Raw genomic sequence first — 110,997 nt, forward strand, 5'->3', positions numbered from 1 at the left:
ACCTGCAGAGCTCCCCTGCACCTCCTGCTTCTGCCTTTTAATCCAAGAGCCGGGCCCTGAGCCCTGCCAGGGCTGGGAATTCCAGTCAAATCCCCAGGTGCTGCTGGAAGAGAGAAACAATCAAATACAGACCTGGGGAGGGTCCCACGGCAGCAAAAATCGCTGGGTTTTTCCTGCAGGGCTGGAACAAGGAAGAGATAAACCAGGTTTGCTCCAGGGCACGGGCAAACAACTGCTTATCACCACGTTGGCAGCCTCAAGGCTATTGCAGGGTGTCAGGAAAAGTATTATTCCTCTCCTCTCCCGGGAAAGGTTCTATTTTTGGTCCCTCCGTCACAGGGAGCTGCTGCCTGCACCCGCTGGGGGCTGGGAGAGCAGCCAGCCCTGCAGAGCCCCTTCCCCCCCCGCCAAACTCACCGGGGAACACACGGAATTTGGGGGAAACAGAGGCAGTTTTGGTTCAAGCTGCAGAATCCACCCTGGCCTGGCTGGCAGAGAAAGCTGCAGGAGAAATTAGAGCTTTTTCCAGGGCCTGAAGGGCTCCAGGAGAGCTGGAGAGGGACTGGGGACAAGGGATGGAGGGACAGGACACAGGGAATGGCTCCCAGTGCCAGAGGGCAGGGATGGATGGGATATTGGGCAGGAATTGTTCCCTGTGAGGGTGGGCAGGGCCTGGCAGTGGCTGCCCCATCCCTGGAAGTGTCTCCTGGACAGGGCTTGGAGAAATCTGGGACAGTGGAAGGTTCCCTGCCCATGGCAGGGGCTGGAATGGGATGAGCTTTAAGGTTCCTCCCAACCCAAAGCCCAGCTGCAGAGGGGCAGAGCCAGACTTTGTGCTGGATTTTCCAGTGACATTTTAGGGGTCATTGGTCATTTCCAGGCTGGAAAATGATGAATTTTCCACGAAAAAGCCACTGGCCTGACCCAGTGCTGGTGACAGAGACCCCCGGGTCCTTCTGCCAGAGCATTTGTGACACTCCCTGCACCACAATTCCCTCGGCCAAAGAGGACAGATCCATCCAGTTCTCCCTCTGTCCCTGGCTCCACTTTGCAGCCCTCAGCATCTCACCTCGCTGAGCTCCACCGCACCCCTGCCATGCCCAAACCCCAACAGCCAGCACATGGAAAAAGCCCATTTCTGATGATTCCCTTCTGTCCAAGTGTGAGATCGGTAATTGAGGGTAAAATTCCATCCAGGGTCCTGAAAATAGCCCAATAAATGAGCTCAGCTCTTTGCCGGTTGACTCAGCTAATCCTTCAGCTGCCGCCAGACAGCTTTGATTGTATCTTCTCTCCTTGGGCTCCCTTTAATGCCAAGGCCGAGCCGTGGCAGCTGCAGCAGCTCTGTGCAATTCATAATCTGCCTTTATTCCTGGCTGCACCACTGAACAGAGGTCGGCTCCCGCTCCTGGCTTGATTTATGAATATGGATTTTGTTGGTTAAGCCATTAGGAGCGGTGATGGAGCAATTCCTGGTACATCCTGCACCGCGGAGCGCCTCATTTGCAGCCCGCTCCGCAGAACGCTCCCCCTGCAAGGCTCCTCATGCAGGGAAGATTATATTGAGGCTTTGTCTGTAATGCTGTAATTCCAGCTCGCCTCCCTGAGCCCTCTCCAATGGGAAACAACCCCGCCGCAGGGAGGGAAGCGCTGGGGAAAGGAGGGAGCTGATATCCCGCCCCAAAAGCTTAAAGGGAAGTGTTAAATCCTCTGCGAGCCCAGCGGGGACCTCAGGCTGCTGCTGCCTCCATCCATCCATCCCAAGGGATGCTCCAGCTGGAATAGCCGCGCTGGGAGGGGGCTCATCCTTCTCTGCTCCCCTGGAGCAGCGCAGGGCAGAGTCACCACCGCTCCCGAATTCGGAACTTGGTGACATTAAATCCAAAACAAATCACGACCGGAGCATCGCTCCCCTGGGAAGCCCAAAGCGCTTGGATCCCTGTCCCGAGGTCGCATTCCCATTCCCGGGTCAGCACGTCCCATTCTCAGCGTGAGGAGGAGGAAACAGGCTGTGCCCGGAGGCCTGGCTGTGCAATTAGAGAAAACAAAGAGGGAGAAGGGAATTGTGTGCGGGGGCCTGGATACCGCTCCTGCTTCCTGGCTCCCAGCCCTGGCTTTTCCCATCGCTGCGGCTCGTTTTTGGAGAGGAGGTTTCCCCTCCGGCTGCCCCCGTGTCAGGCACAGCCCAGCACGGGGACAACTTGGAACCTTCTCCCTAAAAAAACAGCACCGGTCGAGATGTGGTCAGGGATGAAACAAGAATTCCGTGTGGGAATCCTTGGGAATGGTCCCGAGCAAAGCCAAGTTTCGCCTTCACAACAAAAACGCTTGGAAAGGTGCACGAGTAATATCCAAGGCTTCCTAAATTAAATTTCCATGTTATTTATCCAAGAACTCCTAAATGGAGCGGATCCATCCAGCTCATCACTCACCAGCATCTCCTGGTTTGTTTTTAATTAGCAGGAACACGCAGCCGAGCCAGGCAGGAGCTCGGGGTATCAGGAAATCCACCCCGACAGGCTGGGAGCAGGGCTGGGATGAAGGCACCGGAGCAGGGAACTCGCTCAGAGGGCTCAGGGGTGATGGAAACCGGGATTGAGGGACAGAGACCACACGAGGTTCCGTGGGAAGGGCCGGGACTGCAGCTCTGGGGGGGCGGCGTGTCCCAGGGCAGGAATAATTTGGGTTCCCGGAGGTGAGGAGGGGGATGGTGACAGAAAGTCCCAGGGGGAAGCCAGCCATGAAGGAAAACAATTCCAAGAGAGGTAAATTTTGAAGGGAGGGAGGGAGGGGAGGGAATTTGGGGTAGTGGAGATGGGATGATGGGAATTGGTTCGCTTGGGATCAGCTGGAGAGGGGTGGGAGGTGCCACAGCGGATTGGTGTGGGAGCAGGGAAGGGGGAGCCGAGTGCCACCGGTGCCCTCATGTCCCACCTGGGGGATGCTCCAAGTCCCGCAGGAACCGATTTCAGGGATCCAGGGATCCCAATTTCAGCAGGTGGCCCAGCCCAAGAGCCTCAGGGTGTGACATCTCACATGTCTTTGTGGCTGCCAGTCCCACGAGTGTCCATGTGGAGCCTGATCCCATGAGTGTCCGTGTTCCTATGGATCCTGATCCCATGAGTGTCCCTGTCCCTATGGATCCTGATCCCATGGGTGTCTCTGTCCCTATGGGTCCTGATCTCATGAGTGTCCCTGTCCCTATGGATCCTGATCCCATGAGTGTCCGTGTCCCTATGGATCCTGATCCCATGAGTGTCCCTGTCCCTATGGATCCTGATCCCATGAGTGTCCCTGTCCCTATGGATCCTGATCCCATGGGTGTCTCTGTCCCTATGGATCCTGATCCCATGAGTGTCCCTGTCCCTATGGATCCTGATCCCATGAGTGTCCGTGTCCCTATGGATCCTGGTCCCATAAATGTCAGCGGCCATTTGATCCTGACCTCACGGGTGTCCGTGTGAATTCGTGTTTGACACGTGGTCATATCCATGTGGATCCCAGTCCCACGAGTGTTCATATCCATGTCCATATCCATGTCCATGTCCATGTGGATCCCGATCCCACGAGTGTCCATATCCATATCCATATCCATATCCATATCCATATCCATGTCCATATCCATGTCCATGTCCATATCCATATCCATGTCCATATCCATATCCATATCCATATCAATGTCCATATCCATATCCATGTCCATGTCCATGTGGATCCCAGTCCCACGAGTGTCCATATCCATGTCCATGTCCATGTCCATATCCATATCCATATCCATGTCCATATCCATGTCCATGTGGATCCCGAGCCCACGAGTGTCCGTGTCCGGTCTCCAGGCGCCCCCTGGCGGACACGGCGATGCCCAGCCTGGCCCGGCAGCGGCTGCTCGGGGAGGATCCCACGGGATTTAATTCCATGGAGTTTAATCTCATGGAGTTTAATCCCACGGGATTTAATCCCACGGGAGCTCTGAAGGGACGAGGTGACATTAAACCAGGAGCCGAGCCCATCAGGCTCTGTTAAGGACAGCCGGATCGCGGCAATGGGCAAGGAAAGGAGTGACAGCTCCACTACAGAACAGGTCGGGAGGCTTTAATTAGCCGTTAATTAACCTTCCCCACTGGGAGGAGGAGGAAGGAAATTCCTGCTGGGAACTGGGATGAGTGGAACCAGTTTGCTGCAGGGGCTGCACTGGGATGATGCAGAGAGGGGAGGGCAGAGCCCAACATTCCTCCTGTTTTGGTGCCCCCCAAAGCCTTGGAAGCCGGGAAGAGCTCCTGGATCACAGAGCAGGGTGGGTAGAAAGGCAGAGGGAAGAGCCTGGAGCTTCACAGCCCATCCTTTCCCCACGGAAAGGCTCCAGCTGCTGCCAGGGCTTGGGCTCTCACTGGGAAGTGATTTCAGGATCGTGATTGTGGCTTTAAGAATGGAGAACCACCTTCCTTCCTGTCTGCAGGCACAAGCCGTGTGGGTTTTAGGGACAAGGCACGAAGGAAGAGGCAGGAAATGCTGTGCAGGAATGCTGGGGACTTTTTGGTGACATCCTGAGACATCCCTGAGAGCAGAGACCAAGACCCAGCGCAGACAAGGTTCCCAAACCAGTGTGGGATGTGCCTGTTGTGTCAGGGAATAATTCACCCCTGCACCGCCTCAGCTCCTGAGCCAACAGCTCTGGGAACAACCCTGTTCCACAGAGAGCAGCCCAGAACAGCTGTGACAGACCCACAGCAGATGGAAAATCAGTTTATCCATCACTGAGCTGGCAGGAGGAACCCACCTGGCCAGGAACATCTCTGCCAGGACTCAGGGAGCTCCTCACTCCTTGGCCAGGGGTTGTAGCGAAGGAGCTCAGCCCTGCACGGATCCCACACCTCCAGCTTCCCTGGAAGGAGAGGGAGGCTCCCAGTCCAGCTCCTGGGAGGTGGCTGTGGCTGGGATTCAGCGGTGCTGCCACTTGAGAAGGCACACTGTGCTCCTCCAAGGCCAAACACATGGCAGGAGTTACTGAACTTGTGTTTCACTCTTGCCTTGCTGAGGATTGAACACTCAGAGGGGCCGGCAGCAGCACAAAACCACGGCATGGGATGAGGGAAAGGCATTGGTGTTATAAAAAATACAAAAATTATATAAAAAAGGGGAAATGGAAGATGGCATGCATTCAGAGGATGGTGCTGGGAGCTGTAACAGAGCACTCCAGCCTGGATTAACCACCAGCACTGAAGCAGAGCCATCTCCAGATTAGGAGTTCATGCCTGGATTGGAGGAGTTCAGTGCTCCACAGCCAGGGTTTTTCTCCAAAAGAAGAACTCAGCAGCAAAACTGGGCTGCAGAACTGGAAGCACGACATTCCCTCCAGGAAAGGCAGGACAGGGAACACGGGGCTGGCACAGGACCTGCAGCAGGAGGAGGAAAAGCTCCTTGGTGGCAGCTGAGCCACAAATTCTCCCATTTCCAGAGCATCACTTGGAAAAGCAGAGCTGGAGTGGGTGGGAATTTGAAGTGTAGGAAACACAGACAACTCTGAGTCTGATCCACAGAGAAGGGGCTGACACCATCACGCTGCCTCCTCCTCCTCATCCTGGTTTGGTGCCAGCTGATCCCTTTCAGACCAAGTGGAAGGAAGAAAGGGGGAAAAAAAAATAATCCAGGATTACCTGAGGCTTCCTTTCAGAGAAAGCTGGGCCTGGGATGGCAGGGAGGCTTTGTCAGGGCTCAGGGTGTCAGTTCTGCCATCCCAAATTGCTGGGGGACAGAGCCAGGGAGCACGGGCAGCCCAGGGGAGATCAGGAGGAGAGAACAGAAAATGGGGATAAAGGAAGAATTGGGATTTCACAGCATGAGGTGTGGGATGTGAGTCTCACTTCTTCAGGAAATCAGAACTGCTCACCAAGTACCCAAAGAAGGGAAAATGATTTCTTATGCCACAGTGGAGGACAGGCAGCTGCACACCAGGAGGGTGGAAATGGCCCAACATTTTCCTTTGGGACAAACTCAGGTGGGGGGAAAAAAAAACAAACAGAACTAAGTTCATAAAATTTTGCATTTTATTATTTGAAATTGGAAAAGGCTCCTTGGGTAACAATGATCAGGTGTAAAAGTAACACAACAGGGCTTGCTCAGCTTTCCAAAACCTGGGGTGAAGTCGGCCAGGTGTTGATTTCACACATCCCATTCCTCTCTAAGCCACCAAGGAAAGGACAGGCAAAGCCCCAGCCCTTGGGCAGGTGAGGTGGTTAAAGTACAACTTCTCATGTTCCACACCAATATTTGTGGTGGTGGATGTGCAATGGTTTCCTCCCACTGCCCTCTGTACAAAGCAGGGATTTATGTTTCACCTTCATTTTTAATACTTTTGTAGAGACTTATCCACACTCAGAACCTCCAGGAAATGCCCAGATTAATCCATCAGTGTCATGTTAAAGTGGTGAGTGCAAAATACACATGGGAACAGGGAAGGGGGAGTAATCAATGACAAAACAAAAGTGCAGATTGCTTTAATTAAGCTAATGAACATGGTCGAGCCAAGTGCTCTTTGCCTCAAAAGTTCCAAAGATTGCAATCCAAACAAAAACCAGAACCACACACTTGAATTCAGCACACAAAGCACCCAAAGGTCAGTGGCACTCACAGTTTGGTACCTCCCTCTCCTACTCCACATCCCAAATAATTCAGTGTCCCACTGGGAAGGGCAGCACGAGCCTTTGGCAGCTGAACACCACAGAGGATTATCGGCCACGTGAGCAGCCAGCTAAAACACAGAGTTAACACATTATCATTCCCTAAACTAGCAAGTTGAGCCTAAACAACCCATTTCCACACAACACCCAACACTCCCATCGAGTTCCACTAGGTTTGAATTAATAAAAAGCAAGAAAAAGTCATCCTTGTTGAAAAGTGAATTCTGAGCCAGCTGCAGTTTGGGCTTTTCCTGGGAGCTGACACCTCCAGGCACGTTTGCACAGAATTCCCTTTCTCCCCAGAACACATTTCCTAAGGAATTGCCCTCCCACTGCTGCTGTCCCATTCCAGGGCAGCACTGCTGTTCACTCCACAGCAGAGCTGACACCCAAATTTACAAACAATTCCATCCTTTTTCCTCCTCCTCAGTGAAACCCAGCCTGACACATCCCCGTGGAGGGCAGCCACCACGCCTGAGAACAGCACATTCACAGCTCTCAAATCAGGCCCAAGGCAAACAAACTGGAGCTTTGATGTTCCTGTTTTCCAGCTGGCCAAATTCGTGTGTTTTGACAACACAGGATGGAGGAGCAGAACCCATCCCCAGCACATGAACCAGACACTTCTTGTCCCTGAGCCAGAATTCAGCTCCAGGTCTTGCAGTGGCCACTGGGGCTCTGCAACCTCCCTGCAAAGGCTTTGTTTAATCCAGAAAGCTCCTGCCAGGAGTATTCCTACCCCTGACAAGTTGTTTTCCATCCTCGCCAGCACTTTCCACCCATCTGGGATGAAGAAATCCAGCCAATTGTCCCTGAGATTTCCTGCAGAGCCAAAAGGACGAGGAGACGTCGGCAGCAGAGATTGATCACCATCTGCAGGGCCCCAGCACACATTATCCCTGTCAACAGCTCACACAAGGATCCCAAGGGGCTGGGAAGCTGGGATTTGGGAAAGGAGTGGGGAATGCAGTGTTGTGCAGGGGGTGGTACAGCCTGCACCAAAGTGTCCTGTCAGCACAGGCTCCCACGGGGAAAGGCAGGACTGGGAAAGCAGGAGCATCCCCCTGGGCCATGGGGGATCAGATCCAAACTGCCTGCTCCTAAACCTGTCTCTCCCCTTTCCCAAAGATTCCAGAGCTGGAGTGTTAACTCCACGTTATCCTGCTCTGCTCTGGAAGCACTGACAGAGCCACACACAAAGGAACATCCAGCACAGGAGCATCCCCAGCATTCCCAAATCCATCTTCACAGCTTTCCTCACCCTCAGCCAAACCAGAGGGAATTTTCCTCTGAAATGCCACAAAAGCCTGCCAGGCTTGGAGCAGCACAAGGTGAGAAAAGGCATCAGAGGAGGATTATTAATACAAAACTTGCTATTTCCTTTGCTCCAGACAGAATGAAGCCAGGGGGTACCAGCAGTTCTGCCTTTTATCAGGAATTATCCTGACATTTTGAGGCCAGCCAGGTGAGTTATAAATAAAAAGATGCCACTACAGGGGCAAGGCAGAGCTGGGAAAATTCCCCCAAGGCATCAGCCTCCACTAAAATCGTTCTCTCCAGCCAGCCAAGCAGGTCTGGCCTTCAGGAGATCCTTGGCACTGCCACTGGAAATTCAGAAGGGAAAAAGAAGCCTGGAGAAAAGCAGATGCACAACCTGTGCCAACAGCAAACAGGTGGCTCCTGGGCCAGGTGACAAAGGACAGAGGCTACAGACAGGTCAGCACTTGGGAGAGTGACTCAAGCCTCAGGTACTTGCAGGGCAATCAGTGCAGTCTGGATTTTAATCCCCATTTAAAAAAAAATTAATCGTAATTTAAAAGCTAAAAGCCAAAATTATCAAGTCAGTTGTGTGAAAGTTTAGGATTATTTTTTTTTTTGGCAGGGATATTGAAGTGGGGAGGAATCTGCACTCAGAGCTGCAGGTCCAGCTGAAGAAGAGCTGGTTTTAGGGGCAGGCAATGGGAACAGCTGCCCAAGGGGACATAAACCACTGAGATACCAAATAAAGTCCTAATCATAGACTCATTTAGGTTGGAAAAGACCTCTGAGATCGAGTCCAACCCTTAACCCAGCACTGAACATCTTCAGCTGTCCCAGAAAGCTGCACCAAACTGGAAACCTCTGTCTGCAAACCAGGCACGAGCTGAGCACGAGGCTGAGAGAGCCAAGCTCAGCTCCAGGTCACCCCTCTGCCCACTCACCACAGCACACAGAGCTCTCTGCCAGCCCTGAGAGATCCAAACTGGCAGGAAAACCTCTACAGGCTGCTCACACCCACCCTGCAACATTTTCCCAGCTTTTCCAGCAGGCCTGTAACAGCTCCTCACCCCCGACACTGAGGCAGGACTGCCACTCCTCACAAAGCTGCAGGAAACAAAGCAAAAAGTGCCCTAAATCACCTTGAAATTCCCAGAGGTTTGGAAAGCTCCATCCAGAGAGACAGGAATTAATCCTGTGAGTGACATGAGCTGCTGCTCATTGTCTCTGCTGGAGCCTGGGTTCTCACACAGCTGAGGGAACACATGAGAGGCAGAAATGGCAAAAAGCCCTTGTGAGAGTGAGAATAAAAGCTGTTCACAGGCACTGGAACCAGGCAGGGACTGAAACTTCTCCCCAGAGGGGGCCTGAAACCTCCCAGCACAGGTACAGACACATTTACAGACCTAAAACTGCAGAGATGGAACGGCAGGGTTTTGTTAGACACTGATCTGGGGAGAAGAGAAGGGACCTGGAGTTTGTCATCACAGCCAGAGGGCAGCTGCAACAAAGGCTTGTGATAGTGCTGATGGTTTCCAGCACAATTCACAGCCTGCAGATGAGCACTGGCCAGGATTTTCCTGCACAGCACAGTCCAAAGGGAATCTGCTCCCTTGCCTGCAGCACACAACTCCCAGTGGAGCTCAGATCTGCCACAAAATCATTCTGGGATGAAAGAAGTGCAACTGGAAAGGGAAAGAAGGGTTCTGTGAGGGGGGCAGCAGCAGCCACTGCTCCAGGAGCCAGAACAAGCCACACAATACAAGGGCTCTGAAGGGCAGCCTGAACAGGAATGGCACCCCTGGGGTCACACAGGACCAGGGGGACATGTGGCACCTTGTGCTGCCCACCTGGAGCCTACTGGGCTCATCTCACAGCTGGGTTTCTTTTGGCTCCTTCCTGTGCCTCTTCAGAGCCACTTGACAAGATCTGAGAAAACCTTTCAGGTACAAACCAGTCTGAACATAAGAGCTTTTGCAGTTTTACACCCATCTCCAGTCCCACAGCCAGCTCCTGCAAGGAGAAAAAAAAATCATCTCTGGTCTCAGGGACAGCACATCCATCAAGCTCCACAGGACAATGCTGCACACACTCATCTGCAGTGGGGATCCTGCCCTGGCTGAGGCAATTCTGCAGAGGAAACCACACACTCCAATTAGCAAGCCAAGGATGCAGGTATCGTACCAGCCTCTGCTGGCAACGCTGCACCCACAGAAAGGTTTCTGGAGAGGAGGATGTGCTTTGTCACTGCCTGTTCCTCTGACCAAAAGTCGGTTTTGTCCCAATACATTCTTTTTTTTCGCACTAAGGGAGGTCTGTTCCCTCCCCTGCAGGATCCCTTCAGCTCTCCAAAGCACAGACTGGGAAACAAGGACTGCTGGGAGGCAGCGTGGAGTGGCACAGAGGAAAGGGCAGTCACGGATGTCTGAACTGGGATGTGTGGACATTTGGGGTAAAAAGGCTTTATTCAAAGTGCATGCTTCTATCCAGAGGTACCGAGAGCCCCGGCTGGGGAGCGCAGCAGCCTTTGCCACCCCTGTCCATCACCAAGCACTCATCAAGTAGCCAGGGACTGAATGTTCTTGAGCATCTCATCGAAGGCCTCCCGGGAAGGCGCTTGGGCGTTCTGGAAGGAGACCTTGATGCGGCTGTAGAGGCTGAAGGATTTGAGCTCCAGCCAGATGAAGCCGAAGCGGTCGTCGTCGAACAGGACGAACACCCCCGGTGTCCTCTCGGGGCTGGTGAAACCGTGGCCAGCGATGAGCCCTGTCCCATAAAAACTGCCAGGGGATGAAGACAGAACAGGTGTGACAACAGCCAGGATCAGTATTTAGTTTAAAAATCAGCACAAAACTCTGATGAAGCCACTGTGACGGAACAGTGAGTTTTGCACTCGGTTTTTCCATCAAGACAAGGAACTCCCCCCGTTGCTGTCTGCAGGTTCCTGCTTTGGTTTATCCTAATTAGCACCTGCACCCCAAAGCTGGGTTTTTTCGTAGTTCAAACCCATCTGAGATTAACCTGTGCAATTCAAGGATCAGCACAGGCTCAATCCTCCCAGGAAAGCAAAGGTTTGTTGAGAGCATGAACCAGAGAGGCAAAACCTAAGGGAAGGGAAAGAAAAATCTAAAAAGCAAAAAAAATCTGCCAGGACCTGAGGAGGAATAAAGGTCATTTAAAGCTCTGAGCAAGCAGCAGGTGGAGCAGGGTTTTATCCAAACACAACTGAGCTGTGACAGCAGGAGCCTTCTGGGATTAACCAGCTCTGGGTAGGTTTTTCCATGAGCACAGATGTTTGGCTGAAGGTCACCTGCCTAAGCCTCAGCTTTTGGGCTCTTTTTCCACACCTCATTTAGTGTGCTGCTTCACCAACCCCAGCTCCCACTCAGCACAGCTCTCTGCATACCTGTATCTCCTGCCAGGGCTGCCACAGGGCACCAGAGGCCAGGGAAAGGTGGGAGAGAAGGAACATGAATGACACACATGGGAATGGGAAGCAGCTTCACCAGCTCTAAATATATGAGCTGGGCAGCTCTGAGACATAAAACACACAAAAAAAGAAAAAAAAAAAAGGAGGGGTGTGTGGAATTCAGGAGAGGTGCCAGCTTCTGAAGTAAATCTAGCAAGGAAGTGGGATGGCAGATGACAGCGTGGTGAGAGAGGGAACAAACCAAAGTGTGGGAAATTGGGCAGCAGAGGCAGGAAACAGAGATTGTGGATTTCACATCCCTGGAAATGTTCAAGGCCAGGTTGGACAGGGGTTGGAGCCTGGTCTTGTGGAAGGTGTCCCTGCCCATTGCAGGGCTGGAACAAGATGGGATTTTAGGTCCCTTTCAACACAAACCATTCTGGGATTCTGTGAGATCTGAGCCCAAGGTGCTGGGAGATCCACAGGCAGGTAAAGGACACACAAATACAGGACACACCTCAAAGACTCCCCTTCCCTTTCAAGAATGCATCAGCCATAAAAGCACCAGTTACCAGATGCGGCAGGTCCGGGGATAATCCTCATTCCTCGATATCACTCCCATGGGCAGCACGAAGGGCTGGGAAGCTGGGGCCTTGTCCTGGGTCTTCCCCTCTGCCCCAGCTCCAGTCTCTTCCCCCTCAGCACCTTCTCCTCCCAGGGGACTGGCAGGCTGCTGGGAATGCTCCTCTTCCTCCTGCCGCTGCTCCCGCTCCTGCTCCTCCCGCCGGATCTGCTCCTGCACCTCCAGCACAATGCGGGACAGCTCGCTGAAGTCTCGCAGGTTCTCGATGTCAGGCAGCTGCAGAGGATGGGCCAGGTCTATCTCCACAGTCTGCTGTCCAGCTGGGATGTTTGGATCTCCCTAGGGACAGGAAGGAACAGCACAGCTGCAGACACCAGGTGCTACAGAGCCATCACCTGGACTTCCTAATAGTTCACCCTATTCTATAATCACCAAGCTGGCAATAAAAAACCCCTGCTTGGACCTTGTTTGCTGTTCTTTGACATCTCTGCTTTCCCCTTCCCAGAACCAGAGCTTTAAATCAAAAGTTGTACTTGCAAGGATGAAAGGAAGTCAAAGCTGCAGCTGCATTTCCCCAGAATCCCTCCCTGCAGGGAGGACGGAGCTCTCCTGCCTGACTTCAGTGAAGAGCTGCCAACATCTGGTACCTGCTCCTCACACACACACAGGGGATCTCAGGAGACCTGCTACCAGCTGCTCACAGAAAGCAGCTGGAAGGGAGAGGAAAGGAAGGGGGATCCAGGAGAAACTTGAGGAGCAGGTTGTAGTTACACCAATCCACACAGGGTTTGGGCTGCCAGCTCCCAGACAGAAATCTCTCCTGTACATTCACAGCGCTGAGAAACAAAAGCCATAAATACCTTCACAAGAACCTGAGAGAAAGGAAAATGCACTCACAGTGATCTTGGTGCCCTTGGCTTTGTTCCCATGAAAGCTCAGCATGACAATCTCCAGCCCGTGGCTCCCGTAGGTGCCTTTGAAGAGGCCTGGCTGGATGAGGTCGTTGGGGCTGCTGGGGGGGAGGTAGATGCGCCGGTACGTCAGGCAGTTACTGTGCAAGAGAAAAACGTCAGAGAAGTCAGGAAAAAACCCCTCCCCAGCAGCAATGTGTTTGCATTCTGCTCCTCCAGCAGCTTGGGGATGTCGTCAAGACAAGCAGGATCTGTGCTTTCAGCAAGCTGAGGATTTGCTTCAGAGCTCTGCAAGCATTTCCTCCTTCCCTGTGCATCTCTCCCCAGCATCCTCATTAGCACACCAGGAGATTCCTGCAGCAAGGAAACTTCCTCAGCCCTTGAGATTCCCAGAGAACCTGAGAGTGAAGCATATTTAAACATCTGCTACAGTGAGATGGCTGCTAATAGAAGCTTGGAGAGATGGTTAAAACCCCCAGTTTCTCAGGGACTCTCTAATTCCTGCACTACAGAGCACACTAATATGGATAATAACCAGACGCTCCTTGGGATCACAGGCATTTGCTCTGTCTTCAAATTAAACAGAGTTAAATGACTCAAAAGCACCTCACTGTGCTTGTGTAGAACTTGGAATCCTATTCCTACTGCTGTCATTCCACCTCATCTCCCTGTACAGCTGGGAAGCACTGCAGAGACACAACATTCCTCTGGCTGTGAAAGCCCATGGAAAACCCCACCTCAAGGAAAAATGTTCCAGTGTGCTTGTGAAGATGCAGCAGCCCTTACTCATATTGGCTGGTGTAGATGAACTTCATCAGGATGAGCTCCTGCATGTGTTCGTGGAAAATGTCTTCCAGAGTCCGACCCCACTCCTCCCTCAGCCACGTCCGGAATTCCTGCAGCAGGAGGAGAAAAGGGGGAGGATGAGGTCATTTCAGTGATGTGCCCCAAGGTGACTTCACTGTGGGGCTCTGTGACAGCACATTTCACTGGCAGAGCCACAGGCAGGGCACATCCTCTGCCAAAGGCAGGGAAACGTGGCTGGATTTGGGAACAAGCACGTGTTGGCTTGGAAATGTGCTTAACAAATAGTGATTATGGTAACTGCCAGTGATCACACAATAAACAGGCTTCCCTTCAAATAAATCCCACGTAGAAGCATAAACCTCCTCAGAATAAAGGCATGAGCATGGCCTGTTACTGCAAAGTAGCTCATCTGCTCTTTCCCTCACAGTAACTCATTTGTGTGCCCACAAGCTGACTCCTGTGCCCTGTCCTGACACGTTCAACAGAAAAGAAAAAAGCTTTTGAAAAGCACGGAGGGTTTAGGAGGTTAAATCCTGCTGATTTAATACTGATGCATCTAAATCCAAAGGGTGCTTTGAAAGCATCTCCTGAAGTACCCCAACTGCAGCTCTGACAAGTTAATACCCTGCCATGAGTTGGTGTGATAACAGCTTACACTGAGATAGCAGCCTGCCAAGTGATATTCCAAACCTGTCTCCTTTATCTTCCCAAGCCAGATCCTCCAATTTCCATAATGCCACGCACACTTAACGTGGTGCTTTGAAAGTATTAAAGCATTTCTCATTTTCTCCAGCACCAGAAAACACTTAACTAAACCTTTCACCCAGCTGTTTCCCATTAGCAGAGAGACATTTCACAGCGTTCCTCAGAAGCAGCTGAAATAGCAGATTTGTCACGTGGAACCAGCTGGAAGCAAACAGCAGTACCTGGCACAGGTATTCATCCTGACATTTATACCTGCATTTAAACACAGGTATTTCAGTCAGGAATCTGCCTTGCTGGGTAGAGCTGACAGACTCTCCTGTTCTCAGACACAGGAGAAACAACCAAATGAAGCTTTTAATCCCTCGAGCAAGGCAAGCAGTGGGAAGGTGCCTCGCTGACCAGCAGGTATCCAAATGCAGCTGGTGCTCACTGTGTTTGAAAGATCTTAATTATACAGACAGCAATGCCACTGAGATCAGTGCCTGGAGTGTTGGTGATGTCCAAGATGTGCTGCTGACCCTCTCTGCAAACAAAACAGGAGGAAGGTGCTGGGGCTCAAAGAGCACCTTGACAGAGAAAGCTGCCTAAACCAGGGAATCAGCCAAAAGCTCCCAGCCTGGGGGTTCACACCTGCCCAATCTCACAGAAATCAGAAGGGCACCTCCCACACCCCAAGAGCTGATCTCAGGAAGGGGAACACACAGAGGATCAGTGCAGAGCACTCACCTCCTGCCTGCCCCCTGACATCCGGTGGTGATCCGTCTGGTTGCACTTGGTGGAGAACTCGTCCTTCTTCACAATCTGTAATTACCAGGGAGGAGAACTGAACAGGTTACACACCTGTTTAGAGATGCTTTGGATGGTGTAGCTAAGACTGCTCACAGTAAATGATTTACAAAACAAACATTTGCTGCAACAGAGAAATCATTCACTGCTACTGAGGGCAACAGCTACAGAACAGAGAAACAAAAGCAATAAAACTTCAGTGCACTCTAATGAAAATAATCATTTTAAGCTACTTCCCTATTTCAGCTTCCTCCTTTAAAAAAAACCAACCTGTCAGGAAGCTTTTCAAAGCATCCAATGGATGCTGCATCACCTTCTCCAGGTCCCACCATGGAGAGAGCTGCAGAACAGGTCTGTGTCAGCCTGGGCACACTCATCAGCTGCCCAAGGCAAGTTTACACATCCTCTCCCCAGCCTGTGCACATCCTGGTGCTCCCAAGCCCAAGAGAAAACAGCACAACAGCCTGGCTGTGCCATTGCCAGGGAACAAATTCAGAGCAGGGAACAGCCCACATAACTTGTCAGACACATAATGAGTGCAAAGCTGGTGCCCACACACACAGCAGGGTGGTGAAAGCCTTATCTCTGAAATAAAATCCTCCCAGCTTCCTGATGAATGCATTTCCAGTGCACACACAGTGTGGGGAGAGGCAGAGGAGCTCACCTGGATGTGGCCATTATGAGGTCCCTTGTGGCCATACATGCACTCCACCGTGGCACATTTCCTCTCCATGAGGTGGATCCTGAAGAGGGGTTTGAATCTCATGGGATCATCCACGTGAGGGTCATGAGGGGGCAGGTACATCCAGCCAATGATGAACAAACCATCCACCTGCAGAGGGACAGGACACAGAGCTCACAGGATCAGCTTTGCAAAATTCCTTAGGAGGCTGCAGCAAACTCTGAGGCCTCTCGTGGCGCAGGGCAGGAGCTGCAGAACAGTTTGCTGCATTCCCAAACAGCTTTCCAGCCATTAACCCAGACCATATGCACTCCCAGCACTCCCTGGATGAAAAGGGTTTCTTTACAAGGCTTCCTGAACCACTGGAAAAAGCTCAGCCCTTTATTGCTGCAAATGGCTTGCCTGGAGTGCAGGATCCAGAGGGAAGGACCACACAGCAAGTCAGACTCTAATTGGTTTGAGAGCTCCTGCTGGCAGATATTCCAGCAGATGAATTCAGTTTCCCATGACTATCCCTGCTTTTTGGATGAGGAATTATTTGGCTTTATTACTCAGAGAACACAGGAAGCAACACTCTCCTCCACTGAGAGGCACAAGTGCCGGCCCCCTTCCTGCACACCTAACAGAATCCTTCCCTCAGGGCCCGCAATTCCAGAGGCAGGATATTCTCCAAACACAGAGATCTGAGACTGAGGCAGCACCACAAAGTCTTTATAGGGTCACAGGGGAAGTATTGATGCAGCTGGATGCCCTCTTACACCGGTTCATGCAACAGAACCTTGCAAAACCCAAAGGCCTCGTGATTTGTTCCGCTTCAACCTGGCGGCTGTTGAACCCTGGTGCAGAGAACAAGGGCTCCAGGCAAACTCCTGGCTCAGCTCTCACCATTTCAGAGTCAGATGTTGTTCATTAACTGCTCTGCCAGCAGCACCAGAGCTGCCAGGCTCCACAGATCTTGCACCAGTGTCACTCTACATCAGAGCCTTAGGGCTGCTGTTAAGGTTTGCCAATCACACAAGTGCAAAACCTTTTGCAAAAGGTTCAGCTGCAGGCAAAGAAAATGAAGTAAATAAATGGATTCCTGTGCCAGCCACTGGAATATCAGTGTCAAACTCTAAATCAAGCCTTTCTCTCAAACATGGATCATGTTTTCTACCTGCTCCTGGGGCTGTTTGGTGTAGAGCTGAAATATAAAAGAACTGCCTGGAGAAAGGTGGTGATGATGAGAAGAATCCCAGGACCATTCAGGCTGGAAAGGAGCTCCAAGACCATCGAGTCCAACCTGTGAGCAATCCCCAGCCACAGCAACGAGTGCCACATCCACTGCAGGGATGGGGATTCCAGCATCCCCCTGAGCAACCCACTCCTGTGTTTAACAACCTTTCCTGTGAAGAAATTCCCACCTAAGAGAAACCAAGAAAGAACCAAGGAGCACCCTCTGGGTACAAATCACTCACTTGAGGGCTGAGTGCTCAGACTTTTTAGTGCCCTGGGAATGGCTGCCAGGTGTGGAAAGTGTAGAAAACCACTTGTGAGCCCCCAGAAGCCCCGGGATGAGGCACTCACCACCACGTTCAGCAGTCCCCCGTAGGGCCCGATGTCCGGCTGCCACAATCCCAGGATGTGCCGGTAGCGGTGCAGCACTGGGAAACAGGGAGACACTCAAGTGAGCACATCCAGCCAAGAAATTGGGATTTTGGGAATGAAAACCCCGCTACCAGGCTGCACACAGCGCTGACCAATAGCACCCACAACTGCATTTACTCAGGAAAAATGATTGTGTCCAAGCTGAGCCTTCCCCCAAGCTCACACACATTTATATTCTTTATTCCTGGCCCTGTGGAAGGGCAGAACCACCTACCTCAGTAGGAATTCCCAAAAAACTGTTGCAACACAGTCCCATTAATGCAAATCACACGATATAACCAGAGCTAAAACAAATAAAAGCGTCTGCTGCCTCCAGTTACCAAAAATGCACTCGATGCTTCACACTGCAAAGCAACAGAAAATAGGGAAGGGCAGAAATGTGGGAAGGAATAGGGAAATCTGAGTATTTGGAAAGCATTTCACTGCCTTGTGTAGACAAACTTGGCTCCAGAGTTAAGCATCCTTAGGAGCAGCCACTGGGAGCACGGGCAAAGCACATGGATCACTCCAGCTTGGGAATCCGGTGGTGTGGCCACATCAGTCACGGCCTTAAAAATTCTACAGCAGCAGCTACAGCTCAGCAGTGCCCAAAAACTGCTCCCAAAACCCACTAAAAATCTGCTCTAGCAGTTGAGGCTTCCCTGTTTCTCATTTCAGATCCAGCTGTCCCTCCAATCCCACCTAAATAGAGGAATATTTTCAGTAAGCAGGAATAAAAAGGGTTTTTACAGAATGATCTTAAAGCTCCTGTTGTGAGGAAAGCTTAGAGATGGGACCTGCCTCCAGTCCTTAAACAGCCATTCCACTTGTCCATCTGATTTCCTTTTGTCCATCTGGTTTCCTCACAGGATCAGTAATCCTCCACAAGAAGGCATTACACAGTCTGGCATTTTGGGCAGGAACAGCAGCATGCACATTACTCCCATGAAGATGGCAAGAAGATATTTCACTGACATTTCACATGCCCATGGCCAACTCAGAAGGCCACAATAAATCACTTTAACCTCCAGGACTGGCTTGAATAATAGGGTTGGGTTTGCATTAATTTCAAAGAAGAACTGTGTTTCAGGCCAGCTGTTCCAGCAGCTTTGTTTCATTAATTACTTCAGACAGCAAGAACTACAGGAGTGGTTTTATTCCACCAAAGCAAGAACTTCCACAGAAGTTCAGGATAACAGGGAGGGATGTCCAGAGCTGCTGCCAATGGCCTGGAGGAGCCTTTTCCCTGGGCTTTCAGATTGATGGCCTGGTTTCACCCAGTGCAGCACAAAACACTAAGGCAAGCAGGCCAGCCCCATTCCCAGCTCACTAATTACACATTAATTAACGGGATGAGCTGCTCCACCCACCACACTCTGCCCTCTACCCTGTCTGTCACAGAGCTGATAAAGCCCAGCCTTTGTCATGGATTATTATTTTTTAGGACAGAAAACTAAGCTATCCAAGGGGGATGAGGATGTGCCTCCAGCCCAGCTCCTGTTAGGAGCAATTTCAGGAAACAGAGCTGAGTTCTGGACACAGGAGGACTAAAAAAAAAATAAATCTCACTCACTTCCAGAACTTACTGGGGAAAATGCTGGTGCTTGGCCAAAGGCCCAAACAAGTCTCAAAACACAGCTCAATTTTCAAGCCTGGGCTGCTTCTGAGCTCCAGCAAAACAGCAGCTAATACTAATTGCAGGGAAAACCTGATGAATTCCAGCTCTGGCTCTTCCTGCTAGGAGACAGGATGGATCTGGCAGTTGCTTCCCTTCCTGCTCCTCGAAAGAAAACAGCACTTGGGTCTTTCTCCAAGGTTTTCCACTGCCTGTGCTCACTCCTGGAGAAGCCTCTTGCCTATCCAAATTTCTGAGTCCACATCCTGCCAAACAGAGCAAAACCACATCCACTGGATGCTCCAGGACAACCTTCATCCAGCCTGGATATTCCCCACAGTCCATAAGTAGCTCTGCACATCTTTCAGATGGGAAGAGGGTTTCAATCCAGCCAGGAATGGGCTTGGAAAAGCAGGAAATGCCAAGCTCCCACCGACAAAAGGCTGTCCTGACCAGGAAAGACCCAATCCACTGCAATTCTCCTGGATTCCTGGGATGCAGGAAGGTCTCTAAAAGTGAAATGAGCTGGGACAATGTGAGCAGTGCCCTCACCTGCTCGTGGGAAGAGCTCAGAGTAATCCAGGTGAGCTTAAACCCCTGGGGAAAGTGATCTGAGCTCACCTGGCTGACACTGCATGAACAGGAATTAGGGAAGACTTCCATGGAAAATCCTGACAACACAGGAGGGGGAAAAGGGAAATGGGCCATTGCATCTTAAACCACATGAGCTCAGAACCACAGAATCATTTAGGATGGAAAAGACCTCCAGGATCATCAAGTCCAACCATCCAAGCTTTTCCCCAAGTGAAACAACACAGCCCAAGAGAAAAGGGACACATCAGAAGTTTGGGGCTGCAGCTAAAGAAACAACTGAGGGAACAGCATTAAATGCCATTTAAGTTTGGAATAAACACCCAATCTCCAAAGGAATTCACCCTGCAGTTTGGATTTGCTTCTCCTTCCCACCCAGCCCCAGAACACAGACGGTGTTGACAGGCACCCCAGGTTGCCAAACCCAAAACTCTGTCCAAATTTCTGCTGTAGCCCTGCTGCTGGTGTGTCCTGACTCCCATTAAAGTCACCACCTCCCCTGCACGGTCCCTGCTCTGCTGCTTCTCTCAGCACAGGGAATTCTGCAGCATCCACTCATTAATGGGTGTGAAAAACTCCATTCCCAAGCAGCAGTGAGTTAGTAACTGGAGTCTGCCAAACCCTGCAGACCCAAAGGAGCATCAGAGACAGCTCAACACCCCCTCCAAATAAACACCAAATAGTCCTGGCTTCCTTAATTGATGTAAACTAATCAGTCCTTCCCCCTCATTTCCTGCTGAACACTAAACTCCAAGGGTTTAGCTACTCCTCCCTCAACACAACACAAGGAGGGAAAAAAAGGGTTATCCAAAGTGAGGAAGGCAAATCACAACCTTTAAAACATTAACAGAACATCTCCTAGAGACAGAGATGGTGCTTAAAAGGATTCAGTCTGCAGGGAGGGAATTACTATGGAACCACTCAGCATTTTTCTCTGGAAAGGGCTGTGGATCTCTGTGGCTCTCTTGAATCATGACAAAGCTCTCTGCCAGTCCAGAGTTGCTTTTGGGAGGCCTCACCAGGGTGAATCTGAATTCATTCCTCAAACAAAGGAGCAATTCCCCACGAGCAGACTGAGTGCTCCTGTTCTGTGCAAAGAGCTCCTCAAAAAAGCACCTCCAAAAAAAATGCCCCCAAAGCCTCAGTGCCCGCCCTGCTCGCGCTGTCACCCCGCAGGGTCCCAGCGCTCCTCTAACACGCACCAGCCACCACTGGTGGCACCTCCCTGCTGTCCCCAGGTCACCCCCAGTGCTTTGCTCCAAGCCAGGGCACACTCCATGCAGCAGCGGCAGCGGGGTACGTACGGCAGGTGTAAACATCTCTGTACTCCATGTGCTCGTAGTCGGGCAGGATTTTCATAAAACGCCCCGACTTCACCCGTGGGTTTATACCTGAACAGACAGAGCAGGGTGAGTGCCAGCAAACTCTGCTCCACTGGGACCAGCAAACACCTCCACGGATCTGGAGCAACCACGCAGGGAAGTCCAGCTCTCTCCTGACTTTGCTTCCAGTTGTTTCCGTCACCCTCAGTCCCACGTGAGCGGGGTTTGTTCCACATTCCCACAGACATTGTTTACAAATGGCACCCAGTGAATTCCAAGTGGAATCAAAGTCCTTCTTCCTCAAACTCTGCACTGCTGCCTCAAGAAGACCAAGTCACTCCATGGACAGCAGCCCAGGTCTGGGATTAGTTCTGCTTGCAGGCACTTGAGCTCAGTTCCTCTTTTCCCACACCATTTCCCACAGAAGCACACTCAGTGAATGGAAAAGTCCATGCAGTAATCCAAAATTAACTCCTCTGCAACTACAGAGGTTTATGGGACAGTAGAGAAAATGGGGTGACACCACCAGGAAACTGCTCCTGGCACAGGGCAAAGTGCAGAATCTGAACAGAGGAGCTGAGATGCTGAATCCTGAAAGCCAGGAATGGCTGCCAAACATTCCCACTTTGGAGAAACCACCACTGCTCGGGATTTCTGGGTGGATACAATCACTGACCTTACACAGAAGTGCAGGAAGACCATCACAGGGGTGGTTCTCACACACCAAGTGTGACCCTTGGCTAATGGATGCCATGAAAAGTACTCAAGGAAACTTATGTGTGAGACAGATTTATTGCAGGTTATAAATAAACTGATTAAACTCTGGAAACGGTGGGAATGTTTAGGAAAATATCCCACAGGCTTGCTCTCTCCTCAGCCTCCCTGCCCACAGCCACTGGGCTGGAGAGTCACCACTGTCCTGAGCCAGTAAGGCCATTTCTACCCACAACTCATGCATAAAAAGCACTAAATATCACTTTAGGATCTCTGAACCATGGAAGTTATGTAGTGAAAAGGACTACAGGTCACAAAGAGATGTTGTCCCACCTAAAAAAGGCAATGGAGAGCTGAGATCTGACCTGGTATGTGCTGTGTGGCTGTCACCACAGCAGTGCCACACAAAGATATGGGATTAAATGGGAATTAAGGGAGGCCTCGAGGGTTAATGGGATTTCTCTGGGGACATCTGTGTGCTGGCTCAGCAGCACTCAGCCCTCCCAGCCAGGAAAATGAGGCAGTTCCATCCCTAGTGTAGTGTATCATAGGGAAGGAGAGACAGTAGGGGATGAAATCCATTTTCCTGTGGATGCTCAGCAGGTCTGTTAAAGATGGGATTAAACCCCTTCTATCTGTTCTTTTTCCCAGCTTTAAGATCAATACTTGAAGTCATTGCTACTTCAAGGTTCTGAAGGGTCCCACACCCACAGACATTCCCAAAACACACTGACACCTCCTGCCAGGCTCTCTTCCTCCAGGGAATGCTCATCCCTTTCCCACTCTCCTACAGCCATTGCCTTTCACTGTGATTAAGGATTAGAAAAAATATCTGTTAATTCCTCAGCAGGATCTGAAAATGGCAAAACAGGTTGAAAATCCCTCAATACACTTCATTAAAAAATGAAATTCCGTGCTCTTTTCCCACCAAAGGACTGGGAGGCACAGAAATCCCAACTCTTGGTATTAAATAAAACTCCAAACACGTCAACTTCCCAATGGAACCCCTGCAAGTCAGTCTGAACAACTTCTGCCATGGAAGTTTAATAAATATTCAACATTTCTGTGCTCTCAAAATTGGTATTAAGCAAGATTTGGATTGGTTTTATCACTTACGTTTGGCGTAAACGTCTCGACAGGACACTCCTGTGATCTCCAACTTCCTCAGGTTTTCACACACCCCATATTCTGCAACAACACAGGAAAAAATGGTCAAGCCTGGCACAAAAAGGTTTGGACCCAGAGTCTTGACATCAACTACTGAGATCTGATTTGTGTTTTCTTGAAGCTGCCAGAGTAGACCAAGAATCAGATTTTTGTTTTAAAAACTGGATGCGATTTCGTTGCAGATTCCAAGACATTTCACAAGCAATGCCTGCAACAAACACACCATAAGGCACAAACACACCCAGCAAAGTCACAGCTGCTCCCACCTCAGCCAGGAAGAGTGTGAAATGTGGGAGACATCCCCATTCCAGCTGGGATTGCGTGCCTGTTTCCATCAAATCACCGCTGAGCGCAGCAATTATCTGCTCTCACTGAGGTACCCGACAGGGAAAACTGCTTATTAGGATCCTAAAGGAAAGGTCACAGACTTGAAAAAGAATGAAATAGAGACATAAAACAGGCCCCAGCATGTACAAATATGGTTACACTTAAAGCAGATCAGATTGAGACAGGGCTGTTGTACAGTCAGATGCCTTTGATTCCTTCCAGAACCCCCCGAAAACAAAGGGAGCCGGAGATCTCGGAGCAGCTTTGAAGCAGAAAATGAGATTCTCTCCTTTCATTTTCAGGAAGTCAATGTCAAACTTCTAAGAAACTTAAAATAAAATAAAATAAAAGCAAGTACTAATGTCTCAATGCCAGAAATTCTCAGAGGAGCAGAGGGAGGAAACAAGAGGAGGGAGATCCCAAAAAATCAGCAGTGACAATGCCACCCTGCTGCAGTGACCCCGACAGATCTCAGAACAGAAAAGAGCCCTCCTTGACATCAAAGACATCAACAGCACAGATCAAACAGCAGCTTTCCTCAGCAGCACAAACACCTGCCAGATATTTGACATAAAACTGTATCTCTGCAGACCCTCATCAAGCCATTCAATATGAAATTTATCCTCAGCTGAGCATCCTTGAATTAACAACTGTGGCTGTGAAGCACCACCTAATGCTGGAAACCTGCTGCAGGAGAGAATTCAGGATGCAGAGATGAGAAAAGCAGGAGTTTCCCTGAATTAATTCAGCCTCCTCCTGTCTATAAATACAAGATGAGAGAGCACACCCAGGGTTTACTGGCAGCCCTTCTCCAGGGAACACACGTCCTGCACACTCTGGCTCAAGCAAGGGCAGCGAAGGTGAGGGGGGCACGGGACACAACAAACACGATGCCCTTCACCAAAAACTGCCAAGGGCTGTGGCAGAATTCCTGCTGACTCCTGCAATGCCAGAGGAAGCTCTGAGGGTTCTCAAGCCCAAGGTGGGCTGAGGAAGCACAATTAGCAGAGCCCAGCCGAGCTCAGCTCGCAGGATGAGCAGCCCAGCACAAACAAAGCATTTAGTGCTGGGGCTCTGCCAGCTGAGCCATGAAAGCACAGCTCCACGGGAGGATAAACACATCCAGGGGATGCAGGGAACAGCGTGGAACGTTCCCCAGATGATTGGAAAATCCTTGGAAAAGGGCAGGAATGGAACAGGCAACTCCTGTGCATGGAAACAAAACTCACCTGACACAGGACAGGTGAGATGAGCCCTGTCCACTGCAGGCAGGGAAGGGATTTATACTGCAGGGGAAAGGGAGGAGACACATGGAGAATCCTTCCCAAATGGAATTTCTAGCAGCACTGAGAGTGACACTCCCTCTTCCCACAGATTTTTCCCCAAAGCCTTCTCCCTAATCCATAAATCACTCAAGTGGGTGCCATGGGAGATTCACCACCAGCAGTTACCTCCAAGTAACAGGGTGGGAAGGGATTTGATGTCAAAGCTTCATGCAAGGGCCCCTGATAACCTGCAGTGAAATTTGATGAAAGCCAAACTGTTACTAAAATAGTTGTAATTCCAATCTTACCGGGAAAAATTCAAAAAACAAATTCATTTAAATAACACAAAAATTTAAGATTTCTATATTGCTACACATCATTTGTCACTAGATATCCTAGAAAGTATTACCAAGAAAAAAAAATAATCTCATCCTAACGTGCTTTAACACTCATTTTAGAACTAATTCTTAGCCTGTTTTGGCCAGCAAACAGCTACAGAGTGTGAAAATGCCACAGTGATGGCTGAGCTCCATAAGTGCATTACTGCAGCTCTTGTGACCCAGCTGCTCACACCAGCATGGCCATTTTATGAGAAAAATCAATCTTTTGGCTCACAGTGCCTAAAAAAAAAACAACCCTCCAAATATCATAACCAAGAAAGGCCATCTCTTTTTAGCCCAGAAAGCAAGAGGGACATAAATTAACAGTAAGTAGAGCTTCAAGATGATGAGAGAAAAATAAAACTGGTAAGGTTTTCATTACAGAGAACAGAAATCCCTTTCCAAGAAACATCTGAAGGGCTTGAGCTTCCTGGAAAATTCCACTTCAGTGCAATTAAATCTATTTTAAGGAAATGTATTTCAGTGCAATAGCTCACTGAGTAAAGTATTTTTATTTTAAGGAGTTAATAGTCACCGAAATTCACACCCCTGGAAAATGGCTACTTAATCCTGCTTCCAAAGCAAGGATGGAAATTGGTTTTCCAGTGACCTGCTGGAAAAGCTGCTGGTTTATAAGGAGTGCTGATTTCCCAAACACAGGGACACGCTGCTGTTTCCATGGCCACATGCACGGGAATTTAAAGGACTTGGAAAAGCAGTCTCCATTTGGTATGAGCTGCACTGATACCTCTGCATTTATTCCCTGCCCTGTTCCCAGCACTTCCAAGCCTCACACTCCCTGCTCCTCCCCCAAAGAAGCTGTGTCACCTTCACCCTGCACAGACTAATCTGGAGTTTAAAAACAAGCAAGGCTCCTCTATCCCAGGTTGGGAAGAACCCCAGTGCTCACATCAAAGCCCAAATTCCTGCTTTTCTGCTGCCTTTGCCAGCATGGCAATGCCAGGGAGCTGCTGGAAGCTGTGTGTGCACATCCACAGTTTTGAGGAAATGAGGATGTCTGGCAGAGCTGGATCCCCTTCACCAGTACTGAACTTCCACTGTGTCCTGGTTAATCAAATCTTCAATTATCCCTGGATGAACGCAGGTTCACAGGGCTGGACACAGAACAGAGAGGATAAAAAAACTCACTGGATTATTCCACATACCACAAAAATGGGAGATTCTCAGGTTAGCAGCTCTGAAATACCAGGTGGACTAATCTGGAATTGGCTTCTTGTTTCCAAAGGCTGAGCAATCAGATTAAAACACACCCAGTCCCCCCCAAACACTTCTTCCAAGGGAAGGCTTGGGGTCACCATCGAGAAATACAAACATTTGTGGAAACCCTAAAGCAGAAGATGTGCAGCTTGCAGACAGGTCTGAGGCTCTCTGAAGGGTGGATGAGAGTGCTGAGCACCTGCCTGAGCACTGAGGAACCCAAACACTGCCAAGCTGGAGTTTAAAAGCCAGGAAAGGTCATCAGAGATGAAGAAAAGCCAGAGACTAACACACTACACAATGTTTTCACCCCACACAAAGGCAGGCTGGAGCCTTGTCACTTATGAAAGCCACCTTCACCAGGGCACAGCACTGCAAGAAATGGTTCCTATTGTGGCAGCATTTGTGCATCACACTCCTGCATGGATTCCTTGAGTCTTTTAAGAGCTGAACTTCACCCAAAAGTCTCCTCACTGAGTGTACAAACCACATTTCCCACCCTTCTTTCCCTCCTCTTTCCACACAGCCTGAAAGTCACAAACTTCAGCACCTTGGTTGACATTTTCCAGCAGGCCCAGAAGCTGCTGGAGGTTGTTTTCACAAACCAAAGCCTTTTCCTCCAAGCTCTAGAACTGGTTACTCTGCATTACTGGTCTGTTTCCAGGTGCTCTGCTGCACTTGCCTTGTTCTGGTTAAAGATGAAAGAAGTTAAAGATTAAAAATGGACTATAAGGTGCTAATCAAGGTAGGTCAGGCCACCAGCCAGGGTGACACGAGCTTTAATTCTGCTCCTGCTGCAGAGATCAGCAATCTATTTATAGAAAACATGGAAGTGACTGCAACCCTCTCCTTGCCAAGGAAGCAATCCAGAGACATTGTTTACCCCAAACAGTTGCAATGATAAAAGGACAACAGCTCTGACAGTCGTGTCAGTGTCACACAATTCCCCCTGCCTCATCCCAGTTCTCCACCAGCAGCAAAAGCCACTCCACTTTCAGGCAGACAAGTCCTCTGGACACTTGGAACAATCACAGCATGTTTTCAGACTAATCCACAGCTGGGTTGGCCCAGAGCAGGGCAAGACATCAACACTGCATGCACCGAGGGCTTCATCCAACTTGGGGCAGAGCCAGGCTGCTCCTCACACCCAGCGCTGCTCCTGTCCAAGGAGAAGGGAAAAAACAGCCACAACAAAGCAACAACAGCTTCTCTCAGAGAAGCTTCTCTCTGTTCTGATTATTTCAGGATTCCTTCCTGCCTCTACACTGCTGTGCATTCCTAAAAACAGAAGTGGTTTTGCACACGCAGCTGACACCGAGCTGAAGTTTCCCAGTTCCTCCTGGAACATCACGCTGGGTTCGGATGATCCTTGTGGATCCCTTCCAACTCGGGATATTCTGTGATTCCATCATCATCAGTAGGTTTCAGAGGAATAAACCAGCAAGACACACGTGCTCTTGTTCTGTTTTTAGGACATGCAGCCTCACAACAAGACTCAGGCAGACACAAACACACACTTGAACACTGATCTCAGATGGGAAGCGGTTTAGTTTGGAAAGGATTACAGAAAGTGATGACATTTTACATTTGACTGTCACACAGTCACCTGAAAACACAGCACAGAATATTCTGAGCTGTAAATGTTTATTTATTTACCAACACCTGATGTTTACCTATTGAATAATGCCCAATTTTATACTCATGTGATCAACCATTCAAAGTTACAATCCTACCTCAGCTGAGCAATGCCAAGCACCACAACCAGCCTGAGAAGTCCACCTGAGGAACTGTCTGCAAAACCAAAGCTGGCTAAAAGATTCAGGATCATTTTCACAATGGTAGGAAGATTTTGGCCAGGAACTGCCCCTTATCTTTGTTTGTGCTGTTTGGCACAGCTTTGGGCACCTGCCTTTGGTACAGGATCCTCCTCAGCCACACCAGCAGCCACCAAAGCACTCTCTGACACTGCTTGGAATGGATGTGTTGGGAAACTGGAGAAATTACACACAAAAAGAATCAAAATTTGGATTATACGCCTCTCACCTGGCAGTTAGCTAAGGGCCATAGACAAAAGTGTTGTCTTGACACCTTACCTTACGGTCCAGCTTAGTTTTAGCCATACAAATTCACTGTTTCCTTCATTTCCTTAAATTTCAGCTGAGCTTTTGAACATTGCTTTATCCATTGGAAAGAAAATCCAAGGAGCAGACACGAGTTTGATAAATAAATGTAAATCCCCATCAGGCCTAATTCAGTGGATCTTTTACAAGCCAACCTAGCCTAGAGTTAAAAGTGACATAGATTTTTATATACACATTTTTCCAGGATCATAACTTACTAAATAATTAATCAGTGAAGTTTTGCAAACCATTCATCAAACACACGAACATCCATGAGGGCTCCTTGTCACTAAAGAAGTGTAAGGAAAGAATTAGCACTATTTCATTAGGTTATCTCCTCAAACTAATGTTAAATTATTGGGACAACGCTGAATTATGAAATAATGCTTTGGTTTACATTTTCCAGGAGCAGCCTTTGTGTTGTCCAAAGGTTCTTGGGCAGTGCTGATAAGGCACGAATTCATTCCTGCAAGGTTTCAGGCATTCCACCAGATCCCAGTGCAGGCAGACATTCCCAGATCTTTCATCCCTGTGCCCTCACTGGTATTAAGAACAGAAAGCAAACAGGAAAATACACATGACTTCATGTGCTGGCAGCAGGAGCACCTGGCAGGGTGGCAGCGTTTGGAGAGAGGATGAGCACAGCCAGGCAGACCTTGGGAGGTGGGACAGGACTGAAATAACAAACAGAGGACAGAAAGCCACAGCGGTGGGAGGAAGAGGATGAGGAGCAACGATGGAGAACTGCAGCCTCGCAGAGCGGTGCTGAGGAAAAAACACCTCCCAGGCCTTCACATTGCTGCAGCACAGCATCCTTGCACCAGAGGATTCCTGGAAAACGCACACACGAACCTGGAACCTCTCTACACTGGCTCTGTACTTCCCCAAAGGATGCCCTTCCCTCGCCTGGCCTCCTCCCGACCCAGCGGGCTCTCTGCTCCCGGTGTATCCCCCGTGGCTCCAGGAATCCCAAGGTCCCCCCTTTTCTTCCCTGCAGCAGGGGCTGAGCATTCCCTGTCCTCAGGATTCCCCCAAGGACACGCTCCATGGAGGCATCATCTCCCAGGGCCTGCTCCCATCCCACTCCTCCGGGGGACAACCCCAGCTCGATGCCCTTTGCCACAACTCAAGTGCCACCACCACGAGCCCGTGTCGCAAGGGACCCGAGATGTGCCCGTTCTCCCCCCAGCACACGTGGGGAGCCCTGCGAGCCACAGCAGCACCCCGAAATCTTATTTCTGTCCTGCACCCCCATCCCCAGCCCTTCAGGACGCCCAGTCCATCCCCTCTCGCACTCTCCGTGTGCTCCTGCAGGCTCGAGGCCGCCCCGGTGCCCCCGGAGCCCCCTCCCGCTGCACCCCCGCACCCCCTCGGGCGGGCGGTACCTTCGCGGCAGCGCCGCCGCCAGATCGTGTCGGTGCGGAGGATGCGGCGGAAGGTGGTGCAGACTCGGGCCAGGCTGGGCAGGTCGGTACCGGGCAGAGAGCCGAATATCTGCACCAGGAGCTCCGGAGGCAGCTCCAACAGGGACAGCGGGGCCCGCCCGGCCGGGCCGGCCTCGACAGAAGGCGGCAGGGGCCGCCCGCCCTCAATGCGTTCCGCGGCCTCATCGTCCTCCGTGACGCCGCCACCTCCCGCTTCCTCCGGGTCCGTATCGGTGTCGGGCTCGCTGTCGGCGGCGCCGCGGCGCTGCTCCCTGGCCGCGCCGCGCCGGCGGCAGCCGCGGGCCGGCCCCACGCCGCACAGCCGTGCGCACACCGCCATGGCCACCGCCGCTCTGACCGCGGCTCCGGGGCGCGCCACCGTGCCCGCTGCTGGCCCCGCCCACCGCAAAACTCCACCAATCAGCGCAGCTCATCCCGCCGCTGGGCCACGCCTACCGCGCGGCTCCTCCAATCAGCGCCAGCTCATTTAGGTGCGCCACGCCCCCGCCGGTACCGGACGCTGCGCGGACGCTGTTCCCTAACCGGCGCAACCAGCGTGCGCGCCCCCCTGCGGGCGGGAGGACCGCGCGCATGGCGGAGCCGGTGCCCGGTAACGGGGAGCGCTGCGGGCCCGCTGCAGGGCTGGGTTCGCCGCCTCCTATCCCGCTTCCTGCTCCAATTCCATGAAAAAAAAACAGATAGTCCCTTCCCTTGGGAAAATCTGACTGCGGGAGAGGGGAGGAAAAAAGGAGGAAACCATCTTTGCCCCGTGTGAGGATCGAACTCACGACCTTCAGATTATGAGACTGACGCGCTACCTACTGCGCTAACGAGGCTCCTCGAGAATCGCTGCCCCGCGCATGGCTCTTGTCCCTGTGCCTCCGCCTCCCGGTGTGCGTGTCCTCATCGCCATTCCCGAGCCGCTACCTGAGAAACCTCTTTCCTTCCAAAAATCTCCTTCTCTGAACCTGTTTTGATTGTGTCGTTGTTTTCTCCCCTATTCGTTCTTTTTCCTGCTTTTCTGCCAGCCAGACCTCACATTTTTTGCAAACGGCTTCTCTTTGCCACAGTGTTCCACAAGGAACATCTTGGGGTTTGTCTTTTTTATTTTTTTTTTTATTTTAGAAATGGCTCTTTTTTATTCCATGATCTGCAAAACATCTGCAGAACCCTTTGGGGCTCCTAAGCATCCTCATTCTGCTGGCCAGGAATAGACCATGAGGGCTGCACTGACAACAAGCTTGTGAGAAAATGAAGTTGCATCCACATAATTAAGAAAAATTAAAGCCAGCCTCGTTTGCTGTGAAGAGACGCTGTTCAGCTGGGATTTCTGCTGTGGAATGAGCTCCCTGCTCTCAGAGAGTGCTCAGCACAAGAGGGTCCCCAGTGATGCTGGCTGAAGTGCTGCCCTGAATCCTAATGGAGGGGCCTCACCCTCAGCGAGGGTCCCCCGGCTGCAGTCACCATGACAATCGAGCAACAAATCCCCAAACTGGCAGAAGACGGGAAAAGAGGGATTTAATTGATGCAGAAAGCCTGAGAGCATCGCCCACAAGAATCGCTGCAGGGAGGCTGCTCTGCAGAGCAAGGAGCTGGCAGAGGATGGAGGAACAGCCCTTTGGACACCGTAGAATCTCACAGTGGTTTGGGTTGGAAGTGACTTAAAAATCATCCCATTCCACCCCCTGCCATGGCAGGGACACCTTCCACTACCCCAGGTGGCTCCAAGCCCTGTCCAGCCTGGCCTTGGGCATTTCCAGGGATCCAGGGACAGACAGAGCTGCTCTGGGCACCTGTGCCAGGGCCTGCCCACCCTCACAGGGAAGGATTTCTCCCTGATATCCCATCTAAGCTTACCCCCTTTGTTTAAAGCCATTCCCTGTGTCCTGTCCCTCCATCCCTTGTCCCCAGTCCCTCTCCAGCTCTCCTGGAGCCCCTTTAGGTCCTGGCAGGAGCTCTGAGCTCTCCCTGGATCCTTCTCTTCTCCAGGTGAGCACCTCCAGCTCTCCCAGCCTGGCTCCAGCTTTTGGAGCATTTCCCTGGCTCCTCTGGACTCTTTCCAGCAGCTCCACATCCTTCTCGTGCTGGGGGCTCCAATGAGGTTTCATGAGAGCAGAGAAGAAGGGAAAATCACCTCCCTTGTCCCACTGCTCATTCTCCTTTTGAGTCTCACCAGACCAGACGAGATGCTCCAGCTGACCAAGGATTTTGCCAAGGATCTGATGGGCAGCTGTGGATGTCGGGGCCAGGAAACCCTGATTCCCAAGGATCTGGATGGCCCTGGGTAGGGATGATGACGAGTCCAGGCTTCCTGGCTTGTGGTACAAACGACATTGCTCCAACCCTGGGATGAGTAAATGCTCGGCTTCTCCCAGGCTGAACGGCTGCATTCCGCCCTCCGACTCTGCCCACGTGCAGGATGAAATGTCATTTCTAGTGCTGTGCTAATCCTCTGGGGCTTCGATGATGGACAAATTTAGTGCCCACAGTTCTGATTACATTACAAAAAGCTGCTCTGAGCATCTAAACCAAGGCACATGGGCAGTGAGTCACATCAGCCAAACATCAAATCTTTGGAAATATGGCCAGAGCTGTTTCCCACCTGGAGGGAATCACATGGCTTTTCCCACATGTTACATTATGCTCAGGTGGTACTTAAAGGTTCTGACGCAGCTTTCAAAGGCCTTGTCATGTCTGTTTGTTTAGGAAGTGATGGATTCATGGAGGGGACAGGGGAAAGTACTGATGGCAAGGATTTTCGTGTGAATGAAACAAAAGATGTCCTGGGTGACATTGCCTGGAGCAGAACCATGGCAGTCTACAGCACACACATGCTTTCCCCTCTTTTGCCTTTATATTTTATCTGATTTTTATTTTATTATTTTTCCTTTTCCACTGAATGCTCCTGCTGCCTAATCACCCTACAACCTTCTCTCCTTTTCCTCACCCACCTGACCCCTATAATCTGACCCCACAGTCCTGGCTCCATGGGTGCTGAGCCACATTTCTCATCCATCAGACTTTCCTTTGGCCCACTGACCCCCTTTCCAGCCCAAGCCAGCAGAAGGCAGGACTGTAAAGGGCTGTGATGGACAGCCCAGCACAAATCCATGCCAATTCCCACAGAGCTCCATTGCCCTGTGCTGATTTCCTCCAGATGAAGAAGGGCAAAGGGCAAAGTCTGTCAGGCAGTGCCCACCTCCATCCCACACTGATGTCACCCAGAGCCCAGCAAAGCCTGAGGCAAAGCTCCCAGTGCTCTGAGTGACCATGTTTCTCCTTCTGAGGGAACAGAGTGAGGGAATCCCAGCCCTTCATCACATCAGACAGGAGAAACAATTGCTGTCTCCAGTTTCCAGTGCTGTTCTTGCAGAGCAACACACAAGAGTTTTGGAGCCTGGGCACATCCAAGGTCCTTGAGGTGGAGACCTGGTGCACAAGAGGGCGGTTATAACTGAATATCACCTTCAACTTCAGTCATCAAAGTCTCAAATTGCTGTTTTCTCCCCTATCTTACCAAATCCATTATCTGAATCCAAACAAAAGAAGCCAGCTTTGTTTGTGACAGTAGGGAAAACAGGAAAAGTGCGTTATCATCATCTCCCATCCTCTGTGGCACTGTCTGAGCACCTTCCTTGGAAAACATTCCCAGAGTAATGGCTCGGAGCTTTCCCGTGCTGCTGTCTCAGGCAGGCAGCTCACAGCCCTTACCACAGGGCTCTTGAAAAAGGATGGAGCAACAGGGGAAATGTTATTGTTTCATTTCCCCCCAGCAATTAAGGAGCTGATGCAGCTCTCGCTGCAGTCAATTAGTCTTCACGCTCACTAAAGGGCTTTGGATGGCTCCCAAAGTTAGTGTCCTCATTTTCTGTAATCCTGGAAGTGTTTACGCCTTCCCAGGCTCTGAGTGGGGATGAGCCAGCTGATGGCATATCCAGCCAATTATAACCAGAACAGCGAGCTGAGAATGATTTATTTTCCATTTGGCAAGAGGGACAGAAAAGTATGGCAAGGCAGGCCGAGACAGATGAACAAACCCTCTCTGCGAGCCCTGTTTGCCACAGACAGTATTTACAGCATGTTTTTTTGGCATGGGCCTGCACTGAGATTTCTGCTTTGTAATAAAAAACAAAGACTCCTCCTGCCTCCTAAAAAACTGCTCCCATCCTTGGAGGGAGGACACATCAAAGAGCGAATATCCCAGTAGAAATGCCAAAGAGTTTTGCTTTGCTTTTTGTAATGTGCATATTTGAAGCTGGAAAACAGCTCTTCTTGTCCTGAGTCTATGATTTCCCACTTCCTTGCTTTCTCTGTGGACATTGATCTCAGCAGATTTTGCAGGATAAACACCACTGGGCAGGCTGGGCTCTTCAGGGAAAACCCAGAGTGCTGCAGAAAAGCTGCTGATGGCTAGGGAAGTGGTTACATCTTTCTGCTTTAGAGCAGAGCTCAGTGCCCTCTCTTTAATTGGCTCCCCACTGCCAGAGGGCAGGGATAGATGGGATATTGGGAAGGAATTCTTCCCTGGGACAGTGGTGAGGCCCTGGAACAGGTTCCCAGAGAAGCTGTGGCTGCCTCATGCCTGGAAGTGCCCCCTGGATAGGGCTTGGAGCCAGCTGGGATAGCAGAAGGTGTCCCTGCCCATGGGAGTGGGTGGCACTGGATGGGCTTTAAGGTTCCTTCCAACCCAAACCTTTAAGATCACTTCCAACCCCAGACATCCCATGATTCTGTGATTTATGGAAGAGGCTATGATCTTTCTTCAACGTGCTGTCCTTGCCATGAGGAATCAGTCGATCTAACAGCCTGCAGTCACCCAAGCCATCACAGCACTTGTACCACAAGCAGTTCTTGTCCCTCCAGCTTTGCCCCCAGTCCAGCCTAAACAATTTAGTTCCATTCAACACCTGAAGCAGCTCAGTTGGCAGGAGGATTCTCCTGCTCTGGAGGGGTCAGGTGCTGGGGGTGCCGTTCCTGATCCGTGGTTGTGCAATCCCAGGCAGCTCACAGAACCTCTCAGTGTCAGCCAGGAGAATGCTTTCTGAACCACAGGCAACGTAGTGCTCAGCTAATATTTGAACACGTGGGGGATTGCTTCAATGCTAGGAGTATCAAAAATCAGGGGAAGACCTTGTTACACGCTGTGTTGTTCCACGATTTCCCCGCTCTGCCTCCTGTGCTCGCACTGTCGTTGCTGCTTGCCAAGATATTATGGATTTTCTGAGTGAAAAGCAGTACACAAACACAACTCACTGCTGCTTACAACAACTAATTTACCCTGTTCCGTCGTGAGAGCAACATCTCCCATTTAAAACTAGATCCTGGAGCCAAGAGCTGTTTGCTGGAACAGCAGGAACAGCAGGAACTGATGTCAGTTATGGTACCCAGCAATGATGTCTTGGGCAATCCTTCGTGCAGGGAGAGTGCAGTGAGTTTTTAGCCAAACATTCGATGCAAATGATGGTTTTGTGATGATATTGCATGTATCTGTGTGTTAGCTTGGATTTACCACCCAAAAAAGTGTGTCTAATAGTCTAGAACATGTGATATTACAAGAGACAGTGTTGTGCTCCCTCTGAGGGATGGGCTCAGCTATTGTTAGACCCCAGAGAAAACCCACCCAGGCAAAATGTGGGTTTTCTCTCTAGCTCCACTTCTCTCAAATTACACTTTTCTACTCTCAAAACAGATATTTTGCCATTCTCACCACTTCTTCCTAAAGTTCTCCTAACTCAGAAGGTGAAATTTGAAGTGTGGGAATTTGTTCTTAAGGGTTGCCACCATCTTGAGGCAAATTTAAGATGAAAACTTCCCAGAAGAGTTATTTTAAGGTACTGCAAACAATTCTCTACAGTTGGATTCTGCCTGAAAATCTCCAATAGCAGCTGGGTAATGGCTGCACACTTACAAAAAAACCAAACCCACATTAATCTTGAGCTGAGCTGGATCGATAAGAACAATTTGTGAGAAAAGAACTGAGGGGAGGTATTTTAACTCAAGTTGAAATGCAAGTTATTATCAGCACAGTGTCCTTCCTTTTATTTTATGGGGCTTTTCTCTCTGTGTTCCTGGTGAATTTAATACTGCTGACAGCTGCTGAGCTCCCAGCCCCACACAGTGAGTGCTGTCTTCCAGGAAGGGTGCAGCACTGCAGAGGAACAGCTTTGTCTGCTCCTTGTGGGGAAAAAAAAAAAGCACCTTTTCAGTCCCATTGTACCAGAAAAATGAGAGGATGATTTATTATTCTGAATGTGAAATATACTCGTTTTATTGTGAGGCAGCTCATGTGGGAAAAAAATAGGAAAAGTGGGAGTTTTTCCCAAGGGGAAATGCTGTGATTATCAACCATGGTTTGGAGTCACTGTTCATACTGGATTTTTAACAAAAAAACACCAACCCAACCTTGTGGAAGATAGAATAGTTGGAAAACCCTGTTTTGCTTTTTTTTTTTCTTAGTATTTAGTCTGGTATATTAGGTGCAGACAGGAGGATCTGAGCTGGAATCCAAACCCAGCCTGTGCTCTAACCTGCTTTGTGAATTTGGGAAATCACATTTCCTTTGCCTCATGCAAAACTAGGGCTGACAGGGATTGTAGGGGGTTATTTACCCCATTTTCTCCCTGAGATCAGAATGATTCTCCCTGGACTCTTCAGAACAGATCTTTTACTAATATCTCTTAGATATTATTCAGATTCACTAGATACTAATATCTAATATTAAATAAAAACATCCAAAGGGGATTATTCCATTTCTTTCCTGGGGAATTTCTTCTGGTGCTCAACAATTCTTAACCTTAGCCCAGTCCCTAATTTCTATGGCCTTTTCCAATCTGTAAACTCATTATTTCTCATCCTGGTCCCGCAGTATGCAGGCAAGAGCTAATTCCCTCCTGCTCTGCAGAAGCCTTTTGCATATTTGAAGACAATGTAACATCCCCTTTGGGTTAAGTCTCCTCATCCTCATCCCAAATGCTTTCCAAAGTGTTCTAAGGCCAGGATAAAAATGCTCTGCAGCTCCATTTTTGAAAGGCTCTGTTCCAGCGCTGTCGCCGAGCCTGAAGCCAAAGCATTTTCCAAAGCAGCGTTTTCTCACCAGGGATGGGGAGCTGTGCTGAGGCAGAGCTGATCCCAAAGGCTATGTCCATGCTGTCATTCCAACTGCTCCTAACACCTTCCTCAAATCCAGACTCGCCAACTGTCTGTGCTGTCGACACGCAGACACGGGCGAAGGCTGAGCTGAGGAGAGAGAGGTCAGGCGAGTCTCGGTGTGGATCTAAGTTTCCTTCTCACAGTCTCTGCGGATTATTTATGAGAGGAACATGTGATAGCCCAGCCTGTCAGCAGATACTCTGATTGTGGCTCTCCCCAAGCACCATATGGATGCTTTCAGCCGGAGCTGCAGCCCTGCTAACAGTCGGCTTGTGGATGCAAAGCACACGGCGCACAGAGCCCGGAATTGTCAGCCCCGACACCAAGACGCACCTGTACACCCCAAAAATAACATTATGTGGTTTCACTGGGGCTCACCCTCCTGCCTTCAGCCCTCAGACACAATTCTCAGAGCATGGTGGAATTTCCTCAGCTTGGAAAATGTTTTTTTAAAAGGCAGGCATTTAAATTTAGAAGAGTTCTGTTGACACAGAAATTTGGTATTGCTGGCTTAAGTTGCAGATGTATCAGTGTTCTGCCAGTCATCCATGTCTCACCTGCTACCCCTGGACAGTGATGTGATGGACAGAGCAATCATACACCTTAGGGCTGTATTTCCTTGTTAGTCACACCTTTAATGGCCTCATAATGACAGGCCACCGGAACTGTGTGACCCTGAATCACAAAATTCAATAATGAACCCTCATTCCTTTGTGGGAGTGCAGATTCACTCCAAATTCAATGCATTGCTCCACCCCAAAAAATGCAAAAATACTGATAATCTCTAAAATGGTTAGAAAACTGTCCTTCTCCCTGTACTCCTAAGGGCAATCCTGGCCACAGCTCCCTGTCCTTTGGATTGTACAGTGCAATTGTGTTGCCCTACTGCTGCAAAATCATCCTTAAATTTCAAAACGCGGTGCTGGGAACGTATGTGAGAGAAAGAGAGATGCAGCTGAAAGGCTCCAGCCAACAGCTTGTGTCAGAAAGCTGCTAAGCAGGAAACAGTTGGGCAGTTTTACTCACAACGTGGTATCTGTGACTGAAGTTGTGATTTAATCAACTCCTCACAAACCGCGTGAGACCGGGGGGTGGCTTCCAAGAGAACTGGAGCACCTGCTCCTAAAATGTCGTTCTTCAAATGTAAACTCTACCACATATCCACATCAATGTGAAGGCAAAGTGGTGACAGATCATTGAACTTGCACTTCTGCAAGGAGAAAAGTGCTCACGTTGAAGGGGACGTAGTGGGCCACAAGGCTGCGAGTGCATGGAATTACGGAATAATGGAATAACAGTTTGGAGGGGACCTCAAGGATCATCCGGCCCAACCTGTCTTGGCAAAAGCAAATCTGCACTAGATGGCTGAATCTTAAAAGTGCTCAACATTGGCCAATCCACCACGTTCCTGGGGAGATTGTTCTTTTTTGTTGCTGAAGGGGAACACGGCAGGGCACCGAGGTGGCCATGGCTGTGTGACAAAGGAGAACACAGCTTGGCACCAAGGTGGTCATGGCTGTGTCACAAAGGAGAACAAAGCTTGGCACCGAGGTGGCCATGGCTGTGTCCCTGAGGAGAACACGGCCCTGTGGCCATGGCTGTGTCCCTGAGGAGAACACGGCAAGGCACCGAGGTGACCATGGCTGTGTCACCGAGGAGAACACAGCCTGGCACCAAGGTGGTCATGGCTGTGTCACAAAGGAGAACACAGCTTGGCACCGAGGTGGCCATGGCTGTGTCACTGAGGAGAACACAGCCTGGCACCAAGGTGGCCATGGCTGTGTCACTGAGGAGAACCCAGCCTAGCACCGGGGCAGCCATGGCTGCGTGCCACAGAGCCGGAGCACGGACCAGGCACCGTGACAGTCACACAGCCCGATGTCGGTGTGTCACTGAGCGGGGCCCGATGTCCGTGTGTCACTGAGGGGGCCCCATGTCCGTGTGTCACCGAGCGGGCCCCGCGGCCATGCCGGCGCTGTCCCGGTGCCACACTCAAGATGCCGGCGGGCTGAGGCGGAGCCGGCGCTGACGCGGGGTCAGCTGACGGCCGAGCGGCCGTGGCGGCGCGGGGGGCGGGCGCCGGCACTCGGAGGTGTCCGCTGCCGCCGCGCAGAGCCGCCGCCGGGCCCGGGCCGAGCGAACGCCGCCATGCCCTCGGAGAAGAGCTTCAAGCAGCGCCGCACCTTCGGTGAGCGCCGCGGGGAGGGACGCGGCGGGGTGCGGCCTGCCCGTGCTCCCGGCCCCGGCGGGCTGCAGGGGGGAGATGGCCGCGGAGGGAAGGGAAGGGAGGGGAGGGGGCCGATGGCGGTGGGAGCAGCCAAGATCCCCGGGCGGCTCCTGCTGACAGCGCCGCGGGCGGAGCGGGCGCGGGGCTGCCCCGCTGTCCCGGCCTGCTCGGGGTTGCGGCGGAGTGAAAGGCCGGCCCGGTGTGCGGGCTTGTTTACCCCGGCGCTTCGGGACAGGGGGGTTTTGTGGTGTCGCGAACTGTGGGGTGGCAGCTGGGCTGTGCCCGCCTGAGCTCTGCGCTGGGAGAGGGGCTCGGGGTGGGGACATCTCTTTATGGCATCATCCATTATCGACTGCAAAACTCCCAGGAGCCTGGAAACATCCTCGGCGTGTGTGCCAGGAGCTGGGCCTGCCCTTCCCTCCGGTGTCTGCTCAGTGTCCGGCGGCCTCTGCGCCAGTGGCAGCGGAATTAAAGCTCCGCTGGCAGCCGGAGCCTGGCGCGGAGAGAGGAATTCTCCACCCGGGCAGCCGCGGCTGGACTGGGGCGTGTGGCTCCCGTCTCTGTTTGGCTGTTGAAAACTAGCAGGGCATGGAAAAGAGCTGTGTAATGATGGCTGGGAAAATGAGATTAGACCTTTTCGAGAAGGAACAGCCTCGATAGAGCCGTGCCACGCTTCTGTGTGTGTGTGCTCAGGATGGGACCGGAGCAATCAAAGGGCTCGGGATCTGCTCATGTGTGTCAGTGAGGGAGGCTGAAGCGCTGCGAGGGTAACACGAACTGGCAGCGTAACCTATTTCTGCATGAAGTATAAAATCCCGTACGTGAGATGGAATTGGTGGAAGTAATTGATCCAGATTTTCCTTTCTTCCTGCCTTTGGGTTAAAGTCAAGCTGCTTAAGAGAGCTTTGTGATGTGCCCACCCTTGCCTTTGCTGTTGTGATAAATGTAAGCTGTTCCCTGCAGTGAAGCGGGGACGACATTGAGCTGACAAAAGTCTGTGTTTATGCTGCCCCTTTTCTCTGAGCCTTCCAAAAGTGTTGTTGACCCCATCGCCTGTCAGCAGCCTCTGTTGCAGGTATTAAGTTCAGCTAGGATGGCAGCCAAGCAGTTGCCACTGCAACTACTGTCGTCAGAGAACAGTGTTTATCTGTGGCTGACTGGGGCCTGATTTTGAACACGCCACACACAATAATCTCCATGATTTTCCCGGTTTATGTTCCTTCTACTCCAGGGAGTTCTGCTGAATAACACTGCTGTGAACAAACCTGTTCCAGCTGAAAAGTTAGTGCTTGCCAGGTGGATGGTTGGTCTCGCTCTCTCCACGTATCTTTTGGTTTCTGGTTAATCTTAAAAAGTATTTTAACGAGGTGGAACTCTGTGCCCTTGAAGCGCTCCTGCTGGGCTGTGGGAATGTGGCTCGGGACGTGGGGTGGCTTTCAGGTGAAGGCTTTGCGTGCTCCTTGCCTGAGTTCTGCTTGATTCACCTGCAGCTTCAAACGGTGATTCACGGGAGCTGCATTCCTTGCCGGGCTCGTGAGGAGGATGTATTTATTCCATGGGCACAAACACGGACTGAGGAGACTGAGGGATGTTATTGCTGAGTGTCCTGCCATTAGCATTCCAGCGGGGAGCTGGCCTAAGTGCTTCTCTCCCTAGGCAGGTGTGTGTTCCAGCCATGATGCAACTCTAAATCATCTCTCTCGGAGCTGTTTGGAACCTGAAAACAGCCTGGAAAGCCCCGTCCTGCTGAAAAACAGAGGGGTTAAAATTGGGTTCACTGAATCTGAGAGCAGGCAGGGGACGCACGGATGAGCGGCCCCTGAAAGCAGCCAGGCTGTTTACTCTGCCTCGTGTACTTCAGCCCGGTTCATGATAGCTGTTCTATTAATATTTCTGTCTGAGGAGAGGTGAACCTTATCCTGAAAACTGGCACAGAGAGTGGCAAAATGTGTAGGTCTGGCAGAGCCTCCAGCAGCTCCCGCAACAATGGGTGCGGCAGAGTCAAAATAAAACCTGGAATTCGGTAACAGGAGAGCGCACAAGGAAAGCTGATGCTGCCAGGCTTGGGCCAGTCCCGGGGCTCAAATAATTGTTGACCATTTCCTCTTCTGGGACCTGACAGAAATAGCACAGGGTATTTAGTTGTTAACTTGGGTGGTGTAATTTGAGGCCTTAACTGTGTGAGGTTAAATGTGTGCTTCAGTTGGGCAGAAAGTGAGGGGGTGTGGGGAGGAAAGGATCTCCTTTAACACTTTCTAGAAGTGCCAGGCAGGTGTACACAGCGCTTATCACCTTGGGTTAAGGAACAGGGCATCAGTTGACACAGGAAATGTTGTACTCCTGATAGTGCTGGCCCATTTAGAAATTGCTTTGCCTGAATTTCCTCTTCTGACTTTTCCATACACATGGTCCCTCTCTTCAGCAGTGGATAAATAAGGAAATAACAGCATTAACTGTGAATGTCTGAACAGATTTTTTTTTAAATCCCTTGCAGAACAAAGAGTGGAAGATGTACGACTGATTCGGGATCAGCATCCCACTAAAATACCAGTAAGTCCAGTTCTTTTTACTTCAGTTTCCAGTCTCATGTTCTTTTTAGCAGTTAGAAACCTGTGGAAGAGCTGTCCCGAGGAGACCAAATGAAAATGTGGCTGTTCAGGGTGGCTAAGCCTGGATTTCAGGAGCATTCTCAAGAAGTAATCCTCAGGGTTGGTGTGGTGGAGCAAGGTGCTCACAGGGGCTGGAGGAAGTGGCGTTTCCGGAGTTTTGCAGCTGTGTGTTGTAACTTGGAAGAAAACCACACCCCAGCTGAGCTCTGAGATCCTCCAGGGCGCTCAGCTCTTCTCTCTGTGGTTTTCTTTTCCGAATTAAGAGTCTTCAGAGGCTCACCAAGAAGAGTAGACAGGAGTGTAGAGGCAGACAGGGATTTGCTCATCAGCCTGTGCTGAGAAGGACAGAAATGCTTTTCTCCTGGGAATGGGCTCGTGCTTAGGTCTCCAGGAATGCTGCTGGGCTGTCCAGCTCTCACTGCATATCACTCCTCACCTCGTCACTCTTTGGCTGCTCAGCTCCAAATGCTGCCTGAGTTTGTGTTTTATTTTACTTATGGCATCCTCAAAATGCAGAGAATAGCCTACAAGCAAAAGGCGTGGATTGTGTTCTGTCACTGATGAGTTCTGCAGCAGAGGGAACTGAACTTTGGCTCTGTGATGAGATTGGGTGACCCCAATGTGTGGAAATTCTGCTGTGAACCAGCTGCTGCACACTGTCCCCTAAACAAACTCACTGATGGAAGCTGCTGTAGAAACAGAAACAAAAACGTTTTCCTTGGGCTTTAAACTCCTTCACCTTGGAGCTGCCACTGCTCCTTCCCTGTGCACCTGGGCAGAGGAACAAGGAATACTTCACAGCAGGGATTTTTTGGAATGTTTCATTTTTCCAAAAGGTGCTTTCCTTGCAAATCTGTTTCCTGACAAATATTGCTTTTTCACTCACCTTTCAGAGACCACTTAGCCATAGTCCCCAAGCTCTGTGACCACAGATTGAAAGCCAGGGATTTATGGCAAAACTCTCACTTTAAGTCAGCCATGGATAGGTTCCAGCCAAAAGTTCAGAGGTACCTAAGGAACTTGCTGGACTTGTGGTGATTCACACTCCCAGCTATCCCTGCTGGGATCCCTGGAGTCTCGCTGGGCCACTCGCTGCCTCGTTGTTGTCATCAGCAGTTCTGGATGAGATAAGGTGGCAATGTCACACTAGATAATAAATCCCTCCTGTGCTGCCAACATCCTCCATTCTGCTGTTAGAAATATCTACTGCTTGTGGCCCAACTGCTTAAAAATAGTGGGGCTTTGTTACCCAGAATGAGCCAGCATTTATTTCAACTGATGTAAGGCTCTTTCTCTGGTAGAATTCAATCAGCATCTCTTCACCTGTGCAGCTCTTTAAGCTCAACACATCCAGACCCCGTGAGCATGGAAAGGATCCAAGGGACTGGTGTCACGTAGCTCCTGTTGACTGAAAATCAACAAACCCCCCATGGCTGTGGAAACGGGAGCACACGAGCTCTGAGATCACTTCTTAAAAGCAGGAACTTCCCTCAGTTGCTGGGCAGGGTGTTCCTTAGATTGGGAAATCTGTAGTTTCTCTGTGAATTAACTGGTTATTACACTAATCCTGGCAGAGTGACTGATTCCTGGGCATCCTTGAGGAAATTTTCTCCTTAATTTGGAAATTGGAAGGTTTATATCCTTCCAAAGTAGCTTTTTCTCATGTATTAGAGGAACCATGGGAGGTGAATGGAACAGCAGAGTCATCTGGAGCGTGGCAGTTCTTAAAGACACGGCCTGAAACTGGAGAAATTCCAGTGAAAACTGCTTGATCTGGCAGATTTCTATAGCAGCACAAACCCCTGGTCAGCCACTGCAGTGTGGTAGAGGGAAGCGGGCTTAATCTTTCCTTGGATTTCCTTGTTGCTGGGTAAATTCAGTGTTGGGTTAAATGATTGCAGCAAAGGAACTCTCTTAAAATTGCTGAAGTTGTGGATGTGTGCTTGTAAAATCCCTGTGTGTTACCCCTCTGTGCAGTGACTCTTGCCAACAGAACAGAGGAGCATGTGAAGATAATTAATTCTCATGGAAACATAGAATTGTTTGGGTTGGAAAAGACCTTTAAGATAATTGAGCCCGACCATGAATTGGAGATTCATTTTCAGATTGGAGATGCATTCACAGATGAAGGGAAATGGAGCTGGGAGTGGGGAGGTGAGGGCACCAGACACTTTCCTGCCTTTCACATCTCCTGCTTTTTGTGTGTCTTCTCAGGTGATCATTGAAAGGTACAAGGGAGAGAAACAGCTTCCAGTTTTGGATAAGACCAAGTTCCTGGTGCCAGATCATGTCAACATGAGCGAGCTAATCAAAATTATCAGGTAGTATTGCTGGGATTCCAGTGTGAACTGATCAACCTCGGACTGTGATGCTTTGTTAATTCCCCACCCCGGTGCACTTGGGAGGTCTAAATGGAAAATTAATCTAATGAGCACTAGGACAAATCCAGGAGAAGGTGCTTTCCTTTTTGCTTTGCTGGAAAAACCCCACTCTGAAGAGAGCTGGGTTGGTAGTCTGCTTCCAAGAGAAATAACATTCCCAGAGCTGTAGGAGGGAGTCTGGGGCTGTGAATCCCTGTCTGACATGGGTCCTTCTGCCCAGGGCTCCAGCATTTCCTGCCTGGCTATTTTGGGATGCCTCCTTTCTTCTGCCAGGGAGTCCCCCTCGGGAGTGGCTGCCTCTTCCCACCCACTGGGGAGTTTGGGCTTGGAGCCAGAGCTGTGTGCTGCTGCTTGGGGATGCTGTTGGCATCCTTTGGGAGTTGAAGTTTCCCTCAGTGACAGCCCTGAGGCCTGGGAAACACCAACTCAAGCCAGAGTGAGTGAGCTGAGTCCTGCCCTGGCTGCTTGCTCAGCTTACAGGAAAGGCAGAAGGAAACAGCCTGGAAATTGTGTGGTTGAAAAGTGTGGTCAGAAATTCTGCTGGCAGTGCATCTCTGCTGGCTCAGCAGCAGTGTTTGATTAGGAAGGGTTCTCCAGTGGTAACTGGGAAGTGAGCAGCAAACCAGAGCTTGTTTTGTGATGGTCACTCTGCAGCAGGAGCTGGTTCGTGGAGGCCACGGGCTGTGGGAGTTGTCCAGGGTGTCCAAACAAAAACTGTCACAGGCAAATCCCAGCTCCTACAGGAGGAAGAAAGGTAGATAGGGCTTTGGAGAATGGAACCAGGTTGGTCAAGTTTTCCAGAGTTTCTCAGGAATGTGAAAGGCCCTGGGCAAAGAGGTTAACTGCAGGATGAAGGATTTTCCCACCTCTTTTCTCTGGCTTTACTGTTAATAACTAACTTGGTACCAGCCAGACTTGTGCCTCAGTCAGCTCCAGTGAGGCACAGCAAAGCCCATCCTTCCCAAACCTCGGAGAGCTGCTGCCTTCCCTCAGCCTGATGTCTCTGGAGTGATTAGGGTCTGGCTTTGGAAGGGTCCCTGTCCAGGGCTGTGGTTGGGAGCTAAATAAATCCTTGTTTCCAGCTGCTGCTGCCCCTCAGCAGTGAGTGGAAGCAGCAGGAAACTCTTCTGATCTATTCTTTCCTTGCTTTGGTGACAGCTCCACACTCCTGAGTTGCTGTTACTCATTTGTGTTTATCGAGTGGGAAGAGAGCTGCTCTCTGCAGACCTGCTCTGCAGGAGGCAGTTTAGCAGAAACACCCATTTCCCTTGAGCTGGAATGATCAGGGGAAATCCAGAAATCAGCTGTTTGCTGTGCCAGGCAGTTTGTGCAGCCTGTGGCTCCCTGCCCTTCCCACCATGCTTCTCCTGGGAGGGAGGGATTGAGGGAGGAGAAGGGAGCTGGATGCTCCAAGGTTAAACCCGGGCCGGTACAGAGCTGGTGACAAAGTGAGTTTAAAAGTTGCCCAGGTTTTGCGAGCTCTGCCCGTCTTTCCCAGTCTTCCTAATGATCTCTGGGTTCTCATTTCAGTGAGCTGCAAGCCAGAGATCCCTGGTTATTCCAGGGGTGCCTCTTCCCAGTCCCTCCAGTTTAATGCCCTTCTGGAATGCAGCTTCTCCCCTCAGTGAGGGCTCTGCCTGGATTTAGTGGAGAAATCCAGTCCAGTTTTGAGGGACGAGGCTGGGTGGGGACACAGAAGGAAAGGTGCCCATGACCGAGGTCAGAACAAGATGAGTTTTTAAATCCATCTCAAACCATTCCCCGATTCTCTATGACCTTGCTGCCGTCAGTGTTGAGGACTGTCCCTTGCCATCTGTCCTTTGTCCCCCTTTCCCTCACCCCTTCCCAGGCGACGCCTGCAGCTGAACTCCAACCAGGCCTTCTTCCTGCTGGTGAATGGGCACAGCATGGTGAGCGTGTCCACGCCCATCTCCGAGGTGTACGAGAGCGAGAAGGACGAGGATGGATTCCTCTACATGGTCTACGCCTCCCAGGAGACCTTTGGAGCGCCAGCTTCCGCCTAGGACACGCCAGCAGCCCTAGCCTAGGATTTGGGTTGACCCTTGGCCATCACCCCCACTCTACCCCACACACCCCCCAGGGAAAGAACCGGATGTCACCTACGCTCTCAGTCCTTAGCATAGTCTTGCTTTAGCAGGTGTCTCATCTCACCTTGCCTTGTTTGTGACTATTAAACAGTACAGACGAGCACCTCCAGCTTTGAAACCGGCCCTAATAATATTCCACACAGGCACATTTACAGGTCTGGACCTGATGAAAGGAGCCCAAATTGTGCATGTGACACTTGCAGAGAAAGGGATTTACTTTTAACAAGCAAACAGGCACCAGGGAGGAACAAAAGTGTTTCCCGGAGTTTGCTGGAAAATCTCCCTACAATTCCTTAAATTTTTTTGGTTTTAAATGGGAAGGTTTCTCATGAGGGCAAATGCATTTTGATGTTCCAAAGGGGAGCTTTTTCTTCTGCAGCTCCATCGGACTCGTGTCAGCGCTGCAGGGAGTTAAGGCAAGTGCTTGGGGTGAGCTGGGGAAGGACAACTCTTTGTGTCTCCGGTTTTTGGGCACCGCACGCTCCGGCGGTGCCGGTTTCTGGAATACTCATACCAAACACCACAGCTTTATCGTAGTTTTAGGAAGTGTCTAACTGTAAAATACACACCCAAACAGGTAACACTGAAATAAACTCCAGTCTGTTATGAATTCCCAATCCCTGTGTGTTCATCTGAGCTGGCTTCCAGCGATCCATAGGATCATGCCCCTAGCCCGGAGGCCGGCCGTTCCCGTGGGAATCGGGAGAAGCAGCTCAGGGCCGGGAGTTGACGAACAAATGATTTGTGGCACGGCTGGAGGCTCCTGTGTCCCGGGCTTGGAGCGGGCTGTGCAGAGGCGAGCTCTCCCGTGGGACAAACCTGTGTTTCTCTAGTGCTGTCGAGCGAGGCGTGGCGGGATCCCCGCGGTGTCCGTGTGTCACCGGTGTCACCGGCAGCTCTGGCGGGGACAGAAGCAATACTCCAGCGCCTGGCACTGCGCGGGGTGCACGCGTTGCACCTCCTCCACCTCGTACCTCCTCCACTCTTTGCATGCATCTCCTTCCCGGGGCCCTCTGCCCGTTTTTTATTGTCCTTTGTGTTTTTACTCCGACGTGAACTTTTCGATGCGGCTTGTTCTCTGTTTAGTTCTGTTCGTGTAAGAACTCGTTTAACTCATAACTGACAACTGTACTTGTAATTACGACGTGATCGACTGATATTCCTGTACAAATGTTGCTTTTTTAAAATTAATACAGTGCTGATATGGATGGATTACATCCCGACTTAATTCTGGCTCGTGTGGTTATTCCTAGGCGTTTTCACAGCAAAATAATTAAAGGAATTAAAAATACTTCCCTGCTACTGCCAAGCTGGAGAAGCCCCCACACAGCTGAATCCCTTTAAAATGAAAGCCAATACCAAGGGATTCTGTTTAACTCTTTATTTTCCATACATTAAATTTACTCAGATAAAAACATTCTAAAAATGTACAATTTAACTTTTAACAAAGTATAATAAAACATAAAAATCCCAATACCAGAATACTTGACATTTACAATTCAAAATCAAATTAGCTGAATATTAAATATTTACAAAACTATTTAAAATATTTATAAAGTTACATGCAGAATTTGTAATACTAGAAGTGATCGAAGTAAAAGAAATGGCTCAAATGGAGCAGGAATTTCCTTCATTCCTAATGGAAAGTTATGTCCAAGAGAAGCTGTTAATCTGCACTTGAAAACACACAGGATTTGCTTTCTGCTTCAGTACCAACACAGTTCTTGTGTGTACATCAAGAAAATTTCAGGGAACAAATGGGTAATTCCAAGGGTTTATTACAAGAGCTGTGGGGCCTCAACCAGCCAAAGTGATTCCTACTCTCACAAACGCTCCAATATGTGGATTTTTATCCAGATTTGCCCATATTCATCCCATTTAGAGGTGGTCCAGACTAGCCTGAATCCAGCGCTCCGAGGCTCCCTCTGGCACAGCTCTGCTCCCCTGCAGGATTTTGGGAGGAGCGTTGCTCTGCCCCAGCCTGGCTCATCCCGGGATATCTCTGCCCAGAGAGGAAATGGGATCTGGGGGAATGGCCAAGGCCTGGTGCTGGACTGTTAATTTGGGAAGTCTGGTGCTTAATTTGCCAAGATTTAATGACTGTGGTATGAAAAGGTTTCACAAAAAGCTGAGTGTGTCAGAGCTGGTTTGAATAAAAACCAGTTTTGATAAACTTTAATAATGGTTCAAATGTAGTTTTCAATAAAAGTTGGGTGGAACCCTCTGATCAGTATCTCGGTTCCCACTCCCTCCTCTCTGCTCTCCCCATTAAGATCGAGCCCAGAATATTTATTAATGCTTAATTTGCAGAGTGAGGAGGAGTTTGCTGGAAATTCCATCCTATTTTGAGTCTTTCCATCATCAAATGGAAAATGCAGCTGGAACTGCACCACCCGCTGCTCCCTCCCCTGGGAAAGGCTCCTCGCTGATTCTCCGTGGAGATGACTGGGGATTCCCTTCCCTCTTACACTGAAAAATCATTCCCATTCCACAGTGAAATCCATCTGGAGAATTCATTCTTTTTATACTTGCAGGACAAAGATAGGGCTAAATAACATTCTTTGAAATCTCCATCTTTCAATGTACAAAAATAGGGTTTAAGAACTGCTTCCTTCAGGCAGGGCAGCTGGAGCTCTACTATTCCAACCCAAGCTGCCTTGCTTTTTTAGGGGTAAAAAGGTGGATTTGTGCCTTTTAAGAACAGATTAAGGATAATTTTATGGAATTAAGGTGCTCTGTTCGGACTTACCAACTTTGGTTGTTCTGGGTACAGAGTGGAGGGTGTTCACTGGCAGGTCTGAAGCCCCAACTCACTGGGGTTTGGGGAAGGCTCTGAAGTTGCTGCTGGCTCACCAGATTTTCCTCTCGGACACTTGCGTTGCCTCCAGGTCCTTCTGGATTGGATCTGACTCCAAACCCAGACCCAACCGTTCCAAAGCGTCACCCAAATGCAGCCATGAGCCACTTGGAGAAACATCAGCCTTAACTTGACACAAAGGAAACAATCCCAAAGAAAGGAATGAAACAGTTTGCTGGAAACATCAGCCTTAACTCTACACACAGGAAAGGATCCTAAAGAAAGCTCTGGAGAAAGGAATGAAACAATTTGCTGCACAGAAGTTCAGTTTTACAGTCCTTTTGATATGATTTTTTCTGTGATGAAGATCAGACACAACTGTGCCCAGCCTTGGGCAGTAAAACAAAACACAACTGGTAAAGAAATTACCTTTTTTTTTTTCTTTTTTTTTTTTTTTTTTTGCTGCTGCCGTTTTTTGCTGTTTCAAGAGGGTTTTGAACACTCACGTGTGTGTTGAAATACAGTTTCTTTAAATACAATTTTAAAATACTGTTTAAAAAAGTGAAAAAAATAATAACAATAATAATAATAATAACAGTAACACTAAGTTTGGCTTTCAGCACATGTTCCAGGCCACTGGAGAGACCCTCAAAGCTGCAAATAGTAAACATGGAACTGCACGTTTTCCTTGGGCATGATGCAGTGGGACAGACTGTTCCTACCATTGTCTCGAGCTCATTAAGGCAAAGTAAATTGCATTGTCAGTTTTCATCCCTTTAGTGTTGTAGGTCTGAAGGTTGTTCATGGGAACACAGGGAACGTCCTCAAACGCAGGCAGAGCCAACAGGGAGCGGGAGCTGGGCTGGGGATACACAAATCTGGGGGTTCTTATTGCATAGCAATAAAAAGTATCTTTGTCTGTTTGTTCGTTTAAACCAACTGTTCTGCAAATTCCCATTTTGGATCCCTCCCTGGGCCGAGTTGGGTTCTGCCCACCCGCGTTCCCGAGGCTCTCCCGATGCTGATGATCCCGCGGGGCTGAGACTGCCCTTGGAGACACAGGGACGCAGGGATGGCCCAGAATGTTCCTTTCCTATGAGCACGGCCCAGGAAGGGCTGAGCTCCCCTCTCCTGGGGACAGCCCTGCACAGCCCCAAACCCTCCTGCTCCCAGAGGACTTCCCAACTCACTGCTCCACTACAAATCCTATGGATTCATCCTGCTGTAAGGAATACCTCCGAGTGTAAACGAGGCTTCAGACTTTAAAGGTGTCTCCCAAATTACAGGATGCAAATATCTCTCTGTCAGACACTTTTACAGAGGAGGCCTCCCCCATTTAATGCCGTCAAATTCCCAGGGGGAGCTGAGGGGGGAGCCATGAGGATTAGGATCTTCTTTCAACCAGACAGGACCAAAGTGTTTCAAATTAGCAGTTCGAGATGGGTTTGGCTTCCTCTCAAGTCCTAATTTAGATTTGTCACCCACAAATGATGGACTAAGTAGTTAACACCAAAGCTACTCATCTACAACCTACTGCAACGAAGGAGGCCGACAAGAAATCCTTCCAAGTCTTGATAATAATGAAGTTTTTACTACCTTTTACATGTTTGACTCCCACCACTCCTGAATCCTGGGGTAGGAGCCAAAGGGTATTTTATATAAAGTAAAGCAAAAGCTTATCAACTCTGCTGCCAGAGTTCTTAGTTTGATTTTTTTTCTTTTTTTTTTCTTTTTTTTTTTTAGGATGGTTTAAAATTCATTTACAAAAGCAGAATAATAAGGTTTCTGTGAAAGAGACCTATATACAGTAACAGGACGTAAAGGTTTTGTGTATTACAGGAAAATATCCTTGAAGCCTTTATGACTCTGGAGTCTCTGGGACTTGGACCCTTGGAAACTAAGTTTATTCCAGTGCTGGGAAGCCAGCACTAGCTAGTAATAGGTGAGACAATGAAGCACGAGTTTGTTTCCAGAAGGAAGTGAAACTGCCGTGTGTGTTCTTTTGGAAGGGAAAAGAGAGACTTTTTAGGATTTTTATTGTGGAATTAAGTCCCGTAAGCCTGCTGGTGCCAATTTGTAAAGGTTGGAACTTCTTTGCCTCTTGCACTGGTCTCAGAGTGACACTGTCTGCTAAAAGTGCAGAAAGCTTGAAGAGTTTTACATTCTTCTGTAGTGCAATCCTTAAAAATCCCAGAGATTAGTGCCTGATCACTTTTGAAAAAAAGTAGACATTTTACCTAGCCCAGGGGTGCCAAAGTCCTTCTGGCCACTCCTACCTTCCACCTCAGAACAGAGCTGCCCTGGAGTCAGGCCTTTCACCTTAGAAAAGTCCCATTGTGGCAACGTTCTCCAGCCAAAAAAGTCCAGGGGATGTTGTACTTCCAGCAGGAACTGCAGCTGGCCAGCTCCACCATCCATCCATTCATCCATCCATCCATCCATCGGTCCGGGGACACAGAGTCAGGAGTTCCAACAACAAAGCTTGAATTTGGCAATCAAAACTGGGTTGGCTGCACCCCTAAGCTAGATTTTCTACCTAGTCTAATAAAGTAAAGCACCTTTGGATTAAAAAATACATTAAGCTTAACAGCAACTGGACGTCTCAGTTTTGTGGTTCGATCTCCGTCGCTCTCCATGGCTTTACAGCATCGTGGTGTCAGTGGGGAAACCTCAGTCTGTGGAGTCCAGACTTTCGGAGGGAGGGGCGTACTTCAGCCTGAACGTACCTGGGACAGGGACAGGGACACAGGGGTTACACATCAGTCACCTCCCACAGCTTCCCAAACCAACCTGCTGCTTCTTACTCATGGAATGCACCATTGGAGCTTGGGTGGAGATTTAGGGCTGGCACGACTTTGTTTCATGGAATCAGAATCCCACAATGGTTTGGGTGGGAAAGGACCTTAAAGATCATCCAGTTCCAATCCCAACACCTTCCATCATCCCAGGCTGCTCCAAGCCCTGTCCAAGCTGGCCTTGGGCACTTCCAGGGATCCAGGGGCAGCCACAGCTGCTCTGGGCACCTGTGCCAGGGCCTGCCCACCCTCACAGGGAAGAGTTTCCTCCCAATATCCCATCTAACCCTGCCCTCCTTCAGCTTAAGGCCATTTCCTCTTGTCCTGTCAGCCCACGCCCTTGTGAAAAATTTGGCAGACTTTAAATGAGAATTTAATTAATGAAATTAAATCCAACTTAAAAAGACATCAGAGTCTGCTGCATTTCTGAAGTTCTCCCACTCAGGACTGATGAGGCAGCAGCTCTGCTTCCCCCTGGCCACTACCAAAACATTTACCACTGGAATTCCACTCAGTATTTACCTTTTTCCTGCTGTAAATTGCTGTCCAACACCTGACACTTGTTAATTTATGGTGTTCAAACTGTTGAGACCACACAAAAATGAATCCAGGTAAAGACTACAGACAATGCACGATGTCAAATGCAACTTCAGTGCTCTTCACTCAGAGTTTGTATTTCATTTTTTAACCCACACCACTCTCATATTATCCCAACGTAAGATAACCAAAATAAAAAAGAAAAATGGGACTAAAAAGTACTCTTGGTAAAGTAGCATTTCTCTTTTAGCTGTTTCCCTCCTGGAATTAAGGATTCAGCGCTTTCCTGGAGAAGCCTGTGCTGTAAGTGTGTAAGCAACATACCCTATAAAATAATTACAGCAGCAAACAGGACCTTCAGGAGGCTTTGAACGGCAATTCTTCATTTATGTTATTGTGTTGGGCAGGAAGGGAAGAGGAACAGAGATTTCAGTTTGTAAAATTCCGGGGGAAATTGAAATAATGACCAAAGCTGACCTGGCTGACAAGGCAGAAGCAGCAACAGCGATTTGGCTGCAACCTGTCCACAGCAGCTCCCTCCCTTCCTTGATGTTTCTTCCCTCCCTAAAAACCACTTCCCACTAAAAAACAGCACCAACCCCACAGAGCACACCCGAGGCCTCGCCTGGGTCCTCCCGATGGGGCTGCCTAAAATTTGCCAATATGTCAGAACATCAACTTTTAATAACAAAATGTTTTTACAAGCCAGAGATTCCAAGATGCCATCAGACCCCACGGGCAGGGCTCAAGGCCGTGCTCTGTGTCCTCCCCAACCTTTACCTTGCCGATTGAAATCCATGGGTGGCTGTTTGCAGTCCTGAGCTCTGTGCCCGCTGGCCCCGCAGTTGTAACAGGAGAGGTTCCCGTTTTTTTTGTGACTTGACCCGTTGCCGTTGCCCATCATTCCCTGTGCCTGGTACACCCCGGCCGTGCCCGCCATAAAGTTCTGCATGGGCGGCACGGCGAAGGTGGACTGTCCTGCCATGACGGAGTCGGGGGCCAGGCCGCTGTTGTAGGCCGTGTGCACCACGGGGAACGTGGTGCTGCTGTTGTACTGCTGCGTGTTGATGTAGCCGTTGCTACACAGGGGGTTGAAGGGCAGGAAAGGGAAAGTAAACATGGAAGGTCCCGAAAAGGGGTGCTGGAAATAGTTGGCGTAGCTGACGGTCATGCCGCTGGAGCCGCAGTTGCCGCTGCAGCCGCAGGAGCTGCACACCATGCAGCCGGGCGGCTGCGGCGGCGGCTGCTGGTGGTGGTGGTGGTGGTGGTTCTGGTTGGGGACGGGGACGCTCCCGGCCGAGCCGCCGCCGCCGCCGCTGCTGCTGCTACTGCTGCTGCTGCTGCTGCTGTAGAAGTTGTTGTCGGCGCCGGAGGAGAGCGTGGGGCTGGAGCTGGGCGCGGGGCAGCTGGGCAGGTTGGCCATGGTGGTGAAGGACGGGGACGGGTGGCTGCTGGAGGAGGCCGCGTTGCTGTTGGCGCAGAAGCTGCCCTGCATGGGCGCCACGGGCACGCTGCTCATGGCAGAAAAGGCAACTTTGGTGTTGGCTGTGTACAGAGCAGTCCGGGGGTTGATTATTGCAGGGGACACCGTTATTTGCATATTACTGGAGCAGGAAGTCTGTCCGGCCATGGCGGAGTCGGTGGGAAGAGACGAGGACACCAGGAGTTTGATGGGCGGACGAGCCACGTGGAAGACTGTGCTGGACGTCACCGTGGCAGCAGTGCTCGTCTCCACTATGAGTCCTGGCTGCTGGGCTGGTTTGATCACTCTGTCCAGAGTGGAAGCGTGGACGACTTTGGTGCGAGGCCCAAAGCTCATGGTGGACGTGGGGGAGCTGCTCTCGGCACCCCCCGGCAGCACCTGCAAGGGCTGGTGAGGAGAGGACGAGGACATGACATCCACCACGGCGTTCCCAAAGCCCTTTTCCATCTTGATGCTGCCCCTCGAGCTGGGAGACACTTTATTCCTCTCCTCCAAAGACAAGAGGGAGTGCACGGAGGACGAGAGCAGCTTCATGTCTGCGGAGCCGCGCTCCGGTTTGTGCACGGAGCCGAGCATGCGGATGGGGGTGATGTGTGAGGGGGTTGGGGACAGCATCTGCATGGGCAGCGCGTGGTGGCCGGCGGGGCCCGAGCCGGTGTCGTTCTGCACGGGCAGCACCTGAGCCGTGGGCCGGGCAGAGCTCGAGGGGAAATGGTTCAGCAGCATCACCGGCTTCTCCTTGTCCGAGGCGTCCAGGTGGAGCTCCAGGCCTGGGGAGAGAGGAGCCGTGAGGACAGCCCTGGGCACGGCAGGGGGCACGGCTGGGGGGCTCTGCTTACGTCTCTCGTTCTCCTCGGCGCTGTCCGAGCTCTCCTCCCGTGTCTGGATGCCCATGGGGCTGGAGCTGGAGCTGGAGTACTCGGAGGAGCTGCCCTCCCGGGGCAGGGGGTGGGCTGGCTGATCCACGTCCACTCGCAGCTCTGCAGGGACAGGGGACACGGGGGTGACACTGACAGCACCTCAGGAGAACACAGCCATGCTCAGGGATACATCAGAGGTGGAACAGCCCAGCCAAAGCAGCTGCCCATTCCCACCAGAGCCATGGGAAAAGTCACTTTTTCATTTCCCCCGATAATCACTGAAATCAGACTTTTTGCTTGCTCCCTATTAAGCATTAATATGGAAAGCTCTTGGAAGATAAAACTTGGGGAAGAAGCAGCAGCACAGGAATGAGCTGAGCCTTGTGCAGGCACAGCTGAGCACAGCAGTGTCCCCTGCTCCCCTTACCTGCAGCGTGGTTGCCCCGGATACTCTGGATGGGCCCCACGTGGGATGTGGGGGGAACCCTGGCCACCCCACTGCTGCTCACTGAGGAAGGTGTGGAGGGGTTTAGGCACCGTTTCTCTGATTTCTCCCTACAGGGTGATGGAGAGAAGCATGAAACTGGTTAAAACACAACCACAAAGAAATCCTTTTCTGAATGAACCCAAAGCAGACAAAGCCCATTGAACAATCCACTGATGCCGTGCTCATTTCAAATGGAAACACTTGGAAATCACATCAGTGCTGACCATAACTGCCAGCAGTTAGGGTTGGACTATTTGCCATCTGATTACAACACTTATTTGTTGTATCCTTTATCCTCTTATTTGTCCAGGGTAAAACATCACCAAACCCTGACTGAACTCTAAAATTCTATCATGTATTATGTCAGCACATCCCAAACCCAGCCCTGCACACCAAACCCAAAGAGAAAACAAACACAGTCCCAAGTTTTCCGTTTCCAAACAAACTCTGGAAAAACTAAGACTGCTGAAAAAAGCTGCCAAGGCAGCTCTGATAAATGGGCACAGATTTGGATTTCTAATTGCTTTTTAAGGAGCAGCAGTAGCTGCAGAATAAACATTTCCCTGTAAGCGGAGATGGAAAAACCAGGACAATCTGTTGCATCAGGGCTGTCACAGCTCCCTGGTGTCACCGTGGGACACTGAGGCAGCTCCCAAAGCACCATCCACATGGATTGGAGACAAAAAATTGTCACTTCCTAGGAAAAAAAGGCCTGACTTTGGGAGTGCATCCCCTGGGCTTGCAAACCAAACACCTCCCATCAATGTCAAGTGGATGGAAAGCCCAAAATCTTTGCAATAACTGTGACACAAGTTTAAAAAAAAACCTAAACACAATATGTATATTTGTAGATTTAAAAATTTGGTATACTTATAACAATCCTGACCAGGCAGCAGTAAACCAGAAAGCACTAAATATTGTTTAGTAATGGAGCTCATAATCACCCATATCTCCAGGTGGGAATCATGGTAGGTTTGTGGACTGGGAAGCAAAAACCACTGTAAAATTTGCATTTTTTGACCTTAAAAAAAGTTCCCCCAGCCTTCACTTACTTCTCCAGCTCTAGTTGGGTTTTGAGCTTCTTCTTTGCTCCCATGGTGAGGGACTCAAACTTATTCAGATCTTCCTCAGTAAGACTCAGAAACTTGGAAAGTAAAAATATGTTTAGTTTTATAAGCTGGAATATTCTTGTTCCCATTTTCAGTGAAAAGCAATTCCAAAAGCCAACTTTAAAAGCATTTTTAAATTCAAAGAAACTCTCTACTCCAGTTTTCAATTATAGTGTAAAAGGAAAGTGTAAGGGACTGGCATGAAAGAAACACCTGCAGATTTAATTTAATTAAGAGTGTGCTTGTATTAACCAGTCACAATAAAGATGAAATTACTCGTGTACATATTAAAATAGAATTAAATTAAAATAGAACTTGATGCTATCAGTGAATTTAAGGATCTTAGAAAATCATTCCAGTTTTCCCAGTAAAATTTACCTGAGAAGTGCAGTGGAAAATATACACCAATAGTAAATTTAATGATAAAATATAGAGATAGATACAGACATTTATATTATAATGTAATTAAAATGAAAGCCATTGAAGTATGCATAATAGTATTTGCTTTGTTAAAATATACTGGAATATAGAGTTTTACTACTTTATTAATGGAAAAAAAAAAAAAAACAGTATATTTCCTTTCTATAATGAAGAAAATTAAATCAGAAGACTCTGGTAAGAGATTGAAATTAAATCCATAAAATATTCCATAAGCAGCACCAAGCTCAGCCCAAGCCCTCCCTCCACTGGAGGGCGTTCCAGGGCAAAAGACAGAGGACAAGGAATCTCCCAATGGAGTTGGGGAAAAAAAAGCTCTAAAACCTTGTTTTGATAAAATCCAGCACACACAGGTGTTATCTGGGACTCTTACAATGCAAACAAACCTCACTCACTCATGTTCATATCCATGCCACGAGTCTCTGAAAATCTGTTTCTTAAAATGAGGATAACCAAATATTTTGGGAGAAAAATCAACCAAGAAGCAGAAATCAAGAGAAATCAGCATATTTAGGTATCTCCTGCACACAAAGGGATGACCAGGGAGCCAAGCAGAGCTCCTAAAGCAGCATCCAAGCTGGATCTCCAAGCATTCCCTGAGGAAGCCTGGGAGAAGCAGCAGCTGTTGAACAGCCCAGGACACAACCCAGAGTGAAAACAGCAAGGTTTTCATCAGTTCATTATTGCTTTCAGAAAGTGAAAACCTCCCCAGCACGTGCCAGAAACTCGTGTGATCCTCAGTGCAGATGTTCCCAGCCTGGAGAACATGGGGATAATTTAAAAGCTGGCTGCTTCCCCCCATTTCCTGCCCTACCTTTTCCATGGTGAGCTGTTTGAAGACAGGGTAATATTTGTGCAAGCGCAGCTTCCTGAGCCAGTCCAGAATCCCGTTTTGCTCCTGTGTCTGAGGGGTCTGAGGGCTGGAAGACATCAGCATGGCTGGGGAGGAGGTTTCCATCTGGGAGCGATAGCCCAGCGAGGAGCCGGTGCCTCCGGAGTGGGAGCAGTGGGGCAGAGACACGGGAGCAGTAGCCGAGTGCTGGACGTGGTTCTGGGAAGACTGAATTCCAGCCACCCCACATATAGGTCTGGAAAATAGGAACAGGGCTGGGTTTAGCACGTTGGATAAGCTGTGTCACCCAAAGTTCAGCTGCTGCGGTCACAGGAATTTGGATTCTGGGAAAAACCGCCCCGTTGGAGCCAAGGTATGGATTTGTACCTGCCCTGTTCCACAGCTCAGTAAAACAGGGCAGTTCTGGCAAAGGGTGAAGCTGATCTTCACCTTACAGAATTTCCCTTCAATCATCACAGATATTAAATATTCTGTTGCCTCTCTGCGATTTAAAAAAGCTTCTGACAGAATGGCCTGTGCATTATTAAAAAGAAGTAAAGACACCCAAATATAATCCTATGGAAATTTCTGGTCTTTCCATATGGAAGTGGCAAAAGAAGCTGCAATATTGGCTCCTTGAATGGGGTCTGGGTTTTGTTGAAGGACATGAAAATTGCCTCTTAAGAGAATGAGTTGTAAATAAGATAAATATTTCACCTTCCAGATGTTCCCAGCGTAGTTCCTACTTTATACAGGGAGGGGTTGCCAGGATCTGGAAACAAGGAAGAGAGTCACAAATGGCATCAGTTTATGAAATGCAGTACAAAAAAAAATATCGTTTTAACTTTATTTCAACTCACTTGAGCTCTGAAGTTGTTGTGAGGGAGATGAAGTGCTGAAGAACTTCCTGACGTGGTCATTTTTCACCACATGGGAAGGGAGCGGGGCCAGGTACCTGCAGCAAACAAAGCCCCTGCTCTGTTAGAGCCTCTCAAATCCATCAGGATTGCACTCTGGATAACACACTTGGAAAGGAGATTGGAAATTTAAAAGCTGAAAAACACCATGCAATTCTGAATTCTGGAAATTTATGGGTATTCTTATTCTTAACAATCCCTGTTACCCCTGGGTTGTTTTCACTCTGGCGAGTGTTTCAGCAAAGATGCCTCATTTAGGAACCCTGAACACTTCTAAGGCATAAAATGTTCAAATGTAAACTTGAAAATTGCCTTTCAAATGCAGGAACCTGATGAATATAAAATAGAGATGGATCTGTTATTGAATTTCCTCCTCTTAGAGATAAACAGCAGATGCAGAGTCTGGCAGTTTAGGGAAAAACTTCTGTCACGTTTTCCCTGTGCCTCTTTGAAGGGAAAAGAGCCCTTACAGCAGCATTCCAGTGCTTTGAGGGGCTTGTGGGAGGCTGGAGAGGGACCTGGGACAAGGGATGGAGTGACAGGACAAGGAGGGACAGCTTTGAGCTGGAAGAGGGTGGATTTAGATAGAGTATTTGGGATAAATCCTTCCCTGGGAGGGTGGGGAGGCTCTGGCAGAGCAGCTCTGGCTGTCCCTGGATCCCTGGAAGTGTCCAAGGCCAGGTTTGATGGGGCTTGGAAGCAGCCTGGGATGGTGGAAGGTGTCCCTCCCCATGGCAGGGGTGGAATGGGATGAGCTTTGAGGTCCTTTCCAACCCAAACCATTCTGAGATTCCACAAAAAAATGCCAATCTCTCAAAACTTTGCACCTCCACACACCCAGAGGTGCTTCCCAGCCGGAAACCCCAGAGTTCACTGCTGAATTTCACAGCTGAGCAGCACCTCGGAGCAGCTTCTTCCCTGCTCCAGAGCTGCAGCTGAGCTCTGGCAGTGCAGTTGCTGCTCCATTAACCCAGATTTGCAGAGGCTGTTGTTCCCAAACAGCAGCCACACACATTCCCTGCAGCCTCCCAAATCCTCCTTGGAGCACAGCAAGGGAATGGGAATGTTGCTTGCCATGAAAAATAATCCAGGCATGCACCTGCTGGCTGCTGCCTATGGAAAACCAATATCCACCCTGGCTTAGGGAAAAAAAAGTGTAAAGGAGAAGCTCTAATAAAGTTAATTAATATTTTAAAGTGTCATTTAATTTTATAATGGTATCGTATCAGGATCAGAATAATATTAATATTACAATAATCTCATTTTGTGTAGATAAAGACAGTAGAAGCTGAAAAGAATTTAAGTCTCTCCTTCTCCTAGGAAAATCATATTAGAAATATTTACAAAGAGAAACCTGATGTGATCTGCCACAGATTATGATATTTAAAATGCTGGTTTATATTAAATAATGGCCAGATGATTTGTGATAATTTGAGGAGGTACAAGCCAAGGCTTCAAAAATTTCTTAGCTGTTAAAGGCTTCCAAAAATGTCATCATTTAATAATATCTAAATACATACTTAAGTTTTTAAAATTGAAATAAAATAAACACTATGACAACCTAAAACAAGTGAGAAAAAAACTCTGTGAAAGGAGGAAAAAAATCCCCACAACCCATTCCTCAATACAGATGGGTGAATATTCAGGCTTCTATTTTTTCCTGAGTTTTGAGCAGTTGTTTTAAGCAATCTGATTATTTTGGAGTCCAAAATAAACTTTTGCAAAGCCAGTGATCCTCTATTTGTTCTTCACAAGGAATGAGGAAATATCAGTTCTCCAGGAGGCTTAATACAGAATATTATTACCATCTGTATTTCTGAAGAAAGAATTCCTGAAAAATTGTTATGCACTGGAATTAATGGAACATCAAGGAAAAAAGCTTAGGATCAGGCTCTAATTTCTTTCAAGTAATTTAGAATATGGAGATAATATTTCTATTTCCTGTTTTTTTCTTTTTCTTGGTGAAATAAGCCAAGTGTCAAAATAAAAACCCCCACAAAATCCCAGCATACCTCAGGTCTGATTCCAGGTCCATGTGGTTCCGTTCCAGGTAAAATGAATCTGGACCAGCTAAGCAGGGAATGAATTTCTCCAAGTTTTCTTCTGGATACAGCTGAGATAGCTAAAGGGGGAGGACATAGCAAATTAAAAGTGAAAAGAAGTCTTGTTATTTCTATGAGATTCAATCCACTGCCAGTTATAAATCAAATATTTTATGAAATTCAATCTGAATTATCTTGGCACTTTTTGAAAAGTGTCATTGAACAAAATTAAAGAGAGGGACAAAACTCTTTTTTTTCATTTTCAAAGTGTTTTTCTTATCGTTTTTACCTTTGAAATAAATTCAGTCACTTCAGCAGAAGATTTGGTTACCAACGTCACCGAAGAATCAGACCACAGGACCTTGGGGAGGAGCAAGAAGGATTTGCTTTAGTAATTAATTTAATTTGGTTCCTCAAAATTCAGTAATTAGTTAATAACTGTCCCTTCCAGATGTTGTGATGAGTGACATCAATAAAACACTTTTTTTTTTTGTGCAAAAGGACAAAACTGCTGCCCAATTCTTGCTGGTTTTACATTTAACAACTCCTCTGGATGCTTGGAAAAGCCCCTCAGAGTTTACACAGCCCTTACACACTGCAGATATCCAGAGTTAAGCAACCAACCACGGAGTAATGGAATTTTTTCTCCTCATTATTGTTAAAGAAAACAGCTGGTTTGTAGGATCTGCTTTCCAACAGAACGGCTCCCCTCACACAAGGCTGCCTATTGCTAATTAATCAACTCCATATGCCACGAGAAATTGGGAATGGCAGCAAAAAAACAGGAAAAACCTTCCCAATGAAACCTGCAGCTCCTGCTCCAGACTCCATCTTGTCCATGCCCTAAAAAAAGGGAATATTCAGCATCTCTTCCCACGCAAACAAGTCACAACATCCCTGGATATTGAAGCATTTATCGCTTGGGAGATGAAGTTTAACCAAGACAAAAAATCAGGATTTCTTGGCTTGAGGAAAATCACCATGAGACAGGCCAGGGATGAATCCCTATGGATCCAAAACATCCATTGGAGGAGCCTGGGAGGCATCTGGATCCATAGGGGAAGGAGCTGGGTGGATGTTTCGGGATCACAGAGCAGACTCTCACATGACATTAGTTTCAATGACAACTCCAAACATACACAAAGTTTTTCCAGCCATCCAAAAGCTGCCAGAAAGAGTGGGGAGAGGAGAGGATTTCAAAATATATTACATAAGGGAGGAATTTCCTCTCAGCAGAGTTGTTAAGACAAAAAAAAAAAGGAGGGAGGGAAAAGAAAAGAAGACAGAAAAACTTGAGTGGTTTTACCAAGTTTATGGGTTTTTTTTCTTTTTCTTTTTAAGTTTGTGGTAAATAACTGTTTCTTAAATTCACAAGGAATTTCAGAAAGTACAGGAAATATTCTCTTTTTTTCTAGTTCTATAAAAACCCAACAATTGTCTTGACTTCTGTTTTAACTTGAATTTTCAATACTTATAAAACAATAATGTGAACTGTAAATGGGGGGAACAATAGCACTGCAAACACTAAACTGCTCCATCCATTGACCTGCTATTGCCAAGCTCCTGAACAGAACAAAAACATTCCATAATTGGGTTTTTAAAGCAGCAAACAGCAATTTATCAGCTCTGCTGAAGTCTCTGCTCTTCCATCAGTTCAAGCTGTTGAGGCAAACACTGGGTACAGTAATTTCTGTTATTTATAGAAAAATTTGTAATAGGAAAAGAAGTTTCACGAGTTCTTAATTGGAGTGGAGACAACTGCAGGCTTCATACAGAGTTTGAAAAGCCCTTGGAAAAATCCTGCCTGTGATCGATGACATTTGGAACAATTGGGGATTGAGGAAATTTGGGACATTCTCCATGAATCCAATCCTGCAGAGGTTAATGCTGCCAACATCCCAACAGATGCTGAGCTGATGCTCTGCCCTGGCTGGGAGTTTTAAGGAATAACTTGGTGAAAGTTGTGGATAATTGAGATTCTCCCGCCTGGTTTTCCTTTTGGGTTCTCCTTTTCTCGCCCCCCGCTTTGGCTCATTAAACAAAACAAAGATGTTTTCTGGGCTGTGCATCCCAAATTTTGGGATACTTCATTCCAGCTGGGAGAAAAGCAGTTTGTCAGCTCCTCAGCAGCACCCAGATCCATCCCAAGGTTCCGTGGGATGAACTCATCCCTCCTCCGGAACTGGGAGCAGAACCCAAGCTCCAGAGGCCGCGTCAGTGCCGGGGGAAGCCGCTGCTCCTGGTGCTGTGTGGTGAACCACACTCATTCCTCAGCACTGCTCTCACTTCCACTCGGATCACACTGCCTCCAGCTCCTGCTCTGCCCTTCCTGCTGGATTAATCCCTCTTCTGGGAAGGATTTTTATTCCCTTTGGAAACGCTTTTAGATCATTGTGAAAGTTCCCTTCCAGTCAACTCCCCCAACTCTCGCTCCACAGAGTTTTCCTCAAGCCCTGAAAAATTTCCAAAGCTTTTCTGTACTCTCCAATCTTTTGGACCCATATCCCACAGGCTCCCTCCCTGCCTCTTCCCAGCAGCTGTGCCCTCAGAGCCCACATTGTTCTTTGTCCAGATTAAGACTTGAATTCTCTCTGGCTCCTGCATTCCAGCAGAAGAATGGACATTGGATATAGATATGGATAACCATGCTGGAAGTGTGGCATCGTATTTCCCCCTAAATGAATGCTGCCAAAATTTCCTGCATTAAAATGATTTTTTTTTTTTTTTTGCCAAACCCTACCTACCAACCTCTACATCACCCACAGCCATTTATAACTTTCAAACCATTGATTAAAAACTATCAGTCCCAAAGGAGCTCCGCTTTCACAAAGGATTTCTGGTATCCAACAATAAAGTTTGAAAATTTCCTTAACTCCTCTTTAAGCATTATCCTCCCAAACTTACCTCAAAGGAATAGTCAACATTTCTTTCATTCTTCTTGTGTGCCAGCCCCTTTAGTTCCACTTTCTCAACACTCACTGTGGAAAAACAAAGAGAGAAGAAGAATGAGGAGGATATTCCTAAATCCAGGCAGAAGTGATGACTTCTGGGAATTGCAGGCCTTGCTTTGAGAGCATCCCATGACCTCTGGAGGTGTTCCAGGTGCCCAGTTCCAACTTCCTCCCTCAGGAATGTTGGTACCATCACTTCATCCTATTTGCATTTCCACCTTGGGAAAGTTTCATTCCAAGCAGTTTTAATTCAGTCCAAACAAAGTTCTTATCACCCCACTCATCGCTGTAATAACACACTACACACACATGGAATTATCTTAATAACATCAAGGAATAAACACCATCCCTCCCAGGGAAACTGGGATGAGGAAGAAGTCTCCATGTTTTCAGGGCCTGGTTTTACAAGTTCAGTGTGATTTCATGGCACTGTTGACATCCTGACTCCTCCCTTCCTGCAGTTTCACAGAAAATTTCAGCCTCCACTGGAATAAGGTGTAAGTAAAAACAGGATTTGAGTGTGGAAAGGATGGAATGCCAGTACAGGTCACTGCCTTTAAAGACACCATCTTACACATCAGATATTTGATGTGCTGAATTCTTGGAGACTCCCACTTCCCAAGACACCCAGATCAGGAATTCACCATGAAAATCCTTTATTTCATCAACTTTCTATTCTCTTATAAATTCCTCCTGCCTTTTGACTGCACTCACAGGGATACACACATGGATTTTTTCTTACAAAAAGCCAATTTACATTGGCTTAAAACTACAAAAGCAGAATTATCCCAACCCAGATCACTAAAATTTTAGCTGTGAGTGACAGGTGCCTGCAGGGACACGTGCTATGCATGGTGTCTTTTCACTGAGGAGTCCTAACAAGGAATTCTATCACTTTATTTCCAAAGAATCACCATTTACAAGCTGTTTATCTGTTTTCAGGACTATTTATTATGAATTTTTGTTATTGGTAAGACTCAAACCAATGTTTATCACATGGAACTTCCTCCTAAGTGCCCAACAAAACACGGCAGTGAAGTCACAGAAGCACCATTGCAACAGGGACCTGGCTTGTGTCACCTCCCTTGTCCCTGTCCCCAGTGAGGCTCCACCCAGAGCCCATCTGGAGCTTGATTTCCCTCTGTTTCCCAACAGTTGTGGCTAAAGGTTTCATTGTGGCCTTTTAAATGTTTTATTGTGTCCTCAGAGAATCTCAGAATGGTTTGGGTTGGAAAGGACCTTAAAATCCATCCAGTTTGAACCCTGACACCTTCTACTGTCCCAGGGTGCTCCAAGCCCTGTCCAGCCTGGCCTTGGGCACTTCCAGGGATCCAGGAGCAGCCACAGCTGCTCTGGGCACCTGTGCCAGGGCCTGCCCACCCTCCCAGGGAACAATTCCTGCCCAGTATCCCATCTAAATCCACTCTCTGGCAGTGGAAACCATTCCCTGTGTCCTGTCCCTCCATCCCTTGTCCCCAGTCCCTCTCCAGCTCTCCTGGAGCCCCTTCAGGCCCTGGAGGGGGCTCTGAGCTCTCCCTGGATCCTTCTCTTCTCCAGGGGAGCTCTCCCAGCCCTTGGAGCAGCTCCATGGCCTCCTCTGGACTCACCCTGGGAATCCTGGATGCAGCTCTGCAGGTCTCAGGGGAGCAGAGCAGGTCCTGCTCCTTTACAAATGTTGCCACCTGGGTCACGGCTGCTTAAAAATCTCTTCTTTGTGTCTTATTTGCAGTGAAAATTTTGAGAGCCTCCAAATTCAGCTCTACAGATGTTTGTGCCTGTCTTTACAAGGAGAAAAAGAGCATTCCTGTTCTGATCCTCACAACTGTTCCTCCTCCATGTAATTCCCAATTACAATTGCATCGATCCCTGAGCTTATGAATAATGTCAATTCATTTCTTACTGCTTTCTCCTGTGCATTCTGCTTTTTGGAGAGGTTTCTTCCTTTCAAAAGATTTCACTGGTCTTCTCTCACGCTTTTGAAATGATTTTGTGCCCCATGCTGAGCACCACAGGGGTAAATCTGCTCACCAGACCTTGCTGAGCCATCCAGACAATATTTAGAGGCATGAAGGTTTGAACATGAAGATCTGAACATGCAGAAGGTTAATTAAAAAAAAAAAATCTACCTCAGTACATTTATTTAAGAGAATTCAGCTGTGATTACAGCTAAAATACACTGAATATTGATTGGAATTGTGAGTACTACAGGATTATAATGAGAAGGAATGTGTAAAATGGGTATTGAGAGAGGGAATGTGGTGAAGCAGCTGAAGGATGAGCAAGTAACTTGCAGAAATCCTGGTGTCAACTGCTGCAACATCTGGTTTTGAAAAACACAGCCAGCATTATGCAACATTTGTTGTTTATAGCAAACCCAGTATCACTTTTCTGCAACTGTTCTTATCGTTTGGCATTTCTAAAGGATTCAAATCCCTTCTCTTCCACTCATTCATTTTTCAGCACCAGCAATTCCAGCAGAATTGGATTATCCACAGATATAAAATCAAGCTATTCCTGTTTTACTCTGTGGGGTTAATAAGAAACCTTAAATCACCCCTGGATTTCGTGGTGCTGACAGTGCCACCACCTTTTCCTGCACAACCTCTGCCCAGTGAGTAAAATCCACTGCAGTGAATTCATCCATGGAAAAAGATAGCAATTAGATAAATTGACCTTTAGATAAAGATTTTTGCACTGATCTAGTAAGATTAGGTCTGTTCTAGAGCAGAAAATGGAGTTCAGTGTCCTGCAGGACAGGTTTTAGGGACAACCAATTGGGCAATTCCCAATATTACACAAAGAGCTCCAGGAATTTTCTCCCAGCTAGCTGGAACACCATGAAAAATACCACCTGCCTACAGAAACCTTGTTTAATTTATCAAGTTGTATGTTTGTGTTCTGTGGCCTCTCACCTACTCTGTGTGTTGTTTAATTTCTGGCTGGTTTTATTAAAACAACCTTCCTAAACCTCCCCTGAAGCTTAACTTTATTCAATCAGTGAGACAGAGCTCCAGAAGAAAAGGTGTCATCCACCAAGTACAAAGTGGGGAAAAAAAGGGATTTTATTTACTGCTTTTACTCTCAAAAGCTCAAAGAGCTGACTCTACTCAGTATCCTAATATTATTTCAAGTCCAGGAGCAGAAAAACCTTTGTACAGAATTAAGGACACACGATACTGATGTCTTTTCAGTATGCTGAATTCAGCAAAACTCCAACTTCCCGACCCAGGGGATACAAAAAGTTAAAGTTTCTAATTCAGGAGATTCCCAGAGCATATTTGCACTGGCAAAGGGGCACACAAGGCTTTTTGTCATGAAGATTTATCCATAAATATCTGGGAAATTCCAGCAGGTAAATGGAACAGCTGAATGAGATCCTCAGGAAAGGGGGAGAAGAAAATAAAGGGGGGATGGAGAAGCTCCAGCAAGGCCATGGCACCCTTGGTGCTCCCAGTATCTTCTTGCATCATCCCTTAAGGGTTTTTTTAATTTATTATTATTAACTGCTTTCTTTAAACACAAGAGAAGCATTTTCCATGTAGTTTTGAAGTACATTTCATTGTGTCCAGCATGGAAGCCTGAGTGTGGAATACTCCAGCACTGAGGCACAGCCAGGAATCACAGCCAGCACAGGAGCGACGTCATCTCGTCTCCTTTTCCAACACTGCCTCCCACCCCCTGCCCCAACATCCAGGGAAAACACATCCAGGGAGCTTGAAGACATTTTATTCAGGTCTGTTTTCCTATTCCAGCCAGGGATTTTCACCCTTTTGGCCAATATTGGAGCATTTCTCATCTGCTCAGTTCAGTGCTTCAGTGAAGGGACACACAATTCCCTCCCTCTGCTCATGACCAGGTGTTAAATCCTCTGGATTTATGGCCTCCCCCTCCAAAAAAGCAGGAGCTTGGACCTCCTCCTCTTCTCAAAATGTCAGCAGCTACACAAAGCAAAAGGCCAATTCCAGCTCTTCAGGATTTGCCATTCCTGGCTGGTGAAGGTCAGGGTAAAACCTGCACTGCATGTGGGAAGCCACTTCAATATCCCATTGGATATCTACAACCTCTGGATCCATCCTAATAAAAGGATTAGATACATCAGTGCCTCAATCCAAACTGAGAATTTTGTGCTCCTCCTAAAAAAGTAAAGTAATTCAAGATATATCAGGAGTGTTGATTGTGGCTCAGTCCTTTTCCATAAAATCCAGTATTTCACCACTCCGTACCTAGTGGATTTCCTCTGATTAAATCCCTGGATGCAGGATCAGTTTGTGTGGGATGCAGCATGGAAATGCCACTCTCCAGGTGGCAAAATCTGAGTCTTCTGAAACTGGGTTGAACATCTTGGTTTGTGGTACTTGACCAAAAACAGCAGAAAGGCTGCAAGTTATTTTTAAGCTGGGAAAAAACCCTCAAGTAAAATCCTTTCTATAGGAGGCCATAATCATAAACAATGCCTCTGGACTAGAAGATTTATTAAATTTTCATTCATGGAAAGAGGCATCAAACACCATGACAAGCAATTGAGTTTGTGCTGAAAAAGTGGAACAAAAGGGAACTCATAAAATCCTTTCCACATCCCTGTTTACACAGAATTGGGAAGAAATGCAGCAGCACCACTTTCACATGGCATCTCCTTTTTGTGCTCAAGAAATGCTTCCAAAGCAGCATTACCCAATTCCTGCTGCCCATTAGATGCCAAAATCTTGGAACAAAATCCCACAGAGGCTCCCCACAAACCCACCAGGATTTATATTCCCATATCTACAGGCGGGAGGGAAGGAAAACAGAGAAAAGAATTTATTTGCTACATGCAAAGCACATTCATTGCAACAAACCACCAGAAACTAAAGGGGTTTGTGGGGTTTTGTTTGGGTTTTTTGACTGCTTATAAGTATCAGCTTAAGAGAGTGGGTTCTTTGTTTTGCTTTCATGTTTTAAATATTTTTAAAGCTTTTTATCTATATATATATATAGATAATTAGGCTATTATAGAGAATGAAAAAATTCAGGATACCCTCTTGTTCCCAGCACACACGCTGATCCTCTTCTGCACAAACACACAAGGACTAAGTTTCCTCATCACTACATTTGATTTCCCTGTCTCTCAGTTCTCAAAACTTAAATTACTCTTTTAATGAAATAATGGAGGCCTGAGGAAAACCTGCAGAATCAAATATTAGGGTTTGAGTCTGTAGGATGAGAACTGAGATCTAAATATGATCAGCATCTTTAGGGTGCCAAGAACTTGGTGTTGGTGCTATCCCAGGACCATCTTGGTTGGAAAAAAGCTCCAAGGTCACCAAATCCAACCTGTGATGGATCCCCACCTTGTCAGCAGCCCAGAGTGCCACATCCAGTTATTCCCTGGACACTTCCAGGGATGGAGACTGTCCCAGAAGCTCAGATCAGGTCAGACTTGTGTTTATTTACTAAAACTCCTTTAACAAACCACAGAGTAATATTATCTTTTAATAGCTCTGTCACTAAAGCCAAGAAAGAGTTGGCACTGCTGAGCTGTCCCTGAGATGATTTCAGAGGAAGATTTCCCTGGAAGAGCATCCCAAAGCCTCACTTCAAACTTCCTTGGACCCAGCAGCCTCTGGAAACCTCAAAATCTGGAGAGGGTGGCACTGAAACCACTCAACTTGAACTCTGCTCTATTCCACAAGCAGCAAAAACACACCTTGGTGTGTTCCATGACACATTAACTCCTGCACAAACCATTCCTCCCCAGAGATATCTAATCTGCATCAGCTGATGGGCCAGAGTCCAAGTGCAGGAGAACAGGAGGTGCTCTCTGCTGCGGGAGGGCTGCAGGTACAGAAACTGCTGATGGGGAGGCAAAAACCATCAAATACAACCTTAAATGTAACTGCAGCAAACAATTAAAAGGCATAATTAGCTTAATTGATGAACCGTGAGCTTGTCTATGGAGATACCAGAGGGGAAAATGCTGCCACTCAACAACACCCAAAAGTGTTTCAAATATTCCCTTAAAAGGGAGGGAAAACAGGCAAAGAAACAAATGTTTCTTTTTGAGTATCATCTAGTTTTGCTACTTCTAGAAAAGTCAAATGTAGGAAGAGAGGAAGAAATTCTCTCTGCAGTTCATTGCATTGAGTTGTCATGTGAAAATGACCTTTTGTTATTATATTAGTGAGAAGTGACATAGACATCTCTAGAATGGTAATTTATAAAGATACCTGTTTTCACATCCTGCATTGGTTACAGATGGAGAAAACACCATGAGAAGAGGCCTAATTGGGACACTGAAGTGATCCCAAATACTTTCTACAAATATAAAGCTTCTGTTTGCTAAGAAATACTTAAATTGAATGTTTAGTTTGAAAAATAAAAAATTAAAAATTTAAATTTAAAATTATTGAAGTTCTACAGAGAAGGGAAGATACAATTCAAGTTGGACTCATTTGGATCCTGCTCAGCCTTATAACAGCATCCACCATCCAGTTTTCTGCTGGTATCCCTGAAAACTAGAAGTGGATGAGCTGACAACAGTTTTTCCATGGAAAAGGAAGGTACAGCTAGGAAAAAACTTGTAAGCAAACAGAACAGTTTTACTAGTTAGCAAGAAAGTCTTCTGGCTGGCTGCTCCTCAACGGGAAAACCCTGGAAATTAAAGTTTCATGGACATCATGAAAAATTTCTGTCAGCAGGGGAAAGGCTCTCAGATCTGGCATTTTCCTGTGTGAAAAAGGAGGGCTCTTCCAACATACAGAATATTTAAGATCCAAACCAACACATCCCTCCACCGTGAGTTCAAATCAATCCTGCTTTAATTGATGAGCAAGGCTGGAGCCTATGAAGTGCAATATTCCACAGGAAATAATTACACAGCTTTTTAAAAAAACCAAGGCCAGGAGCTGAGTTTTGGCAGCCCAGAGGAAGCAATAACACGCTGGGATTGTGTCACTCACCCCAATCAAAGGAGGAGTTTTCATGTCCCTGCTATTTCCTCACTTTGGCTGATTTTAGCTGCCAACAAAGAGACCTTCTTATGTTTCTCCAAAATAGATATTTAAAAAAAAAAAAAAAAAGCCTGCATATCTCAGCTTTTAACTGAATTCACACATTTTTGGAGTAATCCTGAATGATCCTGTCAGCACTTCAGCCAACCACAAAAGTCGATCAACCTAAAGATGGTTTGTGCAACTTCCCTGGATTCAAAAGCTTCCCTAAACCCCAAAGTGCCTGTGCTGGAGGCTGGAGAAAACTCCCATCTGAACAGGAAAATGTAAAATCCTGAAGAAACACTCAGCTGCTCTGAAAAATATTGAGACATGGCTTCAAACATTGTTTTGAAAGGTTTTCTTCCCAAATCCTTGAGGCCAGGAGCACTTTGCATCCCTGCTCCCTCCTGCCATGGCCACCGAGCACACAACTGCCTGATGAGTTGCTTTTTTTTTCTTTTTTTGATGCCAGAAAAAGCTTTTGCAGAATAAAGTACCCAGAAAGGGCTGCTGGATTGGTTGGATTTGTGAAACAGCTCCTAAATTCACCAACACATGGCACTGGGCAGTTGCTGGGCCTGGGAACATCCACCAGGATCTGCTGCTGAAATGTGGAATGGTGCTCTGGGTGGAAAAAGTTGTGGTAAGGCTTCAAGAGTTTGACATCAGGGACAACCCAGCAATATATTCCTTAATTCAAACAGCTCTAACCAAGCATAGATGCAGCTCTTTGGGATGTCAGGCAGAACGCAGGGAAAAAGGAATCCTGAAGGATGGGGTTTGGTACCACAGCATTTTCAAGCACGAATTTAGGTAAATATGTGCAACACTGAAGGTTTAAAGGTATCCTGCAACAAATTCAGATAATAGTCATGGTGATGTTCAACCCCAGCTCAGATTTTGTGCCTTGTGGGCTGCATTTTAAAAGGACTCCAGGAATTTAATTTTCACACTGTATTTACTGCCTAATTCCCCTTGGAACTGCAGCTAATCAACTATTTGCATGCAAGTGAGAAGTGTAAGTTTTGAATGCAGCTCTAGACCTCATTTCTTCAGTGACTCATTTTCCTTCTCCTTCCTAACTCAGAAACATGGAAAAGAATTCCTGCAAAAGTGACCAAACCCTCCAAACTCTGGGGTGAAGGGCAGCTTCAAGTAACCATTAACATTCAGCCTTGTACAGGCAATTTAAATAAGCAGGCTGCCTGTGTTGAATTTATCTAACAAAAACATCTCTGAAATCAAGAGAAACGTTCAACTTTAGATATAAATAATTTTACTTTCTGGGTAAGCATGATGTAGTTGTATATTTAGTCTGGTTTTATCTGATGGAGTGCTTATTTTATTTACTATTCTTAGAGCACTTTTAAACAAAATGTTGGCTTTGTTTCTCATTCTTAAGAGGAGCTTTGCTCATCATAGAGAAATCTGCTTTTCCCCAGAAAGGATTTTTTCTGGCACATAATATTCCCTGAGCCCCTTCAAACCCAAGGTGAGCCTCATGATTAATTCTGATCTGAAAGTTGTATTCACCTACAAAATTACACATTCAAAGTGTAATTTTCCATGTTTTCCATGCAAAACTTAAGGCTTTTTTGCTAAAGTGCAGCAAAGCCCAGAAATCCAGACATCCCTAAATCCCAAATATCACTGAGGAACCAACCCAGTTCAGCTGAAGGCTTTGAAGTTTGAGGTCTGCATGGAGCAGCCGCTTACCCTGAGCTCAGAGAGGGGATTTAAACCTCAGAAAGGAAACCAGAACAAGGAAAAAGTGACACATTCAGGTAGTCACCACAGCTGGGGACCTGAGCTGGGGTTTGCTTTCAAGTTTGGAGCAGTGTCCTAAATCCCAATGGACAAACTGAGCCTCACAGCAACACCCAGTGAAATAAATAATGCACCAAAGCACCCTCGGGTGCAGCTTGAATTAACAACAAACCACCTTTGCTGGAGGTGAGGAAAATGGGAACTGAGCTAAAGCTGTTACTACTCATTAATTTTCCTTCATCACCCAAGATTTTACTCACTTAATGACTGAATAAAGATTTTAAAACCACTTAGCTAATCATAATCCACTGCTGCTCTATTAAAACACCCTCACTGCACAAACCCAACCCCAGCTGTGTCCGATGAGGATTTGCCCGGCACGATTTAAACTGTGGAGTCCCCAAGGCAGGAGCTGAGTGCTCCATATATAAATATACATTTCTCCCAGCACAGGGGGGTTTGTTTTGCAGCCTGAGGGTGCAGTTTGTAACCATATATCGGCATGGCTGCAGCCCAGAGGGAGGGGAGGAGGCTGCAGCTGCTCAGCCAACGTGCCCTGGCTCGAAGGGCATCTGGTGCTAAAACACCACAGCCCCAGGATCAGATGGCTCCGAGGATTCCTGCCCCTACCCAAAGGAGTTAAGAGATTCCAACTGCAGAGAAAATGCAGCATTTCAGTCTCCAAGGCAGATGAAGTGAGCAGCTTGCCTGGTTTGGAAGGGCTGCTCCAGGCCAGCAGGGTTTAATGCTCCTGTAAATAAGCACGTGCTGTTTGCTGCATTTTTGAGATCAGGCTCAGCACTGGAAACTCATGACTAAGGCTGCAATAACAAGCAGGAGCAGCAAGGACAAAGTCATTTTATAGCAGCTTCAATTTTTATTTTCTAAGGAATTATAGCCTTGTTAACAACAACAAAAAATTCTCTTAGCATGCTATGTAAAAACACCAGACTAAGGGACTCATGTGGAATAGAAAAATCCTTGAGTACAGACAGTCTTGCCAAGAGCCACAAACACATTCAAGTGCTCAGTTCAGTGAGGAACAAATATCCCTGCACAGCCACTTGTGTGAGGTTCCCCTTTTGTGGCAATTTTCGTGTCTCTGTTCTCAGGCTTTAACACTCTTGTGCTCCCTTTTCTACTTCTGTACAACTCATTTCTCTTTTTTTCTGGATCCCAGACAAGATTTGACTAGTGAGTCAAAGAAACAGAAGGAAAGTTCTAATTCAGCAGATAAACTGGTTTGGAGACTCTATACAACTATTGGACAACTGTAACACATCTATGAATCAAATACAGGAGGGAAAAGCCCAAAGCAGATTTTATGAATATTTGCCAGGGCAATGAGAATGCCAAGAAACTGAACTAAAAAGAATGGAAGAAACACCAGACCCATCCACTAAAAATCTCCAAGCTCTGAATCTCCAGACTCCCCAGTAGATCCTTTAGCAGAGACTACAGGATGAAACAAACCCCACTTCTAGCAAAAATTAAATGTTTAAAAGAAGGTCCCTACCTTCTTTTGCAATAGTTGGATAGCCAGCAAATCCCTGAACTCTTTAATACCAGGGAGAGGAAGGAATACAAACTAGGAGCTCTCCAAGCCACTAAGATCTATTTCATACTTGCTGGTTTTGCAGACAAATTCACTTATTGCACTTTTCTTTGGGCCTGTTCGCAAGGGGCTGACTGTAAACAACTCTGCTGGAATGATACACCTGGAATAATTCACCCCTAGGAGTGGAAAACCCAATAGGGAGAAACTCCAAGGGCCCTGTTGTGTTTTCTGCCATTTCCTTTCAGCTGGGGATATTAGTGATGTAATTTTAGCAGGGCTGCCCCTCTGAGTGATGGTTAAAAATAGCACCCACACCCTCCACTGATGAAATGCATCCACTCCAGGCAGGGAAGTCGTGCAGCACAGCAAATCCTCGCCTTCTTTTTTCCAGAGAGAGATAAAAGAACAAGCCAGAAAGCAAATAAAACATTAACCTTTTAGCTTAGCATTTCTGCGCACCCAAGAAAGAAAATTTACTTTAATCAAAAGCATTGTCTTGCATAATTACAGCTATGACTCCCCAGCTTAAAAGAACAAGAGAAAATGAAATTAGAAATGAAAATTCAAAGCCCCTAAACAATGCCAAAGTTGACTATTTGTCTCCTCTACTTGTGTGGCACAAAGGAACAGACCAACCATAAGGATGAGAGCCACAATTCCATGGAATGCTGTAGGGAAGTACAAGGGACCACATTCATATGGGTTTGGGGCAGTATCACCCCTCAAAATTCTCCCAGTTTTCACTATCTGCAATCCACAAATGAGATTTCACTCTCAATTTGCTTCCTAAAATCAATCCAAGAGCGGCTCCAGATGCTTCCCTTCCCCAACAGCTTTCCAATCTCTTCATCCAGGTCCCAGGATCTTGATGGCTCTGCTCTGGCATTTTCCAACATATGCCATTTATCAAAACTGCATTAAGCTGTCACTGAACACAAGAACACAACTTCCTTTAAACAACCCTAAAAAAATCTGAATTAACAGACAGAATCCCACTGCTTGGACTCTTCTCAGATTTGTTCTTTCATATCATGGAACCATAGAATGGTTTGGGTGGGAAAGGACCTTAAAGCTCATCCAGTGCCACCCCTGCCGTGGGCAGGGACAGCTCCCACTGCTCCAAGCCCTGTCCAGCCTGGCCTTGGGCACTTCCAGGGATCCAGGGGCAGCCACAGCTGCTCTGGGCACCTGTGCCAGGACCTGCCCACCCTCAGAGCCAAGAATTCCTTCCTAACATCCATTCCAAACCAGCTCTCCTTCGGTTTGAAGCCATTCCCCCTTGTCCTGTCACTCCAGCTCCTGATGAAGAGTCCCTCTCCAGCTTCATTGCAGCCTCAATTTCATTTATTTATTATTTCCAATTCCCAACATCACCCACTTCTCCAGTCCTCCAGTACTTGCTATCTTTTCCCTGCTGCAGTGTGATTCCTTTCAAAATCACAGCCTCCCATGTCTGTAGAGAAAAGCCCCCAGTGAGAATTCTGATGCTGACATCAGAGGCAAGCAAGAAACCTCAGATTTATTTTAAATACTCAGAAATTTCCAGGTCTGGACCCAAAAATCTTTGAGAGATGACACCATTTTTAACTTGTATATTAAGATACCTCTAAAAACTCCAGCTACCTATTGAGAAAATTATTGTACTTTAAGCCTATTACCCTCAGCTTTTGGAGGCAAGAATTAATCTAAATGGAAAGGTAGATGGAAATGAAAAATGTGCTTTGGAAAATGGGAGGATTTAGGAATAAACTGTTAAGGGAAGGAACATTTACCAGCTAACAACTAACCAGCTGTAAAAGCTTCCTGAGCATGACATGCACCAGAAAATTGCCATTTAGTCATTAGTACAGTGGTGACAGTATGTAAAATGGGCAGGGATGTGCAAGATTTCTAGGAATACATGTGAATCACTTCTATTTTCTTCTTTAAAATTCCAGTTTTTATCCAATTTTGTTTAAGGGCTATGTGGGCCTAGATAGGATAAGCAAGCCATTTCTTTTAAATTCTTTCCTAAATTCTTGCATGCCCCTGTTTAAGATGGCAGCAAAATGGGCTATTTCAGAAATTCCCAGATGTTGCAGGGTGCTGCATTCTGAAGGCACAAGGAACAGCTGAGCATTTCTGAACATTTCTCACATCCCTCTCTCAATCTGCAGGCAGCAGACACAGAATGCCCAGTCCCACTGAGCCATTTTCACTCTTGAATTACATATTTGTTATCCTTTAGTAATTTCTTAAATTTCAAATTTCATCTCCTGCCTTTAATTAAGGATTTTCAGTAAAAATGCAGGTTGAAGCATTAGTTCCACCACAGGAAAAGCTCTCCCAACACCTTTTTTCTGCCTCAGAAGATGGGCTGTATGAAGCCATTACCATTAAGATCAGAGAAAAACTGTTTTTCACCATTTAATGCGATTTTAATTAAAAGCTGAAGTTGCTTTGTTGTTTCCATTACGGGAAGAAGGTCATGCTGCTGCTTCCAGAGCTGTTGAGGTAATGACCATTAATTTCACCTTCATTAACAACTCCTGTACCACTGAAGGCACCTCTAGGACTCCAAAGACATGGAAATGGGAAAATCCTTCTAGGAATGCACATCCCATGTGTGGCCTCCTGAGAGAGCCATAGAAAAAGGCAAATAATATTAAATATGAGTTTACAATCTCACAGTAGATATTGATGACTACACTGTCCTTATCCAAGGCCAGGAATGTACCTGAGGATTGTATTACAGACTGGTAAAATCCTTGGCACAGCTGGATTTACCAGCATCCTATTCTTAGAACTTGAATTTTTCCGAGTAGCTTGATTAAATTAATTATAAACGAAAGTATCATCCAACTCCCACTGAAGCCAAACTGAATGGACTACTCCAAATTAAGTGTTCTTTGTCAAATCCTATTGTAGCAGAAAACTGCTCATTTCCTAATGTTTAATAAGGAAATTGCATTGCCCAGCACACAAGTCTTTATTTAACACAAGGATAAATAAAAGCAAGATGAATAATGGGGCTCTGAGCGACCTGGGCTAGTGGAAAGTGGCAGGGATAGAATGGGATGAGCTTTAAGGTCTCTTCCAACACAAATTCTGGGATTTTATGGGTTACCAAGGGAGCAAAACAAAGCCTTATTTCCCACAGATCCAGGCTATACCTCAGCCATTCTCACTTCTCCTAGAGGAAGCATGAATGAGTCTCTTCTATGCACACACCACTGTAAATAAAATCTCTAAATAGCTTTGTCAGATTTGAATGAATTTAATCAACAGGCTCAGCAGTTAATTAGGTAGGGACCAACAGCTGCCCAAGCAGAGTGATTCCACCTCCTTAGTGAGGAAAAACAGGCAGGAAGTCCAAACAAGCCCAAAGTTAAGAGAATCACTCAGCAGCTTCAGGATAAGGCCCTCAGGTTAAATGCTTGATATCCATTATTTTAGAGAAATATGGGATCAAGGCAGATGGTGTAGGCACAACTAAAACTGCTCAGAGGAAATTAAAGAATGCTCTGATGTGAAGTTAAGAAGAGCCACTGGTGAACACACAGAGCATCGCTTTGCACTGCAGCTCTTGGCCAAGGGGTGACCCAGGAGTTTCCCTGGGGAGCACAAAGGGAAGGAATGGGGGCCATGGATCCCAAAGCTCAGCCAGGAGCACTTTCAGATTTGCACAAAAGCTTGTGACAGTTGTTGCATGAGCAGGCAGCCAGGAGCCACCTTCCCTCCAGCCAGAGCAGCGGCTGTGCTCCCTCCTCTCCCTTTCTATCCTACCTCAGCAATCCCAGATCTCTCCTGACAAGGCTCATTACAGAGAAAAGGAGGCAATGAGGGTGGCAAAGAAATACTGATTCCAACCTCGAGAGAGGATAAAAGTTAATAAATTAACAGCTGACAGCATCAATTTGCCGGAGTCCAAATGCAGCCCCAGCAGCAAGGAGCTCCACTCCTGGCTCTACAACATCCCTGGCTTTGGGATATAAAATGGGCTCCTGTAAACAGAGGACAATTGAACTATCAATAAAAACTTGAGGTGAAATGCAGTGTTTCTGATGGTTTTTTAAACCCTGAATTTGAGTATTGTCTTTATTGCAAAATCAAACCTCCAGCCTGAACTGAACTCCCAGCTCCAGATTGAGCAACGTGATTTATGCATCATGAAAAAATTACTTAACATACAATAATCTTCTAGCACGGGGGAAAATATGCAACATCAAAACATGTTTTTTTGGAGCACGCTAATCCTTGGGTTTGACTTCCAGAATTCACTCTAAATACTTGATACTCCTCAAACAACTCGTGTGGCAGAGACAGAAGGTCAGGAACGCGGTGCCTGGTGTGTGATCTCAACCTACATTGCTCAAGTTTAGAAGCAGAGCTCTCCCTTCAGAGGCAAAATGAACAAGGACATACACAAACAGCTGAAAAATTATATACAGTTGGGAGAGGGAGATTTTTCCTGAAGGATTATCATAGCCTAAATATTTCTTTAAGCCCTACCCTACCAGTAGTTGACCCAATATTGTTGGAGATGATGCAGTTACTTAAAAATAGAATAATCCAGTCCACAACTGATGCAGAACAAGGCAGCCTCAAGTCTGGACCTGAACAAAATAGATTTCAGAGCTTTTTCTTCCTCTCCCTGTATTTTCTGCCTGCCTTCAGCAGAGTGGTGTCAAACATTTCAAGAGGAAAAGGTTGTCGATCGCCATTCAACTGGGAGAGCTCCTGCAGCCTGGTTTCTTATGGAAAAAGAATGAGTCAAGGAAGTGGGAGAAGAAAAAAAAGGTGCAAGACCGTACAAACACATTTTGCCAAGGAAAACAGAGCGGCAAAAATAGTGGCGAGAAGTTCTGGGAGGCTGACATCACACATTTCTGCTAACTATTGTCATGAAATAATTCAGATACCAACGTTTGCTGCATGTGACAACCACCACAAGCCACCTCCAACTCATCCCACCTGGGCTCACCGGGAATACTCCAACAGGGATAGATTTACATCCTAATATTGACTGAAAACTAAATCAGTATATTCCCTGAGATGCATTTAGAGATTGTTTTCCTTCAAGTCCATAGACTTTTATCCAGCCAGCCATGTGCTATTCCATGTATTTATCCAAGATGGGACACATCAAAGCTTTGAAGGAACTTGTGTGTGGACTCAGAGTATCCTTTCAATTAAGTCCTGTGCTCAGCAGAGCTAAATGGAGAGGAGATTGTAAAATAAAGCCTCCTGCCCCCATTTTCCATCTCAAAGCTTTACTCCTCGCTCTCCAGAAGCAGTTTGTGCCTATCCTTAGATCCTGTGTTGCAAGAATTATGATTCAGCTTCACTCTGAAAGGATCAGATTTCAACAGTTGCCTCATTTGAAATCAGGCTGGCGTGGAGACAATTTGGAGGGTTTTGTGTGGCAACAGCGGAAAGGCAAGATAAATATACAGGAAACACAAAAATAGGAGAGTTTCTGTCACTTTGCAGAAAATGAGACTTGTTCAGTTGAGGAAATCATTGTCCAGGCTGCTCTGGGGAGGGACATGGGAAGTGCCACCTGCAGAAGGTCAGAGCAGGGATGAGCAACTTCTAAACCTCCAGTGCAGGAAACTTTACCCAGAGCTGTGACAAATCAGGATTTTACTCAGCACTGAGAGCCGTGGCAGGATGAGGCCTGCACAGTCTCTGTCCTGGGATGTTTGTAACTTATGTTTTCTTTATTATAAAGATGCTTTTGTTCTGCACTTCAACATCTGGTCTAGTGCACTTCATTCCTCTGTGCTTTTGGAAAATATGCTGTGGTCACTGAGCATGTTTAATACATTGCTAAAATATGTCACATGTGGAGAGAGCAGGGCTTGCCTCCACTGCTATCCACCTAATGGCCAAATCCTTGGAATCTTACAGTAAAAGAGTAATTAACAACAGCTCTGGAGCATGGAAAATTCCTGTTATTTTTTTTTTTTTGACAAATAAAAATAAGCTGATGTTTTCAGTCAGCTGTGATAACCAGTAACTACTCTCTTTTGGGAATTACCCCAACTCTACATCCACAGGCTTGTTAAAAATTAGCTCTGTGCACAGGGCTTCCCATGGGTCACATAGCTCCTCCTGAACTTTGGAATAAAAATGGAATTTCCTGAATTTCCCTTTGCTACCAGTAGAGGATTGCTTGCAAAACAAAATAGTGAAAAGCAATATTAACTCATGACTTTTTTTAACCACCTTGCTACTGGGAAAGGCTCAGGAGACAAAAAATGCCCAACCTTTATTTGAAATTTTTTTTTGTTCAAATGGTGATAAAACCATTATTAAAACCTGACTACACTCAAGGAACAGTGGGAAGAGGGACAGAAAGCAACACATCCCTCTTGGAATTTTAATTATATGTAACCCAAGAATCTCTGTGTTTATCTCTGTTCTGCTTGACCAGTGAGATCTGTCAGTGCCTTGAAACCTGTGAACAAGCCTGACTGCAGCTTCCAGCACAACAGCAGCCTGAGAACAGGGAAAGCCTCCACTTCCCAAACTTACCTCCAGTTAAAACAATTCCACATCTATGGAAATGGCTTTGAACAGCCCTAAATCACTGGTCAAAATAGGAATAAAAAGCACAATTCACAAAGTACATTATAGTAGCTGGATTTCACAACAGCTCCACATCCTTCTGTCATAACCCATCTTTGTTTTTTTCTCAGCTTGCACAGGGCAAATTTTTAAACTTTATTTTATAAAAGAAAAGCCCAGATAGAGCACAGATCCCCAGAATATTTATGTCAGCAGGTACAGAACTTCCCAGAGCTTCAAACTTTCATTTTGAAGCAATGGCCACCTGGTTTAACCCATTTTACCACTGATACATACATACACAGAAACAAAGGGGTTTAGCCAGAAAAAACAGCAGGAAAAAAAAGAGGAATTTTGATGAAAAACTAAGAGTTTGCTGGTCACTTGGGTATTGCAGCATGCATCCAGCACCTGGGCTAGTGGAAGGTGTCCCTGCCCACGGAATTAGACAATCTTTAAGGTCCTTTCCAACCCAAATCATTCCATAATTTATGATTTAATGCCTGACAGTGCTGCCACACTGGGCCTGAGGTGAAAGCAAAGGTTTGTGCACCTCTCAAGGCTGACACTCCTGTTATAAATTCATTTCCTGAGGCAGCACAATTCTGGTGGAATTATTCCCAGGTATCTGACAAGTCTCTGCACGAAGCTGTACGAACATTCCCAGCTAGCACTTCCAAGAGCACACACACTGCCACTGAGAGGATCCAGCAAAATGCTCCTCTCTTCCCGCCTCCTTCCCGTGCAGAAACTCAAATATTTGATGCCAAAAGTGGAGGATTAAGGAAAACACAGTCACTGAGAGCTTTCAGGTCCAAGCTACTACAGCCCCAGTCACTGTTCAGCTGGGAGAGTAAATTAAATTACTGACACTTCTCCAAATCGGGATTAAAACATTCCCTGGGTTAATACAAACCGTCTCTAATCCAGCTAAGCACAACAAATACTGCACCTTTCTCATTTTTCTTTTCTTTCTCATGTTTCAGTTCCAGCCTTTTTAACTGAGACACTTCCAGCTCCAGGGCTTTGCCAGGAATGGAATGCTGACCTTGGGCAGCTCATTACTTCTGGGGAGAAATCCTGTCCTGTCAAGCTGTCTGAAACCAGGCTCACTAAAAAACAACAACAGGAAAATCAAGCATCCCATGCTTTCATGGCAATTTTATGTGCTCCAGGTTAAAAAGTTGGTGGGTCTCACTAAATTAAGAGCTGTGTTTGCCCTGAAAATGAGGAATGTAAGTCAGGAAAAGTGGATTTAGGTGGCAAATAATCCTAAACTGCCCTCCAAGCTGAAGAAACAGACTCCCAAGACATCAAGGAGAATTGAACACTGCTGGTGAAGCAGAATATCAGTATTTGTTCCACACCCCTTTTTCCCAACCATCACTGAGGCAGTCTGTAAATTAAACTGAACACGAGGCAGGTATTCTATAAGAGAAAAACAGATCAGAGCAAAACCTAATTAATTTTCACAGCGTACCATGACTAATCTTAGCATATATGGTACTGGAATAGCAATCACTGAGTACAAATGAAAACAGTGTTGAACCCTGTCCTATTTTTAATCAGATGAAAGCCACAAACCCAGCCATGCTTCTGCTTAGTGCTGCGTTTTCTTCTACCCTGATGGTTTTTACAGCTGGAGAAATGGCTACTTCCAGCATTACTGTGCTGTAAAAAATGACTGCTCCTTATACTTCTGGGATTACAGTGGAGTGTGTCACTGAAAAGGAGGTGGTGGAGGCAAGACAACATTTCTTGGGACATTTAACCCTTCCTGAGCTGTATCAGATCCTCCGAGTGAAGACGCGCTTTGAAATTCTTGAATTTCCGTGGTATCAAACTGTATTTGCAGAGTTCTGTAGGAAACCAGTGGCAGAGAAGAAAACAAAACAAATTCCAAATTCAAAAATTTAAATGGTGCCAGACAATTTTCTTAATGCTATTTGAAGGCAACATATGAGGGCAGATATTTCCCCTGATTAATTCTGCCCTACAGGGCTCACAAAAGCTGTTCTGCACAAAGAGCAGCTCCCAGTTCAAAGACTTTCCTCATTTACCAGCGATTTTTTTTTTAATGCATTAAATAAAAACACTGTTAGTCACATTTTAGCCTGGACATTTTCATATTTGCAATGAGAGCCTGGAGTGTGGAAATGGAATAATTAACCCTGATTTGCTAAGCCCAGTTTTTAGCTAGGTCAGCATGCAATATATCATTACAAAACCCAGATTTATTTTGTAACAGAGAAAGGTGCAAGATCTCTCTGCTATCTTCCACTTCTCTTCACTCAGTTTCCCACTTGGAAAAGCAAGAGAAAGGTGGAAGTGGCAGTCAAACTGTTTAAATGCCTTTTCCCTTTGACAAATACTCAACACCATATGCTTTATCTAAGAAATAACCTGCTGAGAGGGGAAATGTCCAAGAGACCCCCTCTTGAAGAATATTTCTTGAAAGCAAAGCTGGTATTTCAAAGGAAGGCATCTCAAAGCACCTTCTTGCTTATTTCCCAATGGAAAAATCAGGATACTCCTCTCTTGCTGGCCATTTCTCCCTGACACACTCACACTGCCAACAAACCCTTCTGTGACTTCCTTTAGCCAAGCCAATCCAGCAGAATTCCAGCCTCCAATCCCAATGAAAATAAAGCACCACCAAGGGTGTGAGTTGGTTCCCCACTGGAAGCAGGCATGAGGAAAAGGACACACCTTTGGAGTGCTTCCCCGAAGGCCTCTTGGGTATTGACTCCTCCATGGAATGTGTGGATGTGTGGAGCACATTTTCCAAACTGTTACTGACGCTACTGATGGGGGTCTCCGACCTTGGAGTGACCTGGAACGAAAAGTACAAAAACCCATTAAAATAAACGCAGGGAACATACAAAGATCACACCTTCTCTGGAGTGAGGGATCCCCTGGGAAGGCACTCAGGAGAAGTTGGTTTCTCTTAAAACTGAGGGTGTTACTCCTGATATTCCCCAAGTAACAGTTCAGGGAAGTGGTTTAAGTCAGCAGCTATTCACAAACTGAGATTATCTTGGCTAATCTAAAAAGCTACTTACAGCATAATTCTTTTTTAAACAATAGTCACCCAGCAGTCAATTGGAGAGAGATTGCAAGACCTTTAACCTCTGCGCACCACATTTTAACTTTTCCACAAGAAAACTGGGGAAAAGGGCTCTTGGAAAATGTCATTTTTATGTTATGTCACTGTGTTGCTTTTGGGTGGGGTAGAGTTAATTTTCTTCATAGTAGCTGGAGTGAGGCTGGTTTGGATTTGTGCTGGAAGCTGTGGATAACTCAGGGATGTTTTGGTCGCTGCTGAGTATGGCTGACACAGCTGAGGCCATTTTGGGTCCTCACCTCAGCACAGAGGCTGCAGGAACACCAGGATTTGGGAGGGGACACCAGGATTTGGGAGGGGACACCAGGATTTGGGAGGGGACACCAGGATTTGGGAGGGGACACAGGCAGCTGAGTACACCTGATCCAAGGGCTATTCCAGGCCTGGGGCATCATGCTCGGTGTGGAAAGCTGGGGGAAGAAGGAAGCAGGGGACATTCAGTGACCCCAGTATTCCTCCCCAGTCACCATGTCCCGTGAGGTTCCCTGGGATGGCCAAACCCTGCCCATCAATGGGAAATGGGGAATTGATTCCTTTGCTCTGCTTGCATGTGTGGCTTTTGTTTTCCCTGCTAAATTGATCTTGATCTTAAGCTGGGAGTTCTCTGTCTTTCACTCTTCCCATTCTCTCCCCATCCCCATGTCAGGGGAGCAGGAGGTGGCTCCACGGGGCTCCATGACCTCTCCAGGGATGAGACTCGAGGCATTCCCAAGCATTTCCACAACAGATTGCAATGAAAAATTCTTATCAAAACCCTGATTTTCTTGTCTTTGCCATTTAATAACCTGTCCTGATCACATTTCAATGGAAACTTCTATACTAACAATGCCCAAGCAGAAGGTTGAAATATCAAGACAAAAAAAGGGTTTAAGAACCTTGAAGAGGAAAAAGATGTTTTAAAAAGGGAGTTCAGACCAATAAAAACGCTCCCTGTAACTACTCAGAGTAACTGTGTGACTTGAAATACAATTGTTACATCTGGAATCAACCTGAACTGCTGGTAGGGAGAGCTGTAATTAGAATTCCATATGGATTTTAGCCTGGCACAAATCGCAGGAGAAAATGTGCATCTTGCCATAACAAAATTAGTTCTCCTTCACTCAGGGTAACTCAAAACCAGCAGCTCCAGGTCCCTGTAAGGGAAAAGGCTCCCTCAGACCTTGCTAACTTGACACAGTGCCCTGAGCTGGGACAATTTCTGCTGAAAACAATACTTTGCACACCCTCCCATTCCACGTTGCCGTCAGTCAGCACACACAATGCAAGTCAGAAATAGCACAGCCCCACTCCATACAATTACCTATTGTAAGCTCCATTTTAAGACTGACATTTATAGATTTATACACACTTTAAGGCAGTAGAACAAGTGAAAGGCTCTGTATACTTGACATCCATTAAAAAGCTTCTATGTGTAAAGAAATCAATCCAGAATGGCAGATGGATGTCAGGAAAAAAGAGGGTTACAGGTAGCTGCTTTCCTTTTCAGCACTACTTCTTGACAAAGAAAATAAAGTTTATTTAATAGTTATAAATGCAAAAGTATTATATTTATCTAATTATACACTATTTCTTCAGCACAGCTTCCCACCAATAACAAAACTTAACACCAAGCTTTCCCTTAGAGCAACCACTAAACTCTCAGCTTGGCGGGAGGGTGGGGAAGAGTTTAAATTTCCTTTGCCAAAGTCAGTCTTTAGCTGAGCTTATCTCACACAGCCTCTCTCCTGGAGCTCATTAAACTCTCCCTCCAGCCCAGGGCTGCTGGGAGGAAGTTCCAGAGGGCTGAGCACCATCCTCCTGGCAAAGGGACAGCGCAGAGGAGCAAGCTGGGAAAGGAGCTCCGGCGGGGCTGCGTTATCCTGGCCAACCAGGTTCCAAATATTCGGAATAATCAGAAATATAAACACTCAGAATGATTGAAGCTGTGTAAAAGCAGCCACACAGCTCCAGAAAATCTCTGAACAAGCAGTTTGTTACAATTTATTGCCTCTTATCTTGTATTCCCTCCTCTCCACTCTCCTTACAACAAGCATCGCGTGCAGCTTATAATTTGCATTTTGTTTATACATAACCTCCATTTTTTTTCCATAAAGATTTAATTTTCCTAGACTTGCTAAGGATTAATTTAGCCCATATGTCTTGTCTGCCTGAGCTCATACTATCTGATCCCGTCGCACATCAAAGCAGTTCCAAATTGGCCTAGAAAAATCACAAAGCTCTGATTAGTTCCAAATGGAGCACTTTGTTAGGGAGCTGAATGGTGTTAGAACCACTGAATCCCACTGCTTAAAACTTCCATTCCAAATTTTGAAATAATTTTTTCCACTGACTTAAACATCATGATACTGCAACGGTTTGGATTTGTTTAGGGAAAGTGAAATAATGAGAAGTGGTTTGCAAATCAAAGTTTTCGTTCCAAAATAGAAACAGCTTTTTTTTTTAATGCTTCATTCTTTTTTTTTTATTTTTTAAACTTGAGGCCAAGCCAAAGAGAGGAACAATAACCCATCAGCTCAGAACTGCAAGAGATACTGTACTGGGAGCGTTGGGAGAAACACTGGGAAAAGCTTTACAGGAAGGACCTGTCCAAATTCAGCATCAAGTAAATTCAGGAAGGAGAGATCTCCATATCTGAACACTCCTGAAATCCCTGCTTTGCACTCAGCACAAACAGCTACCCAGGAGAAACTGGATTTGGAATAAAGAACAAGGCATTCCAGGGAGATAAAGGTTTGGAGAAGCAGGGAGCAAATGGCTTTGGACCTTTTAGGAGCTGTAACATCTCTGAGAAAGCCATGATGCCATTAAGGAATAAACATCTGCAGCTTCAGAACTGTTCAAGGCTTGTTTTCTGAGGCAGTAACAGGCCACAGTGAAGATGGACAAGTTGACATCAGAGGAACCAGGAATGTTCAGGCCATACATCATAACAAACCACAGCAGTGACATTTTATAAATGGAGGAAAAAAACACATGAATCATTCAAGGTCTAAGTAAAAACAGCAATAGACCTTTGAATAAAAGACTGGCTTTTTCTACAGAAATTACTTGAGAACATCAGCAGGAACAGTCCATAAAGAGAAATCAAAACTAGCAGCAAGGCCAGAGTTAAACATTTTGCCTGATTTTACCCCCAGCACAGCATTTCCTGGAGGGCCAGGGAGAAGGAAAACCCTCTGATGCACCTCTCCATGGTTTCACTGCATTGTTCAGGAATTCTTTCCAGTGGCCTGAAGGCTCCTTCAATGCCTCCAAAGCTGCAAGTGGGTGCAGAAAAGATCCTTCAAACTATTTTTACTCCACTCTGCTGTTGGATCTTTGATTAGAGCAAGCTGGTCTAGAGGAAGGTGTTCCTGCCCAGGGCAGGGGGTTGGAATGAGATGAGCTTTAAGGTCTCTCCCAGCCTTGGTGATCCTGGGATCCTTTGATCTGCTCCCTCCACAGCAAAGCATCTGGCTCACAGATGGACTTTTGATTTTCCAGATGCAAACCCTGCTGTCTCCTGCATTTCAAGTTAAAGCCAGAATTGAAAATAACAAAGAAAATTGATCACTGCTTAGTGACTGAGGCTCAGAGTGAATTCTTTTCTGCCTCATTCCCTATTGTAATGATGACAGCATCAAAACTGGTATCAGCTACTGAAAAGTGGATCCTTCCCAACACAGAATATTCAGAAGGATCACTAAATGCTGCCCTCCAGTCCTCCACCCCCAGGAGTTACCAGGAAGAGAAACAATTGCTTTGACCCAGGGGTTGATGACAAACGTGCCAAGGGAACTGAATTTGTTGCTAGAATTCTGCCATCATCACATTTTTCCCATTTTCACCTGTCATCATCCAAACCCAACCTTTTTTCCCCCAGAGTGCAGTGATAGGTTGGCCCTAATGATCTCAAAACTGTTTTCCAACCTAGTTAATTCTGTGATTTCCTTCCCAGCACCAGAGAGGTCCTGACAGACCCAGATCTTCTTGGGACAGTAAAAGCAGCTCTAGAAAACTCTCCTAAGCTCTCAATTCATTAAAAAGAACACAAGAAAATAAACCCAGGTACTTTTCACAGGTGGTGCTGCTCTTTCAGCCACTGCTGCCTGAAGTGGCTCTGTCCCAGCCAGTGGGAGCCACTATGGAAAATGGGAAATCTGGGAAGCTGGGTAACTGTTAGCTTTGCTAACCCTGAATACAGCAAAGTCTTTCATAAAAATAACAGGACTGATAGGAGTCAAACTTAATGTGGTCTGAGTTTTACCAAAACAGCAATCATCTGTTCCTTTGGAAAATAAACAGCACAGAAAATACATGGTTTAATAGCAAAGTATTTGCTGACTTAGTTTGAAGTGGAGCCAAAAACACTAAAAAAAATAAATAAAAAAAAATCAACACAGCCATTACCCAAAGCACCACAGACACATGGAACAATGATACAGGATCCAAGAGAACAAAATATGAATTTCTATATCTGGTTAGGTAAGAAGTTTAGGTCATGTATTACACAGGAAAAGCAAACAATATACAGGAGCAATGAGTGAGTTAAGTGATGTCCTGGAGCTCCCAGCCACACAAACACATTCTCCCATTGATCAGATAGGAAAGCTTTTCCATGTTTGCAACAATGGCCAATGATAAATTGAGAGTCCCACAGAGAAATGCTTCTGTCCATACTGGCTTTTGAATTCTCCTTTTAAAAAGGATTTTTTTAGCCATAAACTGCCTTCCAGGAGCAGGTAACATGTATGAGTGAGCTCAGGAATTGGAACAGTGATTCCAGGGGGTAAAAACCACTCAACTCCTGTCCTGCCAGGTTCATATTACTGAGTATTAACAGCAGCTTATTTGAGGTTAACACCAAGGTCTTTAACATGGTGCAATCCCGCTGGCAACAATGCTCCAGGAGAAGTTTGATGGCAAGGACACGCCCCTGCGAGCTCAGGCCAGTTCCCACCAAAGGGGCAAACTCAGGTTTTTAAATAATTTGAATAAAAATGTATTGCTAACACTCAGTCTGACACCACCTGATTGTTCATCAGGCTAAATCCAAGTCGGAGACAAAAGCAACTAATGTGGGGATGTGGAATTCCAAATCCACTGAGACAAGCCCAGGAGGGGCAGGACTGAGCAAACACCTTCCTCTTGGTAGTAACAAGTCAGTCTCGTGAAACCACTGCCTCAGGCACCAGTCCTGCATTTACTCACATATCCAAACACCTGACTCTTCTACCAGAAGAAGAAAATTCCACCCTCCTTTGGTAGATTCAGGCTCTTCCATGAGGATGTTTAAGAAATACTCACAAACAACCCCCACTTCCCAATACCCAGTGAAGTGCTCACCACTTAAATTTACACATGTTTAGTTGTTTTGTTGGACTGGGACGTGGATGCAGCTGGAAGTGTTTGGTTTGTGTTAAAATTCAAGCAGTTCCAACAGTCAAAATAAGCTGTAAGAGCCAGGTGCCTCCATGTTTCAACAGCTACAAAATACACCTTTTCTCCTAGAGGAGGAACAAAGGGTGAAGAGGCAATTCACAGGGAAATGGGATAATGGATAATAGATCAGATGGTTTTGTCCTGGGAGACCCTCTGGAATGAAATGAGGCATGTGGTACTTAAACACTATGGGACAATCACGCACCTGCTCCGAGGCTCCTTATGAATTCAGGAGAACAGATGGACCAAAATAAGTCTGGGCTGGATTTTACAGACTAATTTCCACTAAAACCCATTTGCTTAAAGAATTGTGAGCACTGTTAATAACAGGAACATAAATCTACCGTAGAGGTACTGGACTCATCAAATCTGAATTTTACAAACCAGTCATTCAAACCACCTCTAAATCAAAACAAATCCCTGCTTCTAAGCAGACCTTGGAACAGACACTGCTGTTCAACACCCCAGCACTGATGTACAAATGTGACCCTGTTTCCTCAGCTGATGCCACCAAAAACCAACCACCCCTATCTCTTCTGTGACAACTCACAAGAAATTATCTGACAGGTCAGAAATCCACCAAATTCTGTTTCTCCCTCCTTCTCCCCCTCAATATTCACTTAAGTAATGGATTGAGTGTAATAAAACTACTCAGAATCATGGAAGCACAGAGTCATGAAGGTTGGAAAGGACCTCAAAACCCCAAGTCCAGCCATGATCATCGCTAAATCATATCCCCAGGTGCCACATTCATGTGTTTTTTGAGCACTTCCTCGGATGGTGAATCCACCACTCCCTGGGCAGCCCATTCCAATACCTGAACACCCTTTCAATGAATATATTTCTAATTTCTAATTAATATCCTAATATCCAGCCTAAACCTCCCCTGGCCCAGCCTGAGGCCGTTCCCTCTCCTCCTGTCCCTATTCCCCACAGCTGTCCCCTCCTGGCAGGGAGCTGTGCAGAGCCAGAAATTACCCCTGATCCTCCTTTTCTCCAGGCTGAGCCCCTTTCCTCTCAATGTCCCTCTTTCTTCCACTTACAGTAATAAAAAATAAAAAAAAGACATTGGAGAAGATCTCATAATACACATGAAAAGTGTTCACTTTCACTATTTATCATCAGGACTTGGCAGATCTGTAATTAAAATTAAGATCTTGCTCTTAAGTAACTGATCTGATTATTTCTGGATCACTTCAGCTATTCATAAAACCCCTGAAAATCTGCATTAGCCTGAACACCTGTTAAAAGGTTTATCCCTTCCAATGCTGATTATTGGATAATTATCCCAATGGAATCAATGGAAAAATTCTGGTTCAGCATGAGGTAAGAGCGAGGAATTTAGAAGTTTGCACGGGGCTTGTAATGAGCAAAGAAACACAGATCTGAACCATATCAACATCCATTTGCTTGAATTAATACCCACTTCAAACCTCAGGAGGGAACAGCTTCAATTCAACTGACTTCAAGACTGAAGTCAAATTTGAGTGGAAGTGTGACAATGGTTCTTGTTCCACAGACAAATTAGATCCAGCATTTCTATAATAGATTCTGTGGGCTCTGAGAAATCTTATCTATATTCTTGGGACTAGATTTGCTTTTTTTAGGGATAAAAAGCACTCTGGAGCAAGTAAATGGAGAGTGGAGTGTTTGAATATTAAAGATGACAGAAGAAGCCCAGCTCTGCCCTGCCAGGAAGGGGCAGGGCTGTACCTACCGTCACTGAAGGTGACAGGACTTCAGTTTTAGCAACTCAAACATTTATAAACCCACTAAACCAAATGGTTAAACACTTCCAAACAAGGCTGCTGTTCAGCACCTTTGAAGTCAGCCCCTGGAATGCCTGTGAGGTGTGGTTAACTACTGCTGGCTCCACACAGGATCTGCTGCAGGATCTCCTCCAGCTCATGCACTGATTCTGTTAAAACAGTCTGGAGCTGGTACAGTCCAAAACATCCAACACCTTTCTACAGCAATCTTTATCCCACAAGAACCAGGCTCGCTTCAGTGTTGCTTCACCGACAACTAACAGTTACAAGGTAATTAGTAGAAAAAAGAGTAAATAAAAAAAGTGAAGTGAAATGCACTTTTAAAACAAAAACTTCATTCAGGTCATGCAAAAATAAATGGGAAAACAGTTTATGGAAAAAAACATCATCATTATTACCTCAACAAACATTTTTCTGGCTGCTCTGTTCCTGATGTTGCATGGTGCATTTCCCAAGCAAACTCCCTTAGGTTCCTAAATTCAAGTTCATCATGTAACATATGATTAGGCAAAGTGAATTTGGTGCTAATTAATACTGTTACTACCCAAGACCATTGTCTCCCAAGGATTCCTTTATATGCTGCTCTGGTTTGAAAGACAGGTGTTTGCTAAGGAAGGCAGGAGCCTCCTTTGAAATGGAAAATGTAAACCCCCTCCCTTTGAATTATTATAATTTTGAAATTAAAGGGCTCTCAAGCAAGATATGGGAATAGGAATAACAGTTCTTTACTAGGAAAATGAAAATAAAAATGCAGTAGTATGAAAAAACCCACTGAGAGAATCAGAATACAAGCTGACACTGCTGGTCAGGGTGTTGGTGTGATTAAATGGTGGCTGCAGTGCTCCTGCAGTGACAGATGTGGTTCTGTTGGAGCAATGATCCCAAAGAAGGGTGTAGTTTTCCTCTGAAGCTCCAGTGATGTAGATGGGTCCTGTTTTCCTCTGGGAATCCAGTGGAGAAAGGCTGCCTGTGGTGTTCCAAGTCTCTGATTATATCCAGGTCGGAATGCTTGGCTCCTCCCCCTGGGTGGAGCATCTCCCAGTGGGATAATGGAATTTTGTCAGTCCTGCAGGGAGGCCCAATGGCCCACTAACAGATTTCCCTTTGGGAGGAGGATGGGTGCAAGAGATAAAGAACACTATCACAGCTGGTTTTAATAGCTGGTAATAGACTACATCCTTTTTTACATCTTGCACTGCAACCAAAGACATGTACAGCTTGTTTCTGAAAATATTGAAGGTTTGAGATTGAACCATTTTATCACATTTCAGTTGAAACCATGAGTAAGAAAAGAGCCAGAAGGGGAAGCCTCATACTTTTAAAGTGGAATATCAAGAGGTGTGTGCAATCCCCCTTGCCAGGAGTACCCAAAAATTCTCAAAGGATGTGCAAAAGACACGCAGGGCTTGGCAATGTCATCAGCTGGAAGCTACGAGACCCATCCCTACAGCTCTTGAGGTTGGATTCATGTGGTTTGGAAAGTGAGATCATTCTGAGGTAGCAACTCCTGATACCAGTGACTAAACACCTCTAATCCCAGCCAGCAATTGCTCTCAACATGGTCATCTGCTGAATCCATGAAATACCCCCAAAGAGACTAAAAATTAAGTTTGTCATGATTTATCCCTATAAAGCTCAAAAAAAAGCCATAAAAAGCTGACATAGATCACTTAAGAGCTACACTGCTGTCTCTGTGCGGGTGACTCAGTTTCAGCCCATCAAGTAAGTGATGGTTTTTTATAACTCATCACTCCATTGGTGAAATAAAAATATCAGAATATTTCTCAATGGAGTTATGTCCATTCATGCTCCTAAGGCAAACAGTGCAGGCAGGTGAAGATGCTTGAAATGGATCCCTCAGAGCAACTCCATAGCTCCCAATACACAGCCTTGAGTTCTTTGGAAGTTTTAGAGGAGCCTATGGAATTAGCATGAGTGAAAAATAGTACCTTAAGCTATAAACTTGAAATAGCCATTGGTGCAGTATTTGGAAGCTGACTGGGCAGGAGCCCTCCTTCCCATTCACAAGATACCAGCCCAAAACAGCCACATAACCACGGGGTCACTGCCCCTCATTTCCCTTCAGCTGCAAACAAACTGCACTCAGGGTGGCTATTTCTGACCCTGGCTCTACAGCTGAACCCGCAAACAGATCAGAATCATCATCACAGAATCATGGAATGGTTTGGGTGGGAAGGGACCTTAAAGCTCATCTCATTCCAGCCTCTGCCATGGCTGCTCCAAGCCCTGTCCAACCTGGACTTGGACACTTCCAGAATCCAGGGGCAGACACAGCTTCTCTGGGCACCCTGTGCCAGGGCCTCCCCACCCTCACAGCCAAGAATTCCTTCCTAATATCTGATCTAAACCTACAGCTCATCACCCTGACTGCACTGAAGAGCTCTTGTCACAGCAGAGCAGGTGCTGAGTACTCAAAGCATTCTCGTTATTTCCCTGGTTTTACAGCACAATCTCAATGTGGAGATGAAACAACTCCAGGAAACCGAGTGACAGATTCATGAATAACTTCCCTAGCTCTGAAGTTCTGTCCTTAGAGTTACTGACAGTGGAGTTCTTGAGAGGGGAAGTCCATGCAGAGATTCATATGATGTCCAGCATCCATGTAGGTCACAGAATCCAAATTCAGATTTGTGCTTCCATCTGCCATCCACTCCAGCAGAGAATCACTGAGGTTGGAAAAGACTTCCAAGGTCATAAAGTTCAACCTGTGACCAATCTCCACCTTGCCCTCAGCCCAGAGCACTGAGTGCATCCAGGCCTTCCTTGGACACCTCCAGGGATGGGCACTCCAACTCTCCCAGGGCACTTCCAATTCCTGATCCCCCTTTCCATGGGGAAATTCCTGCTGCTGTCCACCCTGAGCCTCCCCTGGCCCAGCCTGAGGCCGTTCCCTCTCCTCCTGTCCCTGTTCCCCCCAGCTGTCCTGGGCAGGACCAGGAGCTGGACTCAATGATCTTTGTGGGTCCCTGCCAACTCAGGATATTCTGTAATTCCATCCTCACAGAGTCCAAGGCAATGTAGAGAGGGCAGCATTTTCCCTCCTGTTCATAAAACGTTCATTTTATACCATCAGGTAGAAACCATCAATCTAATAATTACTGACCTACTTAAAGCCAGCCACAGCCACCTTTTCCTGCAAAGTTAAGATTCAGGTAAGAAAAGAAGCATCTGAAAAAGCAAAAAAAAAATATATGGGCAGCTGTTTTAAGCCTCCTCCACAGCTGGCAACTGCAGGCAGCAAAAGGAAACAGCAAAAAGCAGTTTGCATCACTGACCATCTTCAGCTGTGTTCACCTATCCCAAAGCAACTTGAGGAATCACAAAATATTTACAGCAAATTTGTATCAACTATTCAGTCTCTTCACTGTTAAACACGATTTGATTTTGAGATATTTCACTGTTAAATGTGAAAGAGGAGATGGAAAAAGGATTGCAAGGTCCAATCCTCTGGAAAAAGTTATAGCTAATATCAGGTTGGGGCATATTTTAATAGGGCTGGCTAAGCAGAAGCAGCACATTCCCATTTGTTTCTGCAAGGAGAACAAAGAGCACTGCTCAGATTTCTGTTGTATCTCCCTGACTAAACAAGTTAACCATAAATCAGAAATTGTAACAGCAGGGCAGGTACAGTTACACAGGAGTTACACCCTATTCCCACTCTCCCAAGGGGAAAACTAGAGGATAACTCAGCCAGTTCACAAACAGCTCCCTGTTTGCCTCTCACATCCACGCCATCCCAGCTTCCTGAAGTTTTCCAGGACCTCAAATGGTGAGCATTTCTCCAGTTCCTTAAGGATGAGCTGAGAGAGGAGCAGAATTCCCCCATTTAACACCCAGCTTCCAGCCCCAGCTCAGTGTGGCTCACACTGGAGTAAAGCAACAGGAGCCATGAGAAAGTGCTGGCACCAGGGAGGGAATTCTCCAATTCCAAGAGGGAAGAGCAGCAGCCCAGGGTACTCACTTGCTCTCCACATCCACACTGGCTGGTTTTTTCTAGGTGATGGTTACAGCACAAGGATTGTCACAGCATCACTTGGTAACACCACAAGGACTCAGAATTTATTTGTGCATAATTAAACAGGGCTGAATGGAGAAAGACATTGTTTTTTCCACTTGCTTCATCCAACTCCTGCTTTAAGCCAACTGCTTACTCTAAAAGTAGCAGAATCACCCAGTTAAGAACAACCAAAAAAAAAAAATCTTAAGGGAATCTGCATCACTTCAAACAAAATGCACATTCAGAGACTGTGAAGGCAAAGTCACCTTTGTGTTCCCTCTCACTACTCTGTTCTTAGCAACCAAGATTCAACACAGATTTCTATAAAAATGTGCTTTTTAAAGAGACAACCCTTCAGTGAGCTCAGAAGAAAAGAAAAAATCAAACGATCCTGGCTGCCTTATTCCTGGCAGGAAAAATGGCAGGATGGATTCTCCGTCCATCTTAGATTGACATACATAGTGCCGGAGTTTTTCAGTTCCATAAATCCTGCAGCTCAGAAAGAAGACTCTCAAAAACCTTCTGACCTGTCTGATTTTATCTTTTATTTTTTTCTTTTTTGCTTGTCTTATTTTGGGGGAACTTGGATATGATTTACAGCCTTTCCTTTCTAACCCAGGGTCGCTGCATCATTTGAATAAGGAAAGCTGCAAGTAGTTAAGTATGTGAAAAGAAGCTTTTTTCTGGTTTTAATTATACCCTTCTGCATCCTGTGTGAAATATTCTTTCCAGTTGTATTTTATCCACATGGAGGTTTCACCTGAATGAAGAGGCTCTCCCATAACTTGCTCTTTCCCCTTATTACAGCAGGTTAGGGACAGGAACAAACAGGAAGGGAAGAATAATACCTCAATTTTACAAATCAGAGGTGCTTAAAGAAACATGAAATTGGAAGGGAATTTGTATTCAGAGGAAGATTTCTGTCTCAGTCTGGAATTGAGCGCTCAACTTAGTGAAATCTCTACTCAGCCCTCAGGAACAGCTTTATTTAGGATATTACTCCAATACAGGGCTTTTGACTGCTTTAAGGTATTCCCCAAGGTTACCCAAGAGCAGGGTAACGCATCATCCACTCATCCTCAAAGGTGCAGCCCGTTAACTTCTCACAAGCACCCTCTAAGCTGGTGCTTAGACTGAACTTTCAAGCGGGTTAAAATCGGGCAGAAAGACACTCTGACTCCCTAATTTGTAGCGGGCTGACAGCAATTAAGCAGTCACATATCTAATGACTTACAGCACATCTTAAAACGTTCCTGTTTGGCTTAACTGTTAGCAACTGAATGAAAGAACAGCAAGTTAATGACGGTGAACCCCGACACCAGGATCAATGCCCGAGGGATGCAGAGTGACAGAAAACGACAACGTTTCTTTTAGCTTAACACCAGCAACTCCAAATGTTTGCCATCACATCCGTCCAAACAAAACCCAGTCTCACCAAGATGCTTTGCCACTGGACAGCAACTCCTCCTTTCCAACTTTTTCCAGAGGGAACTTTCAAACAGATGCTTTTATCTAGAGATGCATTTATTTCTCTTCCTAAAGCTGATTTTCCATGCACTGGCAGGACTGTTCCCCCAGCAGATGCTTTGAGAAGCAATCAGGGAAGGCTTATATCGCTGCTGCTGATCTGCTTCTGAACCCCTTCTCATTTAAATGTCACAAGCTCGTAAAAACTCCATCCATCCTCTGCCTGTGCCCTCAGCTGACCATCCCCATCATCACCCGACTGCCAGCCTCTGAAGCTGCCATTTACACCGTGCTAGAGCACCGTTTAAAATGAGAGCCGAAGACACAGCCCGGTGCCATTCCAGCGTGCAAAAAGCAGGATACCCACCTTATGGCAGCCAGGATAGGTTGCCATGGTGTTGAGGGTAGAGGTGCTGGGATTTTTGCTGGTGCTGGCCATGAGACTCTGGATCTGGGTGAGCTCCTGCCTCAGCACCTGCTTCTGGTGGAAGCTGAACGCCGGGTGGTTGGATGCCATGGTGAAGAGCAACAGGAACTCATCCCCCGTGCGGCCCTCGTTGAGCTGCAGCCCGTAGTTGTTGATGACCGAGTCGATGTGGGTGAGGGTGCGGAACAGGACCCCGGCGGCCTCCCGGTGGGCAGAGCCGAGCAGGGCCAGGGACACCAGGAGTTTGCTGCGCACCACCTCGTCCGTCAGGTTGGTGAGGCTGCCCAGGTCGGCGGGGTTGTTGGCCTTGATCTCGGAGTCGCGAAGGGAGTGATAATCCTTGCGGGCCAGGTCCTCCAGGCAGGCGCCCAGGAAGCGCAGCTCCAGCGGGATGCACAGGTCCAGGAGGCCGCACAGGAACTCCACGCGCTGCGGGGAGGGCAGCTCGGAGAACCAGCGGTACACGCCGTCCCGCTGCAGCCGCGGGCACCGCTTCTCCACCATGGTGCCCCGCGCTGAGCACGCCCCGGCCGGGGCTCGCACACCCGGCCTGGGGCAGCCCCGGGCGGGCAGGGCCGGGCCGGGCCCCGCTGAGGGCGGCGCAGGCCCGAGCGCTGAGGCGCGGCCTGGCCGCGGGGTCCCCGCCCGCCGGCGGCCCCGAGGAGGCCGCTGCGCTCCCGTTCCTCCCTCACGGGGCGGCTCCTCCGTCCCTCCGGCGGGCGCCCGGTGCCTCCATCCCCCGGCCCCGCCGGGGCCGCCCCGCCGCCGCGACCGCGGGAAATAATCCCTCCCGGGCGGAGGGGCACGGAGCGGCGCGCACACCCCGCCGGCCGCTGCGCGCAGGCGGAGGGATCCCGCGGTGAGGAGGCTCGGCCGCGAGCGGAGCGGGAGGAACAGGGAGCGACGGGCGCCTTCGCTCCCGGCCTGACCCCGCGGCGGGACACGCCCCCCGCGCCGCTGATTGGCCGAGCCGCCCGCCCGCCCATGGTGATTGGCTGCGGCCTCGCTTCTCCCCGCCCCCTCCGCGCTCTCGGGAGAGGGGTCTCGGGGGCTTGTCAATCCTCCCGGTTTAGCCCCGCCCCTGGCGCTGATTGGTCGAGGAGTCGTTAAATAGGAGAGGGGCGGGAACGAGTGCCTTTTGTGTGTGGCCGCCCGCGGGTGCGGAGGGGCCGCGGCCGCAGCCGCCGCTGCCCCGGGGGTCTCTGAGGGGCGATGACCCCGCTCAGGGCACAGCTGTGCCTTGCCCTGCTCCCGCTGACCCCGCAGAGATGGAGGCTTTGGGCCTGGGGCTCCTGTCTTCGCCGCAGGGTTATGCCTGTGGGATGGAGAGGAGCCTCGGGATGAATCCTGACATCCCAAATCATGTGTGGGCACCTTCCTTCTGTCCTTCATTGCCGCTGCATTTTAAGTCTGTCCCCCTGCTCAAAGAGCGCTGTCCGTGCTCTTTGCTGCTTCCACTGTGGGCAGGAGGTGCCTTTTCCCTGCCTTTTCAGTCAAAACACCTCATTCCAGCCACGAGGAGCCTATGGAGCAGGAGAGGGAATGGCTGCGATGCTCTCCTTCCTCAGCCGTTGTTTTAGGATAACAAAGAGCCTCAGGGATGCAGCCTGGGCTGCTGCTGGGTGCTGATGCCAAAACCCCGATGAAGCTTTTGGCATCGGCGCTTCCCTGAGCCGCCACCAACCCAACCCACAGCCAGTTTGGCACCTGACTCCGGATTGTCTTTAAATACAGTGTGGAAACAAAAGAGACACCAAAGACCTCTCAACATGATCATTTTTTCGCCCCCCCACGTTCCCACTCTCCATTCTAAACTGTGATTCTGGCTGACAGCGATGTAGCAATGCACATTTTCTAGCAGGGTTGTTGGCTGCAGATTTGCACGGGCGGCCAAGGGGCGGACACGATTTCTGTTTTTCATGGTGTTTTTCCATGGCACTCGGCTGTTTGGCTGTGGTAGCCCAGTAGCCAGACTGCACATCAGCTGGATAAATGACATGGGTGAAGACCTTTAACTGGGACAAGCCAGGAATAACAATTTTAAATGCAACCTCAGGCAGGCAGCAAATTAATCCAAGCTTGGATTTATATGATGGTAATCTTGGAAGATGGACCGTGTGTTTTATTTTCACGAGTGCAACGTTGCTGCGCCGCAGATAAATGAAAGAGCCACCATTGGTGTTTTTAAAGGCAAAATTGCATTTTGTCTCGAGTTGATCTTTATGGGATGTGCAGATGCCCAAATGTGGGCTCTCACATGAGTTGTGTGACCACTTGTGCTGGTATCACAGAAGAGAAAGTCTCATTCCTCTGGGTGATGGTTTATTGGAAATCTCATTATACACCTTGCCAAGACAAACTGCTGCACCACAAACATTCCAAATGCTGGTAGTTTATCCTTTTTTATTTCCCTGTGGAATATCTCAGGCCATCGACTGCATTTATTGGAGTCCCACTGAAATGCAGGAATCAGCAGGAAGAGGACACTGACGGGCTGCATAATGTCATATATTGTAAAGAGACACAACCCTGCTTCTGTTCTCCTGCTGTGAGAGGGTCCTTGACAGCCCCACAGCCTCTCTGTGTCCTTTCCTTGCAGAGAGCCTTCATGGAGTGCAAACCATATGTGCTTCCTTTTCCTGCCGTGCCCGGCATTGTCCATGGGAGGAAGAGATCTGTGGAAAACAGAGGAAGTGCTCTCAGTCCCTTAGGAAAGGTCTGCATTGAGTTCTAGCCCCGGTCAGGCTGTTGGCATGGGCATGATGAGTTCTTTAGTGGCCTTTCTGCTTATATTGATGTCTTTATCCATGCTGAAAGCACGTCCTTTATCCGCTAATCCATCCTGAAAGCTTCACACTGTGCTCAAAGTCAGGTTTCTGTAGCAAGGTGAAGAAGGTTGAAACTTTCTGCTTGGGAATCACATCTAAGACTGAGTCTAAATAAATGTTTGAATGAGAATTTTGTTACAAAAGAGTGATTCTGTGGTTTACAGCCAGATTTTTTTTGTCCTTGATGCCAGACAGCAAGACAAACCCTAACCTGAAGTGTAATAAGTGAACTGGGAGCCTTTTCTCTGATTAGAAATGGCTTTGGGTGAAGCCTGAGGAAACCAAAAGGTGCGTGACATAATTCTGTCCCCAAGAATTCCTGGCTGTCCAGGGGCAGAGCCAGGAGCTGCTTTCAGGGAGGTAAATCAACTGAGGAAGAGCTCGTGTTACCACTTTTCCAGGCAGTGGGTTGGGAGTGAAGGTCGTTCTGGGGTGCCTGTGCAGCCTTGTTCCTCTTACAAGCACAGGACACCAAACTGGCTCCTCATTTCACCCCCAGATCATCCCATTTCCTGCCTGTTCTCCCTGAAAATTCTCTTTGTGCATGCTTGACACAACTGGGGAAGATTCCTTGCTGGAATAATCAGTAAGCAATAAGTAATTTTTCTCTTTTTGTATTTTCAGAGCATGCCAAGGCTGTTGTTGGATGTTGCAGTGAGCTGAGGACTGAGAGAGGATCCAGTCCTTCAACATCTCAGTTTTACCTGCTGTTCTAAGGGTCTGAATTCTCCTGTTTGGATTTCCTCAGCTCTGTTAAACCAAGGAGCTTGGCTGAAGTGCTTCTTTACCTTCAGAAGCAGCACCTCAGAGCAATTGTAGCCAAATCCTTTATCATGGGATTATCATATCCTAATTATCACAGATAAATTCCTTCCAGTGAGTTTGTGTAACACAGAATGGCCAAAAGCCTGTAAAAATTAACTGAAATAATTCAGTGTGAGGTGGGTGACTGAGTCCAGTGTGAAAGGAGAGTATTTACTTCTGTGTCCATCTACAGAGACACTGGAAATGAGAATCTCTACCATGGAAAAGTAGATTTATTTGGGAGGCTGCTGGATAAAAGACCAGTTGAGTTACCCAGATCTATCAAGTTCCCAGTGCTCCCAGCCCACAGAACTTCTCCACAGGGACCTTCTCTGAGCTTTTCCACACCACATTTAGGAGCCTTCAGGAGGCTGTTCAACACTTGCAAAATCTTCTGCCCATTTAATGACAGGTTTGACATTTTAAACCTCCTAAATGTGGCTTAAATCTTAGCACTTCTGCCAGAAATCCAGCCTGGAAATCCAAACCTTCTACCAAAAAGACTTGCAAAGCCAGAGAGGAACCCACTGCTCTTTTGGGTTTGAGTCAGCTGTGATGGGCAGCCTCCCCTGGGGTGGGTTCTGTGCCAAAACAGCTTTCCCTCTTTTTGGGATTGAGTGCTTTCCCAGGATGATCCGATCTGAAAGCCCATGGATGAACATAAAACCTGACAGACCAACTGGGTGTTTAAAGTGGGATCTCAGTGCCTTTCACCCCAGAGCTGCCGGCTCTTCTGGAGACACTCCTTTCACCTCTCCCAAATTTCCCCACGCTGATCATCTCCCTGCTCCTTCCCTCATCCTTTCCTGGCTGCCTCGTTCCAAACCTTCCTCCTCATTGCCGTTCTGCCCTGGCTGGCTCCCAGCTCTCCCAGTCCAGCCCGAAATGCTGTGATCCTGCGGCTCCACCCTGTCCTTTCCTGCCGGGATGCGGTGAGTGGCAGGAGCCTTGCGTGTCTCCACTCCCATCCACGGAAGGGGAAGATAAATATTGCCCTTGCATGTTCTCTCAACTGCTTGTGAGCCACACGGGTTATTTCCTGTCGGCTTCCACGCAGATGCTGGAATTGGAGCTCTCGGGCTTGAAAAAACAAACAAACCCCAGCTTTGAAGCGCAGAGAAAAATATCACGTGGGCTTTGGGAAGAGGAGGGGGGAGGAAAAAAAAAAAAAAAAACAAACCAAAAAAGCGGCCAGATGTGGGGTCTGCAGCATCCCTTGGAGTTTGATTTTCAAGGATGAAGCCGGGTTTGGTTTGGGCAGGCTGGGGAAGGTGTCCTTGCTGTGACAGGAGCGGGATGGAGTGAAGGCTGCCAGGGATGAGCAGTGCCTGCGAGTGTCGCTGCCCTCTGCCGATAGACTCCGGCACGCACACCAGTGCCTGTAAATACGGATTTTACAGGGGTTTTTTTCCAGCTGGAGGCATAAGAGAGAGGCCCGCCTCTCCCTCAGTGAAGATCCCCCTCAATCACGCTCTGTTTCATCTGTCACCTTGCAAAATTCAAAGCCTGAGCAGCCCTGAACATCCCTTGCCCCTTTGTCCCCTGTGTCCCTTCCAGCAGTGCTGGCACGTCCCTCCTTGGCCCCAGAAGCCAGGATGCCCTTCTGGCTTTGTGAGGTTCCCTTTGGGACTTCCTTCAGAGTGAAAATCCACAGTCCCCTGCTGCCAAAAGCACTGCCCAGCTCCCTTCCCTTGCTCCTTGCATCTGTCTCGGGAATTGCTGCACAAGAAGCGCTCCTGGGTTTCCCTGCCTGTCCCTGTCTCTCCTGGCTGCAAGGACAGCGATTTCCTTTGCATTCCTGTTTGGAACATTCCCTTACTTCAATCTTACCCCACCAAAATCACGATTTGGGTGACTTTACCAAATTAGGGGTGGGCAGCAGCCCAGCACAGAGCTGTCCTCTGTGATCCACAGGCTGATTCCAGCCCCCATCCATTACACAATGTTAATTTAGCCCTTGCTAAAGCCAAAACACTTCAGAGCTGGAAAGGAAAATCTGGAAGTATTTACTAGATTATTCCAGCGACATTCCTTGGGGTGTTTTCACATCATATCCCTTCCCTCGCTGCCTTGGGTCAGTATTCTAGTAACCAGCCAGATCTGTTTAAAGTGCTGGAGGAGAAAGGACGAGGAAGAAAAGGAAAGTGCCCAAGTATGTGCTGAATGTGGGTGTAAAGTTCAGTGTTTCTTTGCAACATTTGAAATTCTTGCTGCAGTTGGTTATAGAAAATCAGCTTGGGCAAAAACAAAACAACGACCTGATTTGGAAAGGACCTTAAAATTCATTCCATTTCACTTCTGCCATGGGCAGGGACACCTTTCACTAACCCAGGGTGCTCCAGCCTGGCCTTGGGCACTTCCAGGGATCCAGGGGCAGCCACAGCTTCTCTGGACACCTGTGCCAGGGCCTGCCCACCCTCACAGGGAACAATTCCTGCCCAATATCGCACCTAACCCTGCGCTCTGGCAGTGGGAGCCATTCCCTCATTCCATGTCCCTGTCCAAAGTCCCTCCTGGAGCCCCTTTAGGCACTGGAAGGAGCTCTGAGATCTCCCTGGATCCTTCTCTCCAGGCTGAGCAGCCCCAGCTGTCCCAGCTCACCTTTAGAGAGCTGCTGTCACCTGTCCCACCTGCAGGTCCCACCCTTAAACACTTCTGTGCAAATTCCCAATATTTACATGTCGGGATGTGCGCTGGAATCACACACTGGGGATGATTTCCTGAAGAAACCCACAAATAGCTTCTGAACGATGACCAAAATGAGAAAATTGGGATTGGTTCATGGGCAAGTCATGAATAGAAAAAGAGATGAAATTAGCTGAATGAACTGTTCATTATGCATTATTCAACCAGCTGTACTAATTAGTGCCTTAAGGACTGTTCCTGTTCCCACTGCAGCCAACTCTAAAACTCCTTTTGATTTCAGTGGGAGCAGGACACAGCCCTCAGAGAATGGGCCTGGTGCCTGCTCCCTCTGCAATGCCTCATGTTTTCTTTTCCTTTTACTATTTCTTACTGATTCCCATCTTTTGTGTCTTCTATTAAAAAAGCTTCTGAAATATCCTGCGTGGTGATCAGTTAATCACAGGGACAGAAATGTTCCGTCAGGCCCACGGCGTGTCCTGTGCCTGATGTGTTCTCTGAAGGGAAAGGCTTTTCATGTCTCCTCTTGCTTTGCTTTTATCCAGAGGAGGAGAGAGGCTTGAAAACCTTTTAGAAAACACAATCCATCCAGAAATGTCACTGGGGCAGGAGGTGCTGAATTAAATGTTTGCACTCTGAGCTCAGACATTGCAGTTGGGCATTTAATTTGTTGGTTTTTTTTTTTTTTTTTTTCTGTATATGGATTATGTTTGTGCTGGTTCTTTCCCATCAAAAATTCCTACAGCTCTGAGTGGGGCAATGTCAGAAAAAAGACACCAAACAGGTGCTTGTGTCACATCAGCAGCAGATCTCCACCAGACCACTTGTTGGGGGCCAGAATAATGTGGTTTATATCTCACTTTTCTCCCCATGGACAAAACAACACCTTCAGGAGAAACAAACCCTGACTTTGGTGTGGCTCATGGGAGACTTAACGTTGTCCTGCTCCCTGCTTTATCCTGGGTTGTAAAACCCATTCCTTTGGGGAGGCACCACTGCAGGTCATCACCCACAGGATTTTTCCAGTGGTGGTGAGCCCAGAGAGGACCTCGATGGATGCTCAGATCCCTGGACTCGAAGGGATCACATTTAAATGAATTATTCCCCTCTTGCTGCAGAGTCCTCTGTCCCCCCAGCCCAAAGAGTCTCCACTCAGCGCTGTGCAGGGAATGTCTGGCCAGAGAACACCTCCCCATTTCCATGTTCTGCTGGATTTTGCCTACCCACCTTGTAGCAGGCACTTTTCCCTCGCAGCTCCCTGGGTGCCCTGGGAAGGAGCAGCAGCAGTGCAGCCTCACGGTGCTGCTGCTGCTGCTGGGTTCCTGCCCCAGCCTGCCCCGAGCTGCAGCTGCTGTGGGATTCCTTCCCAGCAGTTCACTCAAATTCCCTCCTGGAGACAGAGCAGAGGATGTACCAGCAGCTCAGCCTGGAGGAATCTCCACAACCCCACTCTTTGGGCTCCTCTCCACAGACTGCCTAAAATGGGTATAAAGGAGCCTCGGCGTGGAATTTATTTTCTCCCTAAGACCATCCTTAAAATAACAAACACCAGCAAACTGGTGACATGCAGTGCATCTGTTTGAATAACACGGACCTTCTGCTTGGAAGAGAGGAAACTCCAAATAACTCTTTGATTTGTGTTTCCTTTCTTCTCCTTCCTCATCTCCTCCTCCTCACTACTGTATACAAATCTGTTCTGCCAGCTCCAAGCCACCAGTCCCCCCCCTTCCCCTGATGAGCTGGTTTTTACGCCATGTGATGGTTATTTAATTTCCTCTTTTGCTTCCAACACGGCCAATATTTATCCTCCCTCATGGGATTGTGCCTTTGTTTACACGCTGATGTCAAGGGGGGAGGCCAGCACTTCTCTGGGGCCAGCAGACTGGATTCCTGCCCTCTGACTGCATCCCGAGGAATAGCATCTTCCCTCCCGGATCAGAGGAGCAATTAGGATTAAAAGATGTGTTTAAAGTTAGCACATGGAGACATCCTTTTCCCAAAGAGGGATGGAGTGGCTGCTGTGGCAGGCAGGGGTCGGGCTGTGCTAGAACCTGGCTCAGTGTTACCTTTTAATTGCTTTCCCACAATGAGAAAGGCTGGGAAAACAACACCTAATTGCCATTTTTGCCTTCTTTTCTGAAGACAGCACAGCGTTTCAACAGAGATAAAAGGGAGATTGCAAAGCACCACTCCCAAAAATCCGACTGAAATCAATCTGACTTTCAGAAAAGGCAGGATCTTACCAGGAGCAGCTTTCCTTTGTTCAAAGCTATGCTCTAAACCGAGTTAGGAACCATCTTTTCCTCATTAAATTTGTTTCCTTTCAGAGATGAGCCATTCCCTTCATTACCACACGCAATTTTTTAGAATTTTTTTTTAAAGCCCTCATAGCTAATATCACAACTATAGATCTTGGGGTTATTTATAGCCCTAAACTCCGCAGAGAGCTGTGTGTCTTGTTGCTGTGGAAACTGGGATTCTAAAAGTAAAAGGGTTTTGAAGGGATTTGAGAAGAGAACTGCTAAATTTTGGGACTGGCTCTCGCTTCTAGAGGTCTGTGTTCAACTGTGCCTCAAACTTACAGGTAAAATTCACCTGAGGGGCTCGGGAAAGCCTCAGGGGATACTGGGGAATACTGGTCCTCTGCTTTTTATGGTCTGGCACATCACAGCCTGCTTTTTGCTCTCTGTTGTAAGACAAAGGAATCACAGGGGGCCACGGGAGTGTCAAACTCTCGCTGTCACCAATGGCACATTTGCCAGGCTCTGGGCTGTTTGCTTTCTCTTTAGCTTTCGTTGTTTTTTGGCAGCCTTTTCCCAAGGGAAGCTCCACCTGATGTGCTGGAGCCTCCTGCACAGTGCAGCCTATCACTGAATCATGGAATGGTTTGGGTTGGAAAGGATCTTAAAGCCCGTCCCATTCCACACCTTTCACTGGCCCAGGGTGCTCCGAGCTGGCCTTGGACACTTCCAGGGATCCAGGAGCAGCCACAGCTTCTCCAGGAAACTGTGCCAGGGTCTCAGCATCCTCACAGGGAGGAATTCCTTCCCAATATCCCATCCAACCCTGCTCTTTTTCAGTTTGAAGCCATTCCCTGTGTCCTGATGAAGAGCCCCTCTCTGAGGACTCCGAGCTCCTCTCCACAGCTTTGAGACCGGCACGGAGCAGCATTTGCTGGAAATTGGATTTTCCTGTCTTAAACAGTTATTTAAATTATTTTATTTTTCCCTGGGTGTAGAGTGTGTAAAGGACAAGGGAGAGATTGATGGGCTGGGTCCTACTTCCTACCCCGCTCCTCCTCTGGCAGCTCAGCAAGGGGCAGACTCACAATTGGCAGAAATTCCATGTTTAAGCTGGGCAGGCATCTCACTGAGCCACTGTGGAAAAGCCAGTTCTTTCCCCTGATCCATCCTGGGATCCCCAGACTGGATCCCAGCTCCTGAACCCAAAAGCTGCCATGTCCTGCCCCCTTCTCCTGGCCATGGGACACTTGGGGCTGACAGGAGCCCTGTGCTCGCCACCACCCCAGCTTTTTCTGTGCCTCTAAATGTCAGGAGTCCCCCCCAAGCTGGGGACAAATCCTTGGACTGTCCCTGGCTACGGGTGTCACTTTCTAGCTTTAAAAATACCTTATAATTCAAGCAGGAATTCTGTTTACAAACAGCTCCAGGGCCAAGTCCGACCTGAGATTTGAGCTACTTCCAGGACACCAAACTTGGAAAAACATCCTAGAAAATTCCACCCTATGGATGCGGCCGAGGGAGAGGAGGGGGAAAGGGAAGGGCAGGCAATGTGACACGATTAACCCCTGAGCATGTGCCTTAAATTCACAAACAAGGCCCAAATGTCAGCGCTGATGAGCTCTTCCCTTGCATTTCCATAAGCAAAGCAGCGATCCCTGGGCGTGTTGGATTCCCAGCGTTGGGGGCGAGCACCAGGCAGCCTCTCCTTCCCCAAGAGCAGCCCTGACATTTGTTCAGCACATTCTCCAGGTCCTTCCTGGCACGCCGTGTATCGTGCCTGGCTCAGAGTTATTCCTGTGATATTGGATTAAAAATAGAAAGGCAGGAGCCGAGACGGTGATTCAGTGACGGAGCTTTTCCATTAGAGGGTGCCAGGAACCTACTGTTGCTACAGAGCCCAGCAATCGTGGAAAACACAACTTTGTGCCGTGCATTTCGGGACTGGGCAAATCCAAACCCATTTTTGGACTCAGTTGTTGCCCTGCCCGTTCTAAAGCAGAACCGTGGAATGACAGAATGCTCTGAGTTGGGAGAGACACAAAAGGATCATCAAGTCCAACCCTTTGGATTTGCACAGGGCATTTCCAAGAACCCCACCGTGTGCCTGAAAGCGTTGTCCAAGCTGGACTGGGGGTATTTTGCAGGCAGAGATTGTTTTGAAGAAGGGGATGTAGAGAGCAGGAGATCTCAACATTCCCAGGGGGCTCCGGGCACTGTTTGGATGTGAATAGGAAATCCTCAATAAAAATAAACAAAACAAGTATTATCCACAAAAAAAAGTGGTAGTTCTGGTGGAAAACAACCGTTTGCATGGCTGTCCCTGGTTGTGCTCGAGGTGTAGTGGTGAGGACAGACAGTAAAGGATGGGCCCCATCTTCAACTCTGCCAAAAATCACCCAACATCAGGTAACAGCCCAGTTATGGAATGGATTTTCTTCTCCATCCCAGAGAAGCCCCTTTGGAGGAGCAGAACACCCTCAGGGCTGGGCTGCTTGCAGCAGGCACAGCAGATTTAAAAGTGTCTTGCTTGGTTTTGAAGCTTTGGAAAAACAAAGTTCTGTAATTTTGTGGAAGGGTTGGTGAAACTGTGGGGATCAGTCATAGAATCACAGGAATGGTTTGGGGTGGAAGAGACCTCAAAGCTCATCCCTGCAAAGGCAGGGACACCTTCCACTATCCCAGGTTAATCCAAACCCCATCCAAGCTGGCCTTGGGCACTCCCAGGGATCCAGGGGCAGCCACAGCTTCTCTGGGCACCTGTGCCAGGGCCTCACACCCTCACAGGGAATAATTCCTTCCCAAAATCCCACCTAACCCTGCCCTCTGGCAGTGGGAATCCATTCCCTGTGTCCTGGCACCCCCAGCGGTGTGGAGACTGGTTTCTCTGTGGTGCAGCTGCAGCTGACACATGGAAAAAATAAGATGAATCCTTGGATCACGAGATATCTTTGTTCCTGCCCTGCCTCTGTGGATCCTGGGCACATCCATCCCTGTGCATCACCTTCCCCACCTGCCTGTCCAGCATGGGAACTTTTGGGGCATGTGGATTTCTGGTTAATGAGGGGATAGGAACCTTCCTGGGATGAGTGTCTGGAAAGCTACAGGTGACAGCAGTGAGGGAGGGGAAGGGGAACGTGGCTACATCCCAAAGCCCGGTGCTGCCTGACTCTGCAGCACATCCTGACAGCTTTTCCTGTGGATTTCAGCCAAGGTGGCTCGGGTTTGGAGCCGTCTGCTCCTGTCCCAGGTCCCAGTGGGTGATCCAGAGCAGATGGGATGAAGGGCTGACCCTGAGCCACACCAGCAGGACTGATCCTCACTCTCCTGACTGGGAATTCAGGACAAAGCAGGAGCAGCAGTGTCCTGAGCAGGTGGGTGAGGGCTGTGTCAGCAGCCAGCACAGCCCCCTCTTTCCCAGGCTTTTGGAAGATTTTGGTACTTCTGAACCCAAAAGTCAGGATCATGCATTGGCAATTATTTCTGGCTGACAGACAGAAAACCAGGGATGGTAAAGGAGAAAGAAACTCGCCTGAGAGAAGTTTTCCAATAAAACCACGCTTGGCTGAGGGCTGGTGTTGGCTGTGGCCAACCTTTTGGTCCTGGTGGCTTCCCTGGTGTCACGAGGATGGATTTAGTGGATCACACGTGAAGCTTGGACAGACCATGGGCTGCCCATCCCCAGCTGTTTCCAGCTGTGGCCAAGGGACAAGAAGAAACCCTGTCCCCAGGTCTGTGGTCCCTGATCCCTGTGAGCAGCCCGATTTCCCGGGATGGGAATAGCAGGATCCGGGGCTGAGCCACATCCTCATGGAGGAGCCACCCACGGATGGTCTCATCTTACACTGCTGGAGACTCTTTCTTCCCAGAATGATCCCGAAGCATTCTGGGGAGTAAACATAAAGCAGGGATATGTGGGGAGGAGGATGGGGTGGGATTCAGGGCTCGGAGTGGCACTGCTGAGCAGTTTGGGATGGGAAGGGCAGCCAGGACGTGTGAGGACACGGGAGGGAGCACAGGCCAGCAGAGTGCACAGAGCAGCAACTGGCAAAGCTGGGGCTGGGCCAAGAAAATAAACATAGGAAGTACTTGAGACTGATGAGAACCATGGGCAGCCTGCTCCTGTTTAAGGAGGTTTTTTTGGGACACTGGAGCAGGCGCCTGTTGCAGACAGAGCGAGACCTCAGCCCTGTTCAAACTTTCATCGACTTCAGCTGGGCCAGGGTTTCGTTTCAGATGGTTCTGGTTTTCCCCAGGATGTGATTTCCCCGTTTTGGGATGTATCCCTCTACCACCCACTGCCCTGCAGGAATTTTGGAGACTTGTACAGAGATTTAGGGATGGATCATGTTGGGGCTGGGTGCTGCCGGCATGTCAGGAGGAGCAGAGGCTGCTCTGCAGCACTCCAGAGCTGTGTGTGAGCACTCAGGATCGATAAATCCAGAGCTGAAGGCCAAATCTGAGTGCTCAGCAGCTCTGCTAATCACTTGGGTGCCCGCATGCAGATTGAAATCCAGTTCCTTCCAAATTTTCTCTTCCAACAAATAACCTGGAGGCTTTTCATTCCAAAGTTTGGGCCCTTTACTTTAGAATTTGAGCCCCCTGTCTGCTCCTGTCTCCTGATAAAGATGGGGCATTCAAGGTAAGTGACAGATTGGATCAGGTTTTCATCTGGCACCAGCTTTCACCCCGAGATCTCCAGAATTAACCATCCAAATTTCACAGGGTCTTGAAAATCCTGTCAAATCATGAGGGAAGTTTAAAGGGAAGGCTCAAGCAATACTGGGAAATATGAGCAGAAGGTAAAAGAGGAGCTCGGGGTGGTTGTGAGAGAGGTTCAGTCTCTCAGGGAAGATTGTATTCCTGGCTGGAAATGAAGCTGGGTATGAAGTGAATGAGGACAGGGAATGCAGCCTCCAGCTCTGCTCCTTTTGGGGAGCTCCATTCATCCCATCATGTCTGGGATGAGTTTCAGTCCAAATCCAAAAGTTCCCTCACTTCAGAACGGTTTCCACTGGGATTTATCAGCACCTGGGCTCCTTTATTTCAGCAGGACGGAGGTGTGCACCTCATCCCAGGGAAAATCCAAATATCCTCCTCTTCCCCATCCCTGCTGCTCCTGCTCTGTGCCTGTGCTGGTGCCTGACAGCGACAGCCGAGTTAATCTGGTTTAGAATTCTCATGGCTTGATTCCTGAAGGTCTCACTGTTGTAGGGTGATGTTCCCTTATCCCTCACCCTTTCTTTTCCTCCTGGATTATCCCACGTTAATAGTTCCATGTAATACAGTCTGTTATTAACTGCTCCTGAATCCTGCTTGCTGATTCCTTAAGCAGATCTTGAAAGCCCGTGAATCTGCCTTGGAGTTTTCTGAGGGTTTGTTTTGTGCTTTGCTTATTTTTATTTTTATTTTTATTTTTATTTTTATTTTTATTTTTATTTTTATTTTTATTTTTATTTTTATTTTTATTTTTATTTTTATTTTTATTTTTATTTTTATTTTTATTTTTATTTTTATTTTTATTTTTATTTTTTATTTTTATTTTTATTTTTATTTTTGTTTTTATTTTTATTTTATATTTTTTTATTTTTATTTTTATTTTTTATTTTTATTTTTATTTCTCCTTTAAACCCAATGCATGAAATGTGCAGGATAACTTTCTGCTCTGGCTTTTGGGAAGCAAAGGAATTCCTCATGTTTGGATAGACCAGACATAATCCAGATTGAAGCATGCATCTGTTTAAATCCCTACAAAACAGGCTGCAAAAAGAAAACCTTGTTTGAAAACCTACATCAAATATGGAATAAATCCTTCCATGGGTTTTCAGCCCAGAAAAAAGCAGCATTTCATAAGAAAAAAATATGAGAGACATCAACTTTTTTACATCTTTGTGTCTTCTTGGTTCACTGAGAGACTTTTCTTCTTTGTTATGAATTATAAATCCCTATTGCTGCAGTCCAAACAATTCTGGGAACTTCTGCCACTGGCTTTCAGAGCCCAGGGAAATCACAAGTGTCCTTCGCATTTACAGTGCTCAAAGCATTTCCAAACATTCATTATTCACACAGGAATTCGTCCATCAGCAGCTCCATTAAACTGAGA

At 47.5% G+C, this 110,997-nt stretch overlaps 4 protein-coding genes and 1 non-coding gene across 6 annotated transcripts in view; 1 reads left to right on the forward strand and 4 right to left on the reverse strand.

Annotated features, from left to right (window-relative positions):
- Positions 1-279, reverse strand: part of KIAA0513 (KIAA0513 ortholog) — a 22,365-nt gene extending 22,086 nt beyond the window's left edge. The window contains exon 1 of the mRNA XM_058845626.1: positions 133-279. The gene's annotated coding sequence lies outside the window, so the exon portion shown is untranslated. The remainder of the gene's footprint in view (positions 1-132) is intronic.
- A 5,747-nt stretch (positions 280-6,026) lies between these two features.
- On the reverse strand, positions 6,027-29,940 carry FBXO31 (F-box protein 31). Of its 2 annotated transcripts, XM_058845629.1 has the most exons (10): positions 29,548-29,940; positions 22,802-22,873; positions 20,954-21,040; positions 17,384-17,460; positions 15,800-15,967; positions 15,076-15,150; positions 13,624-13,733; positions 12,824-12,977; positions 11,916-12,265; positions 6,027-10,714 (listed from the first exon to the last, which is right to left on the reverse strand). In XM_058845629.1, the coding sequence occupies exons 1-10, from the start codon at positions 29,924-29,926 to the stop codon at positions 10,492-10,494; spliced, it is 1,695 nt and encodes a 564-aa protein (XP_058701612.1). In that variant the 5' UTR covers positions 29,927-29,940; the 3' UTR covers positions 6,027-10,491. The 2 variants fall into 2 exon arrangements, with proteins under 2 accessions (XP_058701612.1, XP_058701613.1); XM_058845630.1 differs by lacking the exon at positions 20,954-21,040.
- Positions 29,941-30,349: 409 nt separating this feature from the next.
- Positions 30,350-30,422, reverse strand: TRNAM-CAU (transfer RNA methionine (anticodon CAU)). The gene has a single exon. It is a non-coding gene; the product is annotated as a tRNA-Met (tRNA).
- An 8,339-nt stretch (positions 30,423-38,761) lies between these two features.
- On the forward strand, positions 38,762-47,288 carry MAP1LC3B (microtubule associated protein 1 light chain 3 beta). The gene is made up of 4 exons (XM_058845631.1): positions 38,762-38,923; positions 41,457-41,512; positions 43,786-43,892; positions 45,802-47,288. Exons 1-4 carry the CDS (start codon positions 38,884-38,886, stop codon positions 45,974-45,976), a joined length of 378 nt encoding a protein of 125 aa, XP_058701614.1. The 5' UTR covers positions 38,762-38,883; the 3' UTR covers positions 45,977-47,288.
- Positions 47,289-47,426: 138 nt separating this feature from the next.
- Positions 47,427-97,313, reverse strand: ZCCHC14 (zinc finger CCHC-type containing 14). The gene is made up of 13 exons (XM_058845616.1): positions 96,320-97,313; positions 82,863-82,986; positions 63,262-63,335; positions 60,647-60,718; positions 60,328-60,437; positions 58,259-58,353; positions 58,116-58,170; positions 57,381-57,654; positions 56,072-56,163; positions 54,960-55,087; positions 54,512-54,652; positions 52,970-54,442; positions 47,427-51,583 (listed from the first exon to the last, which is right to left on the reverse strand). Exons 1-13 carry the CDS (start codon positions 96,881-96,883, stop codon positions 51,528-51,530), a joined length of 3,258 nt encoding a protein of 1,085 aa, XP_058701599.1. The 5' UTR covers positions 96,884-97,313; the 3' UTR covers positions 47,427-51,527.
- Between the last annotated feature and the right edge of the window lie 13,684 nt (positions 97,314-110,997).

This window comes from Poecile atricapillus, chromosome 10, assembly GCF_030490865.1.
Source record: "Poecile atricapillus isolate bPoeAtr1 chromosome 10, bPoeAtr1.hap1, whole genome shotgun sequence".
NCBI classification, from domain to species: domain Eukaryota; kingdom Metazoa; phylum Chordata; class Aves; order Passeriformes; family Paridae; genus Poecile; species Poecile atricapillus.

Bases quoted from the DNA above. Each gene is read 5' to 3' on its own strand.
- FBXO31 (XM_058845629.1), bottom strand. From the start codon at position 29,926: ATGGCGGTGTGCGCACGGCTGTGCGGCGTGGGGCCGGCCCGCGGCTGC. The intron at 13,734-15,075 runs GTGAGTGCTCTG...CTCCTGCTGCAG, and splicing joins TGTCAGGGGGCAGGCAGGAG to GAATTCCGGACGTGGCTGAG. The intron at 10,715-11,915 runs GTAACTGGTGCT...ATCCCCTGGCAG, and splicing joins CCCCGGACCTGCCGCATCTG to TTTTTATGGGACAGGGCTCA.
- MAP1LC3B (XM_058845631.1), top strand. From the start codon at position 38,884: ATGCCCTCGGAGAAGAGCTTCAAGCAGCGCCGCACCTTCG. The intron at 38,924-41,456 runs GTGAGCGCCGCG...AATCCCTTGCAG, and splicing joins CAAGCAGCGCCGCACCTTCG to AACAAAGAGTGGAAGATGTA. The intron at 41,513-43,785 runs GTAAGTCCAGTT...GTGTCTTCTCAG, and splicing joins AGCATCCCACTAAAATACCA to GTGATCATTGAAAGGTACAA.
- ZCCHC14 (XM_058845616.1), bottom strand. From the start codon at position 96,883: ATGGTGGAGAAGCGGTGCCCGCGGCTGCAGCGGGACGGCGTGTACCGC. The intron at 82,987-96,319 runs GTGGGTATCCTG...TTTTCGTTCCAG, and splicing joins CCTATCCTGGCTGCCATAAG to GTCACTCCAAGGTCGGAGAC. The intron at 60,438-60,646 runs GTAAAAACGATA...CTCCCCCTTTAG, and splicing joins TGACTGAATTTATTTCAAAG to CTATCTCAGCTGTATCCAGA.